At 36.5% G+C, this 144,179-nt stretch overlaps 3 protein-coding genes across 5 annotated transcripts; all 3 read right to left on the bottom strand.

Annotated features, from left to right (window-relative positions):
* Positions 1–28,540: 28,540 nt before the first annotated feature.
* LOC149576134 (vesicle-associated membrane protein 721-like) lies at positions 28,541–138,099 on the bottom strand. Its single transcript, XM_089816436.1, has 5 exons — positions 137,666–138,099; positions 54,106–54,247; positions 53,873–53,993; positions 29,096–29,158; positions 28,541–28,988 (listed from the first exon to the last, which is right to left on the bottom strand). The coding sequence occupies exons 1-5, from the start codon at positions 137,853–137,855 to the stop codon at positions 28,845–28,847; spliced, it is 660 nt and encodes a 219-aa protein (XP_089672562.1). The 5' UTR covers positions 137,856–138,099; the 3' UTR covers positions 28,541–28,844.
* On the bottom strand, positions 35,983–38,399 carry LOC149576136 (uncharacterized). 2 transcript variants are annotated; one of them, XR_016356135.1, is made up of 5 exons: positions 38,146–38,399; positions 37,876–38,028; positions 37,389–37,790; positions 36,879–37,283; positions 35,983–36,743 (listed from the first exon to the last, which is right to left on the bottom strand). XR_016356135.1 is itself a non-coding variant. In XM_089799666.1 (3 exons), exon 3 carries the CDS (start codon positions 36,727–36,729, stop codon positions 36,160–36,162), a length of 570 nt encoding a protein of 189 aa, XP_089655792.1. In that variant the 5' UTR covers positions 36,730–36,743; positions 36,879–37,283; positions 37,389–37,727; the 3' UTR covers positions 35,983–36,159. The 2 variants fall into 2 exon arrangements, 1 of the variants encoding a protein (XP_089655792.1); XM_089799666.1 differs by lacking the exons at positions 37,876–38,028; positions 38,146–38,399 and having other exon boundaries at positions 37,389–37,727.
* On the bottom strand, positions 38,370–39,980 carry LOC149576135 (uncharacterized). 2 transcript variants are annotated; one of them, XM_089798846.1, is made up of 2 exons: positions 39,345–39,980; positions 38,370–39,155 (listed from the first exon to the last, which is right to left on the bottom strand). In XM_089798846.1, the coding sequence occupies exon 2, from the start codon at positions 39,121–39,123 to the stop codon at positions 38,497–38,499; it is 627 nt and encodes a 208-aa protein (XP_089654972.1). In that variant the 5' UTR covers positions 39,124–39,155; positions 39,345–39,980; the 3' UTR covers positions 38,370–38,496. The 2 variants fall into 2 exon arrangements, with proteins under 2 accessions (XP_089654972.1, XP_089654287.1); XM_089798161.1 differs by having other exon boundaries at positions 38,370–39,152; positions 39,345–39,480.
* Positions 138,100–144,179: the final 6,080 nt, after the last annotated feature.

The following is a 144,179-nucleotide window of genomic DNA, read 5'->3' as shown; positions in this document are numbered from 1 at the left end:
GAAGCAAAACAAAGAAGAAGCCAGTAGAATGGGTTACACCACAGGAAGGATGGATCAAAGTGAATTTTGATGGAGCAGCAAAAGGCAATCCAGGGGATTCAGGAATTGGGGTTGTTTTTAAAGATGACAGAGGGCACCTATTATTAGCAGGAGCGAAAAAACTCCCAAATGGAACGAATAACATAGCAAAATGCCAAGCAGCATTATTTGCAGTTCAAATAGCTAGAAAGGAAGGAATTAAAAAATTACATCTGGAAGGTGATTCTTTGATCACAGTGCAGGCAATATCTAAATTGAACGCAACGGCATGGCATCTACAACCAATTATCAATATTATAGAGCAGGAATTGAATAACTTTGAAGATTTCAAAATAACACACATAAAAAGAGAAGGCAATCAAGAGGCCGACATGCTTTCAAAATGGGCTCTATCAATGAATGAGGGAAAATTAAGGATTGAAAAAGTTAACTCAAAAGGCACACTTTTTAACATCCTAAATCGAATGTAATAATAGCGGACTATCAAAAAATTAAGTAATAGAAGTCTCAGCCGTTCGATAAATCCTGCGAAGCGTGCGAAATCTTTTAAGCGAAAGGCTCGCAGGAAATAATAATGATTCAAAAGATTTGAAATGTCTTTAAAAAAGGCACGGCAAAGGTCATTTCTCAGAAGAAAATTTGAAGGGAGATAGCAATTGAAGAAGGTAAGAGGAATTGCAGAGATGGAGCCAACCTTCACATTCAAGACAGCGCGACAGCAGAAGGCATTATACGGGAGAGTTGCAGACCACAGGCTGAAGAAGATGGTGAAGTGCGCATCGTCGGCGGTGGTGGAGGCGTTGCAAGACACATTGGGACCCCTTTTTCAGGATTCAGAGCACCGTTGGAAAGTGCAAGTGGATATAGCTGCGATGATAATGGCCTGGGGCTTGGAAGTTGGAGAACATGAAAGGGTAGTGGAATGGGTTATGAAGGAATTGTTTGAGGAAGAGTTAATCCCAAACATGGAAGCCTGGTTGGAGTGGGCACATCCGGGCTGGGCTTTCAATTTCTCAGAGGGTTATGCAGAGGAGGAGGAAGGCAGGGAGAAAGGGATCGTGCCTTTTGTGAACTGGCCGCGGGGATTTAAGGAGAAAGAGGCTTATGTGAATGAGCGTCACGTAGCATGGAATGCCCTAAAAAATGCAATAATGGAGGGCAAGGTGTAGAACCAAAATGAGCCCTTCAATGTGACAGTGCCAAGGAAGCGGCGGTCAGATAGGAGAGCCAGCAAAGTGCGGAGGTAAAACTTGGAGGTGTCTTTTTGGAGACGTTTTTTTTTTTTGGTGACAGAGGCCATATCCTTTTTGTGTCGCCTCTGAATGATAGCAGTTGAAAGGGTTAGAATCTCAGTTTGGCCCTAGCTGGAGGCAAGGAAACGAAAGTGGTTGGAAGCGAATGAAGGAGTTACCAGTGGCAAGTTGTGCGACAACGGAAGGCCGAACCGAGCGAAGGATCAATTTTGAAATGGTCGGGTTTTGCAGGATACAAGGTGGCTCCCTGTAGCAGATTTATCTTTAAGAGTAAAGTCTATAATAGGCAAATATTATGTTTGAATGAAAAAGTTTGTAATGAAAGTAGATGACTATAGTGTAGTTTTTTCTTTTGTGATAGTAGGGGAGGAAGGTTTAGACTCATTGTGAAAATGGTAAACCTTGAAAGGTTAATGTATGAAACTATGTAATTTCCTATGATTTATTAAATATCTTATTATCGATCAAAAAAAAAAAAAAAAATGTACTAATTTATATGCAATCTTCTCTGAAAATATTGCATCAACCTGACTAATCTTCAAATGCTTGGTTGATGCATCACTAAAATTTGATTAGTGAGCTTCAGATAGGGGAATGACCCCTAGCTTACCTCTTAGACACAAAAATGTATCCTTAGGTAATGGCTTGGTGAATATGTCTACAATTTATTCCTTTGTATTCACATATTCCAATCTCACCTCTTTTTCTTGCACTAATCCTCTCATAAAATAATATTTTATTGCAAACTGTTTAGTCTTGGTATGCATCACTAGATTCTTGAAAAAATTGCACTAGTATTATCACAGAAGATAACTCTTGGATGCTTGATTTCTTCCTTCATACCTAACAATAGTTGTTTAAACCAAATGATGTTGAATTAATTGACTACTATTGCAACATATTCTGCTTCTATTGTAGACTAAGAGATGTAATTATGTTTCTTTCTTGTCCAAGACACTAGCCTCTTTCCAAAAAAGAATGCTCCACTACTAGGGTTTTTTCTATCATCAATACTTCATGCCCAATCAGTATGAGTGAAGGCTTTCAATTCAAAGTTTCCTCCTTTCTTATACCACAAACCATAATCTTTAGTACCTTTTAGATACCTCATAAGTCTTTTTATTATCATTATATGATCTTCCTTTGGATTAGTAGAGAATCTTGCCACCATACCAACTACTAATGAAATATTAGGTCTTGTGTGTGCCACATACTGAAATTTTTCAATCATTGATCTGTATGCAGTCTGATCTACCTCTTTGGAATCATAATTTTTAGAAAGCTTATGTCCAATAGACATAGGTGTTCCAACTATTTTGGAATCTTTCATTCCAAATTTCTTCAATATCTTCGTGATATACTTTGATTGAGTAATGTAGATATCATCTTTCTTCTAATGAATTTGCAAGCCAACAAAGAATTTAATCTCTCCAAACATTGACATTTCAAATTCTTTACTCATTTCCTCACCAAAAGATTTGCATAAATCATCATGTCCAGTGAATAATGTATCATCTACAAAGATTTATGCTAATACTATCTTCTTATCTAGTCCTTCCTTGATGTATAGGTTATTGTTGTCATTTGTCCTTTGAAAATCAATATTTACCACATGACTATGCAATCTTTCATACCAGGCTCTAGGGCCATGTTTGAGACCATATAAATTTTTGTGCAGTCTCCAAACCATATCTCTTTTGTTAGGATCAATGAAACCTTCATGTTGCTCAATGTAGACTTCTTCTTATAGGATTCCATCCAAGAAAGTTGACTTTACATTCATCTGATATGTTGGTGTTTTTACACTATCAAGCAACAAAATTCTTGATACCAAGATAATGAAGATCAACTTAGTCTAAGGAATAGCTACTTCCTATACTCAACTAAGAGACCTTTAGGTCTACACCCAACTTCAACAAAATCATAAAGATTTTCTACTCTTTTGGCTCTACAAAACCAAGGCGGGTGCACCTAAGGGATAAAAAGATTCACAACTAGATACTATCTTCACATTTCATTCTTTCAATGACATTCTATTACAATATTCATCCCTTATAGCAAATTGGTCACAATTCTTCTCTGATTTACAAGTAACTCTAGGTAATAGCATCTAACTAGAACATAGACATTAAATGAAAATAAGCATTGACCAGCTATGATGTCCTTATACATTTAAAGTAAAATTAATTTTATTTTTAAGATTTTGCTTGATGCTTATCCATGATTTCTTCATATGAAAAATGAACTTAATTGATTAGTGAATCATCCATTAGGATTCAGAGTCTATCCAACTTCTTGACCTAATTGACTATATTATAAATAATATCATTAGCAATTCTCCCTAAAAACTATTCTTATGCATATCCTTATTACTGCTTGGAGATCCAATCATACCACTGAAGCATTCACTTAACTCATTGAATTAAAAGAAATAGTGAATTTACATACAACCTATCCTAGTTGCATTAAATTAAACAAGCTTTGCCCATGCAATTTCAAAATAACCCTTCAATAACAATGGAGACAAGATTCAGAGAAAATAGATATGGTGACAGTTCATCTTTGTATTAATCTTCTTTGAAAATTATACAAAATTGGGATAGGACTCAAAACAACTCAAGCCAAGACACCATGATCCTAGAAAATTAATGTATTCTCAAAAATGTGGAGAAAATACATCACAAAGTTGACATTAAGAAAATTGTACCGAATGTAAACCTAAAACTAAACTTTACATCATAGTTCGGACCCTTTCTCTAGCCTTGGAATCTTACTTATATAGTGTGAGATGCAACAAGCTTCAGGCTTAGAGAGTACTAACAGTTTTCCTAAAGACACAAAGATATTTACAATGTTACTGTCACAAAAGACAAAAATTGGCACAACAGAATGATTTCCATCATGAATATTCTTTTGTGGGGACCACTTCTGCTACACTTTTTGTTGTTGAGAGGTTCATGATTGGCTTTATTTTTGTTGTTGTTCCTTGGAAGATGTAACCAATGGACTTTCTTTTGGTGGAGTTAGTTCTGATGTTTGTAGACTTACTTCAACTCAAGGCTCTCCATCCACATCATCATGCACTAACAAACTAATAGTTATACCTGATTGTCCTGCTACCAAGTCATCAATTTGGGCATCTGTGCTTTAATTGATGTATCAGTTGTTTGCAATGCATCCTAGTCCATCTCCTCATCATTAGTCTCACCAATCACTAACTTTTTCAAATGCACAAAATCTTCCATCCATTTGTTAAAAATTGTATCATCTAGCCAATCAAAACTCAAAACCTCTCATTGTTTCTAGATCACATATTCTCCCAATTTATTTATTTCAACAAAGTCTTCTCTAATAGAATTATAAAACATTTGAACTTCAACAATTTCTTCAGTTGTCATTGCCCAAAATATATGCCCCTTTTCATTTATAACTCCATTAATTCTAAGGCATAATAAATCATCTATTTCTTTGGCCCATTCCTCTTTTTCTTTTAATTTATCTATTTTTTTGAGTGCATGGGGGAAAACTTCAAACTTCTCAACAAGATACTTTAAGAAACATATTATAATCCTTTTTTTTACTGTAACCCTCTTATCATCAAAATCAGATAGATTAATAGTCATGTCAAAAAAATTTTCTATATGTTCACAAGACATACTAATGACTGAAACATGCAAAAGGGTGACATCCTAATCCCTACTACCCCATTTATTCATGATGGGATTCAAAACATCTTCACCACCCTTTATTTCCTTCCACATGTCTAATATTTTCAACAATTGTTCATAAAATGTTGGCCATTCAATCTTATCTACCAAATACAAGATTGTTTTCTTGATTTTATCTTTATATAGGTCATTTAATTCCACATGTAATGCCTAAAGTTTATTCTTCTCTTCCTCAAATTCCTTAGCTATATAAAATTTTGGTCTCTATGGAGTAAGAGGATGTTCAACAAGGGGAGTTGATTTAAAGGGTTCAATTGGGAGGCGAGGAGGATAAGAAATCCTAGGCTAGCTAGATTCTCCTACTTTTCTCTTTCCAAGCTACTTATCCATTTGGGCCACCTGATCTTTTAACTGGTGTATCCTATTCCCCCTTTTCTCATATACTTTGAGCATCTCTTGAAATTTAGCATTGAGCTCAAGGAATTTATTTTTGTCCTTTGTTGCAACAACAACACCAAAATCCACCATTTCTTTGGTCATTTTAGAAACTTTCTCCCTATCCACCTCTTTTGCTCTATAGACCATTAGGTTGCATGTATGCTCAACATCTTAAACCTCCTATATTCTAGCCGTGTCCCTTTTCTCAATGGACCATATCACCAATTCTTGATGATAATTACTAAATTTTTCAATCCCTTATGTTCTTGCAAGACCAATTCCTCAGTTTTAAAATAAGTATCCTTTTCTTTCTTCACAACATCAAAAATCATGGCATTGGCTATGTCCCAGTTAGGTAGAATTAAAATTCTTGAATTTCCCAATAATTGTCTCCCCCCTTTATGGTTTATTTGTGCAAACTCTTCCATGAAATTGGTTTTGACTTCCTCCTTAATTTTAGAGTCCTTCTTGTTAGGTTGCTCTTCTTTGATGAGTTTACATTTAGCCTCAAAATTATCAATGTTTCTCCTCCATAAACCTTGAGAAAAAGCTCTAGAGTTTACAAAACTTTCATCATTAATAAGTTTTTTAGCAGCCTGTGCTATCACAGGGTCTATTTCCTTACCTCTATCTCCCATAGTGAGAGCTAGTGTAGACATATGAGGTTCTTCAGGCACTCCTTCAATATCTGTAGTTGTGACCACAATGTCCCTCTCCCCTCCAATTTTTCTCAATTGTTCTCTCAAGGATACTTCATCATCTATCTTGAGTGAGGTGTGTGTAGGTAAGTACTCTTCAATATTTGAAGATTATTCTTGCTCCAATTTTTGTTTCTTAGGGGCATGTGTCTCAGGTGGGCTCTCAGACCTTGGTCTTTTGCATGGGGGAACATATTGCACATTCCTAGCCATTATGTACCCGACTCTTTTCTGCAGTGTATATTGTCCTGGGTTCAAAATCATTTTTCTTGCCAGCCTCCTTTCCACTTCAATGGCTTTTTCTAGGTATGCTTGTGTCAAATTTTATTTCTTTTCATTCAATGTTTGCATAATCCCAGCAAAATTATCCATTAACATATCTACTTTCATACCCCAATATATCCTATCAGCTAGAGGATCATAATCTGGCTCAAATGAATTTATAAAATCTAGGACCTTGTATACTTTCCATTTTTCCTTCCTAAGCTCCTGCTCTTGTAATGAAAATTTATTTCTAACTATGTATTAAGGAAAGTATACCATTTGCTTATGAACTTTTGCCTTAATTATTTCTCTAAAGAGGTCATAAAATCCCTCTAAATCTACAAAACATGTATGGGATTGAGCCATTTAATATTTATCTAAAAATTTCTCCAAATTTCTCCTTACCTTCTTGACAAAGACAAAATTATGAAAAATAGTAAATTGGAGAAATAATGTACCTTTAGATTTTCCCAACAACTATCTCTCCTCAACTGATCCAATTTTCCACAACAATCTAGCAATTCCTAGTTGCAGGGGCACTTGATAAGGTAGCACATGTGGTTTTCCTAGAAAATGATAAACTCTAAAAATAGTAGACATTACATATGGGATAATGTCTCCCCAATTATGGCTCACCATCAATCATTTAGCATGATCCTTTGGTCTGTTCAACTCTAATAGAGATTGTCATATTCTAGGGCTATCCCCTATCAACAACATTTTGAGCCTAGAAGTAAAATATCTATCAAATTGAACAAAACTAGCATCAGTCACCTCCCATGTCATATCTGCACTCCATAGTTGGACAGGGAGCTTTGCTCCATCTCTTTCTAGTTATAACTTCATTTCTCTGGGGAAAAAGGTGACTCCTTTGTACAAACATATGTACATCATCATGGAATACTAGCAGAAGGGCTTATCAAACTAGACTTTGCAATTCCAGTCAAGCCATCATCAATTTCTTCTACTAAATGAGTAGCAAAGTCAAAAATTGAACTCATACCATATTGAAAAGTTGGAGCAATAATGAAAACAATAGAGCCTGGGATGTGGTCTTGCTCATCCATGTCAAAGATCTTTTAGAGAGAGAAATACAAGGCATGTGCTCTAGGGTTGAAGTATTTCTTCAATAGAGGCTTGGGAGTATTTTTGTGTAATTAAGGGCAATAATCCAATTTTGACAAAATGCTCCTATAATGGTCCTTCCCTCAAATATATCCTTTGTGCATCATACCTAGCTTGGAGGTCTTCCATATCTATCTTCTCATGAACTGCATGGTTAGGGTTTAGCTTTAAAAATTCTCTAATTAGTTCTAGTGAAACCCTAAAGAGATTATCACCCACATGATTCTTCACAATTTTGGTAATTGGGTCATATTTCTTTATCATTACTGCAAGCAAATCGTCACTGAAGAAAACTGCTAGAATGGCCAATTTTCCAATATCGAATTCCCATATATTTTTCATAGGATTATCTAATTTTCTCTCTGCCAACCATTTGTGCAAAAGCCCTAATCCTCCAACAGACACTTCAGCATCCCTCAACCAATTTTCTTTATCATAAAACTCATCATTAACCAATAACCTAAGGCTTTTTAGAATAAGCTCTCTTCCCTTAGCTAACTCATTCATAGACTGTTGCATCTGCTCTAGGAAATCATCATGTACTACTCTCTTCAGATAATCTACTTTCTATGAAAAACCTTTGGTGGAGGCATGTTTGCAAATTACCATACTGCAAATGCAACTTCCTAATTTTCTAGAAGCTCAAAAGACTTACCCATTTTTCGTGATTTTTCTTCTCTAGAAATTGCTTAGCAATATGTTGAAACCCTTAGAAAAAAATTTCCTTAGCTTTGGAAATCTTTGCGCAGTGAGAATTTTTCAACCTTATTTCTTAATAATGGAAAATTGGAAATTATATTACAACATTAAGCTTGCACAAAATAGCATTGATTAGAATTAATGCTTGAATAGTCACATTCTATGTTGCGTTGTGAAGTTTGAAATTCCACCATCAATCTTCAAGAATTGAATGGCTTAGTTTGAAACCAAAAAGATTGCATTAACCCTTTTTGGGAAATGGCCACACATCAACAAGGCACTTCCCCACATTCATTAAAATTTGAGCACCTTCATACTATGAGAAAGCACTGATCATTGATCTTCTAAAGATTGACAATCATGAAAATTCTTATAACTTTATAAGTTTTCTTTAAAAATCTTGGTCCCATAAATACAATCACCTTCCAGCTCAACAAAGATGTAGATCACTCAACAAATCAAGATGAACCATATCAACCTATGCTCCAACTCAGGGTGACTAAGTAAGCTTCTAAGGGACTAGTCCCACTTGTCCACATGGCACCCAGGTGCTTCCTTGTAGTAGTTAAACTTTGGTCACTTTCATAAAGTGGTAAAGCGCCCTCTATTGATCTCTACAAGATCATCGGTCCCATAAAACTCATCATTTTCATGATCCAACCAGCATAGGCAATGAATAGAAAACACTTTTTTTTCAACATGTCCTGACATTTGCCATCTATTCCAACACCTCTTTCAAACTGGGGTCGCATGATCTCACTAAGTACACATGTCATATAGGTGCTTTCCCACATTCCATAAACATTGCACATCTTTATATTATAGGGAAGCACTCACCATAGATCTGTCCAAGATCAACAGTGCCATGTTATAGTATGACCTAAAGGTAACTCTACTGCTCAACTTGACCAATGAGATGGCTTGAAATTCCCAACGTGCACTGACAACCATCTGACAGTTCTGAGCTTTCTCTCACACACCTAATATTTTTTGGTGTAGTAAGGAACTATCCTCACAAAGGGTTACATGGCAATCAGGCTCTTTCTTGCATTTGATAAAGGTCGACCAAGTTCTTAATGTCGGCAAGCACTCATTGTTGATCTTTCTAAGATCAACGGTTAGCAAATGTAAACCTTGCAGTGGTTAAAACACTCCGAAGAATATTAAGGATTTAACAAAGGGTAAAATCATGCTTAAGACAATGGTATACAAGAAAAGATATTTTTTGGGAAAGTAAACTTTAAAATAAATATGGAAAAATGTAAATATAAAACCTTAGGGCAAAAAGCTTCCTGCGCATTTTATATAAACCACTAATTTCCAAAAAAAATTGAAAACTAGGGCATAACAATAAGAGTTTGATGAAACTTTAATAATTTCATCTAGTGTTTTTTAAAATATCTCTCCTTTAAACATAGTACCACTAGTTCTTTCACTATGGAGTGTAACAAAATTGTGCAAGGGAAAAAACCAAACCAACATGATATGCTTTCAATCCTTTATGTGCAACATAAGCAAGAAGGGTTCTAACACCTTATAGTCTTGCAATAGGAACAAAAGTCTCCATAATAAATACCTTCTTCTTGAGAATAACCTTTGCAAACTAACCTTGCTTTGTTTCCTAAAACTTCTCCATTTTCATTCAACTTGTTTCTGAATACCCATTTTGTGTCAATTACATTTTTGTGCTTGGATCTAGAAACAAGAGTCCAAGTTTTGTTCCCTTCAATCTAATCAATCTCTTCATTCATTGCCTTAATCCAAATTTCATTTTCTAATGCTCTTTAATAGTTATAGGTTGAAACTCAATAAGAAAATATGTACCTTTTAATTTGTTCCTTTTCATTGTGCCTTTTGACTAATCTCAAGTGATTTTCTCGATTGCTTGATGCCTTCTAACATATCTAGCCAGTATAGGTTCCTCCTTTCTAAATTCACTTGGTTCACCATGCTCAAAATGATCTTCTGAATCATACTCGAGTTCCACTGTCTGTGACTTAGGTCCTTCAAACTATGACTCAGTTTGCTAAAACTCAAGTCCTTCTGACTGTGACTCAATTCCTTTAGATTGTGAGTTGGGTTACACTGGATGGAACTCAAGTTCAACTAGAGATTTAGGGGACTCAGGTGGTGAAGACTACTAATTTCCAATTACATTTTCTTGAATCTCTCAGGTATAGTATCAAGCTCATAGTAGATAAAGTTTCTATTGTTCTCAGGGTCTTTTATGCTTTGTTCTTCACTCTTTTTTGTAAACTCATCAATTTTCATGTGTGCACTTTGTATGACTTTGTGAGTAGAAATATTTAGACATTTATATGTTTTTCTCTTGTTGGAGTATCCCAAGAATATTCCTTCATCACTTCTCACATGTGTATTTTCCTTTCTTGGATTCTTTCAAGATATAACATTTACTTCCAAATACTTTGAAATAACAGACATTAGTTTTATAGCCATACCATAATTTATAAGGTGTTTGATGTGAGTCCTTCTTTAGCTAAACTCGGTTCAAGATATGAATTGTTGTGTTAATTAGTTCCTTCCAGTATTTGATTTAAATATTTTTCTCTATCATCAATGTTCTTGCACAATCCATAATGGATCTATTTCTTCTTTCTACTATGTCATTTTGCTGAGGTGTACTAGGTGAAAATGCATGTTTCTTAATTCCTCTTTCATTGTAGAATTCATTGAATTCATTTGAGATGAATTCTCCTCCTCTATCTGACCTTAGGAACTTTAGTTTCTTTCATGTTTCTTTTTCCACTCTAGCTAGATACCACTTGAATTTTTTTAAGGCTTCAAATTTATCTTTTAGGTACATAACTTTCGTCATCCTAGAACAATCATTAACAAATAAAATAAAGTACATATCTCCATAGTAGATTTATATCCCAATGGGTCCACAAAGATCTATATGAACCAGCTCTAGAACTTCTTCAAAATGATAATTCTTTCTTTTGAAACTTGTCTTTCCCATCTTTCCAATTTGATAACTTTTGCACATGCCCATACTAGGTCTGACTTGGAATGCCTCTCACTATTTTGTTCTTTCTTATGTTGACCAAGTTATCAAAATTCACATGACACAACCTTTTATGACATAACTAGCTTTTTTCTACTTGAGCTAGGAAACATGAACTTTCAATTAGATCTAGATAGAATAGATTACCTTTTGTTTGATTGCTAGTCCCAACTTGATTTCCTTACCCATCCAGTAGTTTGGCCTTGTCATTCATGATTTCTACCTTGAATCTAATGTTGTTCAATTGTGGCACACTAAGTAGATTGTGTTTCAATCCTTCAACCCAGTAAGCATTGTCACACCTAAGTTCATTAGTCAATGTAATGCAACCTTTTCCTTTTACATAACAAGGTTCATCATTTCCAAATCTGACACTCTCACCATCATAGTGTTCCAAGTGCTAAAATTTAGATTTATCACCAGTCATGTGGTGAGAACAACCACTATCAATAATCCATGTACCATTCTTTCTAATATGAGAAATGAGGGTCATCTTATCATTTTCGTCATCTGATTCATCTTTTATAGCAATGTAAACCATTTCATCTTCATCACTGCTATCAAAGTCTTCAGTCATATAACAGGATTTCTTACTTTTATCCTTGTAGTCTTTGTAGCTTTTGAAATCTTTCTTTCCTTTGTATTTTTTATGCTTCTTTTCTTCTTTTCCTTCTTTGTTAGGACACCTTGCAGCAATGTGACCAACTTATTCACAAGAAAAATAGATTAGAGGTATTTTACCTTTGTATTTTCCTTTGCCTTAAGGGAATCTTCTTGCAAGTAGGGCTTCAATGGCTTCAAGTTCATCATCATAATTATCTTCATCTTGGCTATCAGATTTTTTTCTTTTAGATTTTCCACCTTTCTGTTTGAGTGATAGTTTAGCTTGAAATGTAGACTCAATGCTACCAAAGTTAGGAGCATAATTATCAAATTTATCTAACTCAAAGGTTGTCAACCTTCTCACTAGTGCATACAAAGTTATATCATTTTTAGGATCACATCTCATCTCTTGAATAGCTGACACTCTAATTGCATAAACAAGAAGAAGAGTTTTGAGTGCCTTTCTGACTACTATTAAATCATCTATTTTCCCTCCTAAGGCTTTGATTGCATTTACACTTGCTTTGATTCTTTCACTATATTGTGCAATGTTTTCATCTTCTCTCATCTTTATCTGATCAAATTGGCCTCTTAGACTTTCTTCCTTAGCAATCCTCACATTTTCATCTCCTCTATAGATATATTTTAGCTTGTTCCACATTTCAAGAGTAGTAGGAAAATATTTGACTTCATCAAATTTGGCATAATTGAGAGTAGATGCAATGTCAATCATCATTATGTTGTGATTCTTCTTTTCCACAATTTAATCCATAGACAAAGGTTCACCAAGTGCAACATATTTGTTAGCCAAATATTTCAAGCATGTGTCTCCAATGGTTTCCAAATGTAGCTTCATGAGTTCCTTCCATGCTTGGAAGTTATCTCTATTTACCTTAGGAATCTCCCTTCTGTAAGAAATTTTGATCTTTAGCTTAGGTCCTTGGAACCTTATCTACAAGCACAAAATGTTCTGATACCAATTATTGGAAATGGAAAGGAGTAACTAGGAGGGGAGGGGTGAATCAGTTACCAAAAATAAAAATCCAAAAGTCCTTTTTAATATGTAAACCTTTAAAATCCCAATAACTTGTTGTAACTTGGTTAAAACTAAATATTTTGTTGTAACTTAGTTAACACTGAATATATTATTGTCACTTGGTTAGCACTAAACATGTAGATCTTAAGATATTTAAATGTGATTAACCTTAATTAACTTAGTTGCAAAAAAATAAAGGAAATAACATGAACACAAGAGACACCAAGATTTAATGTGGAAACCCAATTTGAGAAATCCACTAATTGCAACTATTTATTATTTTTCACTCTTCTAAAGTGAGCCTTGTTAGGAGCCAACCCAGTTAAAGGTTACCAAACACATTGTTAGGTGTGACCCTGTTAAAGGATTTAATTCACCTTGTCAGGAGTGGCTTTGTTAGAGGTCTCCAAACACTTCAATCTAGAAATTCTACCTTGTTAAAGGATTTGTCAAATAATTGTTAGGCTAACTTTGTTAGGAGATTTGATTCACTACTACAATTATTAGAGAGTAACAATGACTTGACCTGATTGTTGATGCAACTATCTTTTCTGATTTCATATCTCTATTATGGATTGATTAATTGATCCTCTTTGATCATAATGTTCTTTGTAACTCAGTAAACTCAAATACTCTATCCTCTTGCAGATATCCTTCCAATTCACTTCCTTAATTCATCTTCTTCAATACCATGCTTCTTCATTTCAATCCTCAACTTGACCTTATACTTATATGAATAATATTGTCAATTCAACTTGAATATACTTTTAATCAATCACTTTGCATCCCTTAAGTTAGCTTGAATCAACCCATAATACTATCAAACTCAATATGTTGTCAGTTGGCTAATATAGAATTGAGTACTCGATCAACTTAGAGAAACTCTTTGTTAATCGACCCAACTTGGTCAATACTGATTTTGAACTAGCTTTCCTTTGGTAACCAAGTGAACTCGGTCAACACAAGATCCATGCCAACTTTCCTTTAGTAACTGAGTAGACTTAGTTAACATAGGATCTGCCTTCGATGCCTAAGTGAGCTCAGTAAAAACCAACTCTGAACTTGGTTATACATAAGAAATTGTCTTCAATGCCCAAGTGAGCTTGGAAATCACTAACTTGCTTGGTAAGACTTGACATTTTGTGTAACATCAAAGACAACTTACAATTGCATAATTGTTTTCAAAAATCTCCCTCTTTAGCATTAATGGCAACACAAAACGTCATAATATAATGAAAGTTTAGAGCAAAAAAGAAATAAGAATAATATCCTTAGTTTCATTCTAATTCTCATCCATGAGAACTCCCTCTATCAATGAGAACTCCCTCTAACATCAATCTCTTCCTCTGGAATGATTTTATGATTTCTCTGACGATAATTTCTCCCCCTAACAGTAAACTCTCCTTTACTAATACAAAATTTATGATCTATTATGACATCCAACTCTCCCTCTTTGACATCTCATGCCAAAGAAAATAATCAATGGATATGCTATGTACCTAATGTACTAAATCATATGCAATCTTCTCTAACAATATTGCATCAACCTAATTGATCTTCAAATGCTCGTTTGATGCATCACTAAGATTTGATTAGTGAGCTTTAGATAGAGGAATGAACCCAATATGTTGTCAAACAGCTAATATAGAATTGAGTACTAGTCAACTCAGAGAAACTCTTCGTTAACCGACCCAACTTAGTCAATATTGATTCTAAACTGACTTTCCTTTGAACTTGGTCAACACTTGATCCGTGCCAACTTTCCTTTGGTAACCAAGTAAACTTGGTTAACACAGGATCTTCCTTCGATCCTTGAGTGATCTCGGTAAGAACTAACTCTGAACTTGGTTATAACTGGAATGCTCAGTAGACACGGGAAATTATCTTCAATGCTCAAGTGAGCTTGGCAATCACTGACTTTCTCGGTAAGGCTTGACATTTTGGGTAACATCAAAGACAACATATAATTGCATAATTTATTTCAACACATAGAACATTTTTTATCCTATATATATATATATATATATATATATTTCTGTGGACCTATTGGACCAAAAAGCTATCTTGGTGATAAGTATTTCACATTGTTTGTGATGACTATTCAAGGATGATGACTATCATGTTTCTAAAACTAATGTATATCAGATGGATATTTTGCAACCGATAGTTTTGGCTAAAAATTCGAAAGCAAAATAGGATGACCAGCCACAGCATGTGAGACATAGTCTCTCCTACCTTAAAGGGAAGGCTCTTCTTCTCACCATTCCTTGGATCAACTCAAGGTAAGCAAGAAGTCGAGAGATTTTATAAAATGGGTGTTACCAATATCTTTTCTTCTTATCTTTCAAGAAAGAATCCACTTACTCATGGAGTGAGTAATGGGTAGGGTGAATCTCTAACTACACTTCTATCAAGAGCTAGAAATAGTGATATCGATAAACCTTCACTAACTCAAAGGCTAGTTGAAAATGTATTGGTTTGGCTCTAAGTTCGATTGTACTTCTATATGAAAAATATTTACAATTAGAGCACAAAGACTCTTAAAAGTAAGAATAACTTAACAATTTTGCAAATTAAGAAAGAAGTATAAGCTACAGACAAAGCTTCTAACTATACACTTCCACAATTGCTCCTAGTTAAAACTCTAACTCCAATTGCTTCTTAACACTTTTATATTCAATTCACAAGATACAATTACCCAAAACACAAAATAACATGAATCAAAGATAACTTAGATGAATTATAGAAAAATATTATAAGCATACAAGTAAGAATCTCACTTAAGCAAAATTAAGTCTCAAATGCTCCTTTGTATTCACTTTCCCTCAAAATAGTGCTACACAAACAAAGTTCTACTGGCACAATTTCTCCAGAGCTCTCTTGCATAAAGACAAAGATGATTTTTGCAATGAGGGAGCACTCCTTTATATAGGCATAGGAGTTGAGAAAAAGGTGGTGGAAAAAGTGAAAGCAACTCAACCAACTTTGACCTAGTCTAACTAGAAGAGAAATTATAGGGTTACATTCAACTGCATATGCAACTCACATTACATCTTTTTACATACATGTAGCTTGCATTACATGTAATTACATATTTTCATGCAATGCATCCTCTCCAACTACAAACATGAAAGAAGACAGAAGAGAAGGAAACAATTCTAGGGATTGTTCTAAAGGACCTTGTACTTGATGATGCAATCCCAAGTGATCATAGGATCAGAAGTTCATGTACTTTATACCATTGCATTCATCTTGATAACCATGGTGTTGCATCTTTTGATAACCTCTAACTTTGATGAATTGTCCATTGTCATTTGAAAACTTGATGTGATTCATATGTTCTTGCTCAAGTTGTCGTGAATTCTCCTTTGTAGATTAGCATAAACTAGAATCTCTAACACTTTGAAAACTTTCATGATGGTGTTCAAATGTAAACTTGAAACAACTTTCCATCAGCACCTTTAACTTCCTTGTTTTTTGAAGAAAAGTGCTTGGAAGGATGGAAATGCTTTGAAACATGAGAGTGGAATGCATGGGAATGCATGCAAATGAAGATTGTTGATTTTCAAACATGACTTAGAGTCTTCAAGACATTATTGCACAAAAAACGATTACATTTAACTACAACATGCAACGGCAAATGGAAAGTGAGTGGGATGTGAACGCAGATGTAGGATGTGATTTTACATGTAAATGTGAAAGATGGATGAGGTGGAAAGCATGCAAAGATGTGGAAACATGTATTTTCTCATGAATGCATGAATGCTTATGGAGAGATGGAAATGGAAAATGGAAGAGGGATAATGAACTTTATAGTCATCTTTGGTGAAAAGGTTAGTCAAAGTACATGGAAAATTAAAATGACATCTTTTTTACTTTTCAAAAGTCACTTTAAGTCAAAATTGGAGTTTTGAGATGCTATTACATATAAGGCTTTTCATGTAAGCGTGTTGTACGAGTGCATGCAAAAAGTGAGATGAGTGAAAATGGAAGCGGAAAATGGGATTACATGCATGTGTGGATCCTAAATGAGATGGAAAAAATGTAATTGCATTTGTTGGATGAGATGCAAAGTGTTGTGACATGGAAGATGGAAGTGGAATGTGATGATGCTTTCGCATGAAGTGAAGGTGGAGTGAAGTGAAACATGACCAAGTTCTTGGAAAAGAACTTGCAACTTCTCCAAAATGAAGAAAAATCAAAAAGCAAACAAGAAAACAATGAAAAACAAACACATGTGTTTGGTTTTAAACTCAAACATGTCAACAAGCAAGTTTCTTTCAAGTATAAATTTAAATTTAAAATTTGGGGAAATTCCAGAAGTGTGAAAATGAGAGTTTTCATCATTTTTAAAGGCAAAATGCACTTTACATGGCATATATTTGGACAAGTGTGCAATAACAAGTCATATTATGTATGGAAATCGCAAGATAAGCATGAATTGATGAGAAAGTTTGAAAATGTCCACTTACTTGGAGGTTAAAGAGCCAAAATAGAAATTTTTATAGACTTGAAGACTAGTTCTCCCTCAAATCTAGATTTTCAAACAACTTTTTGACTTTTTCTGTACTTGCATGTAATGGACATTCAATGGTCGAATTTAACATGAGAAGGCCAAAAATTTGGTCTCCAAAGATAATAGCATGTACTAAAACTCAAAAAAGACCCCTAATGATCCAAATGTATGAATTGAAATGACATTTTTTGAGTTTTTTAAACAAAAACAATGTTGGAAATTTGATTGAAAAAGCTCATTGTTGTTGAAGATCAAAAAGGGAGATTGTTGTAAAAGAATGTTTTCAATCATTTTTTTGTCATTGATGTCAAACCTATTACTTGTAAGGATGATATTTTCTTATAAGATCCAAGTACTATTAATTGATTGATGAAGAGGATTTGATCAACAAGGTGTAACAAGAGCACCTAAGGGAAAGGTTGAGTTATGATGTTGTAATAAAGTGCAAGGATCAGTTAAGACAATGGTTAAGTATTGTATTGATGACGTACTCAAGGATACAGAGGGTGGTCACACTTAGAAACATTGAAGGAAAAAGTTGTAACAAGGTTGATTGTAAAGCTTAAACTAAGATCTTTAGTGGGTGATGAGCAAGTTAGTTGAAGCCAAGCAAATTCTCAGTAGAAGCCGAGTAGTAAAAATTCCTAGTGTGTGTTGAGTGATCTTCATGTGCCGAGTGAAGATCAGGTGTCGAGCATCAAAAAAATTTCAATTGGTGTCAAGTGATCTTCAGGTGTCGAGCATCAAGAAAAACATAGTTGAAGCCGAGTAACACAGTATGTCCCAAGCACCAGTATTTCAATAGTGCCAAGCTGCTGCATTATTTTAAAAGATGAAGATTTGCCAAATCTAAGCCAACATAGTGGTTACATTGAATTTTGTGAACAAGTTGGAAGATAAGGATGATGAGTTGAAGGCATAGAATCTTATGTAAGCCATTTTTGAGTGAATTCTAAAGGATTACTCATGAAGTTTCTAGAGGAAATAGAATATGGGTCAGATGCAATGAATCCTACCTAATCCATGTGAATTGAAATTGAAAGAATCAAGCGAGAAAAGGCACTCCAAGGCTTCTATTTAAGAAGTCATAGACCAAGAAGCAAAGAGCTATTGATATTATTGCTACTAAAGAGCTAAATCTACAAAGTGGTTAGAAGGGTGTCAAGGAGGAGACATCTAAGAGAAGGAAGAGCATAGAGGCTTTGTTTCTACAAGTGGTCATGAAGAGATGATTGCATTGGTACATTGAGTGTGGAGACTCAAGGAGACAAAGCTTGAAAAGAGGACAAGTTGTCAAGAGTTGCAGAGATTGAAGGCCAAGCAAGGGTATGAGTTGAGAAGTGATCTGAGATCTACAAGATAAGTTGTATGTTGTAGTCAAGTCAATATTTTTTAATACTCTCTAGCAATTGTATTAGATCTGAAAATCCTATGGACTTAGGTTGGCCTAACAGCCATTTGTAAATCCTTTAATAGGGTGGCATTCCAAGTTAATGTTCTAAAGTCCTTTAACCAAGCCCACTTCTAACAAGGTGGTTAAATCCTCTAACAAGGTCACATTTAACAGTGTGTTGTAAGTCTTTAACAAGGCAAACCTTTCACAAGGCATCACTTCAGAAGAGTGAGAATTGAGTAGCATGTTACTGGTAGTTTTTTCCAAATTAGGTTTCCACATAAATCACCGTGTCATGTGTTGATTTATTATGTGTTATGCTTGCATGTTGATTTACAGTAACTTACTGATTAGATAAGTTAAAGCTTAGATGAATGAATGGTTGAATGTATCCATTATACCTAGAAAAGTTTTAATAGGACATTTGGACCTTGAATAACTGATTCAACACACCCCCCCCCCCCTTAGTTATTCTAAAGCATTTCTAACAAACATGACTTTTCTACAAAAAATTAGGTCATTTTTGCAAAAATGTAGCAAAAAAAATGCATATTTTTTGAGTTATTTTTGACTTGTGAATGCATAAACATCTTCTCCAAATGCTAATCCATGGATCCAAGTGTAAAAAAAGTGGCTTCAAAATGCATAAAAGTGGATTAAAACCCGAATTTTTGGGGTGTTTTTAGCAAAAACGTGATTCAAAAAAAGGCATAAAACAAAAACATTTTGGCTTCTAAAGTTGAAAATGTGTACCACAATGCAAAGAAAAATACTTAAAATGTCAAATTGATTCCTCTTTGGGCAAAAACATGAGCCAAAAATGGTGTTTTTTGAAGATTTTTTCAAAAATGTGCCCTTGAAGGGAGTTTGGAAAAATGTTTTTTAGCAAAATAAATCCATTTTTTATGTTAGAAAATCCATTGCCAAGCAAAAACAACCCTATTGGAGAAAATCTCATGCAAAACCATCAAGTAATCTCTCACAATCTCCAAAATCGAGTTCTTAGAGGCCCATTACACGTGTTCTTCCAAAATTAGACTTTTTAGGAGGCATAACATGTTTTAAAATATGCATTTGATTAAAATCAGACCTTTTGGGGAGGATTGCATATTTTAGGTTAGAGCTCATGTTTTTGATGCAATGACACATTTCAAGTTATAAACTCACCTTTTTGATGCCATAACATATTTCAAGTGAGTTTATATGCAATGACATCAAAAAAGTCCACTTTTGATGACTTTTACATGCAAAGACATGGAAAAGGTCCACTTTTGATGGATTTATGCTTCTAAGTTTAAAATTATATGCAATGGCATGTAAAAGGTCCACTTTTGATAGATTTTACATGTAATGACATATATTTTGTTCACTTTTGATGACTTTAAGTGATTTTAATAAGCACATGTCAATTTAAATTCATTAAAATATTACTTAAGTGGGACATAAATTATATTTACGTATGATATTAATAATATAACATGTAAATGTCATTTAAAAAGTAATATTTACTAGAGCATTTGATTTAAATGCTAAAAATTAAATTGAACTATATAGTTAATAGAGTCACTTAAGTGAAAAATCAAAAAGTAAATTCAACTTTAACATATAACATAAAGTGCACTATAGTTACTTTAAGTGAAAATTTAAAAGATAAAGTAACTTAAAAACATAACATAAAGTAAATTTAAGTTATATTTTTCAAAAAGTGGATGTCACATTAGAAATATAACATGATATTTTTAATTTGTGCTGTTGCATCAAAAAGATCCACTTTTGGGGCACTAAAATGGTCATATCTTTTGATTGGCAACTCCGTTTAAGCTCTAAGTTAGATCAAATCAAAGGGGAAACTAAAAGCCATGACTTGAGCAAGACCAAAGGACTGAAACCCAACAAACTCAAACTCAAAAATAAAGAAATGAATATTGAAGGCCTCAAAAATCAAGCATAGGCTTGATAATCAGATAAACGAAAAAGACTTAACGAAAGCCTTTAGTAAAACAATTTTATATGCAAATTGGAGTTGATTGATCAATCAACATTAAGCAACTGAATATCAAACTCAACTTAGAGAGACGTGAAACTAGCTTGAAAAAGATTTGTATTGTTACCAGCATTTTGTGATGACAAAATGCAGGACAACAGAGTCTAAAGCATTTCACATTTTTAAGATATATAAAGAAAGAGATGAAAAGTAAACATGTAAAACTCTCAAGTGTCTTAGATCTGATAGAGGAGGAGAATTCACTTCACGTGAGCTTACTGCAATTTGTGATAATCATATAATCAAGAGGTGGCTGACAACACCTATAACACCACAATAAAATGGAGTTACAAAGAGAGGAAACAAAATGTGCAAGGACATCATTGCAGAAAAAAGGAGTTCACAAACACTTTGGGGAGGAGTAGTGATTACTTTTTTTTTACACTCTAAATAGAGTAAAAATCAAGAAAGGTACAAATAAAATACCCTATAAATTATGGTATGGTCATACACATAATGTTAGCTATTTCAAGACATTTGGAAACAAAAAAAAAAAACATTAAGAAGAATGATATGAAAGGCAAGTTTGATACTGAAAGGAGATAAAAGAATAATTCATAGTTACTCTATTAGAAGTAGAGCTTACAAAAGTTTTCAACAAGAGGACTAACAAGATAATTGTGAATAATAATGTCAAGGTTGATGAATTTTCAAAGATTGTTTGTTATTTGAAATTAAACCTAAGATTGTCAAAGATGCATTGAAAGATGGTGATTGGATTAAAGAAATGAAAGAGGAACTTAATCAAATTGAAAAGAATAAAATATGGACTTTGGTACCCATGCCTACTGACAAAAATGTTATAGATACTAAGTGGATTTTTGGGAACAAACTCAATGAAAAAGGAGAAGTGATAAGGAACAAAGCAAGACTAGTTTGCAAAGGATGTGCTCAAGAGGAAGGTCTTGATTAGGGTAAGACTTTCACCCATGTTGCAAGATTGGAAGGTGTGAAAATTATTCTAGCATATGTTGCGTATAAAAGATTAACAATTTATCAAATGGATGTGAAATTTTATATTTTTGAATAGAATACTAGAAGAAGAGGTATACATTGAACAACTTGAAAGATTTGTTGTTGAAAAAGGTAAAAATATGGTTTGAAAATTGCATAAAGAATTGTATGAGTTGAAACAAGCACCAAGATCTTGGTATGAAATACTTCATGCCTATCTTATCAAAATCGTGTTCATGAGAACTATTGACAATAGCAATGTGTATCTTAAGTTTGAAGCTCGAGATAGGATACTAATAACTGAAATATTTGTTGGCACTACAAGCTTTGGTGGAAATGAAGTAATGAGCATGTCATTTGCAGAGAAATGAGAAAAGAATTTGAGATGTCAATGATTGGTGAGATCAAATTCTTCATAGGACTTCAAGTACAACAAATGAAGAAAGGTATCTACATAAGTCAATCAAAGTATGTTAAGGAAATATTGAAAAACCTTTGGAATGGAAGATTATAGACCAATTAGTGCACCTTTGATCGCAGGCTATAAATTTTCTAAGGACGATGAATCTAAAGAGGTAAATGAAACTCTTTATAGATCAATGGTTTGTAAGTTGTAGTATGTTATTCACAGCAAACTGGATATAGCACATGTAGTTGATATAGTGGCAAGATTTTTTGCAAATCCTAAAGAATCTTATATGATTGTTGTGATGAGGATATTTAGATATCTTAAAGAAATAAAAGACTATGGCCTATGGTATGCAGAAGGATATTTTAGTCTAAATGTGTTTTATTGGAATGGTAATATGGGTGACAAAAAGAGTACAAGTTGTGTATTTTTCTTTCTAGGAGAAATATTAGTGTCATGGATAAGCAAGAAGAAGAATTGTATCTTACAATCTATTACAGAGGCTAAAATATTGATGTTTCCCTTAATTGTCAATAGGTGATATGGATTAGACAAACTCTTGAAGGTATTTGTGAGAAGGTTGCGCAACTAGTGATTTTACATTACAACAACACAAGTGCAATAAACATTTCAAAGAATCTAGTGATGCATTCAAAGACAAAGCATATTTCTATAAAGTACCATTTTCTAATGGAGAAAGTACAAGAGAAAGAGGTGAGGCTTGAGTACATTTCTATAAAGGAGTGATTTTTGACACCAAGAAGCCACTACCAAAAGAGAGTTTTGAATATCTCAGAGGTAGGTTAGGGGTCATTCCCCTATCTTTAATTAATTAGGGACTAATGCAGTTACGTCTTTCCATATGTTTTGATCACAATATAATATGTATGAATTGATGTAGAGATGGACTACTTCATTGAGGGATAAGTCTTAGCAGATGCAATGAAAATAAAGATAAAACAAGGACCATCATAGGATAAGAAGAGGCGAAATCAAGGCAAAGATAAATTATTTGTTACCTGTGTCATTTTTGTCAAACGAGAAGACAACATTAGTGGTAGATGAGTACCAAAGGGGGAGGATATTGGTTATGGACTAGATCAATCAAAGGGGGAGTTGAGTATTGAATGATATATTGAGTAAAAGAGGAGTATTGATTAAGATTAATTGACAGAGATCAAGTATCAAGGAAGAAGACTTGCTACAGAAGAAATGAAGATCAAAGACAAAGTATTGACACGGGGAGAATAATGAAAGAATGTTTCCATCAAGATGTTGAAGTGATATAATAATGTTGCCATCAATGTCTAAGGGGGAGTACATAATTGGCATAATTGATGAAGAAATACAATGGAGCAATTTTTGGTTGAGTTTATTGATGAGAAGATTGGTTCATTGATATTACATGATGAGCTGATAAGGACTAGAATAATATTTGATGTAAGGTAAATTAGTTATTTGGTTCTCATTGATGTCAACTATTTGACTAAGTGTTTTACCATGTTCCCATGTATCAATTAAGTAAAGGATGAGTTGCACTATGAATTAAGTGATGTTATCCTATAGGAAGGTTAATCTATGTGTCGTGATGTTATGTTTATGATAGAACCTACTAGTGTGAAGAATTAAGTTAGTTATGGTTGATGAACTCAAACTAGGTAATTTCTAAAACTGTCAATCACAGATAGTTAAATGACTTGAATGTTACTTTAGATCAATAATGAATTAGTTGGATAGATCATAGGATGTGGTTGGTCTTGATGTCAAGATGATGTGGTTAAGATAGCACCTGTTAATGTGCACAATTAAAGGTAGTTTGGTGTCATGTCCCCATTTTAAAATAGAATTTTAATAATAATTAGTTTATAAAATATTATTAAATAAATAATGATAATAAAGTTGTATTTAGAAAACTAGGAAATTATTATTATTTAATCTATATTATTAATGAAATAATATTTAGTATGATATTTCAAATAATTAAAAAATAAATAAATTTTCAAAAAGTAAATAAAGAAATAAAATTAAATACAAGAGACAATATTGTAGAAAGTATGTTAACTTTCTAAATAAAATTTCATACTAAACATAAATAAGTAAGTAAATAAATAATATAACATAGAATAATATAAATTAACTAAATCTAATGAAAAGTCAAGAGAGATTTAACAAATAGACATGACTCATTAAAATTAAGATATAAATGGGAGGAGAGTTTATTTTAGAAAGGGAAAAAAGGAAGAGGAGAAGAGAGGAGTTCAAAAAGGAAAAATGGTAGAGGAAAATATCATGAGGAAAATAAGGAAGTGACTTTTTGAAAAAAGATTTGTATTATGAAAGGTTGTGACTCGGAAAAGAAGAAGGTATGAAAGGTATATTTATGGATTATATTTGTTTAATTATGTTTATGTATTTATTTATATCAATGAATCATACTTGTGGATAATATTGTGTTAACCTATGAAGTTACTACCATGGATACCCATGATACTCGTAGCATGGAATATATGAGATATTTAAGATCTCTATTATCTTCCATAGCCGAGGGTCGATATCGTAGCATAGAGCATGTGAGATATTTAAGATCTCTATTGTCTTACATGGCCTAGTGTTGATATCGTAGCATGGAGCATGTGAGATATTTAAGATCTCCATTGTCCGCCATGGTCGATAATCGACACACCAGAATATTCTGAAGTTGTCAACATATGCATATGTGAGTAGCTTTGGATAGAAGATGCCCGTCCAAGAAGAATCATGAGGGGTGCGCTTCCGAGAAGACCGCAAAATAGCTATGAGCTAGGAATCCCAACTTGGAGACGTCTTTAAGATTGGGGTTATATTAGTGGGTAGAGTAATATAGTAAGTTTTGTTATTTTTGTGATTCTAACCATTATTTTGCAGGAATTACTTGTCTCAAACTAACCCTAATAGTAGGGACATTACATTTGGTGATGTAGAAGTGATGCTATCAAGAAATGGACAAACATGTAAATAGGAACAAACAGGTGAAAAGGAAGAAATAGGTGAACAAGAACAAATAAGTAAATAGGTAATAGTTGAACGAGTGAAAAAGAATAGTTGATAAAGATTCAAGGAGCGATCGTGAATTTTAAATTATTATTGGAATCGATTAAGATTTTCAATAAATTCCAAGGTATATGCATAATTTGTGGAAAGATTTGAGAACACATTGATCGAGATAATATGTGAGGAGTGTTCAAGAAGCTATGTCTTGGTAAAAAATGGTTTATGAAGTTGGAACAATTTCCAAGGTGTAGATCAAATGTAACCTAATGCAATCAAGGGAAAGTAATCAATAGATGGTTAGATATATTTTGGAATACCACATTTTATTTGAATCATTGGATTTAGGTTTTATTAAGACAATGGAAAGAAGTTCTACTTAAGGGTTAAGCAATGAAGAATAAAAGTTATGATTGTTGATTGCAAGTGCATTAGAAAGTTGGAGAAGGTTGCAATCATAGAGAAAGTGTTGGGATTGGGTGAGATCAAGTTTGAGTATAATTTTGGTTATGTTGTTGAATTACACTGCATAATTGGATTTGATCTAGCAAAGATAGTGTGAATTATAGACCATTTTCTTTTGGTTACTCTCTAACAATTATAACAAAAAAATCCCTTAATCTGGTGGATCCTAATAGGTCCCTATTGTAAAATTATATAACCATGTGGCATTCTAATGAATGTTCAAAATCCTCTAGCCAAGTTACTCCTAGTAGGGTAATGACTTTGATAGGTGTATAGGAAAATGCCTTAATAGGGTGACATTTAATGATTCTTGGGTAACCCTTAACAAGGCAAGCTCCTAATAGGGCATATATGAGAAGAGTACACAATTTGTGAGTATCATCTCACACGGTGTTTTTCACCCAAATTGGGTTTCCATGAAATAAATATGGTGTCTATTTTTTTTTTTTCTTCTTATGGTTGCATGTTTAAAGTTCATTCTACCTATTGTGTTGATTGAATGTTTAAGAGGTTCAAATGTTTATCAGTTCGGATCAGTTTGATTGGGTGAGGTTTTTTAAGTTTGAATTGGTGATTATTGATTCACACCACTCCCCTCTCCTCCCCCTCTCTCCCCTCTTAGTATTCAAGAATACACTAACATCATATGCTAAACAATACATATGAAGAAGCAAGGTAAGCAGTTTTCTCTTGCTGAAAAGGATTTGCAAAAGTGGAACAACGGGAAGAGTGTACAAGTTGCAGACTTGGAGGACATGTATGTGAAGAACTAGTTTGGGGTTTATATGTTGAATCTTAGAAGATGCTCTTCCAACTATTAAGAACATATTTTCCCATCTAGAGTGTCTGATGTAGGAGCATCCTGGGGTAGTTGGCAATTCTTTATGTTGGAGTGCTTTTGACCTTAGAGTTGGTGGACTATTGAAAGGAAGTGATGCTAGTCATTATTGGGGAGTTTTTGGTCATAGATTTTCCCAAGGAGCTCTGTGATTGAAGGAATTTGGTTAAGCTTGTGGTACTTGGTTGATGTTATGCTCTGTGGAACCTATGCTCAGTGATGCCTGTGAGAGCTCAATGAACATGCTTGCTAGGTGTGCTTGCCATGTGCTTGGCTTGCTTGGTGGCTTTTATTGACACTCAGTGGTTTGACTCAAATGTTCTTGGAATTTTTGATCAGTCGACTTAGTGCATTTAATTCATGTTGTGCATGTTGTGGGATGTGTGAGGACCTATTTGGGGTCTTGGTTATTTATCCTATGTGCATTAAATGATTATTGTAAGATGACTATGGCAAATTAAGTTTATTTGGGTTTGTAGATGATTCTATTTGCAACAGGCCAACTTATAGTCGTGCAAGTATAAAACAGAGGTTGGGGTTGTGCTTAGACATGGTTGGGGAGGTAGTAGAGATTCAAGTTAGGAATCTAGAGTTGTGAATTTGGGAGTAGGGCTAGTAGCTAAATTTGGGCTTGGAAACAAGAAGGTTGCTTGGTGGCTTGCGGGCACGAGTTTAGATCTTGCTTGGCGTTTCCTCTCAAGTTTGTTGTGCTGCTACAAATCTGGGCTTGCTGGGGTTGGAGTTATTTGGATCTTTTGAGATCTTGCAGAACTATTACTATCATCGCCTTTGTAACTGGTCGTAACCAGGAAGACCTTACAGCCCAACACATTGCTTGTAATCAATTGTTTTATGAATAAAGAAGTTGAGTTTAGTATCAGAGCTTGTATTCTTGTGTTGTCTTTCCATTGTGTGGTTACTGTTGGGGACTAGATCAGCTCCACTGGGGGTACATCTAGTCTTGCACTGCACCACATTTGATTCCTACATAAAATTATTCACAGGCTTTGGGACAATAGTCAAAAGTTTAAAAGGATGGAAAGCAACCAGAAAGCATAAGCACTATCAAATAGCTTGCATTTGAAATAGCATTACATCTTAAGTACCGTTTGATTCCTACATAAAATTATTCACAGGCTTTGGGACAATATTGCACCAGTATCTATAGGTTTGCCCTTGGGTGGTTAAAGATTTACAAATTCCAGATCTCTCCTATTTATGTTTAATTTCTCAATAATTCCATGTTAACAAACTTTGAACATTGAAGATGAAATAAAGAATTATGAGAATACCAAGAAAAAAGCTGAATATTTTTGTGATTTCCATGTAGAGAGCTTTGCCAGAAATATACTGGCCGTAAATGAATTGGATGTTTCATATGCCCTTGAAATGTCCACAATCACTCCTTACCCATCCCAAAACACAACTATAAAATGTAAAAGTTATTGGGCTTTGAAATATAAAGGTGGAATCTTTATAATCTTGAAAAGAATAGAGAATCTTAAATATTCTCTCCATGAACCTACATGGATCTATGCCAAAGTACATATTAAATCCTGTCCTAGACAAATTTTTAATAATTAAATTTCTATTATGTTTATACAGCATATCTTAAGAATAAAAAGGATTTACAAAAGAATTAAAGAGTTGAGGTAAAGAGCTGAGATCTGCAAATTTTCAATTTTTGGCATAGCGAGCCACAAAAGCAACACAAAAAGCAGAAGATACTTGAACAATCTGAGCTAGGAAGCAGCACATAAAACATGAACAGGGATTCCTGCATTCAAGTACAGACAGAAGAAAACGAAAAAACCTATGATCAATAAAAATTCTAGGTGCCCTATAAACATCAAAGAGGAACTGAACATAAATTGGTTTAAAAATATATTTACTTCAACAACTGGAATGATTACCTTTTTTCATTTGAATTCATTATCATGAAAACCAATGTAAGGTAAAATTTCGCAAGAGTTCAAAATCTAGAAATCTACATATGTGAAGTAATTTAATTTCTTTGTGCTAGAGTCGTGTAGCCTTTTTCCCACGTTTAAACTTTAATTGTACTTTTTTTTTCAAGCATTGAGGTCATGTCTACAAACTGATAAGAGAAACAAAGCCTTGATATTATACACTAAATACATTTACTAAGCAATTCCTGTAATCACAGGAATATACAAGACCCCCACCAAAAAGCACAAAATTTGAAATAATAGTATTTAAACACAAATAAATGGCAGATAAAATCCCCTCCCAAGAAAATTGATGTCAATATGGAAAGAAACGGTAAGAATACAGATGCTATGCATACCCTTACACCAATAGTTGAAATTGTACCAATACTTAAGAAGTGCTAGCATTTGAACCCTTTGCATATAGAGAGCCATATTATGAGAATCAAGACGATGACAATAGCAAGAACAATGAGCTTTATCTTCATATTCTGGAACCACATTTTCCTGCGTATCTGATTACCATTTCTCCGAAAGTCTTCTGCCTGTAATCATAACCGAAACAACTTTCAGACCACCTTAATATTCCTTCTAGGAACTTTTCCTTTGTTTGAACTACATAAACCCTCTAAAAATGAAAATGCATCCTAACCTCAGTCCGAAGGTTATCTGCCCTGTTTACCATTACAGAGATCGTCTCACCACGATCAATAACCTGCAATGCCCAAAGTCAGATCAATGTTTTTAGTAAGATGTATAGAAAATAACCATAATCTCAATAGTTATAACAATTTGGAAGTTAAAGAAGCTCATAAGATTCATTTATAAGCACTGGCATTGTTTAAATTAAAATGTCCTTTTTCATGGTTTCCCACCATGTCATAAAATCAAAGTGACTACAATGAACAAAAATCTTCCATCAACAGATTTATTTCTAAAAGCTTTCATCCATATTTCTTAGAATGTGCATCATAAAAAGTAATGTCAATTGAACCCATGAAGAGTTGAGAATGTTCTAAATACCATGTTAATGTTAAGGTTGTTTATCTAGGTACTTCTGAGGCTTCTATGTGAACAAAAATATTTTTATCTATCTTCAGTTCTTAGCAAAGTCAAATCAGCCCAACTATAATTGATAACCAATACCAGCTGAAGTTATAAACTGACCTTGTCTTATCTCACAGGGAAAGTATACAGTATCAAGCAGCTGCCAGAAATCTGCAATCTAATGCTTTACCAGTTGAGAAACGTACTTTGCAATCTCAAAATATAACAGGAATAGACTTTGCACCTAATCCAGACACTTGTTTCATGAGAAAACTAGTTTTTCATCACTCATTCAGTAAAATCATGGGCATTTGAAAATTTAAGCTTCAGCGTGTGAACTTGTTTCGGGTTGTTTCCATACATCGTTCTTGTGATATGAGATGGTCCAAAATGTCAGAGCTAGGATACTGTTTCTCTAAGCAAGCATGGAGCGGATATAACCAAAGCTGAACACTGCCTTTGCTCACAGACAAGCAATTATTCAAAGGCACAGGAGTAATGTTGTGAAGTGAACCTTTCCATCAACTAAAGTGAATTGTTCAATATGCTACATGAATTTTAACCATAACCATAACAACTTGAATTTTTCTCAGCCTAAATTATTTTCTTCAACCTAATTTTTACATTCATCTGTCTCAAGTTTTGTCATGGCATCATTTTATCCATCTTCGTGTAACCTTAGTAGTACATTGTGCATCATCCGTTTCTCATCTAACCAACTTCAGCGCCCTTGCTGTTAGGATCTGCTTGTTTCCTAACTGATATACTCGAACTTGGATCCATGAATTATCATGCTCATAGATGAAAAACTGACAAGTATTCACAAATCTAAACAGCTCATAACTTTATTCATAACACAGCCCCAAGCTTTATTAAAACACTCATCCGTGACTTGCATATAACTAACCAATTACTTGGCAAAACACTCAAAGTTTTGTCGGAAACACTTGATCATACATGTATGATATCATCTCGCCCAACAAAGTTTCACATCTTAAATCATTTTTTACTATTGTTTTCAGCAGTGATGTCACAAAAATTAGCAGGTGTTTTGAGTGCTCATTTCAGCTCTTACTCAGCTCCTAGTAGTAGCATTTTCAGCAGATTTAGAGGGGTGTGTTTTGTTTTTGTTTAGTGGGTTATTTCAAGGCATTTTTAGAAAGATGTTGGGGTTACGTTTTGTTCGTTTTTTAATTTATTGTTAGGTTTTTTAAGTGAATAGTTTTTTTTTTCTATTTTTTCGAAGTATTTATTGCTGAAAATGTTTTTATTTTACTTTTTTCCTTTTTTTTCATTTTGTTAAGATTTTTCATTTTTTTTGAGGAAAAAATGGCATCAGCAAGTAAAATAGCATGACAAGCCTAGGTATGGGAAACATACAATAACAACAACAACATATGGCAAGGTGATCTGCAACTATTGTAGAATGGATATGAAAGGAGATATAATTCACCTCAGATTATCACCTTGCACAAATCTATGGCCAAGATGTACCATTACACATGCGGTTTTGTATAGGGAGAAAAGTTAATCAAGGAAATAAGCCCTAAGTTCATCACATAGCCTAACACCTCAAGAGGATGTGATCAAGGAGAAGGATTCTTTCCAACCAATCCTCAAGGATGTTAAATCTTAGTAGGTCAATGCAATCCAAATGATAGCAGAGCACCAACTCAAACCAAGATCTAACGGTTATGAAGATAGATAAAAGAAGGCACTATGTCCTTGAGATCCAAGTAAATTACTTCTAAATCTATGAATAAGAATGCAAAGTAAAGAACATATTTCTGAATTGAGAAAAGCAAATAAGTACTTATCTTGAAAGAGTCAAGTAATTGAATGTGAATTTCTACTTGTTATGCTGCTCCTGTCGACGAACAGAGTTGGATTTGGGCCTAAAACTATCAAATTTCAAAACCCAAAAATCTTTTGTCCTAGCAAAGTCAACTTTTATAATAGTAGGTCAATGCAAACCAAATGACAGCAGAGCACCAACTCAAACCAAGATATAACGATTATGAAGATAGGTAAAAGAATGCACCATGTCCTTGAGATGGAAGTAAATTACTTCTAAATCTATGAATAAGAATGCAAAGTACAAATTTCTGAATTGACAAAAGCAGATGAAGTACTTATTTTGAAGGAGTCAATTAATTGAATTGGAATTCCTGCTTGTTCTGAGCAAAAGTGACTTTTCTTAGCAGGGAAGAAATATTTCACACTTTTGAAGTTCCATGAAAAGGGTATCCAAATCTGTACTTTATTTTGCCTTCTGGAATCTATTGATATCTGAAAATGGGGTGTTTTGGGTGGCTATTTTGCCTTACGGAATCTATTGATATCTGAAAATGGGGTGTTTTGGGTGGCTATGTAGGGGTTTGCCTTAGTCAACCCCCCGTTTTGGTGGTTTCCACCTCTATGGATAGTTGTTGAGTTAATAGTAATGTGTGTGATGCTCATGTATGAGCTTTGAATGTGCAATGCCAAAATATAAATCCCTAGATCCAAACCCTAGCATGAAGTTTGAATTGGAATGATGATGAAGTAACAATGCATAGATTTGAGGATAAGCTAGGAAGCATACCAAGCCCCCAAGGCTAAAGTAGTTTAAGCCATACTCATAATCCATATTTGTTACACCATGATTGAATCTTGAATGCTTAAATGATAGAATGGAATGTAGAAATGAAGAACTCTCTTTCTTCAAAGGATGTTTCCAAGCCTCCTTGCTTTCACCTTGCAAATGTACTAAGACAAATTGGGATGTCCACAATGGCTTGTCTAAATGAAGTATGTGCGTGCTTGCTTGCTCTTGCTTTCTTGATTGCTTGGGTGTGCTACCATTGCATGTGTGTCAAATGAAGCAATTGAGGGAGATTATAAAGGATTCTGAACTAACTTTGTCCCATCGACTAACTGGGCAAGAAACAAAGCCTTGGATCAACCCCTAATGTTGGGACTCAAAGGGAGGACTCAAAGTGGGACCCAAGAAAGGATGCATTGTGTCCCTGATTGAGTAGGGACACACCATGTCCTTGTTAATCAAGTGCAGCAATTCCTGGGACGTCCTCAAGATCCCAAAGCAGGTCTCGGAACTCAAAAATCATGTGTGAATTTCGAGGAAATCCCATTTCCATGCGGAAAAGGAGTTAAGATGATTGGAAGAAAAGAAAGGGGAGAACCTGAGTAAATAGATCCTACCTCAAGTTTTGCGTTATAAGATAGGAATGCCAAGGAGAACTTATTAGGTACTACCTAGATCCCATTTAAGAAAAAATATAAGGGAGATATGCCAATGCATTGTAAATGCAGATTTAACATTAAATCAATTAAATAGGTGCTAAATGGTCATAAATTGAAGTGCTTCCAATTCTAGATGGTACAGGTTCAAGGTTGAGAATGAAACGAAAACTTGGCTTGCATCTTATGATCAAAAGCAATAGAAAACAAAGAGCATGGTAGGAGCACTAATAAATATTACCTCTACAAAAAAAGAGTAAGATATAGAGGCATCTGCTTCTTCCAATGGGCCACAGATACAAAGATTAGGCAGTGCGGACTGCAGTAGCTCCAAATAACACTCTTTGAAGGAAACCTTCATTGTAAAGTATTGCATTGCAAGGAATAGGGAGTTGCAACATGAGGCCAAGTTGGTGCATACCAACTTTTGACGCTGTGACAAGTCCTTATTAGTAGTAGTTGGTCAACACATTAACCATAGCAGGTAAAGGTTCAAGGCACCAAGCGGTTACTAGTTCAGAAAGCCATTATTGCAGCATGTGGTCAATAACACAAACCCACTGGTAGATTAACAAACATAATTTTAGAAAAAGAACAGCAACTTTTCATCCAATGGAAGGAAAGATGATAGGAACCAAATATTAATCAACTTCCTTATGGCTTTGAAGAGGTCATTAGTGTTCTTAAAGTAAATTGAAAAATCCAGTTAAGTAAAAATGTCAAGACCTTGTCAAATGAGATGATTATGGAGATGATGGTGGAGACAATTGTCCAATTAATGACAAGACAATGCAGCTATGTATGTGTTAGCCCTGCTTTGTTTTGGAGCCCTTGCGCTACCTGTTATCAAAATAGTATGCGCCCATGCTGACTTATCAACTCAGCTACCTCCTGAAACATGGGATGAGCTTCCAGACTGTGGGCTCTGATAGTTTGAGATCTACCTCCAAAGAGGGTCAGTTCCCTTGGTAGTTACCTATTCTAACTTTTCCTACTGCTGTATGCTGAGAAAAGGGATGAAGATGTGAAATGAAACCTAAGACTAATGAGGCAATGCACCAAACTTATTTCAAGACCCACACTTCTACTCTGGAGACAATATGATTAAAAACTAAGTTACCATATTCGGTCACCTAGCACAAAAAACGCAAGCTGATTCACTGCATATGGGTATTCAGTTCGAAGTCGGCTCCAAATCGATATTTTATGAGGAATTCAGTGTACATTCTCTCAAAGGGACCCTAGTCGAATTTGCCATCTTTTGCAGCGTTGGAATAGTCAACACGTGCCCAAAACAAAATTCCATCAATTTTGACGAATATGAAATGCATGTCAGGGGAGATTTATCGTTTATAGCTTTATAACTTTTATTTTAATTGTCAACAAGCTATTAATTGTCTGCCGGGATATATGCTTGAAAAGTCCTTTACATTTGCTGAGTTAAGCTTCTTGCTTCCTGTCCGCACAATAAGATTGTATTCATTGTGCAGAGAAGGAATTTTGTTTTGTCTCCAAGTGATGTGTTTCTACAGAAGTTGAGTAATAACACTGTCTCCAAATCTTTGAAATGTTTCCAGGAAATAGGCAAACTCGTTATAAGTCAGACGTTTGGGGAATGAGCAGTTAAAATTTGTCTGGAGATGCCACGTAAAAAGGGGTTCACACTGCTTATTAGATTATTATGATTACTGTTTGTTTATTATTGTTAAAGATTAGTTGCCTGCCTGATATAAAGAAGTTGAAACTAAACTATCAACCAACAAATATATATATATATAACTTGGCTTCTCTTTTAAGTGTGTTTTGAAGATAAAACAAATATATATATATATCTTGTATGAACGAACCCAAAACGAATCGAACCCAGCCCAAAAAAAATTCGAGCGAATGTCCAACCCAAATATTGAACCCGCATACGAACCAGAATCTGAACCAGCAACTTAGATTAAAAATTTAAACCATAACATAGACAACTGAAAATTTCATATCTCTATGCAAAAGTGTTTCCCAACTAGGTTCAATATGTCAAGGGCAGCAGTTAGAAGAAGCTGGAAATTTTATTGCAACTTAAACCCTATCTTAGGTTAAATACAAGTCATGAACTACAAAATATATATCTTTCTGCACAAAGGCAATGAAGATAGGACAGAAATCAAGGGGAAAATGACATCACCACAAGACTACATCAACCATCTTGAAGAAAATTTCACAATGAAACAGCTTTAAGAAACGGTTTATCTTTTTTTATCAAGAGGGTGTTACAACAGCACACAAGCTTGAAAATACTTGTTTCTCTGTCTGGATCTCAGTTACAATTAGTTAGAACACAGAAATAGAAAAGAAAGAGCCGAGTTTTAGGTTAGAATCCTTCATCCAAAAAATGCAAGTACTGGATGAAAATCTGCCCTTAGGCCTCCTAATATGCTGTCTATTAGCTTGCTGAGCTATGGGAACATGTGTTACCTTCATAGGTGCCCAGCTGAGTGGTCCCTATTTTTCAGCTACTTAAAGCACTCCCAAGGTGGTGGTTAAATGAAGAAAAAATGTTGCTTTGAACTTATCTAGTAGCCAAGGCTCCTTGAACAACTCATAGGTGCTCTCAGCTGCCTTAAAGTGGTTCAAACTGCCTCCTAAATCCTCTCAATTTGTTGAACAAGTTACCTAACTGCCCAAGATGCTCTCCAACTGCTGGTTACTTACCTTTACTCTTTCAAACTATTGCCACCTCAATTGCATATTATAAGGGCACCAGTAAAAAAGAGGTAAAAAATGAGAACAAGTCTAGGAAGGCGTGGGATATCCTCCATGATCAATATTTGTCGCGTTTATCAGCTACAGCTCCTTCATCCTATATTTCTGCATTTGGTTTTCTGCTTCAGGAAATTTAAGAACCTCGCCTTGCTTTATGCTTATAAACTTGGTATTAGGCCTGCAACCTTGTATTTCACCTGCCATGGTTCATATCTCTGTCTTGACCAAAGTAACAAGAATCGGAATCGGATCGGAATCGGCAAGGAAAAATCGAATCGTGAATCGGCAATGAATCGGCAAATTTGAAAAAACCCTTTAAAATTAAAGATTTTAACAATTTAAAACTTATTTCATGCACCCTTTATTGAATATAACTTAAACACACTATAACATCATCAAATAGAAGTTAAAACTTAACATACATAAACATGGAACATAAAATCCATCACATATGTAACTATGTTATCTAAAATGTAAATTGTAGGCTAGCTGAAGTAAATAGAAATCAAATGATCACAATGATTTAAATCATAGAATGTATGTAAGATGATCCATAAGACATCAAATCATAAATGTATGTAAGAATCTAAGATGAAGATCCATGAAAGTTTGAAACATATGTCTATCAATGATTCAGTATCAATATCTATAAACAAAATATAAAAACAAGGCTCCAACTCAAGCCTGAGACTCATAGTCATCATCATCATCCTCAACATCATCCTGAAGCTCGGCTGCAGCCTCAGCCTCAGCCTCTGAGTATCCAGTCTGCCTAGTAGCAAGGCGTCTAATGTAGGTCTTAGAGGACTGCCGAGCCATATCTCCCGCATGTAAGATGGGCTCATGAACGTCGCTAGGGCCTGTGCCTGTGCGTGCACGTGTGCGTCTACCAATGCCTAAAGAACGTGCTCTAGCTGCCTCAGCCTCTATATCCACCTGGTCAACCCACACACGGTCTTCCTCAGTGAAGACTGGATGCACAACCTCTGTGAGCCACTCTGATTCTGGATCAATCTTCTCCAGAATGATCGGAGAGGAGTCAGTGCCCAAAATCTGTTTGATCCTAAGACGGAGGTTGTAATGAACAAAGACAATATCATTCAACTTCTGCACTGTAAACCTGTTTCTCCTCTTCGAATGGATGTGCTCGAACATGGACCAACTGCGCTCACATCCAAAAACGCTGCTTGGCTGACTCAGAATACGAATGGCAATTTTTTGAAGTTTTGGGGTTGTGGCCCCAAACATTTGCCACCATCTATCTGCAATAAGGGAAAAATTGAAAATAGAAACAATTAGTCTCATTTACAAATTACAAGTTAACTCTAAAATTACATAATCAACTTTAAGATTAGAATCTAGATTCATGAACATTGAATATATTATTTAATTTTTACCTGGTTATAGTGTTGTCTAAGCATTTATGGCCATCCTGCCAGAGAAAAGTGGCCCCTCTTTATTGTTGAACTGGTCTAGCTCAACAATCGCAGCAACGCTATCTTCATCGCTACTCAACCTCTGAATCACTGTGTATAAGCCAGTGAGAACCTCCGCATCCGCCTTGAACTCAGGACGGAAACGATATGCCGGATTCAGAAAGTAAGCTGCTGCATGGATGGGTCGATGGAGCTGATTCTGCCATCTCCTATCGATGATGTCCCAAATAGAGCCATACCTCTCCTGCACTCCTGCATATTGAGCTCTGATGGCCTCCTTGGCCCTATCCATGCCCTCATAAATGTAGCCCATAGAGGGCTTCTCCCCATCAGCAGTTCGTAGCAAAGCTACAAGGGGCTCAATGACTTACATATAAAGTAAAACAAAAAACTTGAGTCAAAACTTAAATATAAAATAATATAACTTAAAGTAAAACTAAAATACTAAATGTTAAATTGCAATAAATTTACCTGCAGGATTTCTCTAGCGGGTTTCCAAAAACCATCCTCATCAAATATGCAATCCGCCACATCTATCCCTACAGTGGTCGTAGCATAGGAAGAGGAAATCCACTCCCGCCCAACAAACATGCTCCTCAATTCATCCCTTGATGTCAACAAGGACTGCAAGGTGATGAAATTCGAGGCAAACCTCGTGATACTTGGGCGAGCTAACTCTTTGCCTTCTGTGTACTTCCTCATTGTGCTAAGGACAAATGAATGATTATAAATGAATTTGCATATGTTTTTTTGCCCTTTCCACACATGACTTGACAAACTCAAGTTTGTCAATTTCCTCCAACATGAGGTCAATGCAATGTGCCGCACAAGGGGACTAAAATATGGTGGGGTGCCTCTCTATCAAAAGTTTACCTACAACAATTTTAAGTCAATTAGAAATTCAAATTTCAAAATTCAAATAAATTTATTTTCAAAACTTGAAAAGTTAAAAGTTTACCTGCAGCAACATAACTTGCTGCATTATCCGTCACCACCTGGATCACATTTTGTTCTCCCACCTCTGCTATGACTTCCTCAATAGCCTCACATAAGTATGTGGCATTTTTTACATGTGCGGAAGCATCAATGGATTTGATGAACATGGTATATCCTACAAGTAACAAAACAACGAATTAGAATATTAAAATTAAATGGATCATCAACAAATTAGCATTCAACAAATCAAAATTTACAATTATGTATGTAGGAAAGTAGAATGATCAATTACCTCCACAAGATACAAGAAAATTGAGGAGTGTTCTATTCCTCCTATCTGTCCAACCATCAGTCATGATGGTGCAACCCTTTGCAATCCACTCCTTTCGGTTCTCCTCGAGCTCAGCCCTCATGTCCTCTACCATCTCATCCAAGAGGTATCCGCTCAACTTAGCCTCAGTTGGGGCTTTAAACCCCGGACCACAAATAGCAACCACATCTATCATGCTCTGCCAATAAGGAGCCCTGTCACAAATAAAAATTTAGATGTCAAAGACTCAAATTATAAAACAAGTAAATATAATTAAAGTTTTACTTTTACTTTTAATTTTAACTTTAAAGAAAACAACGAAAAAAGAATCAATTACCTGGCTGCAATAAATGGAATGTTGCAAAAGTACCAAAATTTGCATATCTCCTTTCTGGCAGCATCATGAATTTCCTTGTTCAAACCCATGCCCTCAAGCGTGGGTTGGGAACCAGGAGTAGTGCGGGGCACAAAGTAACTATCCATTCTGTTTTTCCGCACTCTAGGCTGCAATAGGTTGGTGTGGGACTCTGTCTCAGTATGTGACCAACTAGCACTAGCACGAGCAGAAGAACTAGGATAAAAAGGAGGCCTAGAAGAACCCTCTCCAACACAACCTACAGATGCAGAAGCTGATGCAGATGCAGATGCAGATGTGGATGCGGCTGCAGATGCGGATGCGGGAACATGGGAGCCAATACCCCTTAACCCTTCAAGTTGCATTTTCCTATTGGCTTTGTCTTTTTCAATTTTTTTTAATGCCATTAAGCAAGTGCGTTTTGCCTCAGGAGTTTGGTGAGTGCAAATTGTAACATCGTGTCCAGGTATAGTAGCAATGTGGTATTTCAATCTATAAATACCCCCAGAAGTTATTTTTTCTTTACAAAAAATACATTTTGTTTGATATTTGGTTCTTCCAGGAAACTCTTCGTTATATTTCCAACATTCATCTTTTCTACCCATTGCGAATTTGCAAAAAATGAAAGCAAAGGCTGCTGCAATAAAAAATTATATGTAAAATATCAAAGTTTGAAGCTAATAAAAGCTACAAAACAACAAACCCTAGTTTGCAACTTAGTAAAAATAAAGAACATTCAAGATCTAAACTAAAAATCTTGAAAACTATAAAAATTTAACAAAAAATGCATAATACACTAACATGCAAAAAAAAAAAGAGCACTTACCTCTTGCAAATGAGTTGAGGAGTGTTGAGATTGGCTCCCTAATGCTCCCAATGCAATTGATGGCCTCCCCAAATGGATTGCTGATCTCTTTTGTGCTCTTTCTTCTTGCCGGTTAGAAACCTATGGCTTTTCTTTTCTCTTCTTCTCTCTCACTTTTCCTCTCTTCTACTCATGTTAAACAAATAGAAGGCCCTTTAGGGTTATAACAAAGAGAATAGGTCAAAAACAAAGTAAAAAAAAAGGCAATTTTTTTAAATTTTACAACTCTATACTTTATTGGCCGCGGGTGATTCATGCCGATTTTTCCAGGCGATTCATGCGATTTTTTGGATGAATCGCCTGAATCGGCGATTCACCTGAAGAAATCGGCAATGGCGATTTCCGACTCCAAAAAAATCGCCATTGCTAAATCTAATCGCTGAATCGCCGATTCAGGCGATTTTATGGCGATTCTCGTTACTCTGGTCTTGACAGAATTTATTTCCATTAAAACCTGTCATGAGGACCTACTCTCTTGTGTCCACCCTCCTCCTTGACTGTACCTTACCCTATCACTTGCCACTGTTTACTTCCATCAAGAACTTGGTTATTATCACTTAAACTTTCTATTCTCATGAGCCCTATCATCACTGCACTCTAACATGAGATATTTATATACGCATATCAAGACCTTTTACCAAGGTTACACGGGTACACATACCCAGACCCCTAGTACACATACCAGGTACTGGTACGCGTATCCCATATGGGTACTTGCCTGGGTATGTACCCTGCAGCCAGAAATGCCACATCAGATCACAAACTTTTCCCCCTTGCAAAACATTAAAATAAACTGCCACATAGATTAAGATGTCTGATTTTTGTTTCAATTTTTCATTTACATATCAGTTTTCTGTTTATCAAGCTTAATTCAATATGTAATCAATTTGAACTTTGAAACTTTAATACATTATTGATTAACAATAAACTACAAAACTTTTTCTGATTTTCACTGTTCAAGTTAGAACTAGAAGTTTATCATTTGCAATGTCATTATAAGATTTATGATCTCGTTCATATTTAAAGTTTTCCTTATTTGTTATGCATCTAAAGTTTAAACACTCAGCATATGTATTATCACTCATAACTCGTAATTTCAGATTTGTTGTTTTGAAAACTTAATGTCATGACTGATGACTCATATTTTCAGTTTTTCTCTTAAATATCAAAATTATATTGAAAAAAAAAATTAGGCATGCCATGTACCCCAGTCCCCTGTTTTGAAAAAATACTCGTACCCGTACCCATACCCCTACCCAAAGTACCCAAGTACCCCCATACCCATGCAACCTTTTCTTTTACATTGGACATTAAACAAGCTCTCACTATCTTTACATTTTTACTCCCCATCTTTAAGGACATCCAAGTTTTATGGACTGTTGTGTGCTTTCCATAGCCCAGTTCGAAATTTCAAAATGTAATAGTTCGAACTTTGAACCTTTGATATGTTATTGATTAACAATAAAATACAAAAACTTTTTCTGATTTTCACTTTTCAAGTTAGAACTAGAAGTTTATCATTTGCAATATGTCGTTATAAGATTTATGATTTTGTTCATATCTAAAGTTTGCCTTATTTGTTATGCATCTAAAGTTTAAAAATTCAGCATATGTATTATGACTCATAACTCGTAATTTCAGATTTGTTGTTTTGAAAGCTCAATGTCATGACTCATGACTCATATTTTCAGTTTTTCTATTAAATATTAAAATTATATTGAGAAAAAAAATTAGGCACGCCACGTACCCCTGTCCCCTGTTTTGAAAAAAAAAGCCATACCCGTACCCATACCCCTATCCAAAGTACCCAAGTACCCCCATACCCATGCCTTCTGCATTGGAGACTAAACAAGCTCTCACTATCTTTACCTTTTTACTCCCATCTTTAAGGACATCCAAGTTTTATGGACTGTTGTGTGCTTTCCATAATCTCTACCCTTGAGATCTATCTTCATTCTTTGTTTCTTTCAAAGATCTCTCTCCAACCTTTATGCCATAAGGCCTGCCCCTTCCATATAACTGTAATTAAAGTTTTTTTATCAATAGACTGTCATCATGTAATGTTTCCAACTGCCCTCTATAGCAGACACAAGAGTTCACACTATGAGAACATATCTACCCAAGACTGTCCCTCTGCTCATTTGCTGCTTACATCTTTTAAACCCTTGGAACAGTACCACATACTGTTATGTCATCTTAAGTTGTTGACAGTCTTTGTGTCATGGTTTTCATCTCCCCATAGCCTATGATGACTGTTCTAGAGCTTACTCTTCCATTTACTGTCATGTAAGACTGTACTATGTCACTATTTATTGACACTGTGTCTCATGTAATACATCACCATCATAGGGCTGCTATGTGTGCTTTTTAAAAAGGCTTCTATTCAATTTGCTGTCTTGTGAAGTTCTTTTTACACATCCGCCTCTACGAGGACCTGGCTAATGACCTTAACAAGGATTTCATAGCTTTTCCTTCCAGTAGTGTCCCACAGTTAACTTCCCCTTGCATAAAGTTATTTAACCTTTAGTTTGCCAAAAACAGTCTCTAACATCCATCACATATCTTTCCATAAATTATCATTAATAACCTTTCCCTAAGTGTCACTCAATGTTTTTTTTATCACTGTCAACAAGTTTTGGACCACTGCTATAATGACTGTCCTCATTTCCATGTGAATGTTTAGGCTTCGCCATAGGTTTTCTCTTTTCAATGATTTAAGGCATAAGCAGGTAAAAAACATTATCATGTTCTAAGGACTGCCATCTACTCAGTGCCAGCTGTATCTTAGAATGACTATGATCTTATTACTCTACCTTCTTGTTGATACTCTGTGACACTTTCCTTGATTCGTCATAAGGGATCACTGTCCTTTGCTTTCATGACTTTCCATGCATTACACTATACTTTTCATGAATATGCCTGTAATCAGTGTACGATACCTATTGTTATGCTTGATAATATTGGTTATCTGGCAATGTATTAATTATCCGTATAAAGTTGGTTTCCACCTTCGGGAGTTACAAGTGTCAGTTAGTTGATGTTTGTGCTTCTCTTGGAAATCTTCAGGTCCTTTAAATATGTTGTGTATTGTCAAGGAAGGGAGTATGGAGTAGCCAGATAAACTGTAATTCTTAGCCATCTCTGATCATTTTCTCCGTAAATAATTTCATGAATGAATAAGGATATATTTTACTCATGTATCTGGTATGCACTGTCATCTTTACAACTACTTAAAGTATTTAATTTATCAGATATAGCAGAAAACATTTGGTGTCATTAAAGAGATCAGATCAAGATTGTGTGATTCATGTCCTTAGATGCCAATAAAGGCAAGAAGAGGCCACGAGGTGGGCAAGAACAAGTGATGAGGCAATCTTCAAGGATTCTAAAACAGAGAGAATGAAGAAGATTGCAAGAAGCATTTGAGGAAAATCCAATCAAATGATTCCCAAGTCAAAGCCCTTCCAAAGAACAAAGTAAAAGCCGAAGTGTTAGCTTAAGTTGTAGTCACATGATAAGGAAACCATCTAGCAATGAAGTCAAATCATACATGTAGTGAGTGGAAGGAGTTTGCGAGAAACTCATCACTCCCAAACGAAACATATCCCAACCTTGCTAACAAGCAAACAACCCAATCATATAGTCAACATCGAACAAGGAGTGTGAAGAAGGAAATCCAAAACTAGTAGACATATTCCCCTGCATTAAAAAATCTGTCCATGTTAGGCGAACCCACAATTGAAGGATCCTAATTAATGGCCCTTGGTTGAAGGGAGCATGTGAACAAGTCAGAGATTCAAAGTACCTTAGGTGTTGGGGATGGATGATACATGTGGCTTAGAGTGTAGCAAAAGCACCAAAACATAGGGATCAAACACTCCACCCAAGTCTACCACACAAGGGAGTACGCAGGTGAGGAAGATGGTGACTCCTCTAACAAGTCTAAATGCGGACCGAAATAAACTGCCAAAGCTCATGGGGAATGGGTCTAGAGATCCTACAAGGCACTGCAAGACATATGAGACTATTTCGATAGCAAGTGGTGAGGAGGACGACTATTGGTTGACAGCATTTCCAACAACACTACAAGGTATACTCATTAACTAGTTTACATAACTGAATGCTTCATCCACAACCTTCTAGGATGCATTGAAGAAGGTATTCGAGGATGAGTTGAAAGTGTTGCAAGACAACAATGAGATCCTCACCAACACTTACAACACCAAAAAATTGAACTATGAGAACATACAAGTGTACAATCATAGACTCAAGGAATTGTCAGTACAATTGGAGAACCAACAATGGGCTAACTGAAGAAACATTGGATTATCGAGAGATCGATCCCTTTGCTAAGGAAAAAAACAGTGGCACCTATGTCATCGTGTATTGATACTTATAATCGAGCAATGGACATTGAGAGTAAAAACAAAACATCCTCCGAAGGCAAGAGGAAGACAAGGGATGATAAGAGCACTGAAGATAGCAACGATGATGAATCAACAACAGCCCAGCCACTATGGAAATACTTTCCTCGTTCCTCATAAAGCATAACTGTACTTTGTTTTTGTGACTGTACATGCATTACACTATACTTGCCATAAATATGCCTATAATCAGCATACAATTCGTTGAGAAATTTAGCCTCATAGTGAATTGAAGAAAATTCCATATGTAATATATGTTAATATATATGTGTGTGTTGATGGATTTATGTTGATGTCTGTAAATATGCCATTCCAAGAATATCACATTGAGATGATATATCTCCATATGCTTGAGAGCATTTTGTGTTCCATAACAAATCCTCCCTAGCTAAGAGGGAGTGTTAAGATTATAGCTACAGTCGAATTGATTTAATCGTAAGATACAATGTTGATTTATATATATATATATATATATATATATATATATATATATATATATATTATAATTATACTACATATATATATAATATTGTAAATATATATTATATTATGTGTGTGTGTGTGTGTGTGTGTGTGTGTGTGTAATACATATCTATTATATATAATACATATGTTATATTGTTAATATATATTAACTAATAATGATTAATCATAGAGACATGTCTCTTCATGTCTCCTCCTCTTATATTTATAAGAGATAGGGATCTGCATTTGGAACATATCAATTACATTGGCCATATTATTACATCTGCAAAAAAGATCCATTTTACCTAACATGGTATCAGAGCCTAGTTGCAAATGTAAAACGATTTCATCATAATCAAGAAGAAAATAAAGTGAGCAAGGAAATATAACGATATAAGGAGAATACAACTTATTACTATATTGAAGATCGAAAAAGTTTTGGCCGAGAAGAAGCAATCAGTAGTGAGGAAAAGAGAAAAGATGTATAGCTACATATGTATCAACAAAGAAATCTAATCAACATACTCCTTCCTTAGTCATTCAGAAGTATAAAAATATTAAAAGGATATATTACAGTCAAGCGAAATCTATAATTCAGATACAAATTCAGTTCATACTGCACATGATTACCATGAGAATTCCCATCATTCAATTGGTTTATAATCAACATATAATGTGACTTTAGTGATCGAAGGACCAACTACGACAATTCTAAGCCACATTAATCAACTCATATGCCTGAGGAATAGATTAAGCCATACTTGTCATTACTATGGTGACTAGAGTATGTAAAGATCACGGTAGCAACTAAAATGAGGAAACATTTGCTCAGAGGTATTATTCATCATAATCTGAACATACAAATTGAAACTACTAACAACTATTGAATGAAATTATTCCTGAGATATATAAGGTGTGGCTCGGAAGATATCGTGCGTATATAATCTTTATAATAAACCATCAACCACATGGACTGCGGCAAATATAATATGGTGACAATTTAAGATGGATAATCAAAATAGTTGTGAATTGGCTAGCAATAGACAAGCATTAGTAACTGCAGAATGCATGCAATAACAACAGTGAAAGGATTTAGGGACTATAAAGCATTTAGGCTGCCTGTTTACACAAATTCAGTACGCAAAGTTTTGCAACAATTGCACTGTATCAAACCCGTTGTTTATGCATCCACCCAATAACACTATGATTACAGCATGGTAAGGTGAAAATATTCAATGCATTCTCTGCTGGGTTCTCATGAACTCCCCCAAGATACTTTATTCACAAATGATAAAGTATATTTTGTGATTTGATTGAAGGCAATTTCTGAAATCATTAAAATATCTTGTTTATGGTTTGATATTCCCAACTATAGTATATGACAAAGATCTTCCACCTGCCGTTGGTCATCTCCTTTGTATTCTGCTTGTTATGCATATTTAGTACTCTGAAGCGTATTTATCTCTTTACATTAATCAAATATATTTATCCTCAATCATGAACAACTAGCAAAGGACAAACACATACATTCAAAGACCCATTAGTATTTGGCAAGATACATGGAACCAAGTAATGACGAAGGAATGTGGATTATCATCGAATGAAATATATATTAAAAGATACCGATAATGGTGACCTCTACAGTGCATATTATCGAGTAATGATGCCAAAACAAGATACTCTATATAAGGAAGCTCACAAATATCAATTATGACAATAAAGGTATGAAAAAATGTTCGTAGACAAATAATGAAAGAAATTTTGACAAATTAGCCATTGATAATGACTATCAAATTCACAATTATCCAATACAGCAGGAAAATATATTCAAATGGAAAGAAAAAGAGATATTGGTGACTCATCTTATTCATCAATCAAACCCATGTTCCCAATGAGAAGAATTACAAAAGGGAAGAGAAGTATCCTAGAGACATCAACATGCAAAGCATGGACCTGAAGATCCAGTCAGCACTATATATAAGATATTAAGCGGATGGCTATGAGGAATTCATCAAGATGTTGAGATTGTTAATACCGATTTTAACTTCAGGAGAAAGCATGATTGTATCAAAGTAAATCACTACAGATGAGGAATGGACAAGAACAACTAAGAGGACTATCTGTGAAGGTTGAATTGCAGAGATATGGATGATTTCTAGAAAAGATATTAAGTGCATGATATTGTAGATAAGTATTCACATCAACGATTATGTTACCGCTAAATTTTGGAATTAAAATGCCTACCCATATACAGACTTGCAGAAAGATGTCGTCAGGAAACAATAGAGAGGGAATGATCATCATACAAAAAATGTCAAACCAAGTCAGAAAATGGGGAGATATATTTTATATCTAAAATTTTAATAATTTCTACTCATATAATTGTCACACACCCTTTGTGAATGATGAATCATATCATTAATTAGCTCTCATGATCAACAAATTAGAATCATAAGACGAAAAGATTTTGAAGTAGAACTTTGGGTATGTGGAAGGCATATGAAATTACCTGCCTTGCCTACCCTTGCCTACCACATAACTCTAAGGTGAGGAATGTAACACAAGTGTTCCCAACATACGTCAATAGTACTATATTGATCTACCCACAAACTGGATGAGGTACCAACACTCCAATAAAGATTCATACATGAGGCACAATCATACTCAATCAAGATATTGGTGAATTGTGGACGAGTTTGAGAAAATGGAAAGACATATTCACTTCTATTGTTAAGCTAAATGAATGTTTGGACCTTCAATGGACAAAAAGAGCAAGTTGGAACTTATAAGGAGTTGTCATTATTCAAAAAAATATATAAGAATGAGTGGAAATTTTACATTGTGGGGGGAATAATAGTCAATGTTCCATTCCCACTTCAACCTTATTTAGAAGGGAGATGTTCCATTCTAAAATAATCTAAGAAGAAAATTTTTGAATCTTCATGTACAGATAAATATTCTTATCTTTTACATTTATCTACTCTTTGTAGTCTCTCTTTTATTTGTAATTCTATACATACTATAAGGGTTATTTCCCTTGATCTTTTCCTTTGTATTTGAGGATATTCTTATAGGAAAAGAAGGTTGGTACTTTACATATGCTACCAAATATTGTGTATACTCAATCTAATGACAGTAGCTCCAAAGACCCTAATGATCAAGATGGATAAAGTGAGGCTCTTGAAACATCTTTGATGATTGAGATTATGAGATTCTTCTACATTAAGAGGAAGTATGACACTTCTTCTAAGGTAATGCGGGAGCTTAGAAAATTAATACTTAGAGGAAGTCTAGAAATACATGTGTATGACTACATGATTTTGATGGGCCTACCCCTGCATACATCATTAGAAAGTAAATGACTTATCACTAGAAAATCAAAAGATTGATATCAAGTTCAGAGTGAGTCCGACAGGCATCCTTGGGTGGAGAGTTTTTGAAGTAACTAGAGGACCTGACTTCCCAGGTTCGATGTTTAGAGAGAGAATTTTGAGATGCAATCCTTTGTAAATGATATCTTTTCTATGAGGAGAAGTTCTAAGTAAAATTTATTGTAATGTATTCTTCTCTATGAGATAGAATTGAGGTGAACGCCTTTGTACCACCCTCTGACTTGGTTCATGGCAGTTACTATTTCACATATGATATGTAATGAAAGGTAACAATCTTTCATTGACATATATAAAAAGAAGGTAACCATTGTAAGGTGACGATCTTATAAATGGTAGACTTGTTATCATGACAAACTTCATTAAGTTGTTGTCCCAGAGTGTTGGAAGTCATGATAACAAACATGTCAACCAAAAGGTAACTATTGTAAGGCGATGACTTTATCAATAGTTGATCAATCTCCTAACACCAAAATGTGTTGGAGCAAGTGTTGTCATGGTTCTTTGGGTCGGATTTTACCGAACACCTTAATAACCAACTTATCATGGCTCTTCGGACCGGATTTTGCTGGACACCTTGATAATCAACTCATCATGGTTCTTCGGGCCAGATTTTGACAAACACCATGAAAATCAATTTGTTATGGTTCTTTGGGCCAGATCTTGCCAGACACCATAACTTAAATCTGTCATAGACCACACTTAAGATGATGTTCAAATCTTGTATTATAATTGCTTTAATTCTCTCTTTGCTAAAGAGGGAGTGTTGAGAAATTTAGCCTCACAGTGAATTGAAGAAAATTCCATATGTAATAAATGTTAGTATATGTGTGTGTGTGTTGATAGATTTATGTTGATATCCGTAAATATGTCATTCCAAGAAGATCACATTGAGATGATATATTTGCATATGCTAGAGAGCATATTGTGTTCCATTACAAGTCCTCCCTAGCTAAGAGGGAGTGTTAAGATATAGCTACATGTAATGTCCCCTTTTTAGAATTCATAGCATGATGTTGTCGTTAGCCTATTTCCCCACGGTCCCGTAGGCTAACCAGGACATTAAAGGGGCTTAGAGGCCATTTGGCCTAGATAGTTTCAGTTGCAAGTCTTTCTGAGGGATTTTGAGGCAACTTTGGGCATACTTACTATTTATAGTAAGTCATCTTGGGCATGGGTGGACATCTAGTGGCAGCGGTATGTCGATGGTAATTGTTTAAAATCGGCAAGAAGACTTGTTTATCATTGATAAGATTTGTTTTGCATTGATAAAGCTATTCTATAAAGTTAAATTTAAATATTTAACTTTATTAATGCATAGACTATAGTTTGTGGGAAATATTTAAATTAAAAGTCCCCTTTATTTTATAACACATTGGAGACATAAGTTACATAAAGGGAGTTATGTTTTATCCCACATTGAGAAAACGAAGGATGGAGCTCTTGTGAGAACACTATAAAAGAAATGGAAGAGCTTCTTTTAAGGATGGTTGGAAATATCAAAAAAATTGGAGAATTTTCTGGAGGTTATGTCTCAATAGTTTGAAGGACGAAATCCCTTCAAGCTGAAAATCTTGACACCATTGAAAGATATGGTCTTGAGATTCAACAGGGTAGCAATCCGAAAAAGCAGAAACGAAAAAGCAGTCCGAAAAAGCAGAACTGAAAAAGCAGGTGGAAAAAGCGGAATCGAAAAGCAAGCGGAAAAAGTGGAACTGAAAAAGCAGGCGGAAAAAGCGGAATCGAAAAAGCAAGCGGAAAAAGCGAAACCGAAAAAGCAGGCCGAAAAAGCAATTCGAAAAAGTAAAGCAGAAGGGGCAGCATTGAAGGAAAATTATTACAGCCATCTACAACCAGGTTCCCTTGTTAGTATTGTTTTTTTTAGGGTATTATAAGTTTCAGCTGTAAGTGTGCATTATACCAGCATTGTCATTTTGGTAATCCATGTAAATGCCAAAGTCTTGACCATATTTCATGAGCATTGTATTAGAAATTTGATTGCAATCAAAAAGATAATAGTTGCTCGTGTCATTTAAGCAATTCAATCTCATTATTTATCAGCTAGATAGTTTGCATACCAACTGTTTGCAAAAATGTCAGTTGGCTGTAGGTGTTCTTTTCTCATGCTTAGATCATAATATATGCACTGAATATTGTCAAAATTAGGAGCACACTCATGTTAGGTTATTGCGTAGTTCATTGTAATCTTTTATCACTAGATTCTCATTGATGCAAATTGGAAAAAAGTCATTTAAAGCAAGCTGAAATACTATATCAGTCATATGTCTCTTGCATGTGAATTGTTTGACAAAATTCTTTGAGCCTTCAATCAGCATCTTTGAGAGCAGATTTGAGGAGGGTTATTACAGTGGTATCAGAGCTTGCTTGCAAAGTGTTTGACGAAATGTCAAACAACTGAAGTATAAAGATTTTTGGTGTTTGAAGAAGTTATAACCTGTTGGGGTCATTACAGTGGTATCAGAGCTTGCTTGCAAAGTGTTTGACGAAATGTCAAACCATTGAAGTATAAAGATTTTTGGTGTTTGAAGAAGTTATAACCTGTTGGGGTCATTATAGTGGTATCAGAGCTTGCTTGCAAAGTGTTTGACGAAATGTCAAACCACTGAAGTATAAAGATTTTTGGTGTTTGAAGAAGTTATAACCTATTGGGGTTATTACACTACAGGCAAATTGATTTAATCATAAGATACAATGGTGATATATATATATATATATAATAATTATACCACATCTATATATATATATATATATATATATATATAGATAATACATATGTTATATTGTGATTTATATTGTTAATATATATTAACTAATAATGATTAATCATAAAGACATGTCTCTTCATGAGACATGTCTCCTACTTTTATATTTATAAGAGATACGGATCTGCATTTGGAACATATCAATTACAATGGCATATTATTACATTTGCAAAAAAGATCCATGTTACTTAACCCTATTGTTATGCTTGATAATATTGGTTATCTAGCAATGTATTAATTGTCTATATCAAGTTAGTTGTCATCTTCAAGAGTTACAAGAGTCGGTTGATGTTTGTGTTGCTCGTGGCGATTGTCAAATCCCTTAAATATGTTGTGTATTGTCAAGGAGGGGAGTATGGTGCAGTTAGATGAACTGTAATCCTTAGCTGACTATCTCTAATCTTTTTCTCCATAATAATTTCATGAGCAAATAAGGATAAATTCTACTCATGTATCTAGTATGCACTATCATATTTACAACTACTTAATATATTTAATTTATTAGCTACAGCAGCAAGCATTTGGCAACATTAAAGAAATAGCGTAAGATTGTGTGATCCATGCCCTTAGATCCCAATAAAGGCAAGAAGAGGCCACAAAGTCGTCAGGAATAAGTGATGAAACAATCTTCAAGGATTCTAAAACAAAGAGAACGAAGAAGAAGGTTGCAAGAAACATTTGAGGAAAATCCAATCGGACAATTCTCAAGTCAAAGCCTTTCCGAAGAACGAAGTAAAAGCCGAAGTATTAGCTGAAGTTGTAGTCATGTGAAAAGGAATCCATCTGGCAAGGAAGTCAAATCATACATGTAGTGAGTAGGAGTTTGTTATGTACTCATCACTCCAAAAGGAAACATAACGAAACCTTGCTAACCACACAAACAACCCGACCATACAGTCAACATCAAATGAGGAGTATGAAGGAAATCTGAAACTAATAGACATATTCCCCCACAGTAAAAAATCTATCCATCTTGGGAGAACCCAAAATTTGAGGATCCTAATTGATGACCCTTGGACAAAGGAAGCACATGAACAAGTCAGAGATTCAAAATACCTAGGGTGTAAAGGATGCTTGAGGTTAATGTTTTGAGGATGCATCTATGGCTGAGAGTGTTGGGGAAGTACCGGAATGTAGGGATCAAATAGGCCACCCATTTGTAGCACACAAGGGAGTAAGAAGGCAAGGAAGATGGAGACTCCTCTGGCAAGTCTGAATGTGGATTGAAATAAACTGCAAAAGCTCATATGGAGAATGGGTCTAGATATACTACAAGGCACTGTAAGATGTACGAGACTACTTGGATAGAAGATGGTCAGGAGGGAGGCGTTGAAGGCATTGGAGAGTTGAAAGTGTTCGAAGATGACAATGAGATCATCCCCATAACTTACAACGCCAAACAACGGAAATATGAGAACATACAAGTGCATAATAATAGACTTGAGGAATTGTCAATAAAATTGGAGAACCAACAATGGACTAACTGAAGAAGCATTGGTTTATTGAGAGGTCAATCCCTTTGCTAAGGAAGAAATGGTGGTACCTCTCTCATCGTGCGTTGATGCTTATAATCAAGCAACAAACATTGAGAGTAAAAACAAAACATCCTCCCAAAAGCAGAGGACAGGTGATGATAAGAGCACTAAAGATAGCAATGATGATGAATCAACAACAGCCCAGGTGCTCTGGAAGCAAGTACTCTTCACAAAGTGAGAGTCCACTCCATCAATGCCACAAAATGCATGTTAGGGAGTTATGGAAATCAATGAGGGAAAAATCAAATATAACACAACTCTAAACTACGTCCTATCATAGAATGTTGACAATGTCACGAATGGGGTTTGTGACATACTGCCAGAATAGGAAAGATAACCTACAATTATTGTGCAAATGACAATGACTAGATGACGATAAAGACATCGACTACTCAAAAAAAAAAAGGTTATTACTATGTTGGATGTGGAGAGCCAAGATGAGACAATTCTAGCAATTATGAAAGCACAAAATAAGAAGGCAGTGTACCCAGACTCTTGCACGAAGGAAAAATGAATTCAAGAAGTCAAAGCAGAACATACTTCAGCATGTGCTACAGACAAATGTACCCATCAAGTTGAGAGACCAACTTCAAACCATGTCATAACTGAAATGGCAATTACCAACAAAGTTGGTGATGACCAAAGTAGGCGACAAGAAGACACAACTAAAGACATGATAGTAGAGCCACCACTCAAGGGTGAACAAGGCACTAACCCAACGCTATTGACGCTGAACATCAGGAAAGCAGCCAGTTATCACTCAGATGGAAATCATGGGAAAAACCTCACAAATACCATTGTCAATGGAGGCTCAGTAGTGAATGTGCTGCTAGAAAACACTTGGAAGTTCCTCGGGAAACCAACCCTGTGGCCACCACAATGTTTTGCAATGAATATAACTTCTACCACTTACTAGCTATTGCAATGTCTTATCTGTTATATATGACCTGTGATCTATCCTTTGTAGCATTGCATGCTCACTATCATAAAGGCTCATGCCTTTTCATGTTAATCTCCTTCATCTGTCATGAGACTTAATCTCCCTTTTGCTAAAAACTTTGTGTCCTCTGTTACTATTTAGTCACTCGAAAGATGCTTTGGCTTGAAATTCTCATGGAAACTATCACCTACACATCAGTGCAATGAAATCAAGAAGTGACAGGCACAAGAACTAATCGCATTTGAAAAAAAAATCTGTTTTCAAGCCACTGCCTGTTTTTCCATGCCATAAAGTGAGGACACTCGAGAGAACTTGTAACTTGCTGGACCCAGCAAGCTCATGAGCATTCACTTGCCTACAAGTTACAAAAACTTTAATAACTAGATTGAACCACTTTCAAACACTGCTTCATTTTCAAAGTGTTCTTAGAATTCTAACACTCCATCAGTCTGATTTAGTCCTTTCTGTCCAGGTCATTGTCATCAAAGCCCAAAGAATCTAAGGAATTTGAAAACATAAATATCGTTCCTGTCTCCAAAATCACTTATTGTTTATGTGAAAATTTGGAACATTTTAATTCCTGTATGTGACAATAGAGATTCGCATAGGTCCCATCCTCAAGTAAAGACAAAAATTGCATAGATTAGAAAGCAAATTCAAATAACCAGAAAATATCAGTAACAATGAACAAACTGGTTTCAACTGATTAAAGGGAACAACCAGGTGACAAGGCTTGTAAGTTGATGTAACAGCATCTTGTCATGTAGACATTAAACCTTACAACTAATTTTAACAAGGTATGATCCACAATTCATTGCACAGCTAATAAAATCCTTCAAACAAAATGAAATTCAGGCATAGATATATGTTTGAGAAGCAATTTCACAACATAACGGGTGCATCCCTCAAAATAAATAGAAAAAAACTCAGCCAAGACGAAAGCAAAATTTTACCTTCTCAATGTTTTCCATCATGACACCTTTAACCTCTGCAACCTGAGCTTTCACTCTAGAAATCTTGGTTATCTCTTCTGGATGCTCCACACAATAGTCCATCTGATCTTTCAATCTAGGTCTGAAATATTGATCAAAACAATGTGAGACTGAATAGTATACAGGATAATTCTTTTAGCATCATTTCTTCAATTTGAATACATTATGATCAAATCATTCTGAACAAACTATACCCAAACTCCTTGTTAAGGCTATTAGCAATAGCTATTTCTGCTCTTCCACCACTGTATCTCTTCTTAAAGTCTTCTTTGATACGCTCAAGGAAAGCCATGGGTACTTGCCGTCCGACTGATTCCTCTGCAACAACACCATATGCTGCAAAATCCCAGAAAATAGCTCGTAAAATTGTATTCAGTCAACAAAAGAAACAGAATTTCACAATGACAAATAATCAATTAATTGTCTATCCTGTCCCTAAATCATTCATAACTGCTTCATATGCATACTTTTCCAAAATTGTAAAGAAAATCACATGTACTACCATGTTGAAATGGAGATAATAAGATAACAAAAGCTGTTGCAGTCAACAAGATTCAATCCCAATCCTTGAATCATTCATTGCAGACCTCTACTTTTTCTCCTAACAAACTATCAAAGAAAATATAAGACCAACAACAGTCGCTACTGTTGTGAGGTCTTCACACCATCACCCCATTGTGTAGGTGTTTTAGTTTGCTTTAGTTTGGTGGAAGTTTTGGTAGTCTCCAGGTTAGTGAGATGAGTTTGAGCAAAGTTTATCAAATTGAGAGTCAAGCAAGCTGAAAGGAGTGGAGTTGTGACTGAGAAATCCAACATTTGGTCAAGTCCTAGAAAAGTTGGGTTTGAGATGATGGAGTGAAATTGACCAAACTTTGAGATCTAATCACTAACAGAGAGTAGAAACCAAGAGTCTAAGTGGAAAGCGGAGATTGGAATCAAGGTGAAAATGCAAGGCAAGATGCAACCACAAGCAAAAGATTGAACACGAAAACGGGAGTTCTGAAGTCTTTTGAAGAGATGATGAAAAGAAGTGTGAAAAGGAGAGTGAATTTGTCAAGGTGCATAAGCGAACATTTTAGAACCATGATTTTGGACAACTTGGATAGCTGTCCGGGGAGAGGTCGGAATCCAACCTCACCTTGGGCATGCTTGTCCAAGGACTTCCAAAAATCTGCCCCTTTGCCTTGAAGGATTTTCGTGGGTGGGAGGAGACAGGGCGAATAGTAATCTACCTCTGCATGCAATGCCCTTTATTATATTACTCCTTTCAGATCTAGCCTAGCATTTGCCGGCCAAAGTAGGATCGCCCGGGGCAGTATTAACTCAACCTAGTGGTTCCTTTTCTATTCCTACAATTGCTTATCGGGTCCACTAGAGTGGTGGGTGGTCTCCTTATAATAGTAGGACCATAGCCTCCCATAGAATAGTAGGGGCAAGGGAACTATGATTCCTGCCCACCCTTACCTGAAAATAGTAGGGGTAGGGGCCACAGAAGCCGCTTACTTACGCTAAAGACCTATGCCAAGCCACCTTAAGGGGGATAGCTGGTAAATATACTGCAGCCATCAGACCCTAGCAGCTCCCACTTTGAACAAAGGGGTAAAAATTCCAAGCCAAGAAGTGTGGTTCCTACGATCAGTGACTTTTCGATCTTTTCATCATTCCCTCCATCTAATGCATTATTGGTCATCAAAGTCTATTAGAGATGTATTAACAACTTGTATCATTAGGATCCTAAACATTCCAAAAACTAAGCATCCATCCCTTTCTTCCCCTGCTGACCCCCATTCGCCAAAGTTCTTTATCCCTTTTGTATCATATATTCATCAATTCATAGGGGTCATCCGGCAGAAGGTTGTGTCTCTCCCAATCTATTTAATAAAGGAACCGCTACCCCAGTGATAGTCAGTGAGGAAAGGCTTTGTATTCCAGCAAAAGCTATATTGTCCTCTTCACTTCTCTCCGGTTATAGCAAGGGAGTTACTATCACTCCCCTAGACCGGTTTTGATAGCGCTATTCCCATATATTATTATCTGAAAATAATTAAGTTATTAGTGACCGAAAGAAACAAAGAAATAACTCCTTACATGCAAAATTATAGATTATTTTCTTCAATTTTAAAAAATTCTATCAAAATTAAAATTAGCATTGAAAAATGAAGATTTCTAGGTATAAATCAAGACTCCTTGCCCAAAAGAAATCTGATTCAAGTGGATTGAAGATCAAATTTTCAATGCATATGTGAAGATCAAATCTTGTATGAATAAGGAAATTCATGATCAAGTCTTGAAATTTGAAGTGAAATCATTACACTTTGATCGTGAAAAGGTATTGGAGTTCAAACAAAGAAACCCGAAGCAAAGTGAAGTCATTTTAGAAGTGAAGATCCAAAGGAAGGCGACTTGGAACCTGTCCATGGAGAGGTCAGATTCCGACCTCACCTTGGACAAGGTCGTTCAAGGGGAGGTTGGAATCCAATCTCCTCATGAACAAGCATGTCCAAACAACTTCAAATTCACCCCCTCAAATGGAGACTTTATTTTGGCTCCACATTGCCTCCCAACTTAACCGTGAACGTTCTCAAGCAAAAAAATCTTATCTAACCTTGTAAAGAGATTGATTTCCCCACTAAAATCACTAAGACCAGACCTTCAAAAGGGAAAATTTATGGATTAATCTCAGATCTTGAACTGAACACTCAGTCAAAACGATCAATTTCCAAGCATGAATAGGATTTTGAGTGCCAAAACGAAGGATCCAATGTTAAGAAAGGAAGTTTTTAAGGAGAAAGACATGAGAGTTCAAATGAAGGAGACTTAGATCTTGTCCAAGGAGAGGAAGGATTCCAACCTCACCTTCAAAAGGATTGTCCAAGGGTGAGTTGGAATCCAACCTGGCTTTGGAAAAGCTTGTCTGAGCTACCCATGATTTCCACCAGCTCTACTAGAGAAAACAATTCGATCATGATGCTAAGTTGATATTATTATAATAATGACATTAAGTGATATTTCTAAAAAGTGCGTTGGAAAGTTTCTAGTGTTGAGTTCTTTTGGGAAACTTCCACAATTTCTGAAGTGGAGGTTTTTAGGAAACTTTGGGCCAACGAAAGATAATAAATGAGAGCTCATTTCATGGGGAAAAGGAGGCTTGAAAATATATTTGTTTTTTGTGGCGTTGTGGCTTTTTCCTGAGTTCTGAGTTACTCGCCCTTGCTGAGGTATAAGGGTTTGAAGCTGAGAGGTAATTCAAATCACTGCTGCGGTATAGTGATTTGATTTGGGTTTTGTTAAATTTTTCCTATCTATGTTTTTCTGTGTGTGGGAGATTGGAATTAAGTTTTGAAAGTCATTATTGTTTCCTCTTACTGTATGAACTGTGGCTAAGGAACGAATATCTATTGATGGAATAGGAGTCTTCCTTATTGTATTGGATGTTGCTGGGAAGAGTTGTCTGCTGAAAGTGAATTTCAGACATCTTATGTTTATGGTCATTGGGCATTGGTCTTTTGCACAACTGAGTGTTTCATATCACTATCTCTTGGGTGACTTAAGTCTGCAAATTTGCTGCTATTTCCATCTGATTCTGGACACTGAATTCTTTGCACATTGGTGTCGGAATTTATTTGCAAATTAGTGATTGTTTAAACACTTCCCTGGACACCTAAAATACTGATCGGTTGGCATTGAGAGTTGTTGTTGTTGGGCATCTGTTAAACCTAGGCAATTGGCACTATTTGGGTTTGCAAAATCTGGGCGCTTGCATTCAGTGTGATCTCTGGTGTTAAATGACTCAGGTTCTGTGGCATACAAGGTAGTGACCATCACAGCGGGCAGTGACCATCACAATGGGCAGCATTTCAGAGTTTAGGATTCCCTTGCACATTCCAAGAGCTGCATTCACGTGGAAGCCTGAACGAGACCATCTTGGCTGCAATTTGCTCACTGAAGTAACATTTTCAGGTTCATGAAATCCAAATGACACTTATTCATATTGTAGCTGTGATTTGAATAAGAATTGCATATTGTTCACATTTTGATAATGGCATATTACATGTTTTGTCCATTTAAGTTTTAGCATTCATTTCATTCTCATATGTTCATGTACTCAAAAAAATCATTAAGCCCCAAAATTGCAAAAGATGATCATATCATTCAACATTTTAAGCTAAAGTCACGTTAAGCTCATTACAGAAGTTGAGAGTTTGCTTGCCAAGTGTTTGGCGAAATGTTGAATAGCTGATTAATGAGAAAAATTGGTCTTTGTTTGAACTATAACCGGTTAAGGTTTTTACAGTGGTATCAGAGCAGTTTCCTGCCAGCCTACAGGAATTGGGCTTAGTTATTATCGGTGCTGACTTTGAAAATTTTCAGATTGATTTCGTGATTTGGTTACCGGCATTATGGATGGTGACAGAAGATTCATTCCAGGTAGATATTATACGCATAGGGGGCGCACTTCTTCGCCTAGGGATGCAGTGGTAATGGAGGTAAGTGTGTGCGATGATATATCTACAGCTACTCGTGTGATAAATGAGCCATTTAGTGAGGCACTTAGCAGTAGTACCTTAGATGTTCAGGTGTGTGTTGTTGGTAGTACGCATGTTATTGATTTTGAGGTTAACAATGGTCACTCACCTAAGTGGAGCTGGGCTCAATTTACACCATCTACAGATACAATTCAATATCCTATAGTGGCAGTTGGTGGTGTTTCTATGTGTGTCATTTTTTATGAGGATGTGGGTACAATGGACGTGAGTGCATTTGTGGAGAGCAACAGAGAACCACATCCTGCACCTAGTTCTCCTGTGGCTTCATCTTTTGCAGGGGTTACTAGAGATGATCGAGATTCTGGTGAGGTTTGCAGTGAGGCATATTTTATGGGGAGTCCATACTACTTTAGATTTGTACAGGATTTGTATGTTGTGTAGAGATTGTTTGTACCTAAGTCCGATGATTGGCGAAATGATTGGATTAGCGTAGAGGACATACTAGGACCTTCTATGGATCTGACTACAGGTGACACTTGGGTACAAGTGTTCAATGTTATATTGCAGGCCATGTTATTGGTTCTGTTGACGGTATTGGCATTGTGTTGGTTCAGTGAGGACAGGGACATCACTTGCTTCTTATGCGATCCTGGTGGAGGTTTTTATATGATGCTGGATTGCTTGAGGACAAGCAATCCTGCGGAGGGAGGACTGTAATGTCCCCATTTTAGGCAAGTCTACACAGTTGATGGAATTAGCTCATCATAGCAACCCTCATGAGCTGACAGGATGTTTTGGGGGGTCCTAGCTATAGATTTACTATTTTTAGTAGATCTATTTTTGGCAATTGCTAATTTTGGCAGTGCAGTGGGTGGCTTCGGCAATATGTCATCACCTGCGGTAAATTAAGTTAATAATTGCATGAGCTCTTATTTATTATTAAGTTGCATTATTATAATAATGTTGATATTATTATAATAATGACATTAAGTGATATTTCTAAAAAGTGTGTTAGAAAGTTTCTAGTGTTGAGTTCTTTTGGGAAACTTCCACAATTTCTGAAGTGGAGGTTTTTAGGAAACGTTGGGCCAATGAAAGATTATAAATGAGAGCTCATTTCATGGGGAAAAGGAGGCTTGAAAATATATTTGCTTTTTGTGCCGTTGTGGCTTTTTCCTAAGTTCTGAGTTATTCTCCCTTGCTGAGGTATAAGGATTTGAAGCTGAGAGGTAATTCAAATCACTGCTGCGTATAGTGATTTGATTTGGGTTTTGTTAAATCTTTCCTATCTGTGTTTTTCTGTGTATGGGAGATTGGAATTAAGTTTTGAGAGTCATTATTGTTTCCTCTTACTGTATGAACTGTGGCTGAGGAACAAATACCTATTAATGGAACTGGAGTCTTCCTTACTGTATTGGATGTTGCTAGGAAGACTTGTCTGCTGAAAGTGAATTTCAGACATCTTATATTTATGGTCTTTGGGCGTTGGTTTTTTGCACAACTAGGCGTTTCATATCACTATCTCTTGGGCAACTTAAGTCTGCAAATTTGCTGCTATTTCTTAATTCTTTGCACATTGGTGTCAGAATTTATTTGCAAATTAGTGATTGTTTAACCACTTCCCTGGACACCTAAAATACTGATCGGTTGGCATTGAGAGTTGTTGTTGTTGGGCGTCTATTAAACCTAGGCAATTGGCATGACTTGGGTCTGCAAGCTCTGGGTGCTTGCATTCAGTGTGATCTGTGGTGTTAAGTGACTCAGGTTATGTGGCGTACAAGGTAGTGACCATCACAGCGGGCAGCATTTCAGAGTTTAGGATTCCCTTGCACATTCCAGGGGCTGCATTCAAGTGGAAGCCTGAACGAGACCATCTTGGCTGCAATTTGCTCACTGCAGTAACATTTTCAGGTTCATGAAATCCAGATGACACTTATTCGTATTGTAGCTGTGATTTGAATAAGAATTGCATACTTTTCACATTCTGATAATGGCATATTACATGTTTTGTCCATTTAAGTTTTAGCATTCATCTCATTCTCCTATATTCATGTATTCAAAAAAATCATTAAGCCCCAAAATTGCAAAAGATGATCATATCATTCAACATTTTAAGCTAGAGTCACATTAAGCTCATTACAGAGGTTGAGAGTTTGCTTGCCAAGTGTTTGACGAAATGTCAAATAGCTGATTAATGAGAAAATTTGGTCTTTGTTTGAACTATAACTGGTTGGGATTTTTATAACGGGCTATAGATGCATATTCTTGTGAAGACAGTGAGCTTGATGGAATTTTGTGATCAAATGATTTAATTGAATTTCCCATTTTGTCTAAGATGTCAATAAATGGAATCAGATTTAAAGATCAAAAGTTCAATGCCTTTATGTATATTTAGGAAGAAACTCATTAAGGTTGTTTAACTTGGATGACTTCAGTTTTACAGATTTCACTTCTTACTTTTGAGAGTTTGGTTTATGAGATAATGTGAAAACCGTGTTTCTAACAAGCACTGTTGTCTTGTAGGGAGAAGATGTCAGAGCCTAGGATTGGAAATTCAAAGAAGGTTGGGAAAGCTCACTTTAAGAATGATACAAAGAAGATGGTACCAAAGTCTAGATTCATATCAAAATGGAAGAAGATTGGTGACACAAACCTTGGACTGGCCAACACAGTGAAAGTTAGAGATCGAATGTTTAGAGGCAATCCATCAAGGTTGGCAAGGTGAATGGTGAAGAATGGAATAGTTCAAGCAGCAGCCTTGCCACCAATTATGCAATGCCCAAAGTTCATAAGAAGCATTATAATCCTCGAACAAGAACAATCCATTATGGGCCACAGAAGAAGTTGTTGGTGTCACTCACAAATCAACACCCCACACCACAAAATGGATATTTACATTATAAAGGAGCAAGACAAAAAGCACTGCGATGACAAACATAATGCTTGCACCACTATAATTACCAATCATTGGCTACTTGAACCAAGAAAGCATCACACCAAGTTGTCGAAGCTATCCAAATTAGATTTTCATGATGACTATGGTGATCTCATCGTCATGTTGAGTAGAGTAATGGGGAACCCTCAACTTTAAACCTTGGATGTTCTATTTCATGGACAAGATATCCACCAGGGCAATGAGGTTTTAAATGGGCCAAGATTATCAGTGACAATTTTGATCTTCAACTAAGAATGCTAGAATGACAAAGACATTCTAAATGGGTTCATATATGGTATGGAAGCTAACAATGATATTTAAATATTTGGGATTGATGTATTTGGGTCAAGTTGGAACAAAAAGAGGGCAACTCCTAGAGCATTAATCCTATCCATACCTGCACCTCCGCAACAACAGGCATTTCAAGATATTCAATGATACATTTTCTATGCGCATTTTGAGAACACTATAATAAGCTACTCATAAGAGCTATCCAATGAAGTTGAGAAGATTATCAAGAATATGGTTTGTAACTTTGTGGTACATCCAATTTCATAAGTTCACATACATTAGACTGTTGGGAAGTACATGTTGCCCAAAGAAACTTCCAAACCACCCAACGAAATTGCAATGAGGGAGGTGGTGATACAATTTGTGACCAAAATTTGTCCACCTCTTCAAGTCGTGGAGGCAAGGGAGAAAGAATTCAAATACTAAGCATTGGGATCCTATGAAGCAAGAAGAAAGTTTGATCCAAATAGGCAAATTTGGAGAGCTTATGGAAACAAGTTCAAACATAAGTCACATGGGCAAATGCAACTGATAATCTCGAGGTAACGAAGAGGATGTTTACAAGATTGAATGTGCATGTGATTAGAAAATACAATGGCAACAAGTTCAAGTACCCAATTAGTTGGAAGATGATGATAATGTCATTATAAGGGATTTTGTGACAACAAAGGGCCAAGATCATCAAGAGGAAACAATTGAAAGGTGTTGCACCATTCAAAACCTTCCTGGCCACTTGTCAAGACAATGCATCTGATTGGGAGCAAACTTATGCCACATGTACAATTGAGTTGGATGTTGCTGAATGGAAGGTCTAGAATATGCCAAGCGTCCCAATGGAAGAGCTTGATGCAATTATGTCTAGATTCATTGAATTTTCCATAAGAGAAAAAGTAACAGGAAATAATCTTCTAAAGGAAGATTTATTGTAAGCCCATGTGGCATTGAATTTTCTTATTGGTTCCTAGATAGGTGCTTTATTTTGATTGGGCAATGTTTAACACTTGTTACTAATAGTTTGGGAAATCCTAATTAGGGATTTTTGGATTAATTTGGGCCATTAATTTTAAATCAATCTTGGCACTTTATTGTAATTAAACTCCTTATAAGACTTGATCCTCTCATTTGTAAAGGGAGATTTATTGAAGAAATTATTGCCAATATACTATCAAGTTTATTCCATATTTCATTATTCTCTTTACATGGTGAATACTTGTGAACTTTTTCGAGTGTTACATGGGTTTTTGTGTTGGACTAACTACCAACGCTCCCCTTCAAGATTCATGACATGGCTTAACCGTCTCCTGTGTTCTATAAGTCTAGCAATTGTATTGAGCATTGACAGGTCGATCTTTTGGTGCAACGACAACCCTAGCTTGTTACAAGTGGTATCAGAGCTTGGTCATAGGTTTGAATCTCCTCAGGTAAGACTAAGGGGGTGGGGGGATTATTGGACTAACCACCAACATTCCCCTTTGAGATTCGTGACATTGTTTAACTGCCTCCCATGTTCTATAAGTCTAGTGGTTGTATCAGGCATTGACAGGTCGATCTTTTGGTGCAACAACCACCCTAGCTTGTAACATGTTGCATTTCTCTCTTGGTTAGATTTGCTGAAGTTGAAGTTTATAGTTGGATAGATTAGATGATGAAAATTTTTGTTTTTTTTTAAATACATGGTGAAACAAGTGTACATACCTTTTGGTGTTTGTTTATTGCAAACAATAGTGCAAGGTTAGTCTACACCTCATTGCGGGACTTTGATTACTTGTGAGTTCATTCATTGTAAGTACGAGATGTTTTTGGGTGTTGTTGTTTTTGATAATAGGAGATATTTTATGAGTTGGGTTGCCGATACTTTGTGAAAATACTAAGTATCTAAGCTGATATAAAAATTGTGTATGTTTAATGCAATTTCAGTTTTAAGTTGGAATTTTTTTATTTGAATATTTTTTGTATGTTGCATTATATTTCCATATCAAACATAGCAAATATACCATTAATTCACCAAAACAAACACAAACAAGGCAGAAAATTTGTACCGACAAGAATCCGCCTGGAGAGGGGTCTTATAGTGTTAATAGATCTTGCATGCAACATGTTTGACAAAATGTCAAACATCCAAAATTGAAAACCCAAATCAGATTTGAGACAATATCCTAGTATGGGATATTACAATTGTTGAGATCGGAAAACTAATAAAACTGAAGACTGGCACTAAATCCCAACAATGGATAGAAATGACTCAATTCATTGTTGAAGCACACATGAAACAATTGCCTAACATGTAAGATAAAATTATACTTCCAAGGAACTGGAAGTGCAAAGTCCAAACAAAAGTATGGGAATGCATTTAGCTAGGTATTACATGTTAATTTGTTCTTTTCTCTGGTTATGGACAAGTTATGTTGTTTCGTAGTTGTTTCTTGTTTATATGTTACCATTTTAAGGGATGGATCCCTTTAATATATCCCCATAACCTATTGTAAGAGAATATGGGAATGCATGAAGAAGACTATGCTCCCCAAAGACGCATCCCCTGCCCAAAATGACTTCATCCCCTGTAGGGGACGTTTCAAGGATGTGGAGAACATCCCCACCTTGTCCATTTTTTTTTGCGAACTGTAGAAAATGTCCCCTAGACGAGAAATTTTCCAAAGGGTAAAGGACACCTATACCATGGTCAGGGACTTTAGAAGGGCTTAAAAAAACAATTTTGAGGAAAACTGAGGGAGGGATGGGTGCGCTTATAAGGACCCTCTCACCCATTTAAACTAATTTAAACTTGAAACAACCCCCAAACAACTAACAACTAGAAAACAAACTTATTTCGACACTGTTAGAGATTTTCCAATTTGTGAAGACGAGAAAGAGAAGGAACAGCAGTAAGACGAGAACAACAATGGGAACAAAGAAATACAGTATCAAGTCACATCATATGAGGTCAGTTTACCATCACTAATTCATTTGTTCAAATTCCTTTGCATTTTTTTGGTTGCTTTTTAGTTTCAAATATAGAGGGAGGTTGTTTTTGTCCTATGTTTGCATTTGCAGTTCTGCTTTAAATTCTTAACAAACAAAAAAACGAGCAGCAATGGGAGCAGTGTGACTATTGAAATTTAAATGCGACAAAGAGCTGTTAGTCTTGGAAAGAACTTTTAGTTTTGGATCGCTGCAAAATATGTGTTTTCCAAGGGCAGTGATCTCTCTTTTTATATTGAGGATGAAACATAGAGAGACATGTCACTTCAAGGGACATGTCTATTCATTTTAATTAATAATATAACAATTGATTAATTAACTACACACACAAATATATATATATATATATATAACTTCAATTTAGTCTCCTGAGTTCATCCAATTGAAGCTACCAAATATTAACACTCCCTCTTAGCTAGGGAGGATAAACACATAGATATTACGCCATTGATAATATTAAGACTGACACAATTGTAAAGATATCTTTGATCATAAGATATTTAACATTTTGATATCACACATGAGTATTGGTCTTCCAAAATATCAAGACATGATATTCACCAATTACTCAATAAGATTTGATATCACATCTGATATCATGAGTATTGGTCTCCCTAAATATTGGCATTTGATATTCACCAAGTACTCAAAAAGTTTTGATATCACATCTAATATCATGAGTATCGGTCTCCCAGAATATCAATGATATACACCAAATACTCAAAAAGGTTTCATATCACATCTGATATCATGAGTATTGGTCTCCCAAAATATCAATGATATTCACCTAATACTCTTTGAGCAATGGCCTTCAAGAATGTTGAGATGCAAGATATTCACCAAGTACTGTGAGAAATGCCCTTCCAGAACATCAAGTCGCATGATATTCACCAAGTACTCTGTGTAATGGCCCTCCAAAACATCAATTTGCATAACATTCACCATGTACTCAAAAAATGTTTATAAGATATGTGCACACGCATTCTCATAATGCTTACCATATAAACATCTACCATGCAGAGTATAATCTATCATGATCTGCATAGACATCGTAAGATATCCATCATAATAGAAAATTAAGTAATTGTAAGATCGTCACATTTCCATAACTTCTGCAAATACAAGTGATGATCATTTAGAAGTTGTCACTTCCTCATGATGCACACAAGGGGTAGGCCCATTAAATCATACAGTCACACACATGATACCAAAAGTTTACATGAAGTCAAAACTCCCTCTAATTCTGATCTCATCAAGGTCGTCAAAATCAACTGAAACATATCCTCTATCCACTCTTTTAGACAGATGTATCAAACTCCCTCTGAACATCAATCTTCTGAGCTCTTTTGCCTTTGAAGAAGTGTTAAGACTCCCTCTGAATCTGATATTAATCCTCCTTTTCCTACAAGAACATTCTCGGAAAAGATCAAGGCAAATAGTTGTTATAGTACATGTTGAAATACAAAAATAATTGTACTTAATGATATTGTTATTCCAATATAATATAGACACTACCTAATTTAAATATATGATTCTGAACATATATGCATATATTTAATTTTCCATATATATATGCCACATACCATAATCTAAGGTAACTACAAAACTAAATAATAGTAATGAAGATAACAAAAGTACTTGTCTCACGAGTCAATGGGTAATGCCCTCCAGATTGTTCACCTCTGCGACCCTTCCAATGTCGCCACTTGGGAACCACTCTTAATTTTCTAACTCCACTTAGAATGTTATATGTTGTGAACAAAATATGTTTCAGATTTCTCTCTTTTAAAATTAGGTACGGGATGCTCTCTAACATAATATATATTCCCTCACAAATAACATTTAATCCATATACCACGTAGATCTTAATGGTACTCCTTTGCTTAAGGGTTCTTCCTTTTATTTTGTACATATCATCTTTAATAATTTCCCCGATTTCTAATGCAATTGCCCCTTCAAAAATAGATTACACTTCCTTTTGTGTAGTCCTCTCTATATTTCTTAGATAAAAGTTTCTATTTGCAGCATTCCTTATCTGTACAACCAAGAGTAATTAGTTTCTCACGTGGCAACTCTTCCTATTTCTTAATTTGTCCAACTACGCACTTTTCTCCAATTTTGTATGCAATGATTTTAGTCAAACTTTCTTTTATTCATAAATACAACTTCCATCAATTTTCTCCCTCCTTTGAATACTCAGTATACTTCTTAAGGCACCAATGTGGTACTTGATTGTGTAATGTCCCCATTTTTTGGCGAGTCTATGCAGTTGATGGAGTTAGCTCATCATAGCGACCCTCGTGAGCTGACAAGGTGTTTTGGGGGTCCCAGTTGTGAACTTACTATTTTTAGTAAGTCTATTTTTTGGCAATTGCTATTTTTGGCAATGCAGTGGGTGGCTTTGGCAGTTGGTCATCACTGCAGTAAATAAGGTTAATAATTGCATGAGCTCTTATTTATTCAATAATTATTAAGTTGCATTATTATAATAATATTTATATTATTATAATAATGACATTTAGAGATATTTCTAAAAAGTATGTTGGAAAGTTTCAAGTGTTGAATTCTTTTGAAAAACTTCCACAATTTTTGGAGTGGAGTTTTTTAGGAAACTTTGGCCAACGAAAGATTATAAATGGGAGCTCATTTCGTTGGGAAAAGCACACTTGAAAATACATTTTCTTTTGTTGCCTTTGTGGCTTTTCCTAAATTCTGAATTATGTGCCCTTGCTGAAGTATAAGTGTTAAGTCTAAGAAGTTCTTGTGAATTGTGCTGTTGTATACAATTTTTGAGTCTCCCTACTGTATTCTTGTGGCTAAGGAGAGATTGGGTGTGAATGTCTTCAATTGTGGTGATCAAAATCTATCTGGCATTTGCAAATTTTGATTGTGAAGGACGTTATTAATTCTGAAGCTGCATATTTATTGCCAGTGTTTTTGTGAGCTGGGAACCATAACTTTGAAAGCAATGTTTTCCAAGAGGAGGTTCGATTGACAATATTTAGTAATTCATTTGGGCATTTGGAGGTTGTTTACCGTATGGATTAATTAAGCAACGTACACAAGAATTCGATACGAACACCGAACAGCAATAGCAGAACTATTATTATTATTCGCATATGCCAACAGTACATTATGCTTCCATAGATAGATATGATATCCTTACAATGCTTCCCTAAGGGGTTATAAATACTTTCCGACAAACCTTCCCGAAGGTATCCGTCAGCCAAGTACATTATACCCGTTACAAACTGTTTTACCCGTCGGCTACATAACAATACTTCTACCGAAGGGACCCGTCGGCCGATGCACAATTTCTACCGACGACATTATCTCCCCCAAAAAGAAAAGTCGTCCCCTGACGACTAGCAAAATTAGGAGACAACCCACAATCAAGAAGAAAGAAAAACTAGAGAGAAGGAGGGTTCCCAGAAGGGTGCTGATGACGACGCAACTCATACACCTGATCAGTCCGAATGCGCAGATCTATCTGAATCTGTGAATTAACTTCTACGGCCTCCTTCAGTAGAAGTGCAGCATCCATAGCTTGTCTCCTGGCCAACTGTAACTCATGCTCTGCTGCATCTTTATCCCGGATAGCTGCGTACTTCTCCTGTACCACTGCTGCCATATCCTTCAAGAGTTTTTCCCGTTCTGCTGCCCATGCTGCCTGCTTGTCGGCCAAATCAATGGCTATCTTTTTTGTTGCCTCTTTTTCAACTGCTAGAGATCTCTGAGCTGCAATACTGTCTGCTGCCCTATCCGCCTCCACGCGCTGCCGCGCATAGTAAACTTCTTTGTACAGTCCCACGATCTCATGTGCCAACTTCATCATTGGAGTGTCACTCGGTCCCAACTCCGGCTCAGCGGCCCAATCTGCCAACATTTCTGGTGTCTCAACTGCCAGCCACCCTCTATCAACAAAGCAAGTCTGAAATCGCTTAGGACAAATCCCACGAATATATGCACGAATCAAATGCCACTCCCTTCGCCGAGTGAGAGCCTGAATCGCCACATTATGCCCTTTCTTTAATGCAGACTTCATAGTCCTGAGGTAGTCCCTACACCTGTCCTCATCTGACCCGTAATCCTCCTTGGCAAAGTCCTCGACTGACCATTCGGGATCACTATTGTCCTCCTCATCAGCGGGAGCCATGCCCACATCCGGTGCCGCCTCCTCTGCTATCGACGCACTCACGGCATGTGGCATTCCCTCCTCCTGAGACTGAGGCTCTGGTGCAGGTGCTACTCCTGAATAGCTGGGGGACTGAATGGACGGGCCACGCTTGTCAGGGACGAGTCAGAACTGCTACCTTAGAAAAACACTGGCTCTATCCATGACCTCCGGTTGCGCTGGGTCCGTACACTCTTGTACTCCTTCGTCTAGTACATTGTCTACTGGAAGTGCCTGAGCTTCCGCTGACTGTGCTGCTGTAACCACTGTTGTTGGCTGACTTATGGCAGACTCCACGGGTGCTGCTACCGGAAGTGCTTCAGGAGCTGCAGAAGTCTCTCGATCAATGGGTGTGGCCAAGTAAGCAAAGCCGACCGTAAATCCTACCTCCGGCCGGACAGGAGAAGGTCGTACCCCATGTTGCCATGGTGCGGCTAGTGTGACTGCCTGGTGGGATCCTCCAGTCATCAATATCGGTTGCCGAGTCTGCCCAAATCCTGGAATGTGAGCCATGTGTAAGCCTCGGGGTAACAACTCGGAAGTCATAGGAACCGTAGTACGCGGAAATAGCAAGGGGGTAGCCGTGACAATCTGAACCGCCTCATTATCCTCGCCCTCGCCTTCTTCTTCCTCCACACTATCCTGCTCAGAAAATGTCTCCTGTCGGCCGCTATCAGTATCATCTGCCACGTCCAATCGGGGCCTCTTTTGACCTGCTGAACCCTTCTGCCCAGAGATTGTGTCCAAGTGCTTCCATTGCATGATAGGAGGTTCTCCTGGAGCCAATGGTCCAGGCTGTGCCTCAATCTCCTCTGTTGGAATCACCCGTGCTACAGCATCCAAGAATAGACCAATGGCGTAATGAGGCATATAGAAAGTCTTGTGCTAGAGAGTCATGAATTCATGCATCCGTTCAGCCAGCACAGACGCCCAATCATACACTTTGCCAGTCATTATGTCGTTCATCATGGACACCTGCGGAAATGTGATATCCGATGCCCTAGAGGATCCTGTGAGCCTGCTTTTGACTAAGTCCATCAGACACCGCCATGGCCCTTCCGGAATGTCGGTTTTCTTTAAACCCCTCCCCTTTGATGTCTCGGCTAATGCTGCCTGTTCGGCTTCAGTCAAATCTCCACACACTAATTTGACTAAAAATAGTTTTCCATCCTTTGGAATTTTCTTCGGCTGAATCTTCTTGCCCTGGAATGCCAAAAACCCGTGTGAAATCTGCTGCTTTGAATGATACCACTAAGTTCCGTCCCAGATACTGAAATGTGCTTCTGCGAGAGGCTCTGCCATATGTTTCAATCATGGTACGCAGATACCCTTCATACTCTCTAATGCAAAAAACCGGCATCTGAATGGCCCATTCAACCTGTGCTCTTCTGATGCTTGCTTTGACTGGATGGTCATCAGGGGTTTCATGCCACCATTTCCGGCAATCCATTCCATTTAATCCCTCAAATTGTATACTCTGTGATGTGACTTCAGCTGTTGCAGGTGCTATGGTCTTGTGCTTCTCCTTGCCACTGCTCAAGCCTTCATTCAAATTACCTGTACCTGCCATGCTTCTGCCTTCCACAAGTTTGGACTGTGCTAATTGTTTTTTCCATTGCCGTTTACCTGTAGACTCCATTAATTATTTTTATCTTTTTCTAATGGTCTGCCAAATCCAGTGCAGAATTCTTCCAAGTCCGTACGGTGAAGAGTTCTTTCAAAAATATGTATGGTAAATGACCACTCTTGATCTAACAAAGCCGTACCTTTTTATTATAAAGACCTCAAATCCGTACCATAATTTCCCTCTCAAATCCGTACGGTGGTTGAAAAATCTATCCAATGCAGAAAATACATAACAAAGCCGTACCTTTTTTTTTTTTTAAAAAGACCTCAAGTCCATACCATAATTTCCCTCCTCAAATCCGTACGGTGGTTGCATTCATTGCCCGCAGAATCCATACAGTATGTTGCATTATTGTTCCAAAATCCGTACATCGCCTATTCAAATCTGTATTGCTCAAGGCTCTAAGAAAATCCGTACATTGCGTTCAGTTCCCCTCTTCTTGAAATCCGTACACCATAGAAATGCATTCCTGATGGAATCCATACTGCCTGAAACCTGGTCAAAAGCAATTCATGCAGCAACTATGGAAGCCGTACCTTCTAGAACAAAAAACCGTACCACAGCCATGGAATCCTTACAGTTTTTAAACAACCCGTACTGTAATGCCCCTTCAAATATAAAACCCGTACGGCAATTACCACGAACCCATACAATGCTTTATGGAACCGTACTCCACTTAAAGAAATCCGTACGGTGCATCCTCTAAAAACCGTACTTTACCTTAAGGAAATCTGTATGGTTGGAAAGAACCGTACAGTGCATTACTATAAACCGTACTTTACTTTAAGGAAATCCGTACGGCTTGGAAAGAACCGTACGGTGCCTCCAAGAAACCGTACGATGCTTACTTTTTGCTCTTCTTTTTTTTTTTTTTTTTTAAAACAACAGTCAGTTTTCCCTTCGACTGCCGTTACCGTCAGTCTGCAGTGACGGAGGGGTCTCCCGAAGGCTATTTCCTGATGCAGAAGTCTTCCGGTCGTGATATATCTTCAACTTCGACCCATTCACCGCCTACGGCACTTCATGTCCATCCAAAGTCCATAATTTGATTGCTCCGTTGTCCCCTACTTCCCGAATTTGGTACGGCCCGACCCACTTAACCTTGAACTTACCCGGTTTGATCTCATTCTGACCATCGTACTTTAATACCCACTGGCCGGGCTGGAACCTGTTCAGCTTCAGGTGCTTATCGTGCCATGCCTTCCGCCTATTCTGTGTTACTTCAGTTGCCCACTGTGCTAATAATCGCTTCTCCTCTAACTTGTTTAGTTTATACAACCGTTCTCTTAAGCTTTCCATGTCGCCCAACTTGTTTTCTAGTGCTATCCGCAAGCTTGGTATCATAAATTCCGCTGGTACTACGGCCTCCTGTCCATACATCAGTTGCAATGGCGTGTGTCCCGTTGTGACTTTGTATGCCGTGCGGTAAGCCCACAGAGCAGAAGGTAATTTCTCTTCCCAATCCTCCCCTTCAACGGCGCAGGATTTGTATATAATTGATACCAGGATTTTGTTGGTAGCTTCGGCCTGTCTGTTTGCCCTTGGGTAGTACGGACTTGACAGCGAATGGTAAATCTTGAATTCCGTGCTGAGCAGTCGGATTACATGGTTGACAAAATGGCCTCCTCTATCGCTTGTTAATTGTAAGGGAATGTCGTACCTAGTAATAATTTGCTCGTAAATAAACTGCGCTGTACTTACCGCTGAGTTGTCCGGTAGTGCACGCGCCTCCACCCATTTAGTCAAATACTCCGTAGCAACCACAATGTATCGACATCTTTTGGTTCGGCTCGTCTTCAGGGGTCCTATGAAATCCAACCCCCATCGTTCAAAAAGCTCCTGAGCATGAGAAGGATTTAGAGGCATGAAATCTCTTTTCAAGGGTTTTCCAGCTCGCTGACATGTATCGCATGCAACAACCCATTCCCTGGCGTCATTGTATACTGTTGGCCACCATAACCCTGCTAGAAGTATTTTTCGTGTAGTTGTGTCCGGCCCCATGTGTCCTCCTGCCGGTCCTTCATGTGCTTCCTTCAGTACCCGTGGAATTTCTTCCTTCAGGATACAACGCCGCAGGATCTGATCGGGTCCCATTTTATAAAACAATCCATTAATCAGTTGGAATGTTCCACTCCGTATCACCAACTTTCGTTTTTCATTCGGTGGCATGGTATTTGGAAACTGTGACGTTGACAAGTATTCGCCAATGCTTGTATACCATTCTAGTAGTGCAGCAATCTGAAACAGCTGTGCATCAGGAAAGTCATCATTTACACCATCGGCCGGTTCTCCTATTTTAATACGTGATAAATGATCCGCGCTTACATGTTTCTTTCCTGGCCGTACGATAATCTTGAAAGTAAACTCCTGTAACAGGAGTAACCATCGGCTAATTCTTCCTTGGATGATTGGTTTGTTGATCATATACAACAGGGCCTGATGATCAACATAGAACACAAATGGAGTTGCCAACAAGTAATGTCGAAATTTTTGCACAGCATAGACCATCCCCAATGCTTCCCGTTCAGTTGTACTATAATTTTATTCAGCTTTTGATAACAAACGGTTGGCGAAGTAGATCGGATGATCCAACCAGTGGCTTTTTGTCTGTGCGAGAGTTGCTCCAATCGCATAGTTTGATGCATCCACATGGACGTGAAACTCCTTCTGCCAATCAGGGTATGCTAAAATAGGTGTTGTAGCCAGACGTATCTTGAGTTCTTCGAATGCTTCATCCTGTGCAGTGTCCCATCGGAACGATTCTGTTTTGGAAGTTAACCTATCCAACGGATAGGCTATCTTTGCAAAATTCTTGATAAAACGCCTGTAATACCCTATATGACCAAGGAAAGATTTTACCTCTGTCACATTGGTGGACGGCTGCATCTCCAATATGACTCGCACTTTGTCCGAATCTGTCTTCAGTCCTTCCTTGCAAACTATGCATCCGAGCAACCTTCCGTGTGGAACCATAAACCTGCATTTCTTCGGGTTGAGGGCCAAACGTGCATGGCGGCACCGTTCCATACAGTCACCTAAGGCCGCCAGGTGTTTGTCCTCCGTACTGAATACTGACCAATCATCCAAAAATGCCTTGAAGTTGCCGACGGACATCTTGTCAAAGATGTGTAGTATAATCCGCTGAAATGTTGCAGGCGCATTGCACAGGCCGAACGGCATCCGATTATAAGCATAGACCCCATCTTCCACGACAAAGGTCATCTTCAGTTTATCCTCTTCTGCGATTGAGATCTGATTGTAGCCGGAAAAACCATCCATAAATGAGTAGATCTCATGTCCCGCCACCTCCTCGAGAATGCTATCCGTGAATGGGATCGGGAACGGATCCTTGATGGTGACTGCATTCAAGCATCAGAAATCAACACATATTCGGATTTGAATGGAGTCCTTTTTCAGAGAGATCACGATCGGGGATACCCATTCACTAGTCTGTACCTTGAAAATAATTCCAGCTTCTAGCATTCGATTGATTTCTTCCGTAACTCGGGCCGCATAATTTCTGTTCATTCTATAGGGCCTTTTCCTTACAGGTATTGCTCCTTCGATCAATGGAATGCGGTGCACACATAATTCAGGTGGTACGCCCTTCAGGTCCTTGTACGTCCATGCAAAGACATCCTTATATTCTAAAAATATCTTGAAGGCTGCTACCTTTAATACTAGGTCCCAATTGTCCCCTACCAGTATGTTTCGTGGTTCTGCTTCATCTCCCAAATTCATGGTCTGCAACGGGACTTCATTATATTTGATGGGTTCTACTTTGGTGAACTGATGTGCCGGGGTTAGATCGAGTGCCGCATCCCCTTCCTTTATTTCAGTGAATTCCTTCGGAAATGCATCGGTATTGTTTTCTTCTATGGTTAGTACGTTGCAGGTTGGAAACAATTCATAATCCTCTATCTGCCAATGGTACAAACCATTTACTAAATCCAAATCGCCGTCTCCTTCCAGTCGTAGAACTCCCTCCTGATCCGATTCCATAATTTGCCCCTTTTCATCCTCTTCTCCCTCAGAATCTGACGAGAGGGCTTCGTCCCCGACCATCTGAGTGTGTAGATCAATGACATACGTCCGGCCTTTGCTTTCGAGTGATAAGGTATTTTTCTTCCAATCGTGCTTTGCTCTTGCTTGTATCAGCCACCCTCGACCCAAAATAGCATCATACCCCTTCCGCTTGAGAGGAATCACAACGAAGTCCAACAGGAATGGTTGTGTTCCGATTGTCACTGGTTGTGCTGTGAGTATTCCCAATGGCTTGATTCCATGCTGATCGGCCGTTAGCAACTGGAAGGTAGGTGGCTATAATGTCGGCCGTCCCAATTTTTTCCAAGTATCCTCTGGTAGTACATTGACACCGGATCCTCCGTCGACGATTGTGTCTGTTAGCACAATCCCGAGTATGCCCATTTCAACAACCGCCGGATAGCGTCCAGAGGAAAGAGCTAACAACATCGGATCTTCTGCACTTGTACCCCCCTGTTTGTTGTTGTCTTGTTCTACTGGTTGTTTAGCACTTGGGACTATATTTGTGAGGGCCATACGGAGTTGAGGCATCGTGAGCAACAGATCATTTATTCTAACGAGTATCTCAGCTTTCAATATTTGCCGGACAATGTTTTGTTCTGCACAGTTCCTAACGGAGGTACTCGGTATGTCCTTCAGGTGTGTTGTTTCTGCCCGTGTTACTTTCTGGATCTCTGCCCTTGCTTCCTCCAGTCTCTTCTTTTCTTCCGTTGGGTCAGGGTATAGCTTCGCTTGTTTCCAAGTGATTGCCAAAACTTCTTCGTCGTCTGTTCCTACGGTAATCAAGTTTACGCCGGACTTCAGACACTTAGTATCATCATGATCTCCAGGTCCACACCATCGGCACAGCAACTTTGGTGGGTTGGTCGTTGTGCACTCTCGGGCGAAGTGACCCCACAGATTGCATGCGCAGCATTGAACAATTGGCCGACCATTCGCATCGTACTGAATTCGACTTCTTCCCCCATTGTTGTTGTTGCCACCATTGTTGTTATTGATGTTGTTGTTGTTTGGACCGCGCCGGTTATTTCTATATCCGCCTGATGTGGCACCTTCCGCACTGGTGTTCCCCTTCCCTCCTGACGGGGATGCCTCCTGTGACAGGAACACTTGCTGCGGTGTCCTTGTTTTTAAATTGAAAGGGCACTCCTTTACCGAGTGTCCCAGGATCTGACAGATTTCACAAAATTGATCTTTCGGGCAGGATCCCTTCGTATGGCCTTCTTTCTTACATTCGGTGCACCATAGGTCATTGCCCTTAGTTTCCTTGTTCATGTTTTTGAATTCTTTCATCATCCGCATCATGTCCTTCTGGAGAGCACGGACTTTCTTGCTGCTTCCCTCGTCATCGTCGCTGCTATCTTCTCCTGAAGGCTCATCGTCATCTGAATCCGACGAGCTGGTCTTCTTCTTCTTTGTCTTCTGGTCACTTTCGAGGTTCATTGCTCGGTTGTAAGCTTCAATGTATGTCAATGGTGGCACGATCTTCATCTTCTTCCGCAGCTTCGGGTGAAGGCCTTCAATGAACCATCATTTCTGTAACCCGTCAGCTGGCTTATTCTCCATCTTACTGATTAAGTCCTTTAACCTCCTGGCAAAGACCCGTACAGTTTCATTCTTCTTTTGCTTGGTATTGAATATCTTTGCGACAATTTCATTGTCATCACGCAAAAGTTGAAATTCTGCGATGAACTCCTTAATGTTATCCCAACTATTCAATTTCTGTGGATCAGCATCAGTAAACCAATCAATGGCAACACCCCGTAGGGTTGCGGAAAATTGTCGGATCCATTCGTTTGTATCTGTTATGCCATTCGCCCTCCAGATCGTTTCACATGTTTTACAATGTCGAATGGGATCAGCTGCTTCATCACCATCAAATTTAGGCAATTTTTCCTTCAGACCTGCCATTATTACTGTATGTCGAGGGTTTTGTTGTGTACCTGCACTGTTTTGCACTCCTGCGCTGTTTTGAGCACCCGCGTTGTTCTGAACACCCGCACTATTCTGGACACCCGCGCTGTTCTGTACACCCGCGCTGTTCTGGACACCCGCACTGTTTTCTGCTTCCGCGCTGTTTTCAACACCTTCGCTGTTTTCTGCTTCCGCGCTGTTTTCAACACCCGCGCAGTTTTCTGCTTTCGCGTTGTTTTCAACACCCGCACAATTTTGGACTTCCGCGCTGTTTGGTGAAGAAGAGGGTTTGTCAACCGTAGCTGTCCGTTCCGGAAGTATATCTCGAACGAAGAGGTCACTCCACGCTCGTGCTCCTTCTGCACTCCGAGCCGTGCGAGTCGATCTGCTTCCGTCAGGATTCTCTTCCTGTGGCGTATGCAGGTTCAAAAACTCCTCCCTCGCTTCTTCCACCAAATCAAGCCGTTGTCGAGTCTCCTTCAACAATCCTTCCGCACTCTTGCTTCCATCGGAAATCTTCTAAAACCCCCTTCGACGCTCTATCTGCTGAGCCAAAATTAAATTTTCCTGCGCAACGCATATGTCATCTTTTTCCTTTAGCTTACTCTTGTCTTTGTTCAACTGATTCGGCATTTAATTCATCTCCGCCTGCCTGCGTGCCAGATCCATTGGGCAACGGCGCCAAATGTTTACCGTATGGATTAATTAAGCAACGCACACAGGAATTCGATACGAACACCGAACAGCAATAGCAGAACTATTATTATTATTCGCATATGCCAACAGTACATTATGCTTCCATAGATAGATATGATATCCTTACAATGCTTCCCTAAGGGGTTATAAATACTTTCCGACGAACCTTCCCGAAGGTATCCATCAGCCAAGTACATTATACCCGTTACAAACTGTTTTACCCGTCGGCTACATAACAATACTTCTACCGAAGGGACCCATCGGCCGATGCACAATTTCTGCCAACGACAGAGGTGAGATGGCTATTAAGAAATTGGTGTGCATATCTAGCAAGTTGTTGGCTTGAATTACTATTAATATAACCTACATCTGGGCATTTGAAGAGCTACAGGTTGGGCATCCATAGCTTCTGCTATTGACACCAACCCATCGGTATTTCAGGTGTCTCCATTCCATTGTTGTGGCAGATTATACATCTGTTCTATGAAAGTCTCCATCTGCATTTCATTGACATTGGACGCCTACAGTTAGTTGCCTATTTGTTGACCTGGGCACCCAATTAGGCGGGGTTTGGATTGCATTCTGGAAAGGAAAACGTGGGAATTGGAGGCTTGTCTGAAGCACCAATTTGCTGGCATCTATTCACCAGTCTAGGAGTGTAGTTTGCAAACCAGACGGGCTGATATTGGAGGGTCTGCTCCTACATAGCATTAGCCAGTATTTTCTGCAGCAGTTTAATACCACTCTTGGCATCAATTTTGGTTATAGATCTGTACCTTCCAAGGCTGCGATTTGTGGTGTATTACCAGGTTCCTCTTAATCTAAAAATTAGTTACTGTTGCAGCAATAAATTGCAAATTGGTTCATATATCAAAACTTACTTAGCATATGAGTGGCAATTTTTTTTTTTAAAGGAAAGAGATCCGATATTGTCTATGTTAAGTTTATAACTTTGATAATATGCTGATCTGAGAGTGCAGATCACACTTAGTCTTCTTCCTTTAATATCATTTCAAGACATTATATATATGTCATACACTTCTAGGATGGACGGCGATTTTTAGGATAAGTTAATGTCAAACTAAACTTAACATATTATGTTAGTTGTGTTTATGAATTGTCATCTTCTTCAAGTCGCCAATTTCTGGAGAGGAGTATAAGCCAACCTAGGGAGGGTCATGTCCCTTTGAGGGACATGCCCGTTGGTCATGGTATTAAATGTAGGAATTATTGCAGTTTGAGGACACACAATAATTACAAGTTTGCTCCCTCAAGCAATAATACCAATTGGAATTTATTGCAGAGATAAATAACATTCAGTTCAGAATAAAAGTTGACAACTCCTCCATACTTCAAAATGCAACCAAAGATATTATACAAGTCTGAATTATTAAATATATCTAGCATAATTCTCCTATCTTCAATGGTATACACAATCAGACCCGAAGACAAGTTTGATGGGAAAGAACACTTTGATCCCTGAAAATTCAAAATCATGATGATTCTTGAAGAAAATGATGTAAAACAATTTGTTGAATCAGCATCCAAACAACCTATAGTTGAACCTCACAAATCCTTCTGGATCAAAGGAAATAGGAAAGCCATTCAAATCATATTAAATGGAGTGAAAAATGATATCATACCCATGCTTACAAAATATCGAACAGCATTTGCTATGATGAATGCACTACTAAATGCATATGAGGTCAACAATGCAACTAGAGTTCTCGCACTAAAAAAGCAACTAAATCACATACAAATAAAGAAAGGAGAATCAATGAATTCTTATTTCCTGAGGGTTGCCAGCATAAGAAATTGTAATGACCCTACTCAAATCTAACCTTAAAATGCTGATTGAAGGCTCAAAGAATTTCGTCAAACACTTCACATACAAGGGTCATATGACTGATATAACATTTCAGCTTGCTTTAATGACTCTTTTCTTCAATTAGCATCAACGAGAATATTTACAAATGACTCTAAATTGACTAAACAATGACCTAACATGAATATGCAACTTATTTTGACAATAGTCAATGCATATATGTGACTGAAACTACTTGCAATATGCAACTACAGAAACTAGTAATTATGACAAACACTTTGGATGCAACCTAAGATGACATTTATGCACTTACAGCCAAGTGGTATTTTAACAAACATTTGGTATGCATAATTATAACATTATTTATGCCAAAAAAGAGAACCTACAACCAATTGACATTTTGACAAACAATTGGCATGCAAACTAATAAGTTGATCATGAATGGCAATAACATATTCAATTACAATAGTAGTTGACCAAAAACTTATATCTCCTTCTTTGCAATAAAATATCTACTACAATGATGCTATGAATTGGTCAAGATTCTTGGCTTACAATTGTTTGACAATAGTGTAAAATTTGATTTTTTGAGTATTCACTTATAGCAGCAATTAAAATGCCTATGATAACAATGCAAACTACTTAGTGAATGCAAGAAGAACCTAATAATGATGATGCCCAATGTTGTTGATGAAGAAACAATAAAAATCCAATGTGATAGGCACCTTCCAAGCTCAAATCGAAATACTCAAGCTGCTGCCCCTATTCTTGCCCAGAAAAAGTTTAGATAATCAATTGCAACACCAAACGCCTTCCAATTTGCCCCTAAAACGATTGTCTCGACGATAGGAATTGAATGCAACAATACCCAAAATGATTGGCCTCCTCAATCGAAAGGTATGAGCAAAAACATGAGACTCACATAGGCTAATCAACCTCCATGACAGCAGATTATGAAGGTCTGTAATGATCCTACTCAATAACATAATCGATCTCAACAATACATCAGCTGCTAAAGTAACTTTTCCATCAAATGCAACAATACATCAGTTAATGCAAGAACAATAATACATCAACTATTGTACTCAAATAATCTCCACCGTGAAGCACAAGATTGGACTTCTGAAGTAAAGTGCCCAATCAACAATAATTCAACTAGTATCTTACATCCTCAAAATTGCGTAAACAATGAGGGTTTTCGTCCCCAAAGATCCTCCAATGGCTGAAACCTTAGCTGGCTTCTCCACCAAATAATCACATCAAACAATCATCAATTCCTGGATGATGAGAATGAGGCCCATGATGTCTACTTATACTTTTTCCTCAAGAGGTTGGCCCAAAATCTAAAAGCTTCCAGAAATTATTTTATTTTTATTAAGTGACTTTATTAATTAAGTCACTTTATTAAATTAATTAAATATAAAGTTATCTTTTAATATTTATTTATTTGATAACTTTATAAATAATTAACTTAATACCACTTATTTATTTAATTAAAATAATTAATTAATCATCCTCATAAAATATTCATTATTTTGGACAACTTAATTAATTAAATTAATTAAATCAAATTACCTCCAAAACGGGGACATTACAGTCCGCCCCTCTTGAAATTGCTTGTCCCCAAGCAATCTTAGCAACAAGTACCATTCTCCTCCACCTGGATCCCAAGTGAAGACCTGTGTAATTTCTCAATCATCACCAAACAGCTCCTGTGAAGAAATCATGAGCATCAACAGTACAAAAATCAGCAATTGAGAAACTACACTCAACACCCAAAAATTGACATCACTGACAAAATCATCTAAAGACCAACTGTAGATGCCAATAGAAGAAACCACTCTGCAGAACTCAAGCCAACTGAAACATCGACTTTGTCAAAATTCAAGTACCTGTCTAACTGACACTCGCACCCAACTGCACTGTGGATATGACAACAGCCATAGGTACCTAAGTCACTGCCACCAAATCCAATCTCTGATAAACTGTCCTGGGTGTGTCGATACTGCAGGCTGTGTAACTTGCAACTGCCAATTCCATCTACAAAAGATGGTGCCAATCTATCCCATAATGGATGGTAAGAAACTAGAGCCGATCTATACCTGCGTGAAATCAAATCTTCTATCTCTGGGTCAAAAGAAAAATGATGAGCATACCCCACCACATAATGTCGATAGGAACCCCCAAACTCCACTACTAGCTCACCATCACTGAACTGGGAATCAATAGATGGCTCCAATCTCTGACTCTGAGTGGTTGTAGACTGGATAGGACCCTGTGCAATCCGCTCAACAAACCCCACCTAAAAATCCCTGTGAGGTAGCATAGTAGAAAGGATCACTATAATCTCCCAAACCAATTTGTGAATAGCACTAGTACCTCGGATGAGAACACCTTCTGACACTTTATGTGAGTCCAGATGAACACCTGCACTATCTAACAAATCTCCATGAACGGTTCAAAGTAGTAAAAATTGTATGAGAAAGCATCAACATACTCCCCTGCATACCACAACTGATCCCTCTGTAAAGGTGGCAAGGCCAACTGTACCACATTGTCATCTGTGTGAGAAGAATCAATCTGGAGACTCGACTCCACTGGTATCCCAAACTCATCAAGACCAGGTACTCCCAAATCCTGAACATGTGTGTCAACCCCAACAACATGTTCCTCAGTAACTACTGTAGGAGTGTACTCACCGCCAACCACCTCAATATACAAACCCCACCTAAAAATCCCTGTGAGGTAGCATAGTAGAAAGGATCACTATAATCTCCCCAACCAATCTGTGAATAGCACTAGTACCTCGAATGAGAACACCTTCTGACACTTTATGTGAGTCCAAACGAACACCTGCACTATCCAACAAATCTCCATGAATGGTTCAGTGTAGTAAAAATTCTACGAGGAAGCATCAACATACAACCCCACATACCACAACTGATCCCTCTGTAAAGGTGGCAGGACCAACTGTACCACATTGTCATCTATGTGAGAAGAATTAATCTGGAGACTCGACTCCACTGGTATCCCAAACTCATCAAGACCAGGTACTCCCAAATCTTGAACATGTGTGTCAGCCCCAACAACATGTTCCTCAATAACTACTCCAGAAGCGTACTCACCACCAACCACCTCAATATACAAATGAACTAGGTCTAGGGCTAGTGTAGATCGCAAATGCTCCAACTCCACGATCACCTCTAACTGAAACTGCGACTCCTGTAGATCTCGCTATGTGTCCTCCAAAGCCTCAGTAATCGCTATGAGCTCTTGGGTAAGCTCACTCGCCTCCTCCTCATGATCCAAGAGTGCCTCATAGGTTGTACTCCCCCACTCAACCAAGTGATCACGATCAGCTACCAACTGTAAGTAATCCTGTCTCAAAACCCTAACAACTTCACGCAAGGCATGGACCTCTGCCAAAGAAAGGTAACCACCACTGGACTCATCTTTCATAGAAGCACCCCAACCAGTAACGGCCAACAAGTAACGAGTGGTATCAAAATGTTCAAGAGCAGTAGTGATATCTCTCTCACCAACTCTCAACTGGCTGGTCACATGGTGACTCTGCACTACGGGCCTCCTATGAACCGTCTCAAATACGCTACCCACACTATGAGAGAAAGTTGAATCAAACGAACTCCCCTCAAGATCACCAATGCTCAGTGTACTTACATCTGAGTACACCTCCACACTCTGAATGCAAGCATCGGACTCATCCTCATCTAACTTCGAAGAAGCTGCTGCTGAAACATTGGACTCATCCTCATCTAACTTCGAAGAAGCTGCTGCTGAAACTATCTCATCATCACAATCTCCAGCTCCCTCATCCTCTGCAACTAACTGAGAGTCCAAATCCTGACAAATATCATCAGGGGTCACTGACAAAGTAACTCCCTCAACTGACAAGGTAGCCCTGGCTAAAACAAACTCCTGCCACTCAGACTCTACCTCATCCTCATCTATGGGTTCCGGCAACACTGAATCAAGGAACCCATCTCCACCAACTGTCGACACTAAATCTATGCCCAAAGTCAGGAATAAATATCCAAATACACTACAACACTCATCATCCTCACTCACAGCAATGAATGAATCTAGAATGTTAGTGTATATATCCTCTAACTGCATCTCCTATACCAATTCTGACCACGTACACAGCTCGACGTCGACCTATGGATAAGCTATATTGTAGCATGGAGTGTCATCAAACAAAACATCTATAACACTCCCATCCTGAGTGTCGTCACTAGAAATCTCCATGCTCACATCCTTAGCACAAGAATATAACACTGTCTCCTGTACCAAACCCATACTACGACTACTATCATAAATATCAAAACTGTCAGAGCTCAAACTCTCCTCGCAGTCATCACTCAATATCATACAGGGGGCATCGTCACCAATGCAACTCATAGCATCCTCGAAAGTGTCCTCAAATGTGTTCATAATAACAACTCTCACATCACTTGCAAGAATCTCAACTACAGACACAAATTGTTGTACACATGACTCATCATCAACCTGTACAACAACAATGTTGGAGCCCAAACTGAAATCAAGTGTCCCCTTTGTAATACTCTGATCACCAAGTACACCGTTGGGAGACTCCATAGAAGCCTCGAGCCTATCTGAGGAAGCCATTGCCTCCTGAACTGGAGCCAAGCTACTGAAGTTGACATACAGATACCCAATGATAATTCCCTCCGAAGAAGAGTCTGAATGATCAAAGATGACTATAAAATCAACTACCACTGTAGAACCTACAGTAACTGCTCTGGGAGCCTCAACCCGGTGATGCTCGACACTACTGTCCTCCAGTGGCATAGAAACATCCACTGAGTCTGGTGCAACAAAACTATCATTAGTACTACGGATGATAATAGCAGGTGTTGAACAAAATAATGATACATCAGCATCACAATCAGCGGATGGAGAAAACTCAAGTCTTCTCCCCTACGAACCTAATGTCGGCCTACTAAAAGCAGAAGTAAAATATCTCGTTGCCCTGTCAACTGTAGCCAGATCCGACAATCTTTGCAAGTCGTTACTGATGCAATCTTAATTTCTCGACACTTTCCACCAAAGCATTTAACTCTGTTCTCTTCCCTCTACTACTGTGTCAACTTCCCAAACTCGACCTCCTGTATCTATCCATGGCTGGGAAATAGAAATACCGATCACTCTGATAATCTCATACAAATAATGAAATCAATTCCCACAAGATGGCAAGATTAGAGCTCTGATACAACTGTAATGACCCTACTCAAATCTGACCTTAAAATGCTGATTGAAAGCTCAAAGAATTTCGTCAAACACTTCACATACAAGGGTCATATGACTGATATAACATTTCAGTTTGCTTTAATGACTCTTTTCTTCAATTAGCATCAATAAGAATGTTTACAAATGATTCTAAATTGATTAAACAATGACCTAACATGAATATGCAACTTATTTTGACAATATTCAATGCATATATGTGACTGAAACTACTTGCAATATGCAGCTACAGTAACTAGTAATTATGACAAACACTTTGGATGCAACCTAAGATGACATTTATGCACTTGCAGTCAAGTGGTATTTTAACAAACATTTGGTATGCATAATTATAACATTATTTATGCCAAAAAAAAGAACCTACAGCCAATTGACATTTTGACAAACAATTGGCATGCAAACTAATAAGTTGATCATGAATGGCAATAACATATTCAATTACAATAGTAGTTGACCAACAACTTATATCTCCTTCTTTGCAGTAAAATGTCTACTACAATGATGTTGTGAATTGGTCAAGACTCTTCGCTTACAATTGTTTGACAATAGTGTCAAATTTGAATTTTTGAGTATTCACTTATAGCAGCAATTAAAATGCCTATGATGATAATGCAAACTACTTAGTGAATGCAAGAAGAACCTGGTAATGATGACGCCCAATGTTGTTGATGAAAAAACAATAAAAATCCAATGTGATAGGCACCTTCCAAGCTCAAATTGAAATACCCAAACTGCTGCCCTTGTTCTTGCCTGGCAAAAATTTAGAGAATTAATTGCAGCACCAAACACCTTCCAATTTGCCCTTAAAACAATTGTTTCGACGATAGGAATTGAATGCAACAATACCCAAAATGATTGGCCTCCTCAATCGAAAGGTATAAGCAAAAACATGAGACTCACATAGGCCAATCAACCTCCATGACAGCAGATTATGAAGGTCTGTAATGATCCTACTCAATAACATAATCAATCTCACAATACATCAACTGCTAAAGTAACTTCTCCATCAAATGCAACAATCATCAATTGTTGCAAGTACAATAATACATCAACTATTGTACATAAACCCTAGTTGGCTTCTCCACCAAATAATCACATCAAACAATCATCAATTCCTGGATGATGAGAATGAGGCCCATGATGTCTATTTATACTTTTTCCTCAGGAGGTTGGCCCAAAATTTAGAAGCTTCCAGAAATTATTTTATTTTTATTAAGTGACTTTATGATATATTATTTTATTTAAGTCACTTTATTAAATTAATTAAATATAAAGTTACCTTTTAATATTTATTTATTTGATAACTTTATAAATAATTAACTTAATACCACTTATTTATTTAATTAAACTAATTAATTAGTCATCCTCATAAAATATTCATTATTTTGGACAACTTAATTAATTAAATTAATTAAATCAAATTACCTCCAAAACGAGGACATTACAGAAATGAACTTTCAAGTATCGGAACCATCAATAGTAACACGGAATAAACATTGATGGGTATAGATGGATTACCAAATTCATGAGAAACTTTTGCACAAGGAATAAGTGTCAGAGATAAACTTCTTGACTTCAACAGACTTAAGGGAGATTGTCTTCAAGAAGAATCCAGAAAACTAAAAAAATGAGGGAACTTGAAAACAGAAGATGAAGAACTTCATGTTCTTAATACAAACTCCTATAAGGGCAAGACGAAGCATTTCAAGAAGAAAAAGGGAAATCAAAAGAATGGCAAACCCAAGAAAGATCTATCTAAAATAAAGTATTTTAGATGTGAAAAGTTTGGACACTAAAGATCTAATTGTCCTGAGAATTCTAAACAAGTGAACTATACAAATGTTACAAGGGAAGAAGATAACTATGATCCCAAGAATCGTGTATTGTATCTGTCACTATCAAATGAAATCTCAAGTAAAGCATGGGTAATTGATAGTGGATCTTCTAGACATATAACAAGATATAAAGAAGCACTAGACCCTATATCAGAAAAGGTTAATGGCAAAGTTACCATTGGTGATAATTCAACAAATTCCGTCAAAGGAATTGGAAACTACACCTTGAAACTAAAATCAAAAAATTCTTTTTTCCTCAAAGGAGTACTCTACATACTAGGAATACTGAGAAATCTAATCTCAGTTACAGCACTTGAAAATGGACATAATGTTGCATTCATGGACGGTATAGTAATAACCTGGGCAAGGAACTCCTTAATTAAGAAAGCGAAAGTGATTGGTCAGAGAAAAGGATGTTTGTATAAATTAAATTCAAAATCTAGTCGACCTATTCAAGCCTTAATTCATGAAGCTGCAGACATAAATGAAATATGGCACAGAAAATTAAGACATCTAAATTTCAAAACTTTATCAACCATGGAGAAGATGGTTACTGGTTTACCTAAATTAAATAAAGACCACTCAAGCATATGCAAAGGGTGCGCTCTGGGTAAGAACACCAAAAGTCCATTTCATGATAGCACTAGAAAAACAAATAATGTTTCGGAATTAATTCATTCAGATTTATGTGGACCTATGTCTGTTCCTTCTCTTAAAGGATTATGGTACTATATTTTGTTCATATATGACTTCTCTAAGAAAACATGGATTTACTTCTTAAAGTGCAAAGAATCAGAAGAAATCTTAAAGAGATTTAAAAAATTCAAAACATTAACTTAAAACTTATCAAGACATAAAATTAAAACTCTTAAAATTGATAATAGAGGAGAATACACCTCAAATTTGTTAAAAAGTTTTGTAAAGAAACAGGAATTAAGAGGGAGTATATCGTTCCTTATAATCCAGAACAAAACGGGGTAGCAGAAAGAAAGAATAGAACAATTATAGAAGCTACTAGAGCTATGATATTTGATCAAAATCTAGAATATTATCTTTGAGCAGAAGCCTCTTGCATTGCTGTCTATATTCAAAACAAAAGCCCTCACACTTACCTTAGAGATAAAACTCCTAAGGAAGTCTTTACTAAAGTTAAACCCAATATAAGTCATCTTAGGATTTTTGGGTGCCCCATATGTATCCATGTTTCAAAATAAAAGAGAACTAAGTTAGAACCCTCTGGAAGGAAAGGTATTTTTGTAGGGTATAGTAAAACATCCAAAGCATATAGGATTTTCATACCTAGACAGAAAAGTATTGAACTTAGTAAGGATGTAAATTTTGAAGAAGATCTAGCATTCAAAAGGGCCCTAAGTTCTGAAGAACCTTCTCCTTTACCTAGTTCTGAAAAAAATACTGAGTCTCAGAGGAGAAACATAGAAGAAATTAAAAATGAAATTCAAAATCTAAATCTTGGAGAAATTCAAAATTCAAAGAAAAGATCACTTTGAGTCATTAAAACATTCGAGGAAGCACAAGAGTTTGTTGCACCTTTTGGAACAGTCAGAGAAAGCAAAAAACCTAAAAGATTTTCTAGTTATACATCAAATATGAATAAATTGTCTAAAACAGAACCAACCAATCCTTCAAATGCTATTAAACATACAGCTTGGAAAGAGGCTATGACAGAAGAATACCAATCTATTATGAAGAATGATGTTTGGAAAATTGTTCCAAGACCTAAAGGAATCTGTTGTTTCTTCCAAGTGGATATTTAAAATAAAGCATGTTGCTGACGATAGCATTGAGAAATATAAAGCTAGATTTGTAGCCAAAGGATTCTCTCAAAAGAAGGGATTGATTATGAAGAAACTTTTGCTCCTGTTGCCAGATATGCCTCTATAAGAGCAGTCCTAGCAATTGCAGCATCAAAGGGATGGAAAGCACATCGGATGGATGTAAAAATAGCATTCCTAAATGAAAAGATTACAAAAGAAGTATATTTGGAGTAACCTAAAGTATTTGAAACTCATGATCCTAATGTTTTTGTTTGCAAGCTCAAAAAAGCTCTCTATGGGCTTAAGTTGGCTCCAAGGGCTTGGCATGAAAGAATTGATAAATATTTCACCGGCTTAGAATTCTCCAAAAATGAAACCGATCCAAATTTATATTATAAAAGAGATAAAGATAATATGGTAATTCTGATACTGTATGTTGATGATTTACTAATAACAGGTGATGATCATCTCATAGATCAATGCAAGAAAGATCTAACTAGAGAATTCAAGATGAAAAATTTGGGACTCCTTCATTACTTCCTAAGACTAGAAGTACGGTAGAATTTTGATAGCATTATTCTTAATCAAGGGAAGTATACATCAAATATTTTGAAGAGATTTGGAATGTGGCATTGCAAGTCTTTGTCTTCTCCAATGGAGACTAATCTACATAAACTTAAAGAAGCAGTAGCAGAATCACCTTCAATAGATTCTACTCTCTACGAACCGATGATTGAGTCCCTTATGTACTTGGTAAATACAAGACTTGATATTTGCTATGTTGTTAATGTCTTAAGTCGGTTTATGTGTGAGCCAAAAGAGATTCATCTAGTTGAAGTCAAACACATTATGAGATACTTACAAGGCACTCTTAATATTGGGCTCAAATATGAAAAAGTTGACTTAGATTTACATGGATTCATTGACTCAGATTGGGGTGGAAGTGTTAAAAATAGGAAAAATACTTCAGGATGTTGTTTCAGTTTAGGGTCAACAATGATATCTTGGATATGCAGAAAGTAGTCTTCAAAAGCTCAAAGCTCCACAGAAGCCAAATAAATTGCAACAGCAATGGCCTCCAGAGAAGCAATTTGGCTAAGGAAGTTACTTGTGGGATTATTTGGGCAAGCCATGAATCCTACGATTATTCATTGTGATAATCAAAGTTCGATCAAGCTTTTGATGAATCCAATTTTTCATGATAAGTCCAAGCATATCGGAGTTCCTTACCATTATGTAAGGCATATGGTAGACAAGAATACTGTAAAATTAGAATACATTTGCACTACAAATTAGATAGCAGACATACCAAACCTCTATCTAGAGTGAAGATAGATCACTTCAGGAAAAGACTCGGTATGGTTGAATTGTAATTCATTTGTATTCTTTAAATTATTAATGAAATAATTTTATTGTCAGGCTATTGATTGTTATGGGCTCCACCATATGTATCCATTATTTAAGAGGTGACGATCTCTGAAGTAATGAATACTTGTATAAAAGACATAATGAGAGATGACAATCCCTCAGAGAATGTATTGAATAGTATAGAACTACTGTTAGATCTAGGTGAGTTCAAGATCATTTATGACTAATAAGTATTTCTATGCCTATTAATCACAACTTGGATAAAGGAAGAATTTATTCTTCAGACTTTATCCTGTTCTCTGGTAGATCTTAACTCAAGATCAAGTTGTGATATAGGATTACCAGTACCTATGAGTCACAATCTATATAAATGAAGAATTTAAACATTCTTCAGATTTTATCCTGTGTATTGCATTACATGCAATACTAACATCACTAGCATAAGTCATATCACAAGAGAGTTATATGATTCGGTATCATGCATTCCATGATGCCATTTGCTCAAGAAGATTCAGATAAATATAGAGTATCAATCTATATTTATTCATCATAATTGATGATGCTAGATATGTTATCTCTCAGTATGATTATCAAGTTAAGAGGGAGTGTTAAGTTTATAACTGTGATAATATGCTGGTCTGAGAGTGCAGATTGCACTTAGTCTTCTTCCTTTAATATCATTTCAAGACATTATATATATATATATATATATATATATATATATATATATATATATATATATATATATATATATATATATATATATATATGTCATACACCTCTAGGATGGGCAGCGATTTTTAGGATAAGTTAATGTTAAACTAAACATATTATGTTAGTTGTGTTTATGATTAGTCATCTTCTTCAAGTAGCCGATTTCTGGAGAGGGGTATAAGCTGACCTAGGGAGGGTCAAGGACATGCCCTTAAGGTAGGAATTATTGCTGTTTGAGGACACACAATAATTACAAGTCTACTCCCTCAAGCAATAATACCAATTCAAATTTATTGCAGAGATAAATAACATTCAGTTCAGAATAAAAGTTGACAACTCCATATTTCAGAATATCAAGAAGTTAATTTTCAACAACCAAGGATATTATACAAGTCTGAATTATTTAGTACAGAATTTGCAGAAACTTTATAGTCTATTTAGCCAAAATTCAATATTATTATCTGAAAATGTCAATATTTTCAATTGTGATAAAATTTAAACACATATTTATACTATGATAACTGAATTGCTTGCCAACAGTTTGACAAAATGTCAAACTTCTGATTAGTTAAGGAAATTGATGTGTTAAGGCTTAATTGTTGAACTATAACCGGCTAGGGTTTTTTACAGACTGCTCCAAAGTCACAATGACGAGACCGATTTTGGGTGATGGATATTACAACTCTAGTATTGTTTTCCTTGATATGCATGTCGTAGGAATGATCAAGCTTCTATCTAACTTCCCAATTCTTGGTTCGTTGGTAGGGGTTCAGTATGTTGACTGTACCACTAGTCCTACATGTGTCATATGTCTTTACTTTTGCCAATACTGGATCCCCTTTTCTTTCTTCTATAGTCAACTACCTAGTGCAAACATAATCGCATCCCCATATATGATGCCTCCAATTGATGTCGATCCCTTCAGAAGATTTTAATTATGTACCAATTGTCTGCATGAATAATTTATTGTTCTAAATATATAGTTTGCTCCAAAATAATAATCTGACACCCACTACAAACTTAAATCAATAGAAAGCAAATTCTATCTGGTAACCGATTGTCGTCCCCTTTGACACACTTGTCAACATCCTCCTATTCAAGCTTTGGAACAGAGTCTAGACATCCATCATAGGATTAAAAAATTTAGGCTATCCATCAAATGTTATAGCCGCATCTATACTAATAGAATTTTATGTATTTTATCTCTATTTAGACTCTGAAATTGAGAACATATAGAGGAAGGCCAATGGTGCCTTTCTTGAACAAAAAATTATTGATGTAGTTGCTCAATGTTACAACCATTGTTAAAATGATAGCATCTCACATCATGGCCCACCTCTCTCTCTCTCACGTGACTATATTCTATATCGAGCACAAACACCTCTGATGTTGTCAATTATTTAAAGGGTCGATGCAAATAGGGAAGTTCAGATGGTCAATCCACGCTCAAAATATGATAAAGGTGTTGTCCTACATTTTGTCACCACAAAATGCAGATAACAGCATGAAAAATTTTCAAGCTAGTTTCGCATTTCTCTAAGCTTGAATTTGATATTCAATTGCTTAGTGATGATCAATCAATCCATTTCAATTCGAATATCAAATTGTTTTATTGAAGGCCTTTGTCAAGTCGTTTTTGTTTTGCTTTCTATCGAGCCTGCACTTGATTTTTGAAGCCTTCACAATCCGTTCTTTGATTTTGAGTTTTTGTTTGCTTGTTTTTGGTCCTTTAGATTTGCTCATGTTGTGCCCTTCGATTTCCCCTTCGATTCAGTCTAACCTAGAAGTCAATCAGAGTTGTCAATCAAGAGATATGGTCATCTTAGTGCCTCAAAAGTGGACATTTTAGGTGCAACAGCACGAATTTTTTTTAAAATGATATTATATTTTCATTTTGACATTCACTTTTTCAAAAATATAACATTTACTCACTTTTTGTTATGTTTTGAAATTACTTTTCATTTAAAATTATAACTTAGAGTGACTATAGTGCACTTTATGTTATAAATTTGAGTTACTTTTTAATTTTTCACTTAAAGTGACTATAGAACTATATAGTCACTTTTTAAAATTTTTATTTTTAAATCAAATACTTATATAAATGTCACTTTAACTTAATGTTTATAGCTTATATTGATTAATATAATCCATAAATGTTATTTTTGACCCATATTGTTGACATTTTTGTAAAAATAAGTGAAATGCATAACTTAAAAGCCTTAAAGTGGACATTTTATGTGCATATGCATATAAAAAACTCTGAAAAGTGGAAACTTTTCATGCCAATGCATATAAAAACTCATTTTGAAGACTTTTTTCATGTCATTACATGAAATGCTTGCAAAAGTGGACCTTTTTGATGCAATGACATGAAAATTGAGTTTTTATGCTTGTGCATCAAAAAGGTGAGACATTTTAAAATATGTGACTCCAAAAAGTGAGATTTTAGAGTCTTACACATTTTAAAATATGCAATGAGTCTCAAAACGTGATATTATGTCTCAAAACATATTTTAAAACATGTAATGGACTCTAAAAGGTCCTCTTTTGCCTTCCAACATGTTTTAAAATATGTAATGAACATAAAAATGTCCTATTATGTGAAGAAAACATGTTCTTGCTCCAAAAACCTCCTATTTTGATCATAACTTTTGATTTTCTTTATGGATTTGGATGAAATCAATTGCATTCAAAACGTTTTGAAGAGGTGATCATTTTGCCCTCATCAAAAATCAATTTATTGCACCCAAAAACGTGTTTGAAATTCCCAATCTAGGGTACGAGTTTGCATAAAACTCCATAAATCTACCAAGTTTGATCACGTTTTTGTATGGAATCAAGTCGTTTTTACCTCATTAGGTGATTACATTGCTTGATAATCATTATTTTGGTGTTAAATCGTCAAAACATTTTACTTGGAAGATCACATTTTTTGCTTGTTTTGGCAAAAATGTCCCAAGAACATGTAATCTTTAAAAAGTTGCCTAGGGCACATTTTGGCATTTTGCTAACTAATCTCCTTGTTTGCTGCCCTTCATAATTCGAAATTTGAAGACTTGAAAAGTTCTCACCATTTTAAAAGAAGATTTCAAACAAAAAGCATCTTTTCCTTCATTTTTGGCACATATATTTCATGTAAGTGGACCTCTTTTTTCTTGCATTTTAATTCATGCTTATCCTTGCTGATTTTATGCATGAAATCGTTGAATGTATTCCATTTGTAAAATCTTTGCCTTAAAATGTGCATTTTTTTTTAAATATGAAATTCTTCTTCATTTTGATGGGATTGGTTCTTCCCCAAGTTCCAAATTCAAATTTCATCTTTGGAATGCATTGCATCTTGGCATGTTTTGAGTTGTTTTCAAAGGTATGTTTTTTCTTTTGTTTTGGTTTTGTGTGTTTGTTTGCCAATTTTTCTCCATTTGGAGAAATTGCAAGTTTCTTCCTTCATTACATGCGAAAGCATTATCATTTTTCACATTCCATTTCCATGTCATTACATCTCACATCTCATCCGACAAATGCGATTATATGTTTTCCACTTCATTCGCCATCTGCACACACATGTAATCACATTTTCCGCTTCCATCTTCATCCATCTCATTTTTCGCTTCCATTCGCACAACACTATTACACAAAATGCCATACATGTAATTGCATCCAAAAGGTCCGATTTTGATCAAAAGTCATATTTTGAAAAGACAAAAAGATGTCATTTTCTCTTTCCGTGTACTTTGACTTCTTCCTCCAAAAGTGACTATATAATTCATTATCTCACCTCCATTGTTTTATTTCCATCTTCATATACGCATTTGCACTTACATGAATAAATACATATTTCTATACATGTTTCCACCTCATAACATATTTTACATGCTACCCTTCATTCGCATCCACATATACACGTAAAGTGTACCTTTCATTTGCACTTACATCTCATTTCATTTTCCACTTTCCGTTACATATTGCGTTTACATATACGCATGTTTCATTCAATAAAGCCTTGAAAACTTTAAGTCACTTTTGAAATCAGCAACTTTCACTTTGCACACATTCCCATGCATTTCACCTTCGTACATTTTCATTCCATTCCATTCCATTTCATTTTCCATATCCACACTTTCATTTCATTTCATACCACATTCTGTTTATTCCATTTCACTTTTCATTCCATTGCATATGCATATGCTTTCTCTTCGAAAGTCACTCATTTTTGAATCTTCACTGCTGCTCCGATATTCACTTGCATGGAGATTCCTTCTGATGATGTATTTTTGTTTTGGGATTTTTGTGTTGCAGTAAGAGCACAAGAAATGTCCTCGCCTTCCAAATCCAAGGGCAAAATGAAATACCAATATAACAAAGAATTGGCACATGCAATTCCTTCTTCAATTACATATGTTCTTGATAACGTACTAGACACCAAGATTGGTCACATAGATGTAGCTGATTTTCTACAAAGGATTGAAGCTCCAGCTACACATGAGATGAAACATATTAAAAGAAACAACATCCATTTGGTTTCTACATTTCCCATGGCGGCCATAGAACCTGATTTTGTCTACGGACGTGCTCGACACTTCACTCCAAAGACAAGGAATATTAAAGATGCTGACGGCAAGGTTATCATTAGCCTTGATCCTAAAGTGATTGAACAAATCTTCAAAGTTCCTCGAAAATCAGAATGTGCTGACTTGACCAAAGAATCGTCATTAGCTTGCTGGAATGAACAAAAGGACAATTACCAAAAGTATATGAACCTTTACTGGTTAGACAAGAAGAGAAACAATTTTTCCAGGTGGCCAAAGACTCTTCATCGATCTAATTTTAAACAGGAATACAACGATCTCATCATCCTTCTCAGTAGGATCTGTGGTCTTAAGGATTCTTCCAATTTTGAGCCATGGATGTACAAATTTATGTTTCAAATCATAGAGAACAAAGAACACATCTTTTGGGGAGAGTTTATCAGTACTGCGATCTGTCAGCAGATATGCAATGTAGGAACATCAGTACCTTTTTACATGAATTCATATCTAGTTTACATTGCTTCTATCATGGTGTCTTTTTCAAGTCTTTCTACCAAAGGTGATTGTCTTCAAGTACCTGTTTGGGAATACTATGACCAAATCACTTTGGCTAACAGTAAATATCATTACAGAAGAGTCCAAGATGCCTTCTTTGGACATTACAGGTGTCTGTTCGACAAACAGTTATGTATCAAAAGAGTATTTGATGTAGTATGGGAAAAGGTAAACCAGTACGGTTGCATTTTTCTTCAATTTCCTACTTTCACATACTTGAGAGTTGGATATTTCAAAGGAGAGCTGTATACCTTACCTAGGTATGCTATAGATCGAATCATTCTAATGGAGTTAGCCAGACAACTCATGGACGTGCAAAATGATCAGCATGTGTCGCATAGGCCCGGATTTGGCATCAGCTCAGCTAAACCTTTAACTATTGGCAATTATTCAATTGTTTTTGTGCCTAAAGCGAAGAATATGGAAGCAGAGTTGCATTTGATTACATTGAAGAGGTTCAAAGCTAGATTTGATTTTGATTATCGAGAGATGAACTCTCAGATAAAGAGGCCCTGTACTCATGTTCATCGCATTGAAGATATTTGGATTGACATAAGAACAGAGCTTGATATTATGAAGATGGATTATTACAGGTTAACCTTGCAACAAATAATCGATCTTAATATGTTGGAAATTCCTCCAGATTTCCAAGTTGAAGATGATGACAACATTCTTGATCCAAAATTCCATCAAGTCAGTTTTGATAAAATGTGCCCTTTTCCTATTCAATGGCAACAAAAAGAAGGTACATCTATTATGGTCAGGTTTCAATCCATCTTAGCGAACGCTAACAAGTGGTTGAAAAGTAAAGGCCTAAAAAGAGTAAATCGTAAAATAGATCTGGATTGTGGAAACTTTGGACCTCCTGGCAGGAAGTCACAACTGGAAATTACAGGGAAATATGGTGCTTCATCTTCAAATGTCAAGAATACTCTCAAATTCAAATTAAAGGGCAGAAAAGGAGCTAAATCATCTCAAGTTCCTAAACCAATTCAAGAATCAATGACAGAATCAGAAGAAGTATTGGAAACAGAATCCGAGAAAGAAGATTCAGATGAAGAAGGAGAAATTAGAATCATATCTCCTCCCAAGCTTGCATGAGCTTGCACGTCTTCTCCACATGAAGAGCCCTTTTTGCATGAGGTTGATGATGATGTAGATTCATTTTCTACTGTTTTCACTCACTCCATTCCAATCTCGAAAGTTAACATTATGGCTCTTCCGATTTCATCTGTTGCTCCTCGTGTTCCTGCACATGATTAATTTGAACACTTAGCAAATGTGTTTGAAGATATTCCAACTCTTACTAGTGGTCAAGTTTCCCAACTTGATACATCTTTTGACAAGATTTGAACTTTTCATGACAAAATCTTCACAACATGTTCCTATGCCTACAGGAGTGCAAACTGAATCCTATTTAGTCACTACAAATATACAATCTGGATCAATGCCAATGTTCTCCACTATGTCTGCTTCTACAGATGAAAGTTTCAGCCTACCTGCATGGTTGAGTAGAATAACAACGAAGAGAAGGAAGGCAGTTGTTCTTCCTGACAATCTTCCTATGAAGAAGACTAAATCCAAATCTCTGAAGGACAAGATTGTTTCTAGAATTTTGGTTGATTCTGACAAAACCAAGTATGTTGAGGTTGTTGAGCCCTTAGTAGATAAACCTATTGAAGAACTCACTAGCTCTGATTATAAATTTACTAAGATTGAAGTTGGAGAGCAATCTCGTTTGAGTTCTTTACAAGATGCTCATGATGCATTGGCGAATGTATCAAAAAGCAATCATGAGCTTTGGGAAAAGAAGAATCAGTTGAACCAAGAAATAGCTCATTTGAATGAGGTCATTCAGAGGCAATCTTTTCAAAATGTTGTTGTTGCATCACAAACATCTAAAGAGAGAAGGTTGATTGAAGCTGCTAAGTCCTAGATACTATTGATGCGAGTTTTGTATCACTTACATAACATATTAGCAATTGAACATTTGATACGAAGTATCAAACATACAATTCCTCTCTTGAAAAGTTATTGCTCATGAGATATGAGAATAACTCCAATGTTCCTTACTCTTGTGGATACTCGCTCAGTTTTATCGATGTGATTTGTTGGTAATCACGTAGGCAACCTTACGCTATTCTTTCAAGGATGACTTGGACTTTGGTGGATGAAGGTGATGGTGGCTCGGTTTGTGAAATATGCGGGTGGCAGATAATGTTGATGGTAGTGATGATGGAGGGTGTGTCTTTCGATGATGATGTTGATGGGAAAGTAATGGTGGTGGAAGGTGAATGGATGTGTTCTAATACTCAACCTACTCCTCTAACTTCTTTCCCTAAACTTCGACTACCCAGCTACTCACTATTCTACTCCTACTCCTATGAATGGAAGGTTAGCAAACGGATAGGGATCGAACCTAATGAGAGCTGACCAGCGGCCTCACTTCCACAGGTGCAATGATTCAAAAGAATAATAAACTAGTTTACCACACAAAGCTTCCCAACCAGCCGCTAGGATGCTAGTGGTCTAGTATTGATCCCTATCAAATATTTACCAATGCTACCATACCACTATCCATCTACTTTACTCTCCCTTAAACAACTTGAAAGGAAATCTAACTAAGTGGAAGTAGAAAACATGCAATAATACCCAATGTTCTTAATCAACATGCAAATCACAACAATAAAAAATGAGCAATTTTGGTATTATCTTCGCAACAATTTCTCCAACACTTTACAAATGAGAGCAAATGGCCTTTTATAGGTGCCAAAAATACAACGGACAGTAGAGATCAAAACAAGATCAACGATCCAAATTGGATCCTCAAAACCCTAATTAGGGTTGCCACCCCATCGGCCAATGAGAAGTTGCCACCTCATCAATCGACCAATGAAAAAAGTGCAAAAAGTGGCAACCAATGAAAAGGCACCAAAATGGTGGCCAATCAGAAATAGACACTTGTCCTATTCTAGAAGAAAGGGGAAATTTGTCACTTAGGCTTACATCAAATGATCTTCTAATATAACTCTTCCCTTTTCTTTCATTTTCTTAGCTAAGGCAATTAACTTAGCTAGCCTTTCATTAACTTCTTCTAGAGGAGGGCAAGGTGTGTGCTTCGCCCTAAGTTCCACTGACTTCACCACACTGCTCGCTGCTTGTAGTATCCTTTCGTGATCCTTCTCATATTCCTTCACAAATCCAATAAAAGCATTGAGAGAGGAAAGGGTGCCCAAATGCTTCTTCCTGATGGAAACCTTTCCCAACTCATCCAACCTCGATCCAAAATCTGTCTCATTGATATCCTCTTCTCTAATATCCTCAAAATCAAGTGCCACCCCAACGTCGCTCATCATGGTTGAAATAGAAGTGTCGATGCTTGGACTGTGTCGTGCAATCTTATTATGTATTTCCTTAAGTGTTCTAAATCTGGTAGTTAATGCAACAAACCAAGATTCAACTATACTCAATCCTCTCTCATCAACCAACCTAGCCCTTTGCAAATATGCCTCTAGTAGCCTAATGAACGCCTGTAGCCTAGGAATAGCCAAATCTCTTATGGGAAGGAAACCTTTCCACTCTTCTTTGAATAATCTGAACTTGTCTCTAACGGCCACTAATGACTGGAATGTCGAGATGAAGGCAAGAAATTTCGCCCATCTTGGATTGTATCATGGATCCACTCCCTGACTTCCTGTAGCTGAGTTGATATCTCTTTTGAATTGCTCCCGCTGTCTTGAGGATGGACTGCCTGGTGCAACTATTGGATGGGCTGGCAATCTCTCCAATATTTGTTCTCGGCCTCCAACTTTACTATCCTTTCATTTGCCTTCCTTAACCTTTCTCTGATTGATGCTATACCTTCCTAGACCTCCTCACACTCCATATCATTTGTATTCCTTCCCAAGTTATGTTCCACTATCTCATATTCTTGGGCCGCAATCTCATTCACTGCCTTGTTAACTGTTGGAATAGCAATCTGAACCTTTCGGTGACCATCATTGTCGCTCCTGATTACCCTTGCCACCATTCTTGCCATTTGTTTTTGGTTCTCGCTATCACCCTTTTCCATTAACCCTTGAATGTCCTCAGCTGTATGGGTCGTTACCACCTCGCCTCTTGGCATAAGCATTTGTCTTAACCATAGTGGTGCAGTGCATCTCCCCAAATCTAGATTCAGTTCGACTAACAAAGCATCACCAACAGCCTCGGGTTCCTGACTTATTGTCTCGATGTCAATTGGTCCATCTTCTTGTCTACTAGTTTCTTCCATATCATTTCCTTGTTGGTTCTCCGAGAGAGGGGAGTACTCGGTGCTTTCACTATAGCCACTAGATTCTGAATCAGAGCTCACCTCCACCGTGGCCCCTTTATCATTTGAATTGACCTCTTGGCTTCTAGCCTCAATTATACTCTCTCTTGATGGCGCTGCATGTTGTCTCTTGGCTAGAGGCTCTGGATGTTCTTTGCCCTTCTCTACCTCCAAAACTTTCTTCTTGCTATTTCAAACCATTTCCTGTTGCCGACCACCCACTTCATTCCTCTGTCCGACCGATTCTGCTTGTCTCTCCTTTGGCCTCATCATCTAATAGGTAAGCGGGATCCTTTCCCTTTGTAGCTTCCTTAGTCTTTCATTATACCACGACTTAGTATGTAAATTCACTGCCCTTGTGACTGCCTCCAAGGAAGGATCCTGATGGTCATCCCAATCCACTGGATTCAATTCTATTCCTTCTACTGTATCATAGTCTTCTCTCAACACATTTCCATCATCCTCCAGTTGATCTAAAATATCAAGGCCTCTCCATCTAATAGCCCTCATCATGTTCACCGACAGCCTTGAGAAAGCTAGCTTTCTCACATGAAAGTCATCTTTGGCATTGGCCCAAAAGTCTTCTATGGTGGGAACATGCTTGAATTCATTTCCATGAGATACCTTGATAAGACCCTTAGGATCAAATCCTTGCCTTGCTCTGTACCATCCCAGATGATACCATTCCAATTCCTTCTCCATAGCTTCAAAGGAGGCCCGATTTGGGCAACTATCATTGCCAATTATGATTGAGAATGTAACGCCTGTTTTCCCTTCATTTCTCATCATTCTATCATAGTGCTCAAGTTGCCTAGCCAATTCCATTAAAACTACCTTGTCGGGTGGGTATCTTGGAAGCCTCTTAGGACAACTGTACTTCCTGCCACTCTAATGTATGTAAATTGAGGAAATTGGATGAACCAACTTCCATACTTCTTAATTCTTGCTTCTGCTTCCGGTGAAAGTCTCTTAGTAGGTGTCCCTTGTAATACCCTTACTGTCTTCATGGCGAAGCCATCACAAAATATCTTGTAATCCTTGTTATTGTGCAAATGGAGCTGCAGATAGCATTCATGTACCAAATATTGCCCCGGTCCATTACCAACTTCTCCTAAGGCCTTTAGTCCTGGACTCTTATACAATCTAGCAATTAGGTAGAACAGATAGGAGCCCATGTAGAATTGCCTTTGGTTTTGCACAGTTCTAAGTTGCAATTCTAAGTTCTCGCTTATGATCTTACCCAATCAAACCTTCTTTTCCCCTTTTCAATCTCATCAATCAAGAAGTACGTCCAATTTTCAAATTGCATTCCTTGAGCTAGGCCCATGATTCAACTAAGAAGAACAACGAGATCACCATATTCTAGTTTTAAATCTGCCATTATGAACCTTGTTGATCTGCTAACACCTTTCTTTCCCTTGTGAATCCAATTCTGCTTTAGATGCGTGAAATAGGCCTCTTGGTTATCTTGAAATGATTTGGTTGCCTGATCCATCATCACAACCATCATACCTTTGTACTAGGAAATGTTGAATGTTTCTTCGATTGCTTGTTCGCCAATGTTGTCTTCACCAAAAATGATGGATTTACTGTTTACATCAAATCTGGATGCACACTCTATGATCAACTCTGGACATGGCAATGTAGGAGGAAAAGCCACCGCATGTACAATTCCACTTTTGTATATCCTCCTTGCCAAAGGGGATTGTCCTTCCTTCAGTCTTTCCTTCATCCGTATCATGTCCACTGTACCGATATTGGTGTCGATTATTCTCTTCATTTTCGAGAAGGGCATTTTGGGCATCATATCCTCTTTGTCTTTTTTAGTGTTTGTCCGCTTGGGATTCTTACTTGCACTAACATCCTCCATGCTCATCACCCTATTACGAGATGGTAGAGTAGTGGACCAGAACGCAAGTAGAACCAAGGGAAGCAATCCTAAGACTAGAATGAAAGAAGGATGTCAGCTTAAAGACCCCTTGCAACTCTAGATGATGAAAATTCGCCTTAACCAATACTCTTACAGCGACTTTTCGGAATTAGGACTTGACCTTAAGAACTTCAAATCCCTTGCAAATTAGAAGTTTATCATGCAATTCACCTCCAAATAAAATTACCCAACCTAGGGCAAAAATTGCAGCCTCTTGCAAAAATCAGAATTTTATCTCCCACAAATTTCGGCTCCCACAAATTTCACCCTCCACAAAATTCGGCTCCCACAAATTTCGGCTCCCACAAAATTCGGCAAGCAAGAAGAGTGCAGATCTGCTCTTGCAAAATCACCAACGCCTTGAGAAGGAGAAGTGAGAAGTGAGGAAGAAATGGGAGAGAGGCATCCTCTTATACCCAACTTTCTTACTCCCCCCAAGCTAGCCGACTTGGACCCTGGAGCAAGAAAAACAATAATTAATGCAAAAATTATGGCCCACAATTAAATACTTAGCTAAATATTAATTTTGCTAAAATGAAAATTGCCTTTTAAAATTACCAATTAGTTCTAAATTGCAAAAGGAAATTAAATGGTGCTTTCGAGATGTTAAATATTTCCATTTAATGAGGATTTAGTAATTAATACGTCATTAAAATTGGATTTTGGCTAACCAAAAGCCATTTTTCAATATTAAATTACCAATTTCATTAAAGGCAAAAAGTTTTCAAGGCAATTTTAATCTATTAAAGCCAATTTTTTGCAATTTTTACCCAAATCGATTTTGCTATGCCAATAAAAAAAAAATTGACAAAAATAAAATAAAATTTCTTCTAGAGCCAAAAATCAATTTTTGCAATTTTATTTCACCAAAATTAAAATTTTCACCAAAGAAAAATTTGAGATTTTCCAAAACTTAAGTCTAACAAATTTTTTCTCTTTTGAAAGATTATTCAAATTTACACAATTATATCCGGATTTTCAAAGGAAAACGTCTAAGTACAAATTTACAATTTTACCTACCAAATATTGCTCTTTAAAATTTTGTTCGGCCTAAGGATGAAATTGGTTGCTCTGGAAAATCAAGTTGAAACCGGGTGAAAATAAGCTAAGCCTCCCCACATTTGTCCTGAAGGTGCCAAGGCATGAAATTTTCAAAACTCAAAAAATTTTGGGCAATCCAAAAATCTGCCGAGGCAATTAAAAAAAGGGGGGTCCCCAAAGAATTTGGGCTGATGGTGTGAGAACCTCACAACAAATACAAGAAAACATTGCTGAAGGAGTTCAAGCCATCGCAAAAACACTTGCAATTCTAAGGCGTATTAAAGAGATGAACAAAATGGAACTAAGCTTAATTTCTTCTCTGACTCAAGAGGCAGATAACCTGAAGGAAATCCTTGAGGATTGGGATGAAATGATTAAGTTTGATTCGAATGCTATGGTCTCATGTGACATTCTTTCGTCATGTGAAATGTTTTTCAGATTTCAAGGACTCATTGGTTACAAGGAAGAGACCTTAAAAAAGTTGATCAAAAAATTGCAAGTGGCTCTTGAAGATTGTGAAGTAGTTGAAACAAGCCTTACTTGTGATTTGGAGCAATTGGGATGCCGTGTTACTAATAATCTCGGTAATCTTTTGGCAACAGAAAGAGTCAATTCAAAATATACAATCAGGATCAATGCTGATGTAGACTCCGAAGATTTTGGTTCGCACACAATGAACAAGTTCGTTTTGTACAAATCCTTGACAAAACACTTGTTAGATAATACAACAACAAATTTCAAAGTTGTACAATCAGCATATGAAAATGTAGTGAGAATCAAAGCCATATCAAAGACTATGGAGATTGCTGATCTTCCTACAGTGCGTGATGTCATTGTGAAATTCAAGGCATTAAGAAGCAATCTTTAAGATTGTTGTGTAATTTCTATTTCATAGTTGTTTAGAATGCATTACATGAAAAAGTGTAATTGCATGTAATGCGAATTGCATGTATGCAAAAGATGTAATGTGAGTTGCATGTGTAGTTGCATATAACCCTTTAGTTTCTATAGTTAAACTTGGTCAAAGTTGGTTGAGTTGCTCCCACTTTTTCCTCCCCTTTTTTCTCAACTTCTTTGCCTATATAAAGGAGTGCCCCCCTTATTATAAAATCATCATTATCTTTATGCAAGAGAGCTCTGGAGAAATTGTGCCAGCAGAACTTTGTCTGTGTAGCACTATTTTGAGAAAAAGTGAATACAAAGGAGCATTTGAGACTTAACTTTAATTAAGTGAAATTGTTGCTTGTATGGATTGTAAGTTTTGTCTATAATTCATTCAAGTTATCTTTGAATCGTACTATCTTTTGTATTGATATTGTATCTTGTGATTGATAGAAAAGAGTTAAGAAACAATTGAAGCCCGAGTTTTGACCAGGAGCAATTGTGAGGATCCATAGCTAGAAGCTTTGTCTATAGCTTGTATTTTCATCTTGATTCGCAAAATAGTTAGATTGTTCTTACTTTTAGGAGTCTTTGTACCCTAATTGTAGAGATTTTATCATATAGAAGTACAACAGGACTTAGAGCCAAACTAGTACGCTTTTGCTAGCCTTTGAGTTAGTTAAAATTTATCGGTATCACTGTTTCTAGCTCATGATAGAAGTGTAATTAGAGATTCACCTTGCCCATTATTCGCCTCACGAATAAGTGGATCCTTTCTTGAAAGTTAAGAAGAAAGAATAATAGTCACACCCTATTATAAATCTCTCAATTTCTTGCTTACCTTGAGTTGATCCAAAGAACAGTGAGAAGGGGGAGCCTTCCCTTTAAGGTAGGAGAGACTCTGTCTCACACGCTGTGGCTGGTCACCCTATTTTGCGACTGAATTTTTACCCAAAACTGTCGGTTGCAAAATATCCACCCAACAAAAGGCAGATTTGCAAACTCCATGATGGAATGTACATAACCCCATTAACTCCATCATTGTGCTTCTTATACCAGATCTCTAATCTAGTGTCCCTATTAAAGGACAAGCCCCTGTTAAAGGACTAAACCCCCGCTAAAAGGTTCACAACCTTGTGATAAGAACAAAAGGTTCAATGCACGAGCAAATGCACAAAGGATGAAGGTTAAATCCACCTTCAAGAAGCCACATTGTCTCAAAGGCGAAGGCTAAAGCCACCTTCAAGGATCTAAAAATCCAAAAGAATGAACTGATTGGTCGACAACTCAATTGTCTTAACATTTCCTTCGAAGTCTTCTAAGAATAATAATAGATTTACCTTGTTTCAAAGCATCTAACAATCCTTCAACTCTGCTCTGATATCCAGTATCAGGGATTGCACATATAACAATCATTCCACACATCCCACACATTACAAAATGATGACATTACTATCCTTTATACCAATTACAAACAAGCAATTAGGCCGGTCTATTAGGAGTCCATAATGTACAAATAAACAAACAAACCCATGCTAAGGCATACATGCCTTCTTAAACAATTATTCAACAATTACATAGATTAATCCACATGCTAGTATCCATAATCAATGCTTGCCAACTCGATCAACATGCTACACCATCATATTGGCTGTCAGGATAATATATTGCACATTACACATTAGCGACCAAATGTTGAACAAATGATAACTTCGATCAGATGTGTTGTGGTTTCACAACACATGCACCATTTTGGACTCAAAATGGGGACCCCCTCTTTCGGGTGAGAGATCCCTTTCTCCAAAATAAGGCACCCAATTAGGTGCCTCGATGAATGAAGATCTCCCTCTGGGTCTAGGTCAATCTAAGGTATTTGGTTGGTCGATCCTGAGCAATGCCAGATGGTCAAAAAGGCAATTTTTGGCTAAAAGAGTAAGAAATGTGCATGTGCGCATCCACATTGAGTGGGCAATGCATGCACTAAGCTCAGACCCCGAAAGCGCACATGCACACTTGCACACCTTTAGAGGTGCACACCCAATGGCTCCTCTGTCTATAAAAGGTAGACACCCCCCTCTTTCCATTCACTTGATCGCCTTGTGATTTCAAAGAGCGCACCTTCATAGCTCCGCACCTCGGTGCCTTCAGTCTTCAAAACCTACCAAGGTAAACTCTAGTGCACACAAGCACACTTGTGCAGCTTCGCACCCCTGCATCGTGCGCATAATCCAAAAAAGTTAACGAAGACAATGTCCCCTCGCACACCAATGTGCACATGTTGCGCTATGTGTGCAATGCATTACATGCATTAACCCGATGACAGAAAATGCCAAAAGCGCGCATTGCACACCTTGCACAAGTGCACATTTCAGGCACTAGTAGGGCTTTTTTTTTAGTTTCATTTGTTTCAATCAGTTTTCGACTAGTCGAATCATGTTTGTAAGGTCGTCTTAAGTTTTCCTCGTTAATGATACTGACTTTTCTCTTTTGTGCAAATAAATGATGTCATCATCATCTTCTTTGGCCGCAAAGATTGCACCCAAATCAGTAGCTTTCAAATATCAAGCAGCACCAAAGAAGTTCAGATTTGGGGACAACCACTCAGAGATCCAAGATAGGACAGATTAACTAGAATACCTTCCTACTATTGTGCAACAAACCCAAGGAACGATCAACGATGATTTCTGCATTGATTAGAAGCAGATTAGTAAATGCGGCTTCTCATCCAATATCTATCCAGTCATCAAAATTGATTATGACACTAGCACACCACTATGTGCTAGAAGAGAAAGTGGTTATAAGTGTGACAGGAGAAATTGTCCTAGACATAAGGTTATAGAACATTGAGAAGGTCTTCCATCTACCAGGTGTAGATCAATATTTGCAGATCACTTTGACACTGTAGACAAATGGTATAGAGAGAATCAGTCAGAAGCGAAGGAGTAAGTACAGGGGAAGTACCTCATTGATAGGTCGCCATTGAACCAGAGAGGTGGGAAGGTCAACATGACCCGAGGATATATGATAGACAACATTAGCTACCACATAGTCCTTTTGAGTAGATCCATGGGCTTCTCGGCAACAGTCACCTAGAAACCTAGATGGTAAATTTCATAGAGACCATCAGGACACGACAGATGCCAATTGATTGGGCTATGATCTTTAGTGACTTGGGTGAGCAACTCATCTCGTAAAGAATGACCGATGTTTCTACATGACCTCTTATGTCGTGTATCTTCTAGCCGCGAGACCAACAGATTATCCTGGCTTGGTTAAGAAAGGGAGTATGCAGGATGCAAACACATGTCCATACATAGTCTATCCCCAACTTGCAAAGAAGAAGCTTCCTTTCAAAAGTCCCGAATATAGGTTGGTCAATGATGGATTCATCTTTGCTATCATTCGGTTTGTAGGAGACTATGCCAAAAGAATGTTAGTGAAGGCGGCAGCTCGGATATCGCAGAGAGGAGCTTATTTCATCCAATTTAAGACATTTTCCTATATCCAGGTAGGTGGTACCCTTTTGTGCCTGAAAAAGATCCCTCGTTATCCATTAGACAGATTGTTGCTATTAGAGATAGCAATACAATTGGCCTCCACTTATGATAGGGTGCAGAAACAACATAAGAAGACATAGGTCTGGTCAATCACCATTGGAGCTTTTGAGATCAAGCAAAAGAAAGACATAGCTACTTTTGAATCGAGATGAGATCAATACCCTTTGGAGGATTATCCATCACCTCTTCCCTACTTGAACAATATTGGGATGGTACAACATCTTGTAGGGAAAAAGTTCATACCCGAGATTGCTATTGACGATCACTAGATGAACTGCGTAGATGACTACAATGTCCAGATTAGGGACTATTGTAGAATGAGTATACAGCTTGCAGAAAAGGTGCTTAATTTGGAAGTATCCCTTAAGCCATGTAACAAAGACACTCCCGATGTGATGGATCCATTATACTACAGGGACAAGATCTATGAGCGACCCATCATAAACGCAAAAATCGGCCGAGAGGAGAATGATAATATTCATCATAGGGCTTGACAAATTATAGAATTAACAAGGGAGTGGGTCAAGAAGCCTTTTCACTTAGATCCAGTTCCCCAAGCTCCAACTTTGCAAGCCATCACTCGACCAAAGAATAGCAAAGGAACATAAGTTATAGTTCCTACATACCCCGCACAGTCGCCCATAAGACCGGAGACAGTGCATCAGCACAAGCGAGAGGTGGAGTACTTCCAAACTGAGAGGGTGAAGAGCAAGAAGAGAAAGAGGGTTACCCAAGAGAGAGCCCAACAAGAACAGGGTCAGCTAGAACCAGCCGAGTAGGAAGAGGCTCAACCCGAGAAAGAAGAAGCTCTGGCAAAAGAAGACCTCGCAGCCCCAACAAAGGCCACCCCATCAGTACCTAAGAGAGCTCGAACCGAGATGACGATGGTAGGGGAGAAAAGGAGGTTAAAGAAGAAAAGTACTACATTACCTCAGGTTTTAGAGACCATAGGCTCAAAATAAGGAAGAAGGGGAGCAAATTGAATATATCCCATTCACCAGGAGAACCCGCTCAAGAAGAGCTGCATAAGGAGGAAGAGTTTAACCCAGACACCACCTTCTATCCCAGAATAGCCCATTCATATAGAAGCCTCGAAACAAGAACAAGAAAGATGGATAGAAGAGATGGGAAACAAAGGGACCGATGTCTTCAACATTTTAAACTTTGACTTCATGCCAATGCGCATAGAAATGGTAGGGGAAAGGATACAGGATACCCCTCAAAATGAGTCGTTAGGAGAAGATTGGGAACAGTTGCCTCCCTTACCTAAAGGACCACTTGGTATACCTCCCCCGCCATCAAAAGACCTTCGGTTTGTACCTACTTAGCTAGAACAAGTAGTTGCTCTACCTCTTCTGATAGCAAAGCCCGAAAGCCAAAACATAGAGGAAGGAGAGTATGTCCAGTTACATACAGACGAAGTATTAGAAGGACAAATTGTTGAGGAAGGAGAACAAGTTCTTCCTAGAGCAGAGACTAGGTCTTCAACACAAGCAAAAACGGAAGCTCAACCAGTAATCCTCCCTCGACAAGAGAAGACTCCAAAATGAGGTGATAAAGGAAAAGGGCCAGCTTTGGAACACACATCATCTGCTTAGTACATGTCTCCCATGGGAACTACTCCAGCATGTTTAAAAGGAGAGGTCTTAACTCGACAAAGGAGACATATGGAGTTCACGGAAGAGGAGGATATGACGGAATTAATAAAAGAAAGCAAGATGCAAGAATTGGCCAAGGGTGATGCTAAGACATTGGCTTTTATCATGAAGAACCAAAATAAAGATCTTTTGGCACACATTGCCATTCCGCCTCCCCACGCTGATTTAGAAGAGGTTTCTCCAAAAGACTACCAAATGAAAGAGATAGTGCTTGGAAAACCCACAGTTGATACAACAAAGGTTTTGATCACCAGAGGCCTTAAGCAAGTATTTTTGCACTTAGATAAAGGTGAATCAGAAATTTTGGTTTTAAGAAAGCAGAATGAATTGTTGAGGGGATACTTAACAAAATAGTAGGTCCGATAGACCTTGCCCATCCAAAGATTGCTCTAGGGGCCACTCTAAAGAAGAAAGAGCAAGGGCAAGTTGCGAAGGAAAGCGATTCATTTTTGGACGCTTGCAAAAGGTGGCGTCGCAATTTTGAAGATAGAGGGGTACAAATAATAGAGAGTAATTTGAACCTTCTACACAACATTCAAAATGATGCCGACAAATTGGTTACAATAATAATTTTGGGCTAATGGATGAAGTGTATACTTGGGCCAATGATTTGGGAGCATTGAAGACTATCAAAGGGCAAAGGTATCGGATGTTGATGGAGGTATATATAGCAGAGGAATTAGATAAAATAGATGATCCAATAGAAAAAGTATCAACAAGCAATAAAGTTATGGTAGGGTTATATGAGGATATTCAAGAGATAAAGAATAAAGCTCGAAGGCAGTTTTTGAAAGCGGATAAGTATTATAATGCAACCAGCCTAGAGAATTTTGGGGATGAGTCAAGGACTCAACTTTTTCCAGTAAAAATAGTGGTGCAACAATTCAGAGCACTATTTGAGGCAGCTTCATCCGAAGATGATATCAGACTAATCTTCAAAATGAAAGAAACATTACGAAGTTAGATTCCAGATTGGAAGATTTTACAGATAATAGGCTAGAGATTAGTAATTATTGCCACGTGGTGCGTAATAAATATGAGTCCTTGTATTTACCAAAACCTCAAGAAATCACAGCTATTATTCAAAAGTTCAAAAGCACACATCTAGACATCATTTTGGTCCAAAAAAGATGAAAACCTAGATGCTAGAAATTAAGTTTTGACAATTAGCAAAATTCTGGTAATTTTGGTCTGTCATTATGGTGTGCTTTTCAGAAGGTGCGCTTTTATGAAGGTGCATTTTTCCAGAGGTGCGCTTTTAACAAGGTGTGCCAAATCAAAAGGTTCGCTGACAATTAACTGCCAATTGCTATTTTTTAGCATTCCATGCACCAGAAACACATTTTGACAACAGTTCAACTCCCAAAAACACCTAGATAAGGCCAGGCTTGCATTTATAGAAGTCCTAGAGACTCTCAGACCATCTCATGGTTTCTCTATTCTTGTCTTCTTCTTTTATTGTTTTAAGTCATGTAAAGGCTCATGCACCCATTAATTGATATAAACATGGGTGGAGACCTACTTAGGACTATTTAGAGAGCCAGTTTGTATATAATTAGCTTTATTTTATTAGTTATAGCATAATATTTGCATTAGAAGAGCTCACTCTTAACACAAAAAAAGAAGAGGGTTTATTATAAATACATGGATGTAATATGTACTCCAAGCCGATATTTGATGTAATAATAAATGTTATTGGTGCTCTCATTTGGAGTGAAGTAAATCTTTGCCAGAGCGTGTTATTTTTTGTGAATTCACATTCAAGAATGATAATGGAGCTAATGGTTTTGTTGTGTTGTTATAATTGTGTGATCTTTTAATTTTGGTGTTTGCCTTATGTTAACAAATTTCGTTGTGATGAATCAGAGAAAGGATCATTATTGTTCTTACATAGCATTTTGTCTTGTGTGAGCGCACTTTTCGTGGCTGCATGATTTGATGAATCATAAAACATCTTTTGATTTTCTTTAAAGTTCCCATCAATGATTACATCAGTGGAGTTGAGGAAGCGCTGCTCCTAATTTCATTGGTGTCCTATCTAATCCTTTCAATAATTTAATTCGCAGATGTGTTGTTGCATTGGTTTATGTCTGTTAGGAATTTCCCCTTCAGTAATTTGTTTTAAATCTCTTGTTACCTTATCTTCGTTATTTGCCTTTCAAACATGTGGTTAAAATAGGAATTCATATAGTTGCATTGATTGGAAATTGCATTCATAATAAAATAGAAAATACAAAAATATATTGGTTTTGTGGTTACGTTTCAGTAAAGTTGTGCAGAATTGGTAGATACCAGCAAAGGCCTCCTTGTGAACATTCACATTTATCTTCGATTGAGCTACCCAGCAGGTTGAAAAACAGTCATCCAGAACCTTGGAGATGGTCATTGATCAACTTTTCAAGAGAGAGATTCGTGAGAATTTCTGCCGTTAGCATCATGCCAAATGACCGCTCAACAAGATGCAGGAATAATAACTGGTTACAAATATATATATATTCAATTGTTCATAATTATATCCTCATTTAATCCAATCGATTACCACTCTTGCACCTGATCGAAACATCATAAAGTGCCAAGTATAATATTGATCTGCATTTAGAGATTATGACTTGCAGATTATTGTTATTTCATGTTCCATGCATAATCCCAATCGAGCATTGATTATCGGTGATATAGATTGGATATTTGTTTGTGAAATATTACATCAGATTGTACTTGATAGACATTGATGTTTGTTAAGTCATAATCCCAATTAGTGATCGGGGGTTGGAACTGAAATGAAAAGACACAATCAAATAGGAATTCTATGAACGGGCATGCCCCCACTTAGTGGAGACATGTCCAATCATGGAATATGCCTCTTTCCTTGAATATATGTTGCATATCCAATCTCCAAAGAGGGACACAAATATCAATTAGTGTGGCCTCTAGGAGTTCAATCATAAAATCAGATTCAGACTTGAGAAATATTATTCAGTATTTTTCAATATTGATTTAACATTACTTCCACATTTGACAAGAGCAAGATTGTCTATATTTTGATTACAACCTGCAGATAAGGTATGGAGATTAGTAAGGATTAATTTCTGAAAATTTAGAAGACACAGATAAGTACCATTCGAAATAAATTTAATCTCAATTAACACCAAATGATCAAAAAATCTGAAGATATGCGCGCATCTTTGATGCTCGCAAACCTTAAGGCAAGCTCACAATCAAGTTATACCCAAAATACTGCAATTTCTTCTAGCATAATTTCTTGTCACTGGCCTGCAACCAGTCTTCACCAAATTAACTATAACTCACACAAATCATCACATAAGAAGTTGCGACTATAGATATAAGGTCTACATTCATTTTGCAACACAAATCCATGCTCGCGTGCTTAGGAACATCGAACACTACCTGTACTTTACTAATCAATAGCCTGCAACATACAAAATCTGAGTTTGTTGCAACCACGGAACATATGTTAACATCAATGATAATACCTGTTGTCAATCCAACATGTCAACCACAATTCCAACTCAGCAAATCTAACAATCTCCCCCTTATCTCAACAATCACCCTCTTTGGCATTAATGGCAACACATAGTGAAAAACCATCAATCCAAAAGTAGCATCTATATACAACTTTCTAAATATCCTCAATGTAGCTCTCCCTTAAAAAAACTTCCCTCATTTAGATGTTTTTCCCATGATCTCTCCCCCTTTGACATCAATGGCAAAGGGCACCAAAATAATGTCAAATATCTAAAACAAAGATCTTTCCTTCTTTGACATCGCTAACTGATTTCTCCCTTTAAGGAAGAATGTCTCTCCCTAAGATATGCAATTCCTCTGATCTTAATTGTTGCTTGGATCAAGCCAATCTGCAACCAAAAAGGCAAATCAAGTGCCAACACAAACTAACAATAAAATCTAACCAAAAGAGCTCTTAGACTTATCTCTACTCAATGTGACTACTCCCCCTTAGGAGCAACACCAAGCATTACATTCAGGTGTATGAATATGCTCTAATTACTATTGGACCGATGCATTCATGCATCAATCATTTCTTGCCAGATGGGGCCATCATCCCAAGCATACCCTTGAGATACTCAAAGGTGTCCTTGGGCAAAGGCTTAGTAAAAATGTCTACAATTTGTTCCTTAGTGCTCACGTATTCAAAAAATGATACTTAATAGATATGTGCTTGGTCTGAGAATGCAAAGCAAGATTCTCAGACGTATTTATAGTACGTGTATTATCATAATGAATAATGGTAGGCTCATCAAAAGATATACCAATGTCTTTCAACATTTGTTCCATCCAAATCAACTTAGTACAATTATTTGCAGCAGCAACATACTCTTCTTCTGCAGTAGACTAAATGTACATTCTTGCTTCTTACTCAACCATGAAATTAATCTCCCACCTAGGAAGAAAGATCCTCCACTTGTGTTTTTCCTATAATCAATGTTCCTTGCCCAATTAGCATCAATATAGACATGCAAAGTAAAATCATTAGATCTATCATACAAAAGACCATACTGACGCAGTGCAATACAACCACGCAGCAGAAACACAAGATCAAGGAGAAATAATGCAAGATTTGATACCAAATCACAATAATATATTCATAAAATATAACTGATTACATGCAATGTGCCGGGCTGTAAGGCCTTCTCGGTTACAGCCAAATACAAAGCAAGTAATAGTTCTGCAAGATCCTTCAAAATCCAAACCCAAACCCTAGCTAGTCCAGATCCACACTCTGGTAGAAACCCGCAAGGAAGATCTCAACTTGTGCCCGCAAGCCCACCAAGCTATCTCTTTATTTTCCAAGCCACAGCTACTAGCTCTGCTCCAACTTCATCCAAGTGTAAACTGCCTCACATTTGGCAATCTGTCCACACATTCACAACTCCATCACAATCCTGTTGTAAACTGCCTCACATTCGGCGCTCTGTTCACAGACTCAAGAAAACTCACTCTTCAGCTACTTCCCACACCCACTCTTCTTCTGAGTGAATGAATCATGACTAAAGACTTCCCCACAACCCCTACTTATACCAATCTAAGCCACAAGTCAACCTAAAACAAAAATTAAATGCAAATACATAAATTAAATGCCAAAGTCGGCCTCCTACAACAATTAAATTCCCAAATCAATGTCTTAGTAAAATTGCGATATCTCCTAGCTCCGAATGAATTAGAACTCAAGCTTCGAACCATTGGTAGAAGTCTAGGCCCTCTTCAATCTCTGAAAGTTTCATCCTTTAACTCATTGTGAAAAATTAGTTATACAACCTGAAACAGACACCAACTCCAACTTCATCCAAGTGTAAACTGCCTCACATTTGGCAATCTGTCCACACATTCACAACTCCATCACAATCCTGTTGTAAACTACCTCACATTCGGCGCTCTGTTCACAGACTCAAGAAAACTCACTCTTCAGCTACTTCCCACACCCACTCTTCTTCTGAGTGAATGAATCATGACTAAAGACTTCCCCACAACCCCTACTTATACCAATCTAAGCCACAAGTCAGCCTAAAACACAAATTAAATGCAAATACATAAATTAAATGCCAAAGTCGGCCTCCTACAACAATTAAATTCCCAAATCAATGTCTTAGTAAAATTGCAATATCTCCTAGCTCCGAATGAATTAGAACTCAAGCTTCGAACCATTGGTAGAAGTCTAGGCCCTCTTCAATCTCTGAAAGTTTCATCCTTTAACTCATTGTGAAAAATTAGTTATACAACCTGAAACAGACACCAACTCCAACTTCATCCAAGTGTAAACTGCCTCACATTTGGCAATCTGTCCACACATTCACAACTCCATCACAATCCTGTTGTAAACTGCCTCACATTCGGCGCTCTGTTCACAGACTCAAGAAAACTCACTCTTCAGCTACTTCCCACACCCACTCTTCTTCTGAGTGAATGAATCATGACTAAAGACTTCCCCACAACCCCTACTTATACCAATCTAAGCCACAAGTCAGCCTAAAACACAAATTAAATGCAAATACATAAATTAAATGCCAAAGTCGGCCTCCTACAACAATTAAATTCCCAAATCAATGTCTTAGTAAAATTGCGATATCTCCTAGCTCCGAATGAATTAGAACTCAAGCTTCGAACCATTGGTAGAAGTCTAGGCCCTCTTCAATCTCTGAAAGTTTCATCCTTTAACTCATTGTGAAAAATTAGTTATACAACCTGAAACAGACACCAAATTCTTAGACCATGCCGAGCAACCAAAGACCATGTCGAGCTCCATAGACCATGCCGAGCTGCATAGACCATGCCAAGCTGCATAGAGCATGCCGAGCTCCCTAGACCATGACGAGCTCCAAAGACCATGCCGAGCTCCAAGATCATGCCGAGCTCCCATCCTTCTTTGACCAAGTACCAGTCCAAACACCCTCCAAAGCAACTACTGAGCATCCTCCCATGAACTCCAAAGTAGTCACCAAGTAAATTCAAGATGCTCCTGCATCAAATACTCGATGTTTCCTTTCAAGTATCTCAAAATTCTCTTCACAACTGCTAGATGAGATTCCTTAGGTTATTCTTGAAATCTAGCCACAATTCTAGTTGCATTTGCAATGTCAGGCCTAGTGTGAGTTAGATACTGCAATCCTCCAATGATAAATTTGTACCTAGTTTGAAAACCATCAAGTGAATCATCAATAGAAGTTAACTTACAACCAATCACCATAGGACTCCCTATTGGTTTAGAATTCTCCATTCCAAATTTACTAACAAATCCTTGAGATATTTGGTATGTAATGAATATATCATCCTCATGCTAAGTTATTTCCAAACCAAAAAAATATTTCATCTCTCCTATCAGAGACATCTCAAACTCACCTTTCATTTCTTCAAAAAACTTATTGCTCATTTCATAACTCCAACCAAAAAAAATGTCATCAACAAACACTTCAATAATCAAAATGTCTTCAGGATTAGTTCTCAAATATAAATCATTTTCTGCACTATCTTTCCTGAAACCCCAATGTAAAAGATACATGTCTAACCTCACATACCAAGATCTTAGAGCTTGCTTTAATCCAAACAACGCTTTCTTTAATTTGCACACCATATCATCCTGATTTGTCAAAGGAAATCCATTAGGTTGCTCAATGTATACTTCCTCTAGTTCTCCATTCTAGAAAGCAGATTTGACAATCTGATACACCTTGAATATTTCTTGTTAGCTACATATGCCAAAAAGTAATCTTACCGACTCAACTCTAGCCACGAGAGCAAAGTTTCCTACAAGTCAATACCTTCTGGTTGTGAATACCCTTCACATACTAACCTTGCTTTGTTCCTCACTACTTCACCGTGCTCATTCATTTTTTTCCCAAATACCCACTTAGGTCCTATAACACTGTTATATTTAGGCCTGGGAATCAGTTTCCATGTGTTATTCTTTTCAATTTGTTCCAACTCTTCCTGCATTGCTTTGATCCATGACTCATCTTTACATGCTTCATCTTTACTCTTAGGTTCAACTTGCAAAATCAAACATACCTCATTTTCTCATTCTTTCTCTAGTCATTATACCACTATTTGTATTTCCAATGATTTGATGTTCTGAAATGATTTAGAGATACATATCTTGGTGTTCTCGGTGCTTCCCTTGCTTCTTCAATTTGTACAGGTATCCCATTGTCAATATTAAAGAATAGTTCTTGTTCCAAGTTCTTATTATGGTTTAGATTCTGATTTTGACTTGTGGTAGACTGACTTGCTTCTTGGTCTAAGTTGTAATCAAATGTTCTCCCTTGTATCTAAAATCTTTCATCAACCTTCACATTTGCACTTTCAATTATTTTCCTCAACCTTAGATTATAGCATCTGTTAGCTTTGCTCTTAGTAGAATAACCAGGAAATATTTCTTCATCTCTTCTAGGATCAAATTTTCCTATTCATCATCTCTTCTAGAATAACATTTACTTCAAAAAGTTTTGAAGTAGTTAAACTAAAGGGATATGACCAAACCAAATCTCATAAGAGGTTTTACCTATTCCAAGTTTATCAGAACTCTATTCAAAGTGTAAATTGTTGTATTCACTCCTCTTCAATGTACATGCAATACCTTTCCCTTCGAGCATCATAGTTCTCGTTGTACCAAGAATTTTTTTGTTCATTCTTTCTGCTACTCCATTTTGCTATGGAGTCGTAGGGGTTGCAGTTTACTTGAAAATATCATGCATTAAATCTATCAAATGTAAACTCACCTCCTCTATCTAACAATAAGCATTTTATCTTCAATCCAGATTCATTTTCTACCTTCGATCTATAATTTGTTCTTGTCTTTGTAAGACCACACACATTTGTACGCACCAGATCCAATTTCCCTTTCGTAGAAAATGTCTTACTCTAAAAATTGTTCCTTGTTTATTTACCCATCACACATTCTTTACACATCATGTTAGTAAGCTTCACAACTTTAGGCAAATCTCTGACTGCATTAGAACTACCGATTCTCACCATGTTATCAAAATTCACATGACAAAATCTTCAATGCCATAACCAACTGTCATCAATATTCACAACAAAACAACTTACTTCATAAGGATTTAATTGAAAAACATTACCTCTATCCTTTGTACTAGATGCAATCATATTTCCTGACTAATCTCTAATTGAACATCTTCCATCTTTGAACTATAAATGATAACCCTTGGCCAAAAGATGGCCAACACTCAACAAATTATGCTTCAGACCATCAACAAACAGTTAATCATCAATATTAGTTTTAAAATTAAGAGTAATAAAAACCTCCCCCTTAATCAAGCAAGGAGTATTGTCACCAAATTTAACAACACCATCATATTTCTTCAACTCAACAAACTTAACTTTATCACCTTTCATATGATGTGAGCATCCATTGTCTATAATCCATTTTGATTTCTTTTCAACATGTAAAGTCAAAATCTTTACTTAATTAACAGGACTTTTCTTTTTAATAGCAAGAAATCATATTTCATCATCACTATCTTCAGAATCAATATCTAGTTCTCCTTCACTAGCATAGTAGCATTCTTTAGGATATTTTGGTTTGTAAGGTTTAGGCTTGTAGTTAGGCACTCTAGTTGGACATGTAGATGCAAGATGACCAATCTTGTTACATGAAAAAAAAATAGTAACTTTTCTTCATACTTTCCCTTACCTCCCAGTTCTCTCTTCGCAACCAAAGCTTCAAGTTCTTCAAGCTTCATCCCCTCTTCTTCTATTTTTGCCCAATCCTAGGCATATTCTTCAAGATTTCTACTTCCTTTATTAATTTTTGTTAGCATTCTTTTGTCTTTATGAACACTTAACCTTAGGTAATACATCTTTTAATCTAAAAGTTATCCTGGAATGAGAGAAATCACTTCCTCAACAACAATCTTTGTATCATAAGTGGCATCAAGGATCTAAGAATATTTTGTGCAATTTAATCTTCTGTTATAATTCTACCAACATTCCTTGTCCCTATAACAATCTTTGCAATTCTCTGAACATAAGTTCTAATCGACTCATCCTCTTGCATTCTTGCACTCTCTAGCTTTGCTTTCCAGTTTTGCAACTTCACTTGCTTTGTGCACTTGTCTCCTCTATATAATGTCTCAAACTTTGTCCAAATCTCATATGTTGAATCCAACTCTTTGACCTTTTTATATTCTACATCCGATAGGGCACTACTGAAGGCTTCCCTTACAATCATATTACATTGAAATTCTTTCTTCTCCTCATTTGTACATGATGATAAAACATTCTTTGTTTTTATAGCTACCTGCTTCTTTATGATCATCCAAAAATCAATACCCATGCAAATCAAATGTGTCCTCATCTTGTTCTTTCAGCTATCATAGTTATCTCCATCAAACTTCAGACTTTCTTTCCTGTAATCCATCCTAGATCTCCTCAAGCTATTGATCTTCCTTCTCAAAGAGGACCACAAGCTTTGATACCAATTGTTAATAACCAAAGTCCACATCTCACAACTAACAGGAGGGTGAACCAATAGTGAGTAATAACTATTAAATTCAAACTTATTAAATTGATCACCAATCAACAATATAACAATGCATAACAACAAGAAAGCCAATATCATAACACAAGGATTTATGTTCTTGAGGAAAACCTTGTAAAGGGAAAACCCTTGATGGGGTGGATACCCACAAGATCTTGTACTAATATATAAATATCCCTATTAAAGGATTTGACCCTGCTAGAGTCGATACAATGCATATAGTACATGTGTCCCTATTAATGGACCGAACTCTTGCTAAAAGGTTCACAACTCTGTTAGGAGTTGATGAGAACAAAAGGCTCATTGCCCAAGAACACTACCCAAAGGATGAAGGTTAAATCCACCTTCAAGAAGACTCACTGTATCAGAGGCAAAGGCTAAAGCCACCTTTGGATCTACAAATCCAAAAGAATGAATTGACTGGTCGACAACTCAATTGCCTTAATAGTTCCTCTGAAGTCCACTAGGCATGGTAATAGATTCTACTCATACCTCTTCTCAAAGCATCTGACAAGCCTTCATCTCTGCTCTGATATCCAGCATTAAGGCTCGCACATATAACAAATATTTCACACATCTAATACATTACACAATTAGGAAATTACTTTCCTTTATACCAATTACAAACAAGCACTTAGGTTGGCTTGTTAGGGCTTCCGTAATGCACAAATAAACAAACAGGCCCATGCTAAGGCATTCACGCCTTCTTAAACAACTAGTCAACAATTACATAGATTAATCCAGATGCTAGGATCCATAATTAATGCTTGCCAAATAGACCAACATGCTGCACCATCATATCGACTGCCAGGATAATATACCACACGTCACACGCTAGCGACCAATCCCACATGAACGAAATGATCCACAAATCCAAAGATATGCACAGATCAAGTCTTATAACAATTGTATGCTCATGAACCTAAAGTCGAACTCACAATCAAGTTATACCCAAAATACTGCAACTACCTCTGGCATAATTTCCTGTCACTAGCCTGCAACAAGTCTTCACCAAATCAACTATATCTCATGCAAATCATCACATACAAAGTTCCGATCGTAGACATAAGGTCTACACTCATTCTGCAATACAAATCCATGCTCGTATGCTTAGGAATGCCAAACACTAGTCAAACTGTACTGCTCAATAGCCTGCAACATACAAAATCTAAGGATGTCTGCAACCACAGCACATATGTTGACATCAATGACAAAATCTGTCATCAATCTGACATGTCCACCACAATTCCAACTCACAAATCTAACAATCTCCCCTTATCTCAACAGATCATGCATATGCTAACAAAATTGCTATAGATATTACAAATTTGAAATACAATGTACTAATGAAATATCAAATTTTTCATTGCTTATTAATTAAATAATACAAACAGTAATCAATTTCATATGTGTCGTTGTTACCACTAACATTAGACAATGTAGATAAATTAGAACCACAAGCAACCCCATTACCAATGACACTAAAAAAATGTTGGCTATCTAACTCTCCCAAAACTGAATATGACTACAAAACAAGAAACCACACCTTGTTGTGGAATGGGTAAACCAAAGAGGTATGGAAGGTTAGGAAAAAATTGGTCTATTTCTTGCATACTTTTGTGGAGTACATGAGGTTAATTGTTGTGTCATTAAGATAATGATTGTTTTTGTGTATTAAACGTCTCAATGGATAATTCATAGCTTTTAGTCAATCATGTATCCACTTATAAGGAACCAAAAAAAATTGAAAAAAACCTTTAAACCGGGAAGATAATTAAACTCTATTACCAATAAGCTCATGTTATGTTTGTAAGAGGGAGAGGAAGATATAGGGATGTGAAGAGGGAGAGATACAGGGGTCAATACAAACAAAGAGAGGGGAAAGGAGATAGAGATGAGGTGGAAGATAAATGATAATATCTTGTATAAAGAATTTTCATAGTAAGACTTTATTGTCACCCTGCTTCCTAATTTTACCTCTACTCATTTATATTCAAGGTTTATTTATAGACACATCTCACGTTTGAAATGGACTAACATGATCTCCATGCACAAACTAGTATGCATTAGTATTTTTTGTAGCTCCTCTCACTTGCGTTGGTGCTATAGTTGGCACCTTTAGCTTATCTCTACAAGGAAAATATCCTGCCATTGGATCTGGGCTCTTATTGTAAGTTAATGATTATACTGGCCTACGATGTTAAGGGCCTACTTATTTAGCCTCCACTTGTTTTCTTCTCATTGTTCATCAGTGTGTGCTTTTGGCTATTTGATTGGGGATGCTTTCAATGGTAAACACAATGCCTACAAGTTTCTGGAGCATCAAGACCTAGCACCTTTTGATAAGAAGAAGATTGAAAAGGTCTCTGACTTGCCTTGTGCCCACATTGATTTGTACAGTCTTTAATTTATATTGACTGGCTTCTAGCAATCCTAATGCGCTCTACATTGAGGTGGCTTCTGTTTCTTGACATTTGCCTAGATATCATGCTTGATTGTGAGATGGTGTGGGTGGTTACTAATGCTTATGTGCAACCTTTTCTTTTAACTATTTTAGATTTTGAATTTGCATGGGAAGATTTTTCCCTAAATGATGGTAAGCTATCTATTGGAGGACTCCTTGATAAATCAAACTTGCTCTTAAATGGTTACTGTGCTAAGAACATTTAGAATTTGATTATAGGGGAAAGAAGTTTATTATTATAAAGCATTAACAAATAATTTTTATTGTCCATCCTACCAAAACAAGGTGTAACTTTTTAAACAAATTTTCCAAATCAGAATCAATTATGGTTACAAGTAGACGAGTATACTATGCCAATACAAAAAATAATTACAGGGAGGAGGCATGAGTTATAATCATCCAGGTGCATGTGCATCCATACAAACTATGTTACCAAATTCCCTCTTGGACCTAGCGAATTCTAGTTTGACTCGCCCCAATGTCTAGTCCTCGTCAAGTTTGGTCAAAATTTTGCCACGAAGACCAAAATTTGTTAGGAATTCTTGCAAGGGACCCAAGCGGAATTTAGATGAATTTTGGGCAACTTTGGTTTTCAGTGGAGGAAATCGAACAGAATTTTGCAGAATTTTGAGAGAACTTGATCCAAAAACACCTTTTGCTGACTTTTTCAAAAGACTCTTTCTGCCAAATCAGGTCTATACAACCCTCCAACCTTAATAGTGACCACTAAAAAGACCAAAAAGGTTGTTTTATATGTCATCTGTGCATTTGTGAATAAAAAAGAAAAGTTTTTGCCTCCATTGCTAAACTTTCTTGTTTGATTTTCATTGCTCAAGGAGTGTTGAGAGGTGATTGTTGCATGCTCTAAGCTTGTTTGTGAGCTATTCCTACGTGGTTGCAAGTGTGGACAACTCCCACAAGACATTGTAAAGGAAGATTTCAACAAAAGAGGTAGGGTTATGTTTATTTTGTTTGTTTTTTAAAAAAATTACAAAATGAAATGAGCTTTCTAGTTTTTTTTTCTTTTTTCATTTTGCTTTGTGGTTTTGGGTGTTGTTTGTAGATTCATAGAATGGTAAGTGTTTCTAGCATTGGGAACTCCCAATTCAAAACAAACCAAAGCTCCCACTATGGAAATATGTTGAAATGGTTTAGCAAATGCTAGGTGGAGGTTTCATTTGGATTTGTGGCCATTGGAATGAGGAATATAGTAGCACTTATAGTAGAGTGAAAGCACATTTGTGCTTTATTCATTAAAAAGGCATTAAGGTTTGTACAGGAAAGCCAAGAGTTGATAGGATGCTACCTAAAACCCTTCTTCCAAACCATATTGTGAACAAATATATTCAAGAGCAAAAACAAGCAGATGAAGCAGTTGGGAATGCATATTCTCATCCTTTGCAAAACTCTAGAAATTAGACAAAAATATCTATGGCTTTAGTTTCCACTTCCACTGAAAAACCCACAGAGGGTCATCTATTCTTCTATGTTCTTCAAGAATCAGTGACAAATAGGAGAGCAAAGGGGCCCTTAGAAATATCATTTCAAAATGAAGCTAGAGACATTGCCGAGGAAGATATAGCAAGATGCATCTATGCAATTGAATTGCTATTTAAGGCACCTCACTCATCGTATTGGCAAAAAAGGTGACATCAATTTATAAGGCTCCAAAGAGGTTCAAAGGTTTGGATTATGAGAAGGTGCCTGTTACATCCCAATTTTTGACTTAATTTAAAATATAGCCGGTGAGGTTCACATGAAGTCAATTGGCAGTTTAATTTGTTATAATCTAGCAAAATGGTAAGATAGTTAGTCGTTCTAATTTCAAGTGAAGATAACAAGTTAGTTGATCACGAATTCATGGAATTGAGAAGATGGTTAACCGTTATGATTATTTATGATTAAATAATTATTATGATAATATAATTTAATTACGGAGAATTTTCTTGCAGGAAACACGTCAAAGGGGTGGAAGCATTGTCAGAAAAGAGTTAGTCACAGAAGTATCACCATCACTGGGCAAATGGGTTGAGGACCTAGCGACTTGAAACAGGACACATTTGTGCGACCCACATGAGCTATTTAAATAAATAATTTGAGAAACATAAATAATTGGATTAAAATATAAAATGTACCTTAAAAGATTTAATATGATCTTTCATCTTATTATTATAATAGATATATCTATATACGTACATATAGATATAAAAAAATGAGATGGCACCATTATATTATAATAATTTAATAAAGTGATGTCACCCCATTAATATTTACATGTACGTATATAAATATAAGATTATAATAATATTTGAATTATTATAATATTCGAATTATAATCTTCCAACTCTATTCTTTCTTTTTAATATTCTTGCTTTTAACCGGCTAACACTTTGCATGATTAATTGGCAATAATCAAACTATAATATTTCCAACTTTTCTCACAACCTTTTTATTTCTTTCCCTCTATTTTCCCAAATCGATTTTATACTTGGTATTCGAATTAAACACTTAGGAATTTGAATGGCTTATAATCTTGAAAACCGACGAAAGCCAAAGAGCCTTTTAAGACCTTTTTATATCTTGAGTCATGTGGAGACTAAGACGCATGAACTCTCATATCCATCTTCCATTATATGTTTCAAGCACCCGAGTTTTATATCTTTACAAAGCATTGGACATTTAGTATTCTATGCTGAACGGTTCCTCTATTTGTATCGTGTTGATGCGAGTTTTGTATCACTTACATAACATATTAGGATTTGAATATTTGATACAGGATATCAAACATACAACTCCTATCTTGAAAAGTTAATGCTCATGAGACATGAGTATAACTCCAATGTTCCTTACACCGTTGGATACTCGCTCAGTTTTATCGATGTGATTTGCTGGTAATCACGTAGGCGGCCTTACGCTATTCATTCAAGGATGACTTGGACTTTGGTGGAATGAAAGTGATGGTGACTCAGTTTGTGAAATGTGCGGAGGCAGATAATGTTGATGGTCACGATGATGGAGGGTGTGTCTGCCGATGATGATGTTGATGGGAAAACGATGGTTGTGGAAGGTGAATGGATGAGTTCTATCACTTGATCTACTCTAACTTGCTTCTCTAAGCTTCGACTACTCAACTATTCACTATTCTACTCCTACTCCTATGAATGGAGGGTTAGCAAACGGACGGGGATCGAACCTAATGAGAGCTAACCAGGGGCCTCACTTCCACAGGTGCAATGATTCTAAGGAAAAATAAACTAGTTTACCACACAAAGCTTCCCAACCAGCTGCTAGGATGCTAGTGGCCTAGTATTGACCCCTATCAAACATTTACCAATGCTACCATACAACTATCCATCTACTCTACTCTTGCTTAAACAACTTGAAATGAAACAAACTTTAACAATTTGAAAGGAAATCTAAGTAAGTGGAAGTAGAAAACATACAATAACACCCAATGTTCTTGATCAACATGCCAATCGCAACAATGAAAAAGAGAGCAATTTTGGTATTATTTTCACAACAATTTCTCCGACCCCCTTACAAATGAGAGCAAATGGCCTTTTATAGGGGCCAGAAATACAACGGACGGTGGAGATTAAAACAAAATCAACAATCCAAATTAGATCCTCAAAACCCTAATTAGGGTTGCCACCCCATTGGCCAATGAAAAGCCGCCACCTCATCAATGGACCAATGAAAAAAGTGCAAAAAGTGGCAACCAATGAGAAGGCACCAAAATGGTGGCCAATCAAAAATAGACACTTGTCCTATTCTAGAAGAAAGGGAAATTGCCACTTGAGCTTACATCAAATGATTTTCTAATATAAATCTTCCCTTTTCTTTCATTTTCTTAGCTAAGGCAATGAACTTAGCTAGCCTTTCATTAACTTCTTTCATAGGAGGACAAGGTGTGTGCTTCGCCTTGAGTTCCACTGTCTTTGCCACGCTGTTCGCTGCTTGTAGTATTTTTTCATGATCCTTCTCATATTCCTTTGCAAATCCAATAAAAGCACTGAGAGAGGAAAGGGTGCCCAAATGCTTTTTCCTGATGGCAACCTTTCCCAACTCATCCAACCTCGATCCAAAATCTGTTTCATTGACATCCTCTTCTCTAATATTCTCAAAATCAAGTGCCACCGTAAGCCTCGATGATCTGCTAACTCCCTTCCTTCCCTTGCGTATTCAATTCTGCTTTAGATGAGTGTAATAGGCCCCTTGGTTATTTTGAAATGACTTAGTTGCTTGATCCATCATTACAATTGTCATGCCCTTGTACTGGGGAATGTTAAATGTTTCTTTAATCGCTTGTTCGCCAATGCTGGCCAACACTCTCTTCCCTCCATCAAAAATGATGGAATTACTTGTTAGATCAAATCTGGATGCACATTCCATAATCAATTCTGGACAGGGCAATATGGGAGGAAAGGCCGCTGCGTGTACAATTCCACTCTTGTAAATCCTTTTTGCCAAGGAGGATTGTCCTTCCTTCAGTCTGTCCCTCATCCGTATCATGTCCACTGTACAGATATTGGTGTCAGTTATTCTCTTCATTTTCGAGAAGAAGGAAGTATTGGGCGTCATATCCTCTTTGTCTTAGTGTTCGCCCGCTTGAGATTTTTACTTGCACTATCATCCTCCATGCTCGTCACCCTATTACGGGATGGTAGAGTAGTGGACCAAAAGGCAAGAAGAACCAAGCGGAGCAATCCTTAGCCTAGAACGGAAGATGGATATCTCAGCTTAAGCACTCCTTGCAACTCTAGATGATGAAAATTCACCTTAACCGATAAACTTACAGCGACTTTTCGGAACCTAGGATATGACTTTCAAGAAGTTCAAATCCCCTTGCAAATTAGAAATTTACACTCCTAAAATTATCCAACACTTGCCTTCTATGCAAAAATCAAACTTTCATATGTATCTCTTCTCCCAACAAAATTGCCAAAATCTGATATAAAAAATGCAGTCCTAAATAGGAGAAAAAAATCAGACCTTCACCACAAATTGCCCAAAAATCAAAATCAGATCTTGCTCAATAAAATGCCAAGAATGGAAAATTTTGCCTTTGTCTCAAATTTGCCCATGCATGAAGTCTCAAATCTGCCCACAAATCTACCTAGGGCACAAATCACAGCCCACAAATGGAGGAAAAAACCACCAAAATATGCGAGAATCTTGCCCACAAAAAAAAATCACCAAAGTCTGAAAATGAAGAAATGCAAGCAAAAAATTGCCCAAGCATGCAAAAAACTGCCTTCCACTAAATTCGCCTCCACAAAATTCGGCTCCCACAAATTTCGCCCAAGTCTGGAAAAAAATCTGCTCCTCCACAAAATTCGCCCACATGGAGAGGAAGAAATGATTTGTGAAAATGAGATGGGGAGGAGACTCCTTTTATAGCCAATTTTCTTTCTCCATAAAGCTGGCCTACATGGTCTAGGAGAAAACAAAAACAAAAATTAAATTCAAGTTAAGGCCCACAATTAAATACTTAGCTTAAAAATTTAAAAAAATTTGCCAAAAGAAAATTGCACTTTTAAATTTAACAATTAGCTCCAATTGCAAAATGAAATTAAATGGCCTTGAGGGTGTTAAATATTTCCATTTAATGAGGGTTTAGTAATTAATACGTCATTAAATTTGGATTTTGGCTAACCAAAAGCCATTTTTTCAATATTAAATTACTAAATTCATTAAAAACTTAAAAGTTTTCAAGGCAATTAATCCAATTAAAATCAATTTTTGCAATTTTCTACCAAATCGATTTTGCCAAGCTAAAAATTAAAATTGCATTTAGAACCAAAAATCGATTTTTGCAATTTTCCACATTTTAACAAAATTAAAAAAAAAAATTCACCAAAGAAAAATTTGAGATTTTCCAAAAACTTAAGTCTAAAAAAATTTCTCTTTTGAAATTTATCCAAATTTACAGAGTTAAAACCAAATTTCCAAAAAAAAACGTCTGAGTACAAAATTCACAACTTTATCCTGCCAAGTTGAAATTAACTTAGAAAATTATTCGGCCTAGGGATAAAATTGATAGCTCTGGAAAATCAAGTTAAGAAAACCAGGTGAAAATAAGCTAAGCCTCCCATATCTGTCCTGAAGGTGCCAAGGCGTGACATTTTCAAAATTCAAAATTTTTGGGCAATCCAAAAATTTGCCGAGGTGATTAAAAAAAGAAAGGGGGTCCCCAAGATTTGGGGCGATGTGTGAAAATCTCACAACATATCGCCAACTCTTGGCTCTATTGTGACCACCCAGGTGTTATTCTGGTTTGAAGAGAGGGAGCCATCATTCAAGACTTTTCCATAAACTCGACTTCCTGTCTGCAGCGATTTACATCCTTGTCAATAGATACTTCCACCTTCAGCATACCGACTTTATAATTTTACTTGTGATGATTTCTTGCAATATCGTTGGTAAAGCTTTGTTCAAAGCGGCCCAATCTTTACTCCCAGCCGTATCTGTATTTCTTGCTGAGGATAAAAGTTCAGATACACTGTGGTGATAATTTCAAGCAACTGGAGGGAAGCTGTTTTCAAATTGATTTGCAAACTCCAAACATTTCCAAATGTATATCAGGTCATGTGTTAATCATTCCAGACTGTGATATTCCAGAGTTTTAATCATTTTCCATAGCAGCCAGCTAGGCTCGGAGACTTCTTTCCTTTCCATGAATATGTTATAAGTTTGCTGAATATTCCATGTCATTGTTAGTGATTATTCATAGTAGCATGTTCCAGCATTTATCATGATGATATCTTGCTTGATATCTTGTTCGAATTAAAGATTGAATTTCTTTTAACTTAGCCTTGTTCATGGCAAGTGATAGCCAAGTAACCATGGTATGGATCCATAAAACATTATGCCAATGGATATTAGAATTAAACAATCAATTTTGCAATCTTTAAAGAATATAATCTCTCAAATCACAAATTGTGATAAGCTGGTATATATGTTAATTATGAAACAGTTGAGAATCAACAAAAAGAACCGATTGTTCTGAGAATTCCACACACCTGATATTCACCCGGCTGTTTAGCCAAGGAAAAGGGTGAAGAGGTGAGAGAGAGGAATCTGCAATAACATGAAAAACAGTATCAGTTATGACATAATAATGTTTATCATTTTTAATATGAATTATTTAATAGCTCATGCATGATCCTGTTATTATAATCTCCTATTGTCAAGTCGAATGGTGTGTTTAAATACCAGGATGCTCGATAAATGACAGATGTTCCAAGTCCAATTTCGAGTAGGGAGGGCCTTTCTCATTAGAGATTGTGTGGGGAATAAGTTAAGTCCATGGTTGAGTGGTTAAGCCCCTGACAATGTTTCACCTCTCCCCAAGTGGTCGGTCATACAACAGACAAAGATAAGCCATACATTCAATTATTTGTCAGAAACAGGTATTATCACTTTTAAGATGTATATGCAAACTAAGATAAGATTAATTGAGTTTTCTCATCATTACAGTTAATTTACATTTAGTTGCGAGAGAAAGATTTATCTGATGGAATGTTATATCAATCTTTCATTTATATATCTTCTAATCCTACCTCTTTGCCACAAGGAAAGGAACGATATAGTGGTATCTAAAGCCGAAACTGAATCAGTGGTATCTAAAGCCCAAATTGAATTAATGGTATTTGAAGCCCTAATTGAATTAGTGGTATCTGAAGCCCGAAGTGATACCATGGTATTAATGCCCTAGATGATCCAGTAGTAACTGAAGCCCTAAGTGTTACGGTGGTATATGAAGCCCTAAATGATCCAATGGTAATCGATGCCCTAATTGATACAGTGGTATATGATGCCCTAATTTTATATAGTGGTAATTAATGGTATTCGTCATTTGATTTTGATATAGCAGTATTGGATAGAAGTCGTTATCTGATATTGTATAGAAGTATTTGTCGACTAATCTGGGTGATTGCAGAAACATCCCTACAATGATTTCTCGATTCCAAATTCCCTAGTATGTGGATTTAAATTTCTATAGTAAATTCCTTGATTGTGTTTTAAGTTTCTTAGTTAAGAAATTTTGTCTAACTAATTTTAACCATCAATCTCTTTGACATGAACAAAACTGATTTAATTGTCTTCCTATGAAAATGAAGTAATAATTGTATTTCTCAAGTATGTTAGTTGTTAATTAAGACCCAGGAAAACGGGTTGTTACAGTGCCCAACACTTAATTGGACAGAGAGGTGATCCACCTAGAGGATTCCATGCAGCCCATCAAGGATTCATGAATTGAAATATGCGTGGCCATAGTATTCGATAGATGGACAGATGATAGAAATTGTCTTTTAGTCAACGTTATTGCAATGTCCACAAGAGGTGCAATGTTTTCGAAATTTGTGGATTGTGAAGGGGAGGTGAAGGGGAGGTGAAGGACGGTCCATTCATTGCAAACATTCTCATTTAAGCCATTGAGCAAGTTAGCCCTAAAAATGTTATTCAAGTAATAACCGGAAACACCAAGAATTGTAGGGCTTCCAGGTTATTGGTTGAAGAGCACTTCAAACACATTTTTTTAAACACCTTATGTTGTCCACTCTCTCAACCTAACGTAGCGAAAAATTGGCAATAAAATTAAGTGGATCAAAAAAATGCATGATGATATACTCCTAGGAGATCCACATGATCATCACAATCCACCATATGACACAAGCCATATTTGCACAATTTTTGAGATTGGAGCTCTTGAAAGTAAGTTATTCAAAATTTAGAAATGTTTAAAAATTTAGACTTTAATTTGATAAATTTTCTATGTTTTTAAATTTAAATTTAGTCTTGATTTTAATTTATTATTGTTTTTAATTTAAAATAGGTTTTTGATACCCGTTTTGAATCCAACACTATTGTTTTGAGACACCTTGTAAAGGTTAAAGAGGCATTGTCTAGAATGGTAATCAATGATCCTTGGAGCATATGGAGACAATCTAGTAGTACCAAGGCAGTTGTCATTAAGGGAATGATACTAGATGACTCTTGGTGGGATCGTGTTGAGGTTCATTGAGCCTATATTGAGCACAATCCAATTCATTGACATGGATAGGCCTTGCTTGGGTGAGGTATATAATGCCATAGACTCCATTATTGAGAATATTAAAAAGATCATTAATGAGAAAGAGAAAGATCCTTGAGAAAACTTCTTCAAGGAACTACTAATAATCATGGTAAAGAGATGGAACAAAATGGCTACCCCTTTGCATCTTCTTGCCTTTGCATTGAGCCCCAAGTACTATAGTCGTTTGGTCCTCGAGGAGAGTACCACTGGAGTTGCTCCATACAAAGATCCTGAAGCTGCTTACGGGTACGAGGCAGCCCTTCATAGACTCTAGACCAATCACATACAACCTACAGTGAGGTATGAATTCATGAGTTTTGCAAGCACCAATGTTGTGGTCTTAAAGCTCTTGAAAACAAGAACAATGTTGATGCTCATAAATGGTGGTACTTTTATGGACAAATGTACTAGTACCTACAACCTATTGCCATCAACACTTTATTACAAATATGTTCATAACTTTTAAGATTCTGAATTCTAAATTCTTATTGATGAATATTAATTTCTATTTTTAAATTTTCTATTCAAAACTCTAACTCTTTTATTTCAAAATTGAAAATCTTGATAAGCTGCTAGTCCATCATCACCCAAGAAGAACTGGAGCACATACTTCATCCATTCAATTAGATGCAATAGACTACAATCTAAGAAGGCAGAAAACTTGGTCTATGTGCATTCAAAATCAAGGCTTGCAACACACAAAGACAATGCTTACAAAAAAGGGGAGGCAAAGCATTAGATGTTGAACCAGAGCATACAGAGTTGAAGATGCACTCGCAATTGATGATGATGATAATGAGCTACCTACTGATGCCAAGACTGACATTGCTAGCGCCGATGCTAGTGGCACTTTTTGTGCTTCTAATTTGCAACAGCAGAATGATCATGATTTGTTTGATAGTTTTTGATGATATTTGATCAGTGATGGTTGATTATTAATGTTGACATTTGTTTTTCTACTGAAACATTGATACGGTGGAGTATTTTGGCATTTTGTTATGTGATTTGGACTAAAATGTTAATATATATGCTGGTGTATTTTGCTATGTTGCTTTAATATTAGCATAGTGGTGTCTAAACTTATTTGCTGCTATATATGTATATATATATATATAGACACACACACACTCTTGTACAGACAAACCCAAAATGAATATGAACCCAACCCGAAAAAATATTGAACAAATCTCAAACACAAATTTGTACCCAAATCCGAACCAGCAACTTAGCACACAAAAGGCATATACATTGTGTGTGTGTGTGTGTGTGTGTCTACGTATATTTGCAGACTAAATGAAGGAATTAAGATCAAGAAACAAGATATCATGCATATGCTTAGAAAAATGCCTTAAATATTACAAATTTGAAATACAGAGTACTAATGCAAAATCAAATTTTTCATTGTTTTTTATTAAAATAATACAAACAGTAATCAGTTTTATATGCGTCTCCGTCAAGACCAACATCGTCACTACCAACATTAGATGATGTAGGTAAATTAGAAGTACCAGGAGCAACCCAACACCACTAACATTTGATGTAGGTAAATTAGAAGAACCAGAAGCAACCCAACTGCCACTCACAGTAAAAGTATGTTGGCTATCTGTCTCCTCAAAAACTGAATATGGCTACAAAATTAGAGATGATTTATGACACTGATTGTGGTATTGCTGACTCTGGCAACTATGAACCTTATTTTGCTGCTGCTTACTTGTCAAACAAAATGCAGTGTTTGTTTCTCACCTAATACTAATCAAAACAAAATACAAGTGAAAATGGTCATCCATTGAGGGTTTAGAGCACAATTTTGATGGACAAAAGTAAAACAAATTGCATTAAAATTGTTTCTTGCTGAAGTCATCCCAGAATCACCTCAACATAGCTGGAACTGCTCATATGCACTCATGGAAAATTCCCAATGAATCTGTGCACAAAAAACTGTGCCCTGGATAAATCCAGGGATGAACTGAAACTGATTCTGATTTTAAAATGAATAGTACCTGGTACACCTAAGTTTTTGGCTAAAGAGAAAAATGATCCCTAAACCAAAAACTAATTCACAAGAGGTATATAATGAAATTAGTAGATAAGCACTCACAAAAATGATGTAGGAGAAAATTTTCTGCAAGAAAGGTAAAATGAATATCAAGATGAAACACAATTCCTCGAAACTCATGCATAATACACTGATATCAGACACAAATACATTGATATCTGCAAAAGTAACCCAGTTGATGAAATTTTAAAACGGGACCATCAAACAAAGCTTGGAGATGTTAAAATCCGAAAAATTGTGAAAAGCGGAAAACAATAATCTTGATGAATCCTACAGATTAACCTATAAGGCTACTAAAACTCACCTCTCTCAATTTTGTTTTGTTAGAAGTGATCTATCATTTCATTACATTGCTTACAGGCTTGGCTTCCTATGTAGCACGTCATTATCAAACAGTAATTAAGAATTGAAGGGTCAAATGATAATGTGTTGCATTTCATTATCAGACACTTGGAACAGTTCAATGATACAAATAAGGTAGGACAACTCCAAGATACTGTTCAGTGAGGCTAAGGCGCATTGTTCTAAACACTTGAACACATCCTGCAAAGCAATTGGTTCAAAGAACATCAAAAATCATCATCATATACATACACATCCATATGCGTGTGCATGTGGCATAGCCATGCTCTTGTACCTAACTTTAAAGTATTTTTGCATGCTATGTTTTGCCAATTGGCCAAATTTTGACTTTTTTTTAAAAAACGCTTCCAATATTTTTGTATAAAATGACATTTCCAATAGATTTCCTAGAAATTACATGGAATAATACACACACATATAAATACATCGATATATACATTGATTTAGATATAAATATAGATATATGCATACATAGGTATATGTGTCCTTATGTGTATTGTGATGTGGAGCCTAATCAGACTCAGAGGTTAATTTTTGCCACTTTATTCGGCACGGTTTCTTCCCAAATTATTTCTATGGGGGTATGGGGGCAGCTCCCCCCAAACGGAGTCTTGGAGCAAAGCCCCAAACACACTCCCTGTCGCAATACAGGGTGGAGTCGAGGGGCAACACCCCTGCGGGGGTTTCCAAGGGCAGCGCCCCCAAAAGCTCAACTAACTTCATTGTTGTAAAAGGCATTGACTACTATTTTTCTTCTAGACGACTTATTCTAACCCTAATTTTGTAAGCAGCAAAAAGCTTGTATAAAATGGTTTAGGGTTAGGGATTTCATAATGTATGATGATATTGTAGCTTCTTGCAGCGGTATTGAGTTGTAAAGGATTACAGATTGTAATCAGGTTGAAATCACTGGATAATAAGAATATTGGACTCGCTATTTGGTGGACGTAGCCCAAGGATTGGGTGAACCACGTTAAATCTTTGTGTCTTGTGTTCTCTTCTGTGGGCTTTATTATTTTTTGATATTGGTTATATTTGCATGTAATTGTTATTTTTGTCTCTTTAATTCACCCGTTCAGTATTTTTCTGTTTACATTATATATTGTTCAACTAGTTGTACAATATTTTAGTAATTTTTTGTTTACATAATATATTATTCAAGTACTTGTACAATCCTGCACCCTCCGGATTTATGACCTGTTTTCTGGATCACACAAGCCCTCACCAGACGGCCCACTCAAGTTAGTTTTTTCACCCAAAGAATTTGCCAACCATTCTAAACTTGTTAAACATTTCCACCCCCGTAAGATTCTCAGTAATAATATCAACACGATAACTTTCCACTTGGAATCTCAATCTAACAAATATTACACGTTGGAAGTATGTTTATAACCACAACAAAAAGACACAAACAATGATTTAAATTGAGTTCAATTCTGTGATCGAGAGTCCAACAAAGCATTGTTTTCTAGCCAATGAAGATTTCAATTACATAGACTCATTTAGTTCTGCACGTGACAAATGCACAAGGGCAAGGTTAGAAAATTATGAAGCTTGAAACCAAGACTCCTATAAACAAAGAATGCATTGCCATGCCCCGCAGTATCTTTACATGTACAATCAAATTGACCAAGACAGTTATAGGTTCTATTATTTACTCAATTTTGTTAAACCCTATTCATCCACCGTGTGTCCGTATTAGCAAGAAGTACACCTTCAATTTAACAGGGACTTTTGAAATCAAGAATTGTAAATTTTACCAGAAATTATCCCAGCATTGGAGAAAATATAGTTAGTTGACTTCTGCAAATGAAAATTTATCATGTCGAAGAATGAGATGAACAACCTTCCAATCTAAAAATTATCAGACAGACCCTGATAATCTAAACAAACAGTGCCACAGATTTCTTGGAAGAGACATTTAATCATTAGCAGAACAAAATGATTTCAAATAATGGCTATTAGTAAGGGAGAAACAAGAAACACTGATTAGTTACAGTAAAAGTTCATAACATCATAAAGGAATGTCTATATTAAGTATTTAATATGCTGGTAAATAAATGGAATCCTATGCTAATTTAACTTTCCACAACTATTGATCCTACTGATGAAAAACAATGCCAGAAATTTCATCAAAGTTAGGCTTCAAAATAAATTTAAAAATGTTGGGAAGGCAACATAATGTGATAAAGATTATTAGCAGGAAAGAAACTCAAAAATTAACACTGTATTTTCTGTCAACAAGTAATGATAATTTACAATAAATTTTATAATCTATAAATCGTATTTAGTATCCTATTCAAGCAGACATCATCATCTATAATGACAAATTTTTATGTCTATTTAGAAAAACTGACTTTAAAAAGAAAAAAAATAACAGGGGCAGAAGATAAGAAATAAAGACTATTGAGTTATTAACAGGGGAGATATATAAAATTTAACACTGGTTTTTTACAGTAAATTTCAAAACTTGCACAAAATATAACTAGCCAATTTCAACAGTGAGTATTTGAAATTTTATTAACAGAAAAATAAGGGAAACCCATAAGCCATACCCTCTTATTATCCAACGTTCAACAAAATGTGGTTCTGATGATGAAAATATTAACGTTTGTTTCATCAATCTAGCAATTAAGAACTATAAGCTGTGCAGAACTATTTTTGATAAAACAATTACCAGGGAAGAAATTTCTATATTGTTCAACTAGTTGTAGAATCTTTTTGTATTTCTGTTTACCTTATATATTGTTTAACTAGTTGTACAATCCTGCACCCTTCAGATTTGAACCTCTGACCTCTTTCATGGATCACACACACCCTCACCAGCAGGCTCACTCAAGTTAGTATTTTAAGCCAAAAAAATGTCAAACATTCTAAACTTGTCAACCATTTCCACCTGTGAGATAACCAGTAAGAATATAAAGATATCAATTTTCCATTTGGAATTTCAATCTAACAAATATTACAGGTTGAAAGTGTGTTGGTAACAACAACAAAAGGACACAAACTATAATTTAAATTGAGTTCAAGTTTGTGATGTAGCCCTCTCATGTAAACAAGTTGTCCAGAGACCAGCAAGCATTGTTTGTTAGCCAACAGAGATTTCAATTGCATAGATTCATTTAGTTCTGCACGTGACAAATGCACAAGGGCAAGTCCAAAGATTCGAAATTTTTGACGCTTGAAACCAACACCCCTGTGAACAAAATGCATGACCATACCCCACAGTTCATCTTTACATGTACACTGTACAATCAAATTGACCAAAACACTTAAATGTCCTGTTGTTTATTTAAGGTTTTTTTTTCAATCCCTATTCATCCACTAATTTCTTGTCCATATTAGCAAGAGATAAACCCTAAAACTAGCAGGGACTTGTGCAATCAAGAACTATAATTTTTACCATAAATTTTTACAACATTGCACAAAATATACATAGTTGACTTCTGCAACCAAATATTTATCACGTTGAAGAATGAAACAAACAATATTCCTATCCAAAATTTGACAGAGAGATCTCGATAATGTAAAACATTGCCATAGCTTTCATGGAAGCTAGGTTTAAAATTAAAATTTAAAATCATTAGCAAGACAGAATGATTTCAAACGATGGCTATCAGCAAGGAATAAACAAGAAATACTGATTATTTACGGTAAAAGTTCAAAACATCAGCAAGCAGATGTCTACATTAAGTATATATTATGCTGGTAAATAAATGGAACACTATTCTAATTTAACTTTCAACAATAGATCCTATCCAAGAAAAACATTGCCAGAAATTTCATCAAAGTTAGGCTTCAAATTAAATTAAGAAATGTTGCGAAGGTAACATGTTGTGAATAAATATTATTAGCAGGGAAGAAACTCAAAAATTGATACTGTATTTTCCGTCAAAAAATGAGGAGCATTTACAATAAATTTCGTAATCTATAATTCTTATTTAGCATCCTGAAAAGATAAACAAAATCCACTTCCTATTTAAGCAAAAACCATTATCATAACGACAAATTTTAACATCAATTTACACAAACTGACACTTGGAAAGAAAAAAATAAGTAACAAGGGGCAGACGATAAGAAATAAAGACTATTGGGTTGTGAACAGGGGAGAAATATAAAAATTATTACTTAGTTTTTACAATAAATTTCAAAACTTGCAAAAAAAAATTAGCCTATTTCTACAATAAGTATTTAGAATTCTATTTAGAAGAAAATAAGGAAACTTAAACCCTCTTCTTATCCAACGTTTAACAAAATCTGGTCCTCGTAATGGAAAATATTAACGTTTGTTTCATCAATCAGCGGCTTAAGTAGCAATTACGAATTATCCGCTGGGCCGAACAATTTTTAATAAAACAATTACAGGGGAAGAATTTAAAAATAATACTGAGCGTGAAAATCGACAAGGAATGATGAGTATTTAGGGTAAAATAACCCTATCGTTTTTCCTTAAAGGATGATGATTATGTATAGGATATGAACGGCACGCGAAAAACAGAGTTCGCTAATTTCTACATTGAGTATTTATTACAGAAACACTGTTTTTTTTTTCAGTCTAAAAGAAACTTAATCCATTCAATGAAAATTACGGCCGTAAAATTCATGATTCTGAGGCTTAAAAATTAAGAGTTATTAATGGGACACGGTGATGTTAAAAGAAAAAAGAAAAAATAACCTGGGGTGAAATTTTATCAAAAAAAAACATCGGTTTCTTCCACCAAGAAATAATAGCTATCTAGAAGTAGTGAGTACGTTCGAGTAAATTCACAGAGTTTGTATCTACCAAGGCTTCTTCGACCAAGAAATAATAACTATCTAGAAGAAATAGTGAGTATGTTCGACTAAATCCACAGAGTTTGTATCTACCAAGAACAATGATTGTTTTCAGAAAATTTCACAACATGATCGAAAGGAGTTAGCTAATTTCTACAATAAGTGTTTATCACGCCGAAAAATAGAGAAAACCCTCTTCCTACCCCAACACTCTAATACACTTTAGAGTAACTAGTCCGGCTCCAGAAAGTCTTGCAGTAAATTTTATCAGGCTGAGGCTTAAAAAACAATTGAGAATTAATGGCATAACTAAGACTAAATATAGTAGCAGAGAGATTCAAAAACCACCCGTGGCATTTACAATTGAGAAATAACGAATATTTACACTAAATTTCACGATACCGGGAAAGCTCACGTAAACATTGAACAATATATGTTCCGCACGCCCAAAACTAATTAAACCCTTCAATTTCAAACACAAAACAAATAAATCCCCATAGTGAAAAATGTTACGTTAAACTTCATCTAAAAGACGTTAAAGAAGCGATTGACCATGAAAATCAAAGCGTTGTACTTACTGAATCCATCTTCAACGAGATAGTTGAAAGTGTGTCGATCACAATTGTATGTGAATTTATTGTTTGTGGTGGGAAGTTTTTCCAAGCACTGGCGCGCAATTGAGATAAAATTGCCAGTGAAATCCGTGTGCTCGGCCAAAATGGCAGTGCCCCTCGAAACAAAGCTGTAAATAAGCGACTTCTGCGCCATCTTCACAGTATTTTCACTCTCCTCTGGACTGCACGTTGCACAGAAATTGAAGAAAGCGATGAATTGTGGGAGGCCAAATCGGTCGCGTGTTCGAATCCCAGGAAAGGCAGCAGCAGGCGCGCAGAGAGTTTTGTCGTATTTTACTTGCAACTTCTATTGCAACGTTCCGTCATCGCTTTCTTCGGTTTCATCTCATTTTTTCTGTTTTTCTATTCTTCTTTTTGTTATGTTTTTTCTTCGTCGTAAACAAAGTCGTTTGCCTAAAAACATTTAAACATTTATGATAATTCCGAAAGTTGTTTTTTACTTTATTTGATTTCTCCCTTTTTGTTCTTAAAATTATTTGGGAAAAATAATTTCAACAAATATTTTTTCTTAAAACATGTTGTTCGGATTAAAAAAGATGTGATAATTCCGAACGTTGTTTTTTTAACTTTATTTGATTTTACCTTTTTTCTCTTCAAATTATTTGGTTAAAAAATCAACAATCTTTTCTCAAAACATTTATATTCTAATCTTTTAATAATTGATATCGTTTTCAAAGTCGAGGAGAATTATTTAAATAGTTTCACCAAGGTTAGGTCGACTAAGGCGGGCTTTGACCCTTTAAAAAGTATTTTAATTAAATTGCGAAATGTAATATCTTAAAAACAATAGATAGCACCTTGAGAGTGCATAGATAACACCACCTTCTTATTATTATTTTTAGTTGGATTAAATGCTTGGAATATGTCCCTTCTTTTTCAAACCAACTTTATTGTCATTTTTGCGCACAATTTTGACCGTTTGTTTTTGTAAAGAAGTCAATTGTTTTTTTTTTTAAATGAATTCATTTAATATAATTTAGTTAATTTAATTTATAGTTGTGATATATGATAAATTTTAGAAAAGTAGAAATTAAAGAAAATAAAGTAATTAGATCATTCTAATGATTAATAGGTCATTGTGTGTTGTTTGATCATGATATGATATTATAGTTTTAGATTTTTCAATTTGTGTATTTATTTAAAAGAGAATATTCAAAAGTGAACTATATTATTCTTAACTTATAAGGTTAAATTTTTTAGTGTGAAAAAGGACTAAATCAAATATGTCAATGTAGGTTTTTGAATTATAAGTGTGGAAATGAGCTTTAACTCACAGAAATGAAATAATAGCACTGTTAAACCTATAGCTCTCACTGAAATATATCAAACCACCCTGGACTCTAGTGTTCTTTTATTCTATTCAGTCGAGAAGACCAATTAAAACTGAAGAGGAATTCAGCTTCTCCCTTGTTACTGCCTTTGTAAACATATATGTTGGATTGTCATCTATATGTATCTTGTCCAGCTTTAACTATCCATCATCCAAAATTGACCGAATGAAATGGTACCACAACTTAATGTGTTTTTTCTTTGAATGTAGAGTTCAATTCATTAAAGATGAATGACACTCTGACTATCTATAAACAAATTATCCTTCTGAGGGTGTCCCAATTCTTCCAAGAAGAACTGAAGCCATATCATCTCCTTGGTTGCCTCTGTAGCAGCAACATGCTTTGCCTCTGTAGTGGATAAAGCATTAACCTTCTGTAACCTAGAAACCCAGCTCACAACTGCCCCACCAACAGTAAATACATAACCTGTAGTACTCTGCCTGGTATCAAAATCTCCTACAACATAGCCCTATAAATCAATAGTAGAGCCCTCATAATGTAAACACTTACTGGATGTACCTCTCAAATATCTGAGAATCCATTTAATTGCATCCCAATGCTTAATGCTTGGATGACTCATATACTAGAGGTATACATAGCCTTGTTGACTTTCTAACATTCACTTGTGTGTGTGGTATTTGTTGTTGTGGTTGTTGCTGATCATGAGGAATTATTGGAACATCATCTTTTGGAGTATCATCTAGTACTGCATAATCATCTTATTTCTTCTCATGTTGTTGCAACAGATCTTTGTACAACACTTTCTCATTGAATATAACATCCCTACTTCTTACAATTTTACGATTTTCAAAATTCCAAAGCCTATAACCAAATTCATTAATGTCATATCCAACAAATACACATTTCTTTGACTTAGCTTCCAGCTTGGTTCTATTTTCACAATCTACATGAGCAAATGCTTCACAATCGAAGGTTTTGAGAAAAGAATAACTCATCTCCTTACCAGTCCATGCTGTTGAGATAATGGGTGTTGCACACATTGCATAATATTGTTATTTTATTATTTTATTTTTATTATGTAATGTTGTACCTAGATGGACGTGCAACATGTAAAGATTTCCATGGAATATTCTTGATGAGTTGTATTGTAACATTGTAAAAATATTTTATGTAATTATTTAATATTGGGGAAAAGAATTAAATGACCAATATTAAATGGGGGGTTAGTGGGTTAGGTAGCACATGGTTTTAGCACATGGTTTATGTAATACCACTTAGTGGTTTTGTGGGACTTGCTACTATATAAGCAGCCACAAGGGTAGTTGTTGTAGAGATAGAGAGAGAGTGACAAGGAGAAGACAAAAGGCAAGAGTCGAGCGGGACAAGGCTTGACAGGTTAGCCAAGGGAGCATTTGTGAAGGTTGAAAGCATGGCATGGGATGTGTGGATTCATGCTTGTTCACATAGTTTGCTTGGTTGTGGCTATGGCCATGAAGGCTTCCATGGTTGTATGGCAATGGTTATTTTGTTGAATAATACATGGTGATGGATGCTTTTGGAGGCTGGGTTTTTCCCTCAATGATGGTTTCCCAAGGTATATCTTGTGTCACATTTTTGTGAGTATGTTTTCTATTCTCTTGCATGTGGTTTTTTAATTCCGTATTTATTTCAGATCTATTATGGGTTATGTGGAAACGGTTATATTCTTTATTGCCAAGTTTCCTTACAATTGGTATCAGAGCTATGGTTGTATTATTGTAACCCTAGATTAAATCCATGGGAATGCATGAGAGGATAAAAGAAAGGGCAAGATATATGAATGATTTATTGCAGGTCTGAGGGTTTTGGATTTGTTGTTATGATGGGATGTTAGAAGATTTGGGCATGTGAAATTTTTGGACAAAAGGATTTTTTGGATGTTTCTTTTAAAATGAGAGTTTTGGGGGGTAGCTTGTAAAAATGACCTCCTGGGTAAAAATAGACCTCACCATTGGATCTGGGTCGACATTTCCATAAATTTTGATATATAATATGCCCTAGTTTGGCCATGTTCAGAGGAAATGAAAGAGTTTTTTGGTTTCAGCCCATGATGGCCATCAAATTTAATCCGGTCGGAATTTTCGTCACTGAAAAAATAAAAAATGAAAAATCGTACTGAAAATGGTAAAAAGACTGTCTTAGTAAAATGGCCATAACTTTCTCTCAGAATATCAGATTTCAGAGTTCTTATAGGTGTTGGAAAGATAATTCAGAGAACTACAAGATGGTGTAGGTTTGGTTCTATGATTTTGAAATTTTGTCAGGTTTTAAGAGCCCTAAAGTCATATGTTCTTTATTTTGAGCACGAATTAGGGCATAACTTGGGCATACGGAGTTGGATTTTGGACTTCGAGTAGTCAACGAAAAGCTCTTGGAGAGCTCTACACATTGGTTCAGATTTGGTGCAGGTTTGACATGATTTATTTGTTGATATATTGATCTGAACAGTTTATAGGTATATTTTGACTATGGTAACATTGTGAGTTTATGGCATTGGAGATTTAAGTTTTGATGTCATTGTATACTCAGTTCATATTTCAGATTGGTCTCATGATAATATGGTTATCAGTGTTTGGTTTGGATATGCATGATGACTTGTTGGGTCTACAAGTTGTGCAGTGTTGTAAGCGGTCTATACTTACAGGTTGCATTTATAGCTTGGTTATGGGTTGTCTTTGCCCATTGATCTTTCATTATTGATGCATATTCAGATTGGTGGCTTGGATTTGGGTTGTCTATGCCCTAAGTCACATGATTTACTATTTTTTTCATGTAAAAAGGATGAGATGTTGTTACCAGGTACAGTCATGGCAGAGGATTGTGGTTGACTATGCTGACAGGTTGGACACTTTGAGAGCCAGATGCTCGGTTCATGGATGTAATCATGGTGTCATAGATTTTGGCATGACATGATTGGTTATACAGCGACATCCTTGATGTTCATTAGCTTGGATTTTCTGATTTGATTATGGTGATATATCTTCTTGGTTGAGGATCATGGTTATTTGTTTTCTTTTGAGGAGCTCATGATGTGCACTTTGAGTTTTTTGATGGTTTGATGCCTTGGTTGATTCTCATGGTTAGAGGATGGTTTTTCATCATGATGTCATGGATAGCTTGGATACATGGTTTAGTGAGAGCTTGTGACAGTGTAGGATTAGTTCCTGGTTTGGTTTATATCTTCTTGGTTTGGAGAGGATGGATTTTATGATGCCATAGGTGACTTGGTACTACAGTTGAGTGGGAGTTGTTGGCATTGATTTGTTTATTGAGTGTTTGCAGATGTTGGAGGTTTGTCTTAGATCTTGTTGCTATAGAAGCGTCTTTGACATTTGCATGGTGCACTTGTTATCTTCATGGTGTTTGAAGATGGTTAGATCTTGAGGACTCATGGAGTTCTTGGTTTTCTTCATGGTGTGTGGAGATGGTTGCATCTTGAGGACTCACAGGGTTCTTGGCAAAGGTGTGGTTTATGCTTTTATTTGGCATGTTATCCTTGGTATGAGGATGGCTTCTTTATTATGTCATGGTATACTCTTGATACGCGTTTAGAGTTGTGACATGTTATGGTGTGTTCATGTGGAGCATGTTATCTCTTTAGTTGAGATGGTAAGATCATGTTGTCATGTTTATGTTCCTGAGGCCATGGTTGGAACTTGGACATTGATCTTGGTTTAGTTTCTTGGTATTGAGTACACTAATCATAAGCTGCATACTTCAGGATATTGCTATGTTGCATTTGGAGTTGGCATGGATTGATTGGTTATAGGTGCTCATGGATACTTAGAGATGGTGGTGACGTTGATTTCTCTTGGATTAGAGAAGTATTTGTTGGGATGGTTGATGGTTTCAGCAGGAAGTCCGAGGGGCAGTCACCTGATATGGACTTGAGAGGAGATTGTTCTTAGATGAGTCTTGGTTAGAGACTTGGGTATCTTGATGAGCATTCTCATTCCCCACTCTTGGTCTACTCGGCGATTTGCTACTTGAGAGGTATAGCCCATTATTTTCTCTCGGTTGCATTATATTTATGCTTGTCTTTCATGGATATGGATCTTGAGCTATGGTACATGAGTTAGTTCTGGAGGGTTTATTTGAGAGATGGTTTAGCATTGGTTATCTCCATGTGCATATGTTGTTATGTTGGTTGAGTTTGGGAGATGGTTTTATATTGGGCATATTCCTTGGTTTAGGAATGGTTTTATGAGTTTGATCTTCTTGTGAGAGGCTTACATCCATGATTAGTTATATGGTATGGTTTGGGTGTTGTTGAGGCTTCTTGTTGGGGTTTTATGGAGGAGATCATACTTGCACAGTTTACATCTAGAGGTGTGTGTAGAAGGACATGATACAGGTTATGATTTGCATGGTTTCTCTGGTCTTGGTTATCTTCCTGGATGTTCAGTTTTTGCTTACATTGGATTTGAGATTGGTTAGAGATTGTGATCACTGGTTTTTGCTCATGTATGTCATGTGAGAGATGACATGGTTATTTCTTTTTCTCTTTCCTCTGTTGGTTGTGGAGAACTTGGGAGAGCATTGGAGACTTGTTATGAGAGTTGTTCTCGCAGGATAGCAGTTTATGTATTGTGGATGTCCTTGATACTACATGGATTCACTTCTTTGAGATGTGTTGAGTGGATTGGTTATAGATTTGACATTATCTTTTGCAGTGGGAGCTTCTTGGTATATATGTGGCAGGTATTGCTCTTGAAGCTTGTGATTGTAGGTTATATATTGGATATGTCAGTGATATGAGATTCACTTGTTATACCTTAGAGGTATGGATAGTTGGATGGGTTTGGCACTTGTTGTGGGTGTTATTTCAGCTATGGATATTTTGACAACTACGGATACATGTGATTACCTTTGGATCAGGTTTTTGTGCTTGGAATTTTAGTTGGTACAGGATTTTATGATCTTCTAATGCGACAAGTTGGGTGGTTTTCTCTTTGGATGGCTTCTATGTATGTCCAGTGGGAGTGGCATAATAGGAGGTGAGATCATTCATGTTCGAGATGCTGGATACTTTGATTTTGTTGCGAGTACCAGGATGGAGCACTTGGTGTATTTTGATCCATGATGGTGGATGTGCTGGGAGGGATTGTTCCCTTGTTCATTTATGT

This window comes from Cupressus sempervirens, chromosome 1 (assembly GCF_028749045.1).
Source record: "Cupressus sempervirens isolate cs-2001-9-10 chromosome 1, ASM2874904v1, whole genome shotgun sequence".
NCBI classification, from domain to species: Eukaryota; Viridiplantae; Streptophyta; class Pinopsida; order Cupressales; family Cupressaceae; genus Cupressus; species Cupressus sempervirens.
This window is presented reverse-complemented; position numbering and strand designations above follow the sequence as displayed.

Coding starts and splice junctions, on each gene's coding strand:
- LOC149576136 (XM_089799666.1), bottom strand. CDS start 36,729: ATGTTTGGGGCCACAACCCCAAAACTTCAAAAAATTGCCATTCGTATT.
- LOC149576134 (XM_089816436.1), bottom strand. CDS start 137,855: ATGGCGCAGAAGTCGCTTATTTACAGCTTTGTTTCGAGGGGCACTGCC. Junction 54,248..137,665: donor TCTCGTTGAAGATGGATTCA/GTAAGTACAACG, acceptor GGGATTTTGCAG/CATATGGTGTTGTTGCAGAG. Junction 29,159..53,872: donor TGATGGAAAACATTGAGAAG/GTAAAATTTTGC, acceptor TGGGCATTGCAG/GTTATTGATCGTGGTGAGAC.
- LOC149576135 (XM_089798846.1), bottom strand. CDS start 39,123: ATGGGTAGAAAAGATGAATGTTGGAAATATAACGAAGAGTTTCCTGGA.